Source organism: Oncorhynchus gorbuscha, linkage group LG06 (genome assembly GCF_021184085.1).
Source record: "Oncorhynchus gorbuscha isolate QuinsamMale2020 ecotype Even-year linkage group LG06, OgorEven_v1.0, whole genome shotgun sequence".
In the NCBI taxonomy this organism is placed as follows: domain Eukaryota; kingdom Metazoa; phylum Chordata; class Actinopteri; order Salmoniformes; family Salmonidae; genus Oncorhynchus; species Oncorhynchus gorbuscha.
This window is the reverse complement of record NC_060178.1, coordinates 86,667,513-86,811,691: the sequence shown is the minus strand read 5'-3', so window position 1 is coordinate 86,811,691 and position 144,179 is coordinate 86,667,513. Positions and strand designations below refer to the sequence as shown.

Here is a 144,179-nt window from a genome sequence, read left to right as displayed (position 1 = left end):
CTGCCTGTCTGCACGGAGCCGCCAGAGCTTCTAGTCTGTAAGAAGCCGCCAGAGCTATCAGCCTACATGGAGCCGCCAGTCAGCGTGGAGCAGTCAGAGCCGCCAGTCAGCATGGAGCAGCCAGATCTTTCAGTCTGCCAGGATCTGCCAGTCAGCCAGACTCTTCCAGATCTGCCAGTCAGCCAGACTCTTCCAGATCTGCCAGTCAGCCAGACTCTTCCAGATCTGCCAGTCAACCAGACTCTTCCAGATCTGCCAGTCAACCAGACTCTTCCAGATCTGCCAGTCAACCAGACTCTTCCGGATCTGCCAGGATCCGCCAGTCAGCCAGGATCTGCTAAGACCACCAGCCAGCCAGGATCTGGTAGATCTATCTACCTGCCTGAGCTTCCTCTCACTCCTGAGCTTCCTCTCACTCCTGAGCTTCCTCTCACTCCTGAGCTTCCTCTCACTCCTGAGCTTTCTCTCACTCCCGAGCTTCCCCTCAGTCCCGAGCTTCCCCTCAGTCCCGAGCTTCCCCTCAGTCCCGAGCTTCCCCTCAGTCCCGAGCTTCCCCTCAGTCCCGAGCTTCCCCTCAGTCCCGAGCTGTCCTTCAGTCCCGATCTGCTCCTCAGTCCAGTGGGGTTCTGGGTGAGGACTACTAGGCCATGGTCGGCGGCGAGGGTGGACTATCCAGGGACGCGAGGAGGGGACTAAGACATTGACTGAGTGGGTTCCACGTCCCTCGCCAGAGCCGCCACCATGGACAGACGCCCACCCGGACCCTCCCTATTGTTTTGAGGTGCGTTCGGGAGTCCGCACCTTAGGGGGGAGGGTTCTGTCACGCCCTGGTCGATGTATTTTGTGTTTATCTTCATGTATTGGGTCAGGCCAGGGTGTGGCATGGGGTTTTTGTATTGTGGTGTGTTTTGTCTTGGGGTTTTGGTGTTGGTATTGGGATTGTAGCTTAGTGGGGTATCTAGCAAAGTCTATGGCTGTCTGGAGTGGTTCTCAATCAGAGGCAGGTGTTTATCGTTGTCTCTGATTGGGAACCATATTTAGGCAGCCATATTCTTTGAGTTTGTTGTGGGTGATTGTCCTTAGTGTCTTTGTTCCTGTCGCTGTGTTAGTTGACAAGTATAGGCTGTTTCGGTTTTCGTTACGTTTATTGTTTTGTAGTGTTTGTGTTTATTCGTGTTTACGTTGTTTATTTGTTTATTAAACATGGATCGCAATCTACACGCTGCGTTTTGGTCCGACTCTCCTTCACCACACCTAGAAAACCGTTACAGAACTCCAGACCAAATGACAAATTTCGGTTTTCTTGGTCCAAGCAAATCTCTTCAAATCTCTGTCCTTTAGTAGTGGTTTCTTTGCAGCATTTTGACCCTGAAGGCCTGATTCACACAGTCTCCTCTGAACAGTTGATGTTGAGATGTTTTTGTTACTTGAACTCTGTGAATCGTTTATTTAGGCTGCAATTTCTGACACTGGTAACTCTTATGAACTTATCCTATGCAGCAGAGGTAACTCTGGGCTTTCTATTCCTGTGGCGGTCCTCCTGAGAGCCAGTTTCATCATAGCGCTTGGTTTTTGCGACTGAACTTGAAAAAACATTTAAAGTTCTTGAAATGTTCCGGATTAACTGACCTTCATGTCTTAAAGTAATGGACTGTTTCAGTTTGCTTATTTGAGCTGTTCTTGCCATGTATACCACCATACCTTGTCACAACACAAATGATTTGCAAGAAAATTCCATAAATTAACTTTTAAAAAGGCACACCTGTTAATTGAAATGCATTCCAGGTGACTACCTCATGAAGCTGGTTGGGAGAATGCCAAAAGTGTGCAAAGCTGTCATTAAGGCAAAGGGTGGCTATTTGAAGAATCTCAAATATAAAACATATTTACTACATGAATCCATGTGTTATGTCATAGTTTTTATGTCTTCACATTCTACAATGTAGAAAATAGTAAAAAAATAAAGAATAACCCTTCAATGAGTAGGTGTTCTAAAACTTTTGACCGGTAGAGTATATTAGTGATTTTTCCCCAGTCTGATAATTCTGTGCAGGCGATCTATGCTACAGCAGTCATCTTGGTGCATGTCACACATCTTGTGCTCATTCTATGACAGAGCAACTGGGACCAATACATGACCTTTTACGTATTACACAATGCAAAAGAAAATACAATCACATCTGTTACACAAGAGTTTAGTTAATAAAGTATAACTACGTTTTATAAAGATCCTGTCGTCCTGCATTTTATTATTTTGTACAAAGTGTGCAAAACAAGACATTCATATTATCATGTATCATAAAAAATAGGGGAACACATTATACTAATATATTAAGTTGCTCTTGTACCTTTGTACTCAAGTAACATTGTAATTACACTAGTAATGACATGGTAATACAATTTTGGTACTATTAGGCTACTTTAGTAACCACATTTTAATTGCATAGAGTTTTTTGTAATTACACAAGGGGAATAACAGTGTTGGAATACACAAAGAGTTGTCATAAAGCAGATAAAGACTGAAAGCCTTACGCGGCAGCAGCAGGAGGCTGCTCAAACACGTCCTTGGAGAGCGAGAGCACCGGCTTCCTCTTACCTGGGAGACAGAAAGGACAGCAATAAACAACTTGTAGAACAATACAATTATACACACCTGAAGACAGCAAATCACATTCAACAAAGTTAGAACAGCAGTTTGGATGACCACAATCAATTGTAAACTGGAGTTTCTAAAAATGTTCCTTTTAGTCATCTCAGATGTACCATCTTTGTGTATTTTCCCTTCCAGAGCCCAAGCCCAACACCCGACAGCCAGTCAGACACTTACGGTTGGATGCAGTGAGTGACTCCAGATCCTAATTGAACGCAACAAGCCCTGTGACAGCGAGAGGAGATATGTCTGCAGTGGTGGAGCCAGGTGGGTTAGACTGCGAGCAGTGAGAGGAGATATGTCTGCAGTGGTGGAGCCAGGTGGGTTAGACTGCGAGCAGCGAGAGGAGAGGAGATATGTCTGCAGTGGTGGAGCCAGGTGGGTTAGACTGCGAGCAGCGAGAGAAGATATGTCTGCAGTGGTGGAGCCAGGTGGGTTAGACTGCGAGCAGCGAGAGGAGATATGTCTGCAGTGGTGGAGCCATGTGGGTTAGACTGCGAGCAGCGAGAGGAGAGGAGATATGTCTGCAGTGGTGGAGCCAGGTGGGTTAGACTGCGAGCAGCGAGAGAAGATATGTCTGCAGTGGTGGAGCCAGGTGGGTTAGACTGCGAGCAGCGAGAGGAGATATGTCTGCAGTGGTGGAGCCAGGTGGGTTAGACTACGAGCAACGAGAGGAGATATGTCTGCAGTGGTGGAGCCAGGTGGGTTAGACTGCGAGCAACGAGAGGAGAGGAGAATATGTCTGCAGTGGTGGAGCCAGGTGGGTTAGACTGCGAGCAGCGAGAGGAGATATGTCTGCAGTGGTGGAGCCAGGTGGGTTAGACTGCAAGCATTCGAGAGGAGATATGTCTGCAGTGGTGGAGCCAGGTGGGTTAGACTGCGAGCAGCGAGAGGAGAGGAGATATGTCTGCAGTGGTGGAGCCAGGTGGGTTAGACTGTGAGCAGCGAGAGGAGAGGAGATATGTCTGCAGTGGTGGAGCCAGGTGGGTTAGACTGCGAGCAGCGAGAGGAGAGGAGATATGTCTGCAGTGGTGGAGCCAGGTGGGTTAGACTGCGAGCAGCGAGAGGAGAGGAGATATGTCTGCAGTGGTGGAGCCAGGTGGGTTAGACTGCGAGCAGCGAGAGGAGAGGAGATATGTCTGCAGTGGTGGAGCCAGGTGGGTTAGACTGCGAGCAGCGAGAGGAGAGGAGATATGTCTGCAGTGGTGGAGCCAGGTGGGTTAGACTGCGAGCAGCGAGAGGAGAGGAGATATGTCTGCAGTGGTGGAGCCAGGTGGGTTAGACTGCGAGCAGCGAGAGAAGAGGAGATATGTCTGCAGTGGTGGAGCCAGGTGGGTTAGACTGCGAGCAGCGAGAGGAGAGGAGATATGTCTGCAGTGGTGGAGCCAGGTGGGTTAGACTACAAGCAACGAGAGGAGATATGTCTGCAGTGGTGGAGCCAGGTGGGTTAGACTGCGAGCAACGAGAGGAGAGGAGAATATGTCTGCAGTGGTGGAGCCAGGTGGGTTAGACTGCGAGCAGCGAGAGGATATATGTCTGCAGTGGTGGAGCCAGGTGGGTTAGACTGCGAGCAGCGAGAGGAGAGGAGATATGTCTGCAGTGGTGGAGCCATCTGGAGGTACTGCACTGAGCGGGCAGAGGGTTTAAATGGCACAACGCCACAGTAACAGGGCATTACTGACACTCCTGATGGCGTGACTGGGGCATGAGTTACAGGTTGCCATCGCCGACAAAGTGTGTGTATGTGTGAGCGTGCACACGAGCATCTGGTTCACACCTCCCCTGACTGGATGAGGAAGCTAGTGCTTCCACACACAGACCTGGGTTTAACTACCATTTTAAATAATTGCATGTCATTTAGCTTGCCTGTTGCAACAGAACCAATATTAAAAGTCCCAAAATTGGAAACCCCGCCCACCTGGCAGTCCAGGCAGACTAAAGCAAACGCTGAAAATATTTGAACGATTTCAAATCATATTTACATCCAGGTCTGCTCACACAGTAGGGCTGGGCCACACATCCATGTCACACACTGTAAACAGGTGATGCCACCACCTGGCTTTGAGCACAGTGATTTGACTTGCACCAGGAGGCATAGTTTTCGAACGTGAGAACATCTAAAAGTAACTGAAGACAAGTACTTGGGAGAATCCCACAGCGGTATTTTGCATTGTCATGTAAACCCACCTGACAATGCAAAGTATGTGCTATGATGTTACAGGCTAATGCTCACTGTTAACAGTGCCTACTCAGTCAATGACTAGCATTTTTTTGGTTGAAAAAGTTTCACTCAAGTATTGTGAGGAAAACGATCATAAAATCCACGATACATCCATACTAACTGAAACCTCACAAATATAAATAAAACACCCACACACAGGGTGTCCTGGTTTGTTGAAACCACAGCCCAGGGTGTGCCACTATTATCATTGCGTTTTACTTGATAGCTACCTACACAAATAGCTAGCTAGAACAAAGTGTTAATAAGATAAATTCATTTAAAAAGATTAAAAGCAATACCAATACTCTGTGCTGTCTCTCACTGCATACCTCATGGCTTCCATTTTCCAAAGCAGCTTTGTTGCACCAAAATGTCACTTTGGATCCCTCCCACACGCATTTACACAGACAACAATAGTAGCCTAAATGAAAACCGACACTATAGTCTTCTAATAAGTCTACATTTGGACCAACAGTTTTTGTTCTATCTGCAGGTTTCAGACTGTCAAAATATTCTCTGCTCTATTCAACACCTGGCATGTGTGTTCAGTGAAACTTGGGTGGCTGAGGTCCGAACAGAGAGCCTTCCTATAACATACCCTGCCAGCCTGAAATGTTCTGAACATTGCAGACAGAAATAGAATGAATCTGACAATCATATCTGTTCTACACGATACATTTCTAACAGTATGTTATGCAACGTTACACATCCTTTGGACAAGCTGCTGGCAACTCTCACTGCTCTCTGTGCCAAAACAATGAATTTGTGAGTGGTTATTATGTACCAGGCACCAGCTTCCCCAAGCCTTCTCAACGACTATGCATGCCAGGCTGGGAAAGTATACTTCTGGCATTCTCTCTTTGGTCCTCTGCCTCCTCACTACCTCAAGAAAAGCATTTTCATAACCCAAACTTCGGCCAAAAATAATATCTGGTTAGTGGTTTTGGTTGAGCACCGGCACCAACTTTACCAGGCTTTCACAATGATTGTGCATGGCATGCCATGCTGCTAGGCGATTCAGCAAAACTCCACAGAAATAAGCCTCAGCCTCACAGTCTCAGGCTCAATGGGATAGGACAAGACGCGGCACGCTCTGCTCCATCAAGAAGAGCTTTCAAAGCTTTCATTTCAAGTCCAGAGGCCAAACATGCAAATCATCACAACGTAGCCAGACACCGCTCCCTGCTGAATGCACGCTGATTTAATATGTAGCATATAGGCTTGCTTTACATTCATTCACAGATTTGCATGCATGGGAGATACATACATGTGCGCAAACGGAAGTAACTCGTAACGATACAAAAAGACAGTGCACGCACTGACATACATGCCAAAGAATTACATGAGTAGAGAAACATTTGAATATAGCTCAATCAGGCACGCATAGTCAAGATGTCACTAAGTGATTGGAGCAGACCTAGTGTACTTCCCAAATGGCACCCTATTCCCTATATAGTGCACTATGGACCCTGGTCAAAAGTAGTCCACTACAGGTGCCATTTAGGACGCAGTCCTATGGCAGGCCTGTTTAAACATTAGGATTCTATCAGATCTCTCCAGAGTGGAAAATCACAACAAATGGAACATGCAGTTGAGCTAGAACAAATGTCCAGTGATTGTTACTCAGAACAAAAGAGAGAAAGGTATAGGATCAATAGATTATATAATTTACAGTGTACAGGGAAAGAATAAGCTAATATGCTGCATTGTCTGTCCTGAGCTAATAAAATATGGTTAGTTTCAAAAACAGGCCTTCAAAAAAAGCTCTTCCTAAGACTACAATTCTGCTCATATATTTTCACATCTGTGAGAATTTTGGCATAATAACCACTCGCCTGCTAAATAAGACATGATTCAAACAGTTTTAGAAACTTCAGAGTGTTTTCTATCCAAATCTACTAATAATATCACATCATATCTTAGCATATGTGGGAACTCTTTCAAGACTGTTGGAAAAGCATTCCAGGTGACAACCTCATGAAGCTGGTTGACAGAATGCCAAGAGTGTTCAAAGCTGTCAAGGCAAAGAAAGGGTGGCTACTTTGAATAATCTATAATATATTTTTGTTTAACACTTTGACTACATGATTCCATTTGTGTTATTTCATAGTTTTGATATCTTCACTATTATCCTACAATGTAGAACATAGTACGAATAAAGAAAAACCCTTGAATAAGTAGGTGTCCGAACTTTTGACTGGTACTCTGTTAATGAATTATTTCATCCAAACTGCTTGCATGTATCTGAGTAACCAGTTCTATTTTAGACGCTTGAGTTACTGCAACTCCAGCCTCTCCCATATCCTCATTGGTTTTAGGAGAATGTACCCACTCGGGTGACAGACGAATGAGGACCACACACCACTCCAGTTGGTTGCAGTAATGCACCTTAGTTGATTGCCAACGCCATATAAAAACCACAGAAGACAACTAGGAGAGATTACTGGAAACTAACAAGGTTTCCCCTTTTATCTGTGGATACATTCTGAGTAGAGAACACACGATTGTGTGACTCAAAATGGGTCGATATACTACAAAGATACAGCAAAAAGAAAAAAAAAGACATTGTACATTTCAGGTAAAACAACAACCTAATGTTTATATTCAATGACAAATTAGCTAGTAACAGCAAGCTAGCTAAATGTCCATGAATGTTTCATGTGTTTCAACCTGTCTCCAAATGAATATAGTTGGTTCAGAGTTATTTTTTTATTTAAACTTGCATGTTCTGATCGCATCTGGTGTGGATCAGCATGCACACAATAGCGCACACACGTGCATGCCCGGTGTAGTCAGCATGTAATTAAAAGCAGTAGTACTGAAGCCAAAGAAATGGCGAAGAAAACAGCCAGTGACCTCTGCCAGAGCGATCTTTGCTGAAACCAAGTCTGCCAGAGACAGTGCTTCAAGCACTGTGAATTTAGAGAAAAATCTTTGTGCAGCTAGACAGGCCCATGCCTCACACTGCAGATAATAAACCCAGAGTGGCATTCATAGCAGGCAGAACCAATCAGCCCGCTTATTCTTCCTCTTCCAAACCCACACGGCCCGGAATCCCAACAATCTCAAGAGGTCCTCAATTAAATTCCAGAGACCCAGAGGAAGATATGAATAAGACATCGGCATGAGGGATGGACAGAGGGAAATAGAAATGGGAGGGGGGGCAGGCCAGAGCAGAGACCGACAGAGAGAGCGGGATGAAAATAACATATCTTGAGCCTGCGGCTGTTACGCCCCTACTTGCCACCCAGGCAGTCTGAGAGATACCCTACACTTCCAAAATGTTGGTTCCATGTTTCATGAGCTGAAATAAAAGATCCCAGAAATGTTCCATACGCACAAAAAGCTAATTTCTCAAAAATGTTTTGTTTAGAACCCCTGTTAGTGAGCATTTCTCCTTTGCCAAGATAATACATCCATCTGACAGGTGTGGTATATCAAGAAGCTGATTAAACAGCTTGGCCCCTAAAATGTAGGGTTTTGTAACACAATGCCACAGATGTCTCAAGTTCAGGGATAACTGTTCCTGCATACTGCTGTGTAAACTCACCTCGGTCTCTCGAGCAAATACAAGTCATGTCTACTTATTTTCTATATTGACAGACTAATCTACCGTTTAATTAAAACATGTTTACTTGGCAACAAATTAAAGTTAAACTACCTGCATCATTTGTTTTAGCAGTAAGACTGAAGCTAGTTTATTGAAATACATTTCATGAATATCACAATGAATTGATAAACCAGTTGAAGTCAACATTTTAATGGTTTGATGCAGCTGAAATAATTTAGTCATTTGTCAGTACAATCGTAAAAAAAAAAATACAATTACATATATACACACACAACAGCTAGCAATATCTATACCGCAACGCAGTTGTGAGCATACTAGGCATTCTACACTGAACAAAAATATAAGACGCAACATGTTAAGCGTTGGTCCCATGTTTTTTGTGCAGAAGGAAATGAGCCCAGAAATGTGCCATACGCACAAAAAGTATATTTCTCTAAAATGTTGTGCACAAATTTGTTTACATCCCTGTTAGTAAGCATTTCTCATTTGCCAAGTTTTATAGAATTTGGCAGTGCGTCCAACTGGCAGGGCCCAATTTATTTATTTCAATTTCCAGATACGAATTGTAACTAAGTCATTTTTGAATTTATATTTTTGTTCAGTATATATCCTTTGGGTTTACAGCGGTCATGTTGTGAAGCTCCACTGGGAACCATTTCGTCACCACAAGGCTTCTTAGATGGTTGAGGTTTACCTAACGATACTCTCGGCGGTGTTGTCTGTGCATAAGTGTATCAGCTTCAGGTCACTGCAATGCACAGTAGTGGTTAACTTCACCACGATGACTACAACATAAGATCATTGTTCAACTATGGGGGTACCGACCAATACATGTGATCTTCATGTCGTATTTAGTGCACCTGTTTTTAGCCCTTATCACGTTTAAACCAAGATGGCATGGCAGTCAGACGTCCTTTGTCCTCGTCTTGTCGTGTCCCGGTGATATATATTTACATCTTTTCATATATTTTATCACCTCAAATCTGAAATCCACAATAGAAGCTAGCCAGTTTACTGGCTAACGTTAGTATTCAGCTAACCACAGTTGGTGGTCATCAGCTATCCTTTAGCTCGAAAAACTATCGCCAGTTTTGTACAACGCGACTCAGACCAGAGCATACCGGACCTATTTTCTCTCCATATCCCCAGATTTCTACCACAAGCTCTGGACATTTGCACCTGGATCTTGCAGCTAGCTAGCTGCTATCCGAGTGACTATTGGCTTACGCCGGTCCCGGAGCAAACATAATTTATTCCGGAGCTAGCCACCTGAAGAGTTCCATCAGCCACTCCTGGGCTACAATCACCTATCCGGACCCGTTTTACTGCCGATGCGGAGCCCCACCGGGGCTTGTCCATTGCGGTTCTGGTTAGTGTTTATTGGCTTATTTCACTGTAGAGCCTCTAGCCATGCTCATTATACCTTATCTCCAACCTTTCAGTTCCACCACCCACACCTGTGATGACATCACCTGGTTTCAATTATGTTTCTAGAGACAATATCTCTCTCATCACTCAATGCCTAGGTTTACCTCCACATCCTACCACACCCTTGTCTGTACATTATGCTTTGAAGCTATTTTATCACCCCAATAAACCTTTCTCTCTGTTCCGGATGTCCTAGACGACCAATTCTCATAGCTTTTAGCCGTACCCTTATCCTACTCCTCTGGTGATGTAGAGATGAATCCAGGCCCTACAGCGACTAGCTCCACTGCTATTCCCCAGGTGCTCTCTTTTGATGACTTCTGTAACCGTAATAGCCTTGGTTTCATGCATGTTAACATTAGAAGCCTCCCCCCTAAGTTTGTTTTATTCACTGCTTTAGCACACTAACCCGGATGTCCTAGCCATATCTGAATCTTGGCTTATTGAGAACTTGTTCTCAACTTGCCTACCTGGTTAAATAAAGGAGTGCAACAATGGCCCAAGGCATAGTAAGATTAAGTCGATAACTTAGAAATTAAGGGAAGCACTTGTCTTGAGCAGCGTTACGAATCCCTTTGGCCCAGCAATCTAGGGGGGGATGGTAACGAGACCCGTAACATAACTCATGCCAAGTATAATAGCGAAAAACTGTGAGAACGAAAAACCACAGACAACTAAATTACCGTCAAACACTCATGGTTTATTTCTAAACACACGGTAAAGGGGGCGGGAAAAGGGGCTGAGCTGGACCCAAGGAAATAAACAAATATCCAAAAACACCCCATAAACTAGACAAGCTTACTTCAATACAGCGAACTAACTAATCAAAAATACAGTGGGTGGTCCACCCAGTTCTAACTATGGTATTTAGACAAAGTTTACCTACGGGTAGTGTATGCCCATGGGCGACTTGTCTTGATACCCCCTTTCCCCACCAACAAACAAATAGCCATGAAGCACAACAATACATATTCACATAATTCCGGGCAAATGTGACATGTAGGAACAAAAAACAAAAAACAACGAGTGAGAGCAATATTGCAAGAGATTGAGACACAGAGAGATTAAAACACAAAGAGATCAATCTCCAGAGAATACAACTGACTGGGTTTTTAAACCAAGGGAAAGGGAATGTGATAGGGTAAGAGAAAAGGAGCAGGTGTCTTCTGATTAGCGACTGATTGGGGAATGATGATTGTCACCTGTGAGGGGAGAAGGATAGAAAAGAATACACACTCAGGATACTTGTATTCGTAACAAGCAGCCATAACAGTTGCTGGTCTGGTAGCAGCCTAACATGAGCTAGCATTATTTACGAGTCCAAGCGTGGCAGCCTGCTAACTCTCTCATAGCAGATTTTCACAGGATGTAGGCCTACCGGGCTGTTTAATTTGGCCAGGCTTCAGCCTGGAGATTTGGCTGGAGGTGAGAGGCTGTTACAGAACAGAAAGAAGGAAAAAAGAAAATTGGCCCCAGAGATTAGATTAAATATTATTGACTGCTGGGACCAGGTGACCTGCTACGTTTTATTCCACACACACACACACACACACACACACACACACACACACACACACACACACACACACACACACACACACACACACACACACACACACACACACACACACACACACACACACACACACACACACACACACACACACACACACTCCTCTTAGCTGGGGTTCACATAATTCAAGCACTTTTCACTCGAAATTTAGGAAAAATATTTGCAAGAGTAGCTAAACTAACTTTCCTAATAATCAGTACTTAAATATGGAACAAAATGTCTATCTGGAATTAATTCAAGTGTATTTACCTCCAGACAGTCTGTCTGTCGCACATCCAGAGGACTGTCACTGTGTGTCCCAAATGGCACCATATTCCCTATATAGTGCACTACTTTTGAAAAGGGCCTATAGGATTCTAATCAAAAGTAATGCACTATGTAGGAAATAGCGTGTAACCACGGTCGAATAGCATGCCATGCAATGCGATGCACTCTCTCGGTGGGAACCAGAGTGCAGTAATTTGCAAGAGGAGCGGCATGACATGTTTTCCTTTCCCCCGTGTGCTAGCTGGAGGTTTTATGTAACTGGTAATCAGACAGGGGACAGCTAAGTGCACATTTAATCCAGCCATGATGACAAGTGCTGTTTTGCCTCCAGCTGAGCCGGGCAGCCAAAGTTCACCCTCTATCCTGACAGGCTGCGTTTACACAGGCAGGCCAATCTTTTTCCACTAAATGTTATTTTGTTCGATCAGATCTTTTTCCAATAATTGGGCAAAAGACTAGAATTGGTCAGCCTGTAATTTCATTAGATACATGACATGGATTTACTAAAAACGGTCCTCCTGTCAAATAAACACTGAATAAAAAATAATAAAAAATAATATACAAAAATAGTATGGTTGCAGGGAGGGAGTTTATACAAAGAGAAAATCATTGCAAAAGGCGTCAGCCCCGCCAATGATGTGTATTGAAAACATTGATTGCTTACTCAGGAAACTTCAAGATCATCGTAAAGAGTCAGCTGTGATCCATTGATTTTATTATTTTGGCGTGCTTTACATGCACTAGGAGGACTGAGCTACTGAGCAGAGGCCCGTTGCATCCCAAATGGCAGCCCATTCTCTATGGGCCCTGGTCAAAAGTTGTGCACTATTATAGGGAATAGGTTGGCATTTAAGATGCCCTCCTTCCCTTGCCCTTTGAGAGCAGGGAAGGAGAAAACGGTGTTTGAGACCTGCTGTGATGGCATGCATCGCGGGGCGGTTACTCCTCGGAGGGTGAAAGAAGACAAGCCTGGATTTATGCTCCTCTCATTTTCAGCTGCACGGCACACAATCCACTTCACACAGAGCTCCAGCACACAGAGACCTTAAAGCTTGTCCGGATGAATGTGTCATGTTAGGCCTAACTGTCGTGACGCTTACTGTCCTGATGTATCAAGCTCAATGCACAGAAAGGTTACTAATGATGGGTGGGAATCAATAGTTACTAATCACAATATTATTTTGGCCAATATCATATCGATACTTTGACTCCAAGTATCGATTTTTAGATTTAAAAATAACTCATGTATTATTCATCCTATAGCTTGTTCCCCGTCTTCTTTTTAATTAGTGAGCCAACGTGTTTTCAGAACTTTTATTTCCATGTCTGATCTAAATTCATGCTCCCTTGCACTCTCTCATCTCTCTACAGACGACATAGTGAGCAATATGTTTTGAACATCAAATAGCAATAAAATCAGTTTCGAATTGCAATACATATTGTATCTGCACCTAAGTATCGTGATAATATTGTATCGTGAGGTCCCTGGCAATTCCCAGCCCTACTGTGGTGGTCTGTTTTCTAACCTGATTATGTTGTACTTTGTGACTGTGTTCATTTATCTGATGACTACTGTCCTCATAATACATCAAACTATTGTAATGATGCATCAAACCCAATGCACACCCAACTATTGTCCTGATGCATCAAGCTCAATACACAGATGGCTTGGGTGGTGGTCTTATTATGTTGTAATGTATGGATATTAATCTGAACTATTCCTGCAAACATGCACTGTAGAGCAGTGTTTCCCAACTCCGGTGCTCGGGGACCCCCAACTAGGGCTGGCACCAGGGTCGTCCTTTAGCCGCTAATAGCCGGCTTTTGGCCATTTTCTTTTGTTGAAAAGCCCAAAAATTCAATTGGCACCGGCCAATTGTCCAGGAGAATAAATAAAATCACATAGCAAAATAATGCTTTTTAGCCTATTCATTGATAGAAATACCAGTTGATGGAAATATATTTGACCAGTCATGCTTATCGGACTATGGGTTAATTTGCATAGTTTCATGGAATTTCATACAGATACAGAGCCTTTGAGCGCAAAATCTGTCAGACAGCGCTTTTATAAACCAAATCATTGTTCAATTATTTTAAATGCTATTGTGTGTAAAACAAAAATGTTTTAGGGCCACGTTTAAAAAGAGCTTTTTATTTATTTATTTTTATTTCTCAACTGGTAATTGAAGCACGCTTCCCATTCGCCCTTCAAATGCATAGGTAATGAAAGGACGGCTACATCAGCATGTCACACAACACTTTGCAATGAGCTGGAGGCCGTATGCATTTTGAAAACATTTAGCTACTTAATTGTTTGAAACTTTAACATTTTACTACATATTATGAGGCATGTTTTACATTGCTTCAAAGCAGCCTAGGCAAAATCCGACCATATCCCTGGAGGCAATTATTTTATAAAGACAACCATATGCCATTGAAACCAGTAGCCTATTTCTATCGTTTGATTGGTTTTCAACTTTCTTCCATTGTCCAGTAGCCAAATGAACATTCGTGGGTAGCCTACTGCCTTGTGCGCTGATAATGTTAAGAAATAATAGTTTATCAACATTTTAAGCAAAACGTTCTGATCTGTTGCATCAGATTAATACTTTAAAAAATATATTTTATTTAGCCTAGGTCTACTGGTTGTATGAATTTGGGATCTATCATCCCACAACTGTCCCTGAGTCTGTTTGGGCTATTTCTTTCTCGACAAGCTGACCAATAGAAATAGTTAACTTTTCTACCATGGGGGGTAGTAGATTGACTTGGGTGCATAGGGGGTGTGTTCATTAGGCTAGGGGATGCTTTCCCTAAGTAAATTGAATGATATAGCCTAATTAGCCTACTCCGGTCTTTACAGAAATAAATAAAATGATTCAAAATAGGCTACTAAAGCATTTGATCACAGAGGATCATTAGTTTCCTCTAGTCTTCAAAAAAAACATTGTTGATTGTTTTAAATTGCATTGCCTACCGTCGGAAGGAAAGGCAAATGTGCCATTTGGGCAGCGCACGCTGCAAATACTAAATACATGATTGTTGAGTTGTGACTGTCAGTGAAAAGTAGAGGCCCAGCCAGGAATATCGCAAAATGTCTAAATATAATCACAGGAAAACCTACTTTGGAAAGCAAATGGCTTTTGCTGTAAAGAGAAGACACTGAAAATACTCTTAATCTGTCATTTAGTTATAAAAATTCTCAACTTAATTTATACAACAACAGTAGGCATGTAGACAATCTTATTGGTACCAGTGGAGAGCATAGGCCATATCCACAGTGAGGGCGCACTGCGCATATTCACTCTTTTATCATTGTTGGGTCAGTGCCACAAGTTTGTTTTTGGATAATAATTTCCTTCTCCAGTTTAGATGGACGTGACATTCAATGTGTGTTTCTGTAACGACTTTCATCTGTTGTAAGAAGAGAGTCAGACCGAAATGCAGCGTGTAGGTTACTCATGACTTTAATGAAGGAATTGCGGTACATGAAATAACTCATAAATACAAAAAACAACAAACGGAACGTGAAACCCATTACAGCCTATCTGGTGAACACTACACAGAGACAGGAACAAACACCCACCAAATACAACTCGAACTCAGGCTACCTAAATACGGTTCCTAATCCGAGACAACGAGAATCACCTGACTCCAATTGAGAATCGCTTCAGGCAGCCAAGACTAACTAGACACACCCCTAATCAGCCGCGATCCCACAATTAATACAAACCCCAATACGAAACACAACATATAAACCCATGTCACACCCTGGCCTACCCAAACATATACCAAAAGCACAAAATACAATGACCAAGGCGTGACAGTTTCCCCTTCTCAGAGGCTTATTATAAACGTCATTTTTACTGATCTGTTTGTCAGTGTCAGCAGAGTAGGCTACCCTGTCATTTGTCTTATTAAAAAAGATTGTGCTAATGTCACCAGTCATGTCAAGTTTAGAAAAACTGCATGAAATGTCTTTTTCCCGTGAAAGAAGAAACGTATGTGATATAGCCTGTAGCCCAGGTCTCTACACTATAGGCGTTCAGTTATGCATTGAACAGTTTTTGCGAACAGTGATTGAGTTATATTGCTAGCCTAAATTATGACTATTCAATCTACTCATCACATTATGAATAGCAGGCTATCTTACATAAGTCTGCAAATGATGATGCATGGAATGCTTTATTATATAGGTGAATTTCTATGCTGAAAATGTTCTTCCCCAAACTTGAAACTCGTCTTGTCGTCTGAGGAAAGGTAAATATTATGCTAACATCTACAAAGTGTGCGGTAAGGACACAGGTCATTGCATCCTCGACTTGTTAGGTTAGGATTAATTACACTAATCGAAAAGTGAGTTCTGTCATTCTGAGCACCGTCTGTGGATGCCCTAATCAGTTTGCACACCCAATGGACATGGGTCCAGTAAATTCAAATGCTGCCGGTCAAATGTTCGGCGCCACATTTTCCTAAATGAAACCCTGGCTGGCACAATTACCATATAAATTACAGTTATGGATGTAGTCATAACCGTTTATTTAACTTGGGGAGGGGCGAACAGCTGACTGAAGACGGGATGGCCGGGCATTCATGCGCTTGAGTACGTTTCTGTGGCAATATTGACTCTTAACAATGTGATGAAACTTTGTTGATCCTTGCTGAAACAAGCAAGGTGCTGTAGCAAACAAGTCTTAAGTTGCCTGAGCAACGCCACCCGGAATGCAGTAGCAGCAAACAACACTCGTGGCAAACTGTTTGTTTTAAACAGTTTGTTGAACGTTTGTAACAAACATGTTCCATTTGTTAGTTTTTGGCAAAACAAAAAAATGGATGCAACAAGAACAGTTGATATGCTTGCTGCAGCTGAAGCAATTGTGGATGATTATTTTTATTTTGGTCACAATTTTTTTGAAGCACTGCTTCCCCTACTCACAGTCGCTATTGATGGGATTGAAGGTGAGGTGATCCCGACATACAGTGACCTCTCCTTTCGGGCTCACTTTCAGAATGGGTTGGGAGACCTTCCAGGTAATTTGAATAATGTATCGGATGTATTACGTATGATATGTGCCCCTCTTCAATAACGTCTGAACGCTGTCCAATTTCCTTAATAAAATCAGTAATAATAAAATAAGCCCAGTCTCAATTATCTAGTTACCTAGAATTTCATCTCATGCAACAGAATTAAAAGCAGAAAAATGTATAATTCTGCAGTGCATTCGGAAAGTATTCAGACCTTCACTTTGTCCACATTTTGTGACATTACAGCCTTATTGTAAAATGGATTAAATAAAAAACAATTGCTCATCAATCTACACATAACACCCCATAACGACACAGCAAAAAAATGGTTTAGAAATGTTTGCAAATGTAAAAAAAAAAAAAAAAACGTATAAGTATTCAGACACTTTGCTATGTGACTCAAAATTGAGCTCAGGTGCATCCTGTTTCCATTGATCATCCTTGATTGGAGTCCACCTGTGGTAAATTAGTTTGGACATGATTTGGAAAGGCACGCGCCTGTCTATATAACATCCCACAGTTGCCAGTACATGTCAGAGCAAAAACCAAGTTATTATGTCGAAAGGAATTGCCCGTAAAGCTCCGAAACAGGATTGTGTTGAGGCACAGACCGGGAAAAGGGAACAAAAAAAATGTCTTCAGCATCGAAGGTCCCCAAGAACACAGCGGCCTCCATCATTCTTAAATGGAAGAAGTTAGGAACCACCAAGAATCTTCCAAACTGAGCAAAAGGAGGAGAAGGTCCTAGGTCAGGGAGGTGGCCAAGAACCCGATGATCACTCTGACAGAAATCCAGAGGTACTCTGTGGAGATGGGAAAACCTTCCAGAAGGACACCCATCTCTCCAACACTCCAACAATCAGGCCTTTATATGGTAGAGTGGCCAGACGGAAGCCACTCCTCAGTAAAATGTATGACAGCCCACTTGGAGTTTGCAAAAGGCACCTAAAGGAATCTCAGACCATGAGAAACAAGATTGGTCTGTCTGGTCTGATAAAACCAATATTGAACCCTTTGGCCTGAAGGCCAAGCATAACGTTGAGGAAACCTGGACCATCCAGGGTGTTTTTCAGCAGCAGGGACTGCGAGACTAGTCAGGATCGAAGGAAATATGAACGAAGCAAAGTCCAGAGAGATCCCTGGAGTGGCCTAGAAGTGGCCTAGAAGTCTCCAGATCTCAACCCCATAGAAAATCTTTGGAGGGAGTTGAATGTCCCTGTTTTTCCCTAGCAACAGTCCCAAAACGTCAGTGCTCTAGAGGAGATCTGCATGGAGGAATGGGCCAAAATACCAGCAACAGTGTGTGAAAACCTTGTGAAGACTTACAGAAAACGTTTGTCCTCTGTCATTGCAACAAAGGGTATATAACAAAGTATTGAGAAACTTTTGTTATTGACCAAATACTTGTTTTCCACCATAATATGCAAATAAATTCATAAAAAATCCTACAATGTGATTTTCTGGATTTTTTTTTCTCATTTTGTCTGTCATAGTTGAAGTGTACCTATGATGAAAATGACAGGCCTCTCATCTTTTGAAGTGGGAGAACTTGCACAATTGGTGGCTGACTAAATACTTTTTTGCCCCACTGTATAAAAACTATACACTACCGTTCAAAAGTTTGGGGTCACTTAGAAATGTCCTTGTTTTTCAAAGAAAAGCACTTTTAAGTCCATTAAAATAACATCAAATTGATCAGAAATACAGTGTAGACATTGTTATAAATGACTATTGTAGCTGGAAACTGCAGATTTTTTTATGGAATATACACATAGGGGTAGCGAGGCCCATTATCAGCAACCATCACTCGTGTTCCAATGGCACGTTGTGTTAGCTAATCCAAGTTTATCATTTTAATTTTAATCATTTCAAGGCTAATTGATTATTAGAAAGCCCTTTTGCAATTATGTTAGCAAAACACCAGTCTCAATGTCAACAGTGAAGAGGCGACTCCGGGATGCTGGCCTTCTAGGCAGAGTTCCTCTGGCCAGTGTCTTTGCTCCTTTGCCCATCTTAATCTTGTATTTTTATTGACCAGTCTGAGATATGGCTTTCTCTTTGCAACTCGGCCTAGAAGGCCAGCATCCCGGAGTCACCTCTTCACTGTTGATGTTGAGACTGGTGTTTTGCAGGTACTATTTAATGAAGCTGCCAGTTGAGGACTTGTGAGGCGTCTGTTTCTCAAACTAGACACTCTGATGTACTTGTCCTCTTGCTCAGTTTTGCACTGGGGCCTCCCACTCCTCTTTCTATTCTGGTTAGGGCCAGTTTGCACTTTTCTGTGAAGGGAGAAGTACACAGCATTGTATGAGATCTTCAGTTTCTTGGCAATTTCTCGCATGGAATAGCCTTCATTTCTCAAAACAAGAATAGACTGACAAGTTTCCTTAGTTGCCCTGGCTGTGTTTCGGGTCGTTGTCATGCTGGAAGACCCAGCCACGACCCAATGCTCTTACTGAGGGAAGGAGGTTGTTGGCCAAGATCTCGCAATACATGGGCCCATCCATCCTCCCCTCAATACGGTGCAGTCGTCCTCTCCCCTTTGCAGAAAAGCATCCCCAAAGAATGATGTTTCCACCTCCATGCTTCACGGTTGGGATGGTGTTCTTGGGGTTGTATCCTTCTTCCAAACAAACACAGCAAGTGGAGTTTAGACCAAAAAGCTCTATTTTTGTCTCATCAGACCACATGACCTTCACCAATTCCTCCTCTGGATCATCCAGATGGTCATTGGCAAACTTCATACGGGCCTGGACATGCGCTGGCATGAGCAGGGGGACCTTGCGTGCGCTGCAGGTTTTTAATCCATGATGTTGTAGTGTGTTACTAATGGTTTTCTTTGAGACTGTGGTCCCAGCTCTCTTCAGGTCATTGTCCAGGTCCTGCATTGTAGTTCTGGGCTGATCCCTCACCTTCCTCATGATCATTGATGCCCCACAAGGTAAGATCTTGCATGGAGCCCCAGACTGAGGGTGATTGACCGTCATGTTGAACTTCTTCCATTTTCTAATAATTGCTCCAACAGTTGTTGCCTTCTCACCAAGCTGCTTGTCTATTGTCCTGTAGCCCATCCCAGCCTTGTGCAGGTCTACAATTTTAGCCCTGATGTCCTTACACAGCTCTCTGGTCTTGGCCATTGTGGAGAGGTTGGAGTCTGTTTGATTGAGTGTGTGGACAGGTGTCTTTTATACAGGTAACAAGTTCAAACAGGTGCAGTTAATACAGGTAATGAGTAGAGAACAGGAGGGCTTCTTAAAGAAAAAGTAACAGGTCTGTGAGAGACGGAATTCTTACTGGTTGGTAGGTGATCAAATACTTATGTCATGCAATAAAATGCAAATGAATTACTTAAAAATCATACAATGTGATTTTCTGGATTTTTGTTTTAGACTCCGTCTCTCACAGTTGAAGTGTACTTATGATTTTTTTAAATGAAGACCTCTACATGCTTTGTAAGTAGGAAAACCTGCAAAATCGGCAGTGTATCAAGTACCTGTTCTCCCCCCACTGTATGTAAAAAGTAGGCTAATGATTTACCACTAATTTAATAGGCCTAATTAATTAATTTAGTAACACCATCCTCATAGGTTATACTATTAAAGTACTCTGCACTGTAAACCTATGTAAGCTGCCTATCAATAGGCTACTGGCAGACTTTGCAGTAATGCAACCAATGAGTAACAGATTACTCAACATTGAGTGTTTTTAGCTCAGACAGAGCTAACAGATTGTTATTTTGTTTTGTTGCAGATACTGTGCGAGGACCTGGCTCCTATGGTGCCTCACAGAGGTAGACTCATTAAAAATAGGGTGTTGGCCTCCCTGTGGCTGATGGCCAACCAGGAAAGTTTCAGGGGAGTGGCAGACCAGTTCAATCTCAACAAAGGAACATTGCATCACCACCTCGTTCAAGTGGTCACAGGCCTCACACAGCTGGTGCTTGACTGTGAAGTGGTCTTCTGTAGAGCAACTATCAGCAGTGCAGACCGCGTTCGAGAAAAAGACAAGGTTCCCTGGGGTGATTGGTTGTATAGATGCCACCCATATTACCATTAGGGGACCTTTCAACAATAGAGATGACTACATAAACAGAAATTGCCATTCCACCTTTCAACTCCAGGAAGTATGCGACAGCCAGCTCATGTTAACAAACATCTACACAGCGAATTCTGGTTCTGTGCACGATGCCAGAATGTACATGACCTGCGAACTCAAGACCCACCTGGAGACCAACCCACTACCCGAGCAATATCATCTGCTCATGGAATTTGCATACCCTGAGTGTGGACTTAATTGTCCCATTCAGAAAGAGCTGCCACCTTCAAGATGAACAAAAGCGTTTCAAAATCAGGTCCACATTTTGACACATTGAGAGTGCGTTTGGGCTACTCAAGTGGCGGAGACTGCTGCACTTGGAAATGTTCCTTCTCAACAAAGTACTCCATGTGATTGCCAGTGCATGTGTTCTCCACATCTTGGTCCTGATCAATGAAGGATTCACCAAGGAAATACCAGGAGGCCACCATTGACCCCGTCCCTGACCCCATCCCTGACAGGCAGGAATGCTGAAGAGGGAGATCCCGAACTAGCCTAGCTGAAGAGAGATCCCGAACTAGCCTAGCTGAAGAGAGAGATCCCGAACTAGCCTAGCTGAAGAGAGAGATCCCGAACTAGCCTAGCTGAAGAGAGAGATCCTGAACTAGCCTAGCTGAAGGGAGATCCCGAACTAGCCTAGCTGAAGAGAGAGATCCCGAACTAGCCTAGCTGAAGAGAGAGATCCCGAACTAGCCTAGCTGAAGAGAGAGATCCCGAACTAGCCTAGCTGAAGAAAGAGATCCCGAACTAGCCTAGCTGAAGAGAGAGATCCCGTTCTAGCCTAGCTGAAGAGGGAGAACCTGAACTGGCCTAGCTGAAGAGGGAGAACCCGAACTAGCCTAGCTGAAGAGGGAGATCCCGAACTAGTCTAGCTGAAGAGGGAGAACCTGAACTGGCCTAGCTGAAGAGGGAGAACCTGAACTAGCCTAGCTGAAGAAGGAGAACTTAGCTCCAAAACACATTTACACTCACACCAGTTTATTTTGATACTATATTCCTCTTATTTTATTTGATTGAATGACAGGTTGTTGTAGTCCCAGCAGCAATTTTCCAACATCTAGTGGAAAGCCTTCCCAGAAGAGTGGAGGCTGTTATAGCAGCCAAAGGTGGACTAACTCCATATTAATGCCCATGATTTTGGAATTAAATGTTCGACAAGCAGGTGTCCACATACACTACATGACCAAATGTGTCTTGCCATTACGTATGTGAATACTTTGGAACAGATTTCCAAAATGTTAATTACTTGGAGCTGATTTGTTGGTGTTGTAACAGTATTTTGGTCCACGGACCGCCAGTTGGGAACCCCAGGTATAGTACATAACCATATTTGATCAATAAATTATTATTGGATTTCATGATAATTTTTTGTGTGTGTTTGTGTGCAAGCACAAGTTAATTAACAAAGCCAGTTATTTATATTTCCATTTTAATAAAACATGTTCCAAAACAATTAGTTATTAACAATTTCAGTTAAACATACAATAAAGGAAAATCTCAGGAGAATGTTATTAGTTTACAAATAAACAATAAATAAATACATTTAGGCTCCAGTTCTTTGAAATTCTGGAGAGCAGCGGTAAATTGTTTAAGAAAATAGTTTCTCTCACTCTGTGCTTGAAGTGTTTGTTTTGTTTCTTGAAGTGCAATGATACTGTCCAGTTTTGCCCTCGAGCATCTCTTCTGGTATTATTTTTGGGTTGTTTGTAGGGAGTGGTGTTGGTATGAGGATTATAAGGTGTTGTATTAGAGAGAGAGGGTGACATGGTGTCAGTGCTACTGTAGGTGTGGGTGACCGTAGGTGTGCTACTGTGGGTGACCGTGTGGGAAAAGATGATATAATGACTGCAGGGGATCACAGCATCCTCCATGAACTAGAACTCCCACTTTCGTCTCCCCTGACCAGTCTTCTGATATCCATCAATGATGGCCTTGTACCTGTGTGACACAATATTTTGGCATCATGAGTGAACGTTAACAACATTTCCATTTCAGTCAAAAGGGAGCATACATTTTTATACTGGTCCCCCGTGGGAATGTGTTGCAACGCTACCAACTGAGCCACACTAAGGCAGTCTCTCTCTCTCTCTCTCTCTGAAAGTGAGAGAACAAGCTAGCAAAAGGAAAGAAAGAGAAAGACAAAGAGGAGGTAGCTACATAACAACACACACACTTCGCATCGCACGTCTCCCATGTCACTCACAGTATAACTTTTTCTCTTGAAGCATTAGAGCTACAATTTTCCCAGGCCTCACTCTTCTTGGTAACGGGGCTCTCATGTATTGATCAGAAGCATTACAGATGAGTAGGTCTAGTTAAATCCTGAAATAGAACAAAACAAACTTCAACAGTTTGCCAAGCTAAAGGTTAGTGAGTAAGCTAGCTAATGTTAGCCAGCTAAGCTTGCTAAGACGAGGCTGCTTGAGTTTCTAGTTAGCTAAGTAACCAAGCTAGTTACACTGCTAAAAACAAAAAAAGTAAATGAACAAAGTTCAACATTTGTTCAATTGCAAGTTAATTGACAAATAGTGCCTTTACTCACCCATATTGCTTCCGCTGTTCTTCATCTTCTACATTTTAATTCGCCACACACTACCTTTTCAAATGTTTTTATATGTTAGCTAGGGTTCGCAAACGTTTTTATATGTTAGCTAGGGTTCGCAAACTTTTTTATATGTTAGCTAGGGTTCGCAAACGTTTTTATACGTTAGCTTGGGTTCGCAAACGTTTTTATGTTAGCTAGGGTTCGCAAACTTTTTCCCTTGTTGAACGCATCTCAGATGTGGCTCATGCAGTGGAATGTTTTTGTTGTTATTGATCAGTTGAATCAACAAATCACAGTACATGTTGATGGGTACACTTCCTGCTTTTACTACCTGGTTTTATTTCATGCTTTGCACCTATAGGTACACTTGCAATGGCTGAAAGTCCACCCATGGCTGTACATTCACAGGAGAGGAGAAAATGACACCGCGATCATTTAGCTGGCCAATTACATCATCCGAAATACCATTATGTCACAGCCCTACCCCCAACAGCACACATTTTTGTTGGACCCCAGGGCAAAAACACCCAATTCAACTTGTCAAGGGCTTGATGGTTAGTTGACAAGTAGAATCAGGTGTGCTTGTCCGGGTCCACAAAAAGAAAATGATGTTGGGGTTAGGGTTGCAAAGGGTCTGAAACTTTCCAGTAAATTTCCAGCTTTTTCCAGAAATTTTCCACGGGAAGTTAAGCCCGGGAATTTTGCTTAAATTCATCAAAAAAGTTAAGCTAACTGAACCTTTTTTGTGGGATACACATAAGGCAATTCTAGGTCTTGTGGCATATTTTGGTTAAACAATTCCAAATTCAATGGAATTGCAACCCTCTGCATGCACAGTGCATTCTTCCATCACATGTGCAGTACACTCTTCCATCACATGTACAGCTGATTCTGAAGATCTTGCACACTAATGAGATGCTATTGAGCCCACACTACCTCACTGTCTGAGCCAAGGACTTCATGCTTTCTGGTAAATTTTGATTGCAATACTGGGTGGGGTGAATATATTTTATATGACATACATTATTTTTTGTTAACTAGTAAATAGTAGCCTACAGCAAAGTGTGTTTAAATAATTTCAAAAATTTCTGCTAGTTAGTTTTAGCTTGCTTGAGCCTGCTAGCTGAGTGTTAATTCACTTGTTTCCATACACGTTTCATTTTAAAACATTTATCTTACAAAGGAGTTGTATAATCTAACTACTTAACTATTTATCTGTACATGGAATTGGATGTTTTTTTAAACTCTTTTTTTTCTCATCTTTACAGGAAAATGCCACAGGCACTATCTGATGTGTGGAGACATTTTACTGCAGCTAATGTAGAAGGAAAAGTGGTGTACATTTGCAAATACTGTGCCAAATGTGAAGAATGCAACAAAGATGCAGAATCATCTGGCCAAAGTGCATAAAATTCCCTCAGCTCTCACAACAAGCAACCTCTGACAAAAGTCCCTGTACTTCTATTCGAGGTGAAAATTATGAATCAGACACCTTATCAATAGCAACAGCTTATGGTCCTCCTGGAATCAGAAGTTTTTTTTCTCAATGGAGGAACGCTGTCAGAGAAATGCTGATGAATGTCTTGCTCGAGCTGTGTATGCAACTGGTTCACCTCTGATGCTCACAGGCAATGTGTATTGGAAGAGATTTCTGAATGTTCTTCGCCCAGCATACACCCCTCCAACCAGACATGCGTCACCTATTTTTTTTGCTGGATGCAGAGTTTAACAGCTTTCAAGTGAACGTCAAGCATATCATAGAGAATGCAGACTGTATTGCAATCATCTCGTGGGCAAGGAATAATTAACTACATCATATCCACCCCTCAACCAGTACTCTACAAGAGCACAGACACAAGGGACAAAAGACACACCGGTCTCCACATTGCAGATGAGCTGAGTCAATGACCTTGGACCACAGAAGGTATTTGCACTTATGACAGACAATGCTGCGAACATGAAGGCTGCTTGGTCTAAAGTGGAGGAGTCCGACCCTCACATCACACTCATTGACTGTGCTGCTCATGCATTGAATCTGCTCCTCACGGACATCATGCACTGAAAACAATGGATACACTCTACAAGAGAGCCAAGGAAATGGTTAGGTAAGTGAAGGGTCATCAAGTTCTCACCAATTAAAGTGAGAAGAATAAGAGCACCACATTGAAGCTGCCCAGCAACACGTTGGGGTGGTGTTGTCATCATGTTTGACAGTCTCCTGGAGGGGAAGGAGTCTCTCCAAGAAATGGCCATATCACAGTCTGCCGATATGGACAGCCGCATCAAGAGGATCCTCCTGAATTATGTATTTTGGGAGAGTGGTAAGCAGCCTGAAACTCCTGAAACCTATAGCAGTAGCCATTGCATGCACGGATTTAGGGAGACAATGTCATCCTGTCTGATTTTCAGACTCTGCTTGCAGATGTAAGAGAAGAAATCCGTACTGCCCTGCCCAATTCACTGTTTCTCCAAGCAGAGGAAACTGCAGTTCTGAAATACATCAAAAAACGTGAAGACTTCTGCCTGAAGCCCATACACACCGCAGCATGCATGTTGGACCCCAAGTATGCAGGCAAGAGCATCCTGTCTGGTGCAGAGATCAACAAGGCCTATGGTGTCATCACTACTGCGTCTTGCTACCTTCGCCTGGATGAGGGCAAGGTTCTTGGCGATGTACACTTCCAAGCAAGGGCTTTGGGATGGAGATGAGATTTTTTGGCATGATTGCCATATTGCCAAAAAATCTCATCAGCCACCTGGTGGAAGGGACTTGGGATCTGAGGCTCTTTCCCCTGTTGCATCCATCATCCTCCAAATCCCACCAACATCAGCCGCCTCAGAGCCAACTGGTTCCTGTTTGGGAAAACACACACACCAAAGCACAAAACAGGCTGACCAATACAAGGGTTGAAATATTGGTGGCCATCTGGGCAAATCTGAGGCTTTTTGAGCCTGACAACAAGCCATCCTCAACAAGGTTGGAAAGTGACAGTGAAGATGAGGCCTCAGTCTGATGTTCAAGACGTGGATATTGAGGAGGTCCAGGGAGAAGACATGGAAGCCAACCAAAGCTTTAGTTTCTAGACTATACTTTTACAGATGTATGTTGAAAACCTTTTTGGGAGATGCAATGAATCATTGGGGATCATATTCCCTTTTGTTGTTCAGTGAAATAATCCCATGTGAAGGATCAACTCATTTAATTCAAGTTAAATTCAGAACTAAATTGTTTTGTTTTTTTTCTATTGGAAGGATTGAATCATTTGCAGCTATTTACATTACATTTAAGTCATTTAGCAGACGCTCTTATCCAGAGCGACTTACAAATTGGTGCGTTCACCTTATGACATCTAGTGGAGCAGCCACTTTACAATAGTGCATCTAAATCTTTTAAGGGGGGGGGTGAGAAGGATTACTTTATCCTATCCTAGGTATTCCTTAAAGAGGTGGGGTTTCAGGTGTCTCCGGAAGCTATGTCTATTTATGATAAGGTAAAATGTTTCTGTCTCCATATGGTAAATGTATCCAATTAAAAAACATCTACATTTAAACGCTATCAATATTAATTTGCATATATTCCTGATAATTCCCACAGAAAGTTTCCACTTCTGAATTTTCCCCAAAATGTGCAACCCTAGCTCTGATATAGGAACAATACCTTTAAGTTTGAAATGATTCCGTTTGATTAGAGAATGATTCTGTTCAATGCGATATGATACACTAACATTCGATGCATAAACACATGAATTTTCCATTCTAAATTAAAATCAAATCTGCTGCCGATGAAGTTCATGAGTTGGGCCTCTGAACTGGATCTGTCTGAGCTGACTTCTGTACATGTGAGTGTAAATTATGCATGTCTATGGTGTAACTACTATGTGTTTGTGTGAATAAGGTAGGCGGTGGGTGCAATGTAGCCTGTTTTTTTTTGTTGCAATGAATATATAGCACAATTTTGGATTCCACCCCCATCGCAGGAGATGAAGGCTGACGTTTTACGTGTCCCCAACCGGTTGTGTTTTTTTGTTCGTTAATTTGCGTTGTTTGTAACTTATTTTGTACATAATGTTGCGGGTACTGTCTTTTATGACCGAAAAATAACTTCTAGACATCAGGACTGTGATTACTCACTACGGACTAGCCGAATCCTCTTTTTCCTTTCATGACTTTGACGAGCCCGACATGAAGGATACACTGCTTCCTCGGGAACAGGCCCCCGATCCCTATGATCTGCCTTCTGAGAATTCATAGGCGATCGAATAAACCCCCACTTCCCTCCATTCTGCTGGCAAACCTGCAATCTTTGGACAATAAAATCAACAAGTTACGCGGAAGATTAAACTACCAACAGGACATTAAAAACTGTAACATCTTATGCTTCACGGAGTCATGATGGACGACGACAACATCAACATACAGTTGGCTGGTTATACGATGTACCAGCAGGATAGAACAGCGACATCTGTTAAGACAAGGGGTGGCGGTCTATGTATTTTTGTAAACAACAGCTGGTGCACAATATCTAAGGAAGTCTCGAGCTATTGCTCACCAGAGGTAGAGTATCTCATGATAAGCTGTAGACCACACTATCTACCTAGAGAGTTATCATCTGTGTTCTTCGTAGCTGTTTACATACCACCATAGTCAGAGGCTGGCACTAAGACAGCATTGAATGAGCTGTATTCTGCCATAAGCAAGCAAGAAAACACTCACCCAGAGGCGGCGATCCTAGTAGCAGGGAACGTTAAATGTAGGGAAACTTTTCTATCAGCGTGTTAAATCTGTAATCAGAGGGTGAAAAAAACTCCACCTTTACTGCACACACACAGAGACGCAAACATACCTCTCCCTCGCCCTCCATTTGCTAAATCTGACCATAATTCTATCCTCCTGATTCCTGCTTACAAGCAAAAACTAAAGCAGGAAGCATCAGTGACTAGATCAATAAAAAAGTGGTCAAATGAAGCAGATGCTAAGCTACAGGACTGTTTCACTATCACAGACTCCAATATGTTCCAGGTTTCCTCCGATGGCATTGAGGAGTACACCACATCAGCTATTGGCTTCCTCAACAACTGTATCGTTGATGTCATCCCCACAGTGACCGTACGTACATAACCCAACCAGAAGTCATGGATTACAGGCAACATTCGCACTGAGCTAAAGGCTAGAGCTGCTGCTTTCAAGGAGCGGAAAGCTTATAAGAAAACCAGCTATGCCCTCCGATGAACCATCAAACAGGCAAAGCGTTAATACAGGACTATGATTGAACCGTACTACACCGGCTCTGGCGCTTGTCGGATGTGGCAGGGCTTGCAAACCATTACAGACTACAACTGGCAAGTGTCTTCACTGGCATTTTCAACCTCTCCCTGTCCGAGTCTGTAATACCAACATGTTTCAAGCAGACCACCTTAGTGCCTATGCCTAAGAACACTAAGGTAACCTGCCTAAATGACTACCGACCTGTAACACTCACATCTGTAGCAATGAAGTGATTTGAAAGGCTGGTTATGGCTCACATCAACACCATTATCCCAGAAACCCTAGACCCAGGCCAATTTGCAACCCGCCCCAGCAGACCCACAGATGATGCAACCTCCATTGCACTCCACACTGCCCTTTCCACCTGGACAAAAGTAACACCTATTTGAGAATGCTATTCATTGACTACAGCTCACTGTTCAACACCATAGTGACCTCAAAGCTCATCAATAAGCTAAGGACCCTAGTACTAAACACCTCCCTCTGCAACTGGATCCTGGACTTCCTGACGGTTCGCCCCCAGGTGGTAAGGTTAGGTAACAACACATCCGCCATGCTGATCCTCAACACAGGGGCCCCTCAGGGGTGCGTGCTCAGTCCGCTCCTGTACTCCCTGTTCACTCAGGCCTGCATGGCCAGGCACAATTCCAACACCATCATTAAGATTGCCGATGACAACAGTGGTAGGCCTGATTACCGACAAAGACGAGACAGCCTATAGGGAGGAGGTCAGAGACCTGGCCATGTGGTGCCAGGACAACAACCTCTCCCTCAACATGATCAAGACAAAGGAGATGATTGTGGACTACAGGAAAAATTATACAGAACATGCCCCATTCTCATCGAAGGGGCTGCAGTGGAGCAAGTTGAGATCTTTAAGTTTCTTGGTGTCCACATCACCAACAAACTAAGAGGGTCTTAGCACACTGAGACAATTGTGGGCACTACAAAACCTATTCCCCTCAGGAGACTGAAAAGATTTTGCATAGGTCCTCAGATCCTCAAAAGCTTCTACAGCTGCACCATCGAGAGCATCCTGAACTAGAGGTTGACCGATTAATCGGCACGCCCGATTAGTTAGGGCCGAGTTCAAGTCTTCATAACAATCGGTAATCTGCATTTTTGGACACAGATATTGCATTCCACGAGGAAACTGTGCGGCAGGCTGACAACCTGTTACGCGAGGGGAGCAAGGAGCCAATGTAAGTTGCTAGCTAGCATTAAACTTATCTTACAAAAAACAATCAATCTTCTCATAATCCCTAGTTAACTACACATGGTTGATGATATTACTAGGTTTTTATTTATTTCACCTTTATTTAACCAGGTAGGCAAGTTGAGAACAAGTTTGCATTTACAACTGCGACCTGGCCAAGATAAAGCAAATCAATTCAACATATATAACAACACAGTTACACATGGAGTAAAACAAACATACAGTCAATTATACAGTAGAAAAATAAGTCTATATACAATGTGAGCAAATGAGGTGAGATATGGGAGGTAAACCCAATAAATAGGCCATGGTGGCGAAGTAAATACAATATAGCAATTAAAACACTGGAATGGTAGATTTGACAGTAGATGAGTGTGCAAAGTAGAAATAATGGGGTGCAAAGGAGCAAAATAAAAAAAATAACAAAATACAGTAGGGGAAGAGGTAGTTGTTTGGGCTATTTATAGATGGGTTATGTACAGGTGTGAGCTGCTCTGACAGCTGGTGCTTAAAGCTAGTGACGGAGATAAGCGTTTCTACTTTCAGAGATTTTTGTAATTCTTTCCAGTCATTGGCAGCAGAGAACTGGAAGGAGAGGCGGTCAAAGGAGGAATTGGCTTTGGGGGTGACAAGTGAGATATACCTGCTGGAACGCGTTCTACGGGTGGGTACTGCTATGGTGACCAGCGAGCAGAGATAAGGCGGGACTTTACCTACCAGGGTCTTGTAGATGACCTGGAGCCAGTGGGTTTGTCGACGAGTATGAAGCGAGAGCGTACAGGTCGCAGTGGTGGAAAGTATATGGTGTTTTGGTGACAAAACGGATGGCACTGTGATAGACTGCATCCAATTTGTTGAGTAGGGTGTTGGAGGCTATTTTGTAAATGACATTGCCGAAGTCAAGGATCGGTAAGATGGTCAGTTTTACGAGGGTATGTTTGGCAGCATGGGTGAAGGATGCTTTGTTGCAAAATAGGAAGCCAATTCTAGATTTAACTTTGGATTGGAGATGTTTTATGCGAGTCTGCAAGGAGAGTTTACAGTCTAACCAGACACCTAGGTAATTGTAGTTATGTTAACTAGCTTGCCCTGCGTTGCATATAATCAATGCGGTGCCTGTTAATTTGTCATCGAATCACAGACTATAAACGGGGATGATTTAAACGAATGTACCTAACCATAAACATTAATGCTTTTCTTTAAAATCAATACACAGAAGTATATTCTTTTAAACCTGCATATTTAGTTAAAAGTAATTAATGTTAGCAGGCAATAATAACTTGGGAAATTGTGTCACTTCTCTTGCATTCATTGCATGCAGAGTCAGGTTATATGCAACAGTTTGGGCCCATAACAGCAATATTTAGACTTTGGGTTGCCACCCGTTCGATAAAATACGGAACGGTTCTGTATTTCACTGAAATAAACATTTTGTTTTCAGAATTATAGTTTCCTGATTTGACCATATTAATGACCAATGGCTCGTATTTCTGTGTTTGTTATATTATAATTAAGTCTATGATTTGATAGAGAAGTCTGACTGAGCGGTGGTAAGCGGCAGTAGGCTCATAAGCATTCGTTCAAACTTTACTGAGTTTGCCAGCAGCTCTTAGCAATGCTTGCATCAAAGCGCTGTTTATGACTTCAAGCCTATCAACTCCTGAGATTAGGCTGGGATTAGGCTGGGATTAGGCTGGCAATACTAGTGTGCCTATTAGAACATCTAATAGTCAAAGGTATATGAAATCCAAATGGTATAGAGAGAATAGTCGACACGTCATAATTCCTATAATAACTACAACCTAAAACGTCTTAACTGGGAATATTGAAGAACTGGGAATATTGAACCACCAGCTTTCATATGTTCTCATGTTCTGAGCAAGGAACTTAAACATTAGCTTTTTTACATGGCACATATTGCACTTTTACTTTCTTCTCCAACACTGTGGTTTTGCATTATTTAAACCAAATTGAGCATGTTTCATTATTTATTTGAGACTAAATAGATTGTATGTAGTCTCAAATAAATATACATACATACATACATACATACATACATACATACATACATACATACATACATACATACATACATACATACATACATACATACATACATACATACATACATACATACATACATACATACATACATACATACATACATACATACATACATACATACATACATACATACATACATACATACATACATACATACATACATACATACATACATACATACACATATATTACACACACATGTAAAAAACATGATAATAACAATAATTGTCCGATTAATTGGTATCTGCCTTTTTTGGTCCTCCAATAATCAGTATCTGCGTTGAAAAATCATAATTGGTCGACCTCTAATCCTGACTGGTTGCATCACTGCCTGGTATGGCAATTGCTCGGCCTCCGACCGCAAGGCACTACAGAGTGTGAACGGCCCAGTACATTACTAGGGCGAAGCGTCCTGCCATCCAGGACCTCTATACCAGGCGGTGTTAGAGGAAGGCCCTAAAAATTGTCAGACTCTAGTCACCCTAGTCATAGACTTTTCTCTCTGCTACCGCACGGCAAGCAGTACCGGAGCTCCAAGTCTAGGTCCGAGAGGCTTCAGCTTCTATCCTCTCCGAGAGGCTTCAGCTTCTATCCTCAAGCCATAGGACTCCTGAACATTGCAGCGCCCCCCTCTTTTACATCGCTGCTACTACTACTGTTATCATCTATGCATAGTCCCTTTAATATGTGCATGTAGGTTGGCAAATTAGTTCGCAATGAGCCAGGCTGTCCAAACTGTTGCATATATCCTGACTCTGCGTGCAATGAATGCAAGAGAAGTGACACAATTACACCTGGTTAATATTGCCTACTAACCTGGATTTATTTTAGCTAAATATGCAGGTTTAAAAATATATACTTTGTGTATTGATTTTAAGAAAGGCATTGGTGTTGATGGTTAGGTACAGTCATCCAACGATTGTGCTTTTTTCGCAAATGCGCTTTTGTTAAATCATTCCACAGCGTTGCATCGATTATATGCAAAGCAGGACACACTAGATAAACTAGTAATATCATCAACCATGTGCAGCTATAACTAATGATTATGATTGATTGTTTTTTATAAGATAAGTTTAATGCTAGCTAGCAACTTACCTTGGCTTCTACTGCATTCGCGTAACAGGCAGGCTCCTTGTGGAGTGCAATGAGAGGCAGGTGGTTAGAGCGTTGGACTAGTTAACTGTAAGGTTGCAAGATTGAATCCCCCGAACTGACAAGGTGAAAATCTGTCATTCTGCCCCTGAACGAGGCAGTTAACCCACCGTTCCTAGGCCATCATTGAAAATAAGAATGTGTTCTTAACTGACTTGCCTAGTTAAATAAAGGTGTAAAACAAAAATATATGTAAACAGCAAAATCGGCGCCTAAAAACACAGATTTCCGATTGTTATGAAAACTTGAAATCGGCCCTAATTAATCGGCCATTCCGATTAATCGGTCGACCTCTAATATATATATATATATTAGGAACGATGCATATCGAAGAATCATTACATCACTAGTCAACAGTACTACTCCTAGTAGGAGTGGGAACTCTGGACGGGATTATTCAATTAAGTGTTTGTTGTCATTCAATGAGAGATGTCCAATTTAAATGCAAATGTTGAGAAATACTGCATCAACCATTCTTGTTAGATGTAAAATTGCACAACCATGTCCTCCTCTGCAACTTTTTGAAATAAATTAATAACAGATCTTGATTTATCTTAAATGAATTCAAAATATTTGGAGGAAGTGTTTTCTGGCCATGTTGCTACGGCATCTCAACAGTAATACTGCCGCATTTTTCTATTTTCCAGCGAAGGTCTTTTAAAGGGAGTATGCGAAGCACAGACGTTCACTTCACCTGGCGGAGTTCTGCTAGTAGCAAACCAAACCTATTACACGGTCGCTTTTAGGCAATCCCCCAACCAAACGCTCACGCACAACCAGATATTGATTGTAGACAGCTTATGTCAATTAACCTCTCTGGGATATGTGGGACAGTAGCAACCCACCTGGCCAACATCCAGTGAAAATGCAGAGCGCCAAATTCAAATAAACTATAAAAATCCAACTTTGATGAAATTACACATTCAATATACCAAATTAAAGCTACACTTGAGATTCCAGCCAAAGTGTCAGATTTCAAAAATGCTTTACAGCGAAAGCAAACAATGCTATTATCTGAGGATAGCACCCCAGTAAACAAAGAGAGAAAAGCATATTTCAACCCTGCAGGCGCGACACAAAACAAAGAAATAAAAATATAATTAATGCCTTACCTTTGACAAGCTTCTTCTGTTGGCACTCCAATATGTCCCATAAACATCACAAATGGTCCTTTTGTTCAATTAATTCTGTCAATATATATCCAAAATGTACATTTATTTGGCGCATTTGATCCAACTTGCGCAACGTGACTACAAAATATCTCAAAAGTTACCTGTAAGCATTGTCCAAACATTTCAAACTACTTTTGTAATACAACTTTAGGTATTTTTTAATGTAAATCATTGATCAAATTGAAGACTGTCACTCCTTGGTCTTAGTATTTTATGTTTTCTTTATTTATTTGGTCAGGCCAGGGTGTGACATGGGTTATTGTGGTGTGTTTTTGTCTTAGGGGTTTTGTGGGGTGTCTACGTAGTCTATGGCTGCCTGAGGCGGTTCTCAATCAGAGTCAGGTGATTATCGTTGTCTCTGATTGGGAACCATATTTAGGCAGCCATATTCTGTGAGTGTTTTGTGGGTGATTGTTCCTGTCTTTATGTTTGCACCAGATAGGGCTGTTTCGGTTTTTCACTTTTCATTTATTTTGTAGTTTCCGCTTGTATTGTTTTTCCTTCATTAAAATATATATCATGAATCATCATCACGCTGCATTTTGGTCCGATCCTTGTTCTACCTCTTCGTTAGAGGAGGAGATAGAAGAGAGCCGTTACAGAATCACCCACCACACATGGACCAAGCAACGTGGTAACAGGCAACAGCAGCAGCGGGAGCAGCGCGACAAGAATTTTTGGACTTGGGAGGAAATCCTCGACGGGAGAGGACCCTGGGCTAAACCTGGGGAGTGTAGCCGCACTAAGGTGCAGCGGGAGAAGGACTGGACATGGGAGGACGAACTGGACGGTGAAGGACCTTGGGCTCAGCCTGGAGAATATCGCCGCCCCAAGGAAGAACTGGAGAGGCGCTGGTATGAGGAGGCAGCACGGCGACGCGGATGGAAGCCCCAAAAATTTCTTGGGGGGTGGCTAACAGGGAGTATGGCTATGCCAGGTAGGAGACCTGCGCAAACTCCCTGTGCTTACCGGGGGGCTAGAGAGACCGGGCAGGCACCGTGTTATGCTATGGAGCGCACAGTGTTTCCAGTGCGGGTGCATAGCCCGGTGCGGTTCATACCAGCTCTTCGTATTGGCCGGGCTAGAGTGGCATCGAGCCAGGTAAGGTTGGGCAGGCTTGGTGCTCAAGAGCTCCAGTGCGCCTGCACGGTCCGGTCTATCCAGAGCCACCTCCACACACCAGTCCTCCGGTGGCAGCTCCCCGCACCAGGCTTCCTGTGCGTGTTCTCTATCCAGTTCCACCAGTGCCAGCACCACGCATCAGGCCTACAGTGCGCCTCGCCTCTCCAGCGCTGTCGGAGTCTCCCGCCTGTTCAGCGCTGTCGGAGCCTTTCTCCTCTCCTGCGCTGCCGGAGTCTCCCGCCTGTTTAGCGCAGCCAGAGCCTTCCTTCTCTCCAGCGCTGCCGGAGTCTCCTGCCTGTTCAGCGCAGCCTGAGCTGCCAGTCTGCATGGAGCAGCCAGAGCTGCCAGTCTGCATGGAGCAGCCAAAGCTGTCAGTCTGCATGGAGCAGCCAGAGCTGTCAGGTTGCATAGAGCAGCCAGAGCTGTCAGTCTGCATGGAGCAGCCAGAGCTGCCAGGTTGCATGGAGCAGCAAGAGCTGCCTGTCTGCATAGAGCAGCCAGAGCTGCCAGTCTGCATGGAGCTGCCAGTCTGCATAGAGCAGCCAGAGCTGTCAGTCTGCATAGAGCAGCCAGAGCTGCCAGTCTGCATGGAGCAGCCAGAGCTGCCAGTCTGCATGGTGCACCCAGAGCTTCCAGTCTGCATGGAGCAGCCAGAGCAGCTAGATCCGCCAGTCAGCCAGACTCTTCCAGATCTGCCAGTCAGCCAGACTATTCCAGATCTGCCGGTCAGCCAGAATCTTCCAGATCTGCCAGTCAGCCAGACACTTCCAGATCTGCCAGTCAGCCAGACTCTTCCAGATCTGCCAGTCAACCAGACTCTTCCAGATCTGCCAGTCAACCAGACACTTCCAGATCTGCCAGTCAACCAGACTCTTCCAGATCTGCCAGTCAACCAGACTCTTCCAGATCTGCCAGTCAACCAGACTTCCAGATCTGCCAGTCAACCAGACTCTTCCAGTCAACCAGACTCTTCCAGATCTGCCAGTCAACCAGACTCTTCCAGATCCGCCAGCCAGCCAGGATCTGCCCAGAGCCAACTACCTGCCTGAGCTTCCTCTCAGTGCTGAGCTTCCTCTCAGTGCTGAGCTTCCTCTCAGTGTTGAGCTTCCCCTCAGTGCTGGGCTTTCCCTCAGTGCTGGGCTTTCCCTCAGTGCAGGGCTTCCCCTCAGTGCTGGGCTTCCCCTCAGTGCTGGGCTTCCCCTCAGTGCTGAGCTGCCCCTCAGTCCCGAGCTTCCCCATAGTCCCGAGCTAACCCTCAGTCCCGAGCAACCCCTCAGTCCCGAGCTGCCTCAGTCACGAGCTGCCCCTCAGTCCCGAGCTGCCCCTCAGTCCCGAGCTGCCCCTCAGTCACGAGCTGCCCCTCAGTCCAGTGGGGTTCTGGGTGAGGACTATTAGGCCATGGTCGGCGGCGAGGGTGGATTATCCCAGGACGTGAGGGGGAGGAACTATGACATTAATGGAGTGGGGTCCGCGTCCCGAGCCGGAGCCGCCGCCATGGACAGACGCCCACCCGGACCCTCCCTATGGTTTTGAGGTGCGTCCGGGAGTCCGCACCTTAGGGGGGGATTCTGTCACGCCTTATTCTTAGTATTTTATGTTTTCTTTATTTATTTGGTCAGGCCAGTGTGTGACATGGGTTATTGTGGTGTGTTTTTGTCTTAGGGGTTTTGTGGGGTGTCTACGTAGTCTATGGCTGCCTGAGGCGGTTCTCAATCAGAGTCAGGTGATTATCGTTGTCTCTGATTGGGAACCATATTTAGGCAGCCATATTCTGTGAGTGTTTTATGGGTGATTGTTCCTGTCTTTATGTTTGCACCAGATAGGGCTGTTTCAGTTTTTCACTTTTCATTTATTTTGTAGTTTCCGCTTGTATTGTTTTTCCTTCATTACAATATATATCATGAATCATCATCACGCTGCATTTTGGTCCGATCCTTGTTCTACCTCTTCGTCAGAGGAGGAGATAGAAGAGAGCCGTTACAAAGACAGGATAAACAGCGTTCAATACAGGATGATAACAAAGTGTAGCGAGCATTTCTGGTCACGCGCCTCTATCTAACAGTACACTTCAAGTTACCCTCGTTCTGGATGGCCGTACTTCGTCATTACACTAAGGAAAAACCTCAACCAATTTCTAAAGACTGTTGAAATCCAGTGGCAGCGATGGGAACTGCAAGCCCCTGCCTTAGAATTCTAGATTCCCAATAAAACCCCATTGAAAAGAGAGTGCCAAATAAGTTTTGTTATACTCACAGACATAATTCAAACAGTTTTAGATCCAAATCTACTTATACGATCCAAATCTACTTATAATATGCATATCCTGGCTTCTGAGCCAGAGTAGCAGGCCGTTTACTTTGGACACGCTTTTCATCCGGAAGTGAAAATACTAACCCCTGTCCCAAAGAAGTTAAATAACATCTCCCAGGATTTTCTACCTGCAGCAAACCTAGTGAATAATGCTGGAATTACTGGTCCCCCCAGAAAAATGTAATGGCCCTAACTAGAAGGAATATGGTGCCCTTTGTGACACATCCGATAATTGTACTCCTGGCTATGCTAATCTTATTTGAATCATATACTGTACATTTTTTCTCCTTGATGATCTGTCAAAATTCACGTTCACCCCAGCAGTGGAGGCTAATGAGGGAAGGCCGACTCATAAAAACTTCTGGATTTATAGAAGTAATAAAACAATTAGGCATGTGGTGTGAAAACACTCCAAGACTTTCAAAGATGCAAATTCTGTCTGAAAAGATTGGATCAGGGGTGTACAACTAATTCCATGGAGTGCCCAGAGTGCTGGTTTCTCTTTTAATGTGTGTCCAATGGAGACCAAGACAACCAGGTGAGGGGAACTAATCATTCATTAACCAAGTACAAGGGAGCAGCGCACACCTGCAGACACTCATCCCTCCATAGAATACATTTGACACCTGTAAATTCATTAGGTTAGTAGAAATGCATTACAGAGGATTATAGAAGTTGGTTCTGATTATTGTCTCTAGACATACTCTTGTGCAGTGGTCTTGAGAGAATTCCCTTACAAAAAAAAGATAGCTGTTTTGAAACTTTAGTAAAAGTGCAGTAACTGCAAGTCACTGATATTTTGGACACAGTAATTGTGGCTATGGCGTAACACTGTAAAATTACTGCAATAACAAAAAACGTATTTTGGAAGCAGTATTTGCAGCATTCTGCAATCTGTTTTCGTACGGGAAAGCTGTTAGAGCTGACATAACATATTCTACTACCTACTTACTGACTGTGGCAAGGACATTTTTGCTTGGAGACTCGTATTTTAATAGCATATTGCCCTGTTCCTTTGGCTGTTTGCATCAGTAGACGTTCACACAGCATATCTAAATTTAGCTTTTTATTTGTTGAAATGTCTACATTATTTATTACTGCAGGAACAAAGCTCAGTCACTAGGACGAGGCGTCCCAATAATTTTCCATTGCGCACAACTGACAGTGAAAACAAAACCGCAACAAGAAGAAAATGGTCAGAGTAACTTGTGTGATTTTCAAAAATCCGTTTGAACTGAACTTAACCTGGCTACAACGCATGCACAATACTTATACGCACAGTTCGCAGTTAATGGATGCACCTTTTGTGAAAGTGCAAATGCAGTGCAATACATGTATTTGATGCATTACCTTGCACATGCAACATCTCGTCGAAATGTGTATGGATAGTGCATGCTTTAAAGGCGTTGCAATGTTATGTATGCAGTGTGTTCCCGACTATGACATGTTGCTGGCTGTATGACAGTTATATCTACGCTATAACATCTCTGGTACAAGAGGACTGCAAATACCGTAAAAATGAGCAATGATTGTTAGACAGCATCGTCTTACCAGGAACTCTGCAAAAGAAAAGATCTAAACAGGAAATGCTGACCTTTTTAACGTATCAAACTTTAAAATGCATTGACTATATCCAACCTGCAGACAATGCAGAGCTGATTGCATATCAGTATTTTTGCACAGATCGCATGTAATATTCTTACCTCCCTTTGGCTGAGACATTTCCCCTTTACTTTGATCGGGGGGAGGGGAAGCACAAAAGACTGTGCCTTGTTTCTCACTCCCTCCCTCCATCGCCCTCGCACGGGAGCTTGCTTCAGCGGCTTGCTTTGCAATAAAGATGCAAAATACAAGCAGCGATCTTTATGCACTTGGAGCCTTTTTGCATTTGAACCGTGTGTGTCCGTGCAAAGAGCAATATTACAATTGCACACCTTGCAAAACGGTCTGGAACCTTGCAAAACGGTCTGGAAATTGGTAATTTTGCAATTGTATTACAAAGAATTCTCAGCGGCACTTAAATAATGGGCTACGGCTGGCAGCTGAAAGCTACTAATTTCGATCAGACAGTGCGAGCCAGCGACGGAAGAGGAAGCGAGACATACCACTCGCTGTTTTTTTGTTGTTTTTTTTTGTTCACTGACAGTCGATGAACTAAGTAGACCAGGCCCAGCTGAGACGCACCATGTTATGTAGACCGGCACTGACAGTTTTTCAATGGTAAAATGCCTGAGTGAACTATCTTCATTTATCCACCATCTTTGGTGTGAGCCATTGGCCTATGGTTTGTGCTATGGGGGATCATTGGGACGTCCCTACCCTAACCATTGCTTAACCTTAATCCTTACCTTAACCATTTAAATGTCAACTTCAATGAGGGGTAGGGACGTCCCAAGGATTCCAGATATCAAGAACCATTGGCCTGTTTTACAAATGTTCTAACTGTTTTGGGCGAAAGGATTGTGGGAACTGTAGTCAATTATGTAGTTATGCATACTGTATTACATCATTGTATTACTTTACTGGCTATGTGTGATAAATGATCAGCATGTTTTCTCTGGCTGCTATATTAAACTTTATATAGCTATAGTGCTGTGAAAAAGTATTTTCCCCCTTTCTAATTTTCTCTACTTTAGCATATTTTGTTATACTGAATTTGATCCGATTCTCAACCAAAACCTAATATTAGATAACGGGAACCTGAGTGAAAAAAATAATACAACAGTTACGTACTTATTTCATTTATTTCCTAAACAAAGTTATGCAATACCTAATGCCCCTATGTGTAACAGTAATTGCTCCCTTACACTCAACTGGTTGTGCCACCTTTAGCAACAATGACTCCAACCAAACGCTTCCTATAGTTGTTGATCAGTCTCTAACGTCACTCACGTCGCTGTGGAAGAACTGCTTCATGTTTGAAGGCTATATAGCATATTCTCTTATTTCCGGTATTTTATTATATATATATAATGAACAAAAATATAAACGCAACATGCAAAAATTTCAAAGATATTACTGAGTTACAGTTCACATGAGGAAATTGAAATGAATTAAATTGGCCTTAATCTATGGATTTCACATGACTGGAATACAGATATGCATATGTTGGTCACAGATACCGTAGAATAAAAATGTATTTTTGTGCATTCAAATTGCCATCGATAAAATACATGCCCGCCCATACCATAACCCTACCGCCACCATGGGGCACTCTGTTCACAATGTTGACATCAGCAAGTCGCTCGACCACACGACATGATACACATGGTTTGTGGTTGTGAGGACAATTGGATGTACTGCCAAACTTTCTAAAAATGATGTTGGAGGGGGCTTATGGTAGAGAAATGAACATTAAATTATCTAGTAACAGCTCAGGTGGACATTCCTGCAGTCAGCATGCCAATTTCACGCTCCCTCAAAACTTGAGACATCCGTGGCATTGTGTTGTGTGACAGAACTGCACATTTTAGAGGGGCCTCTTATTGTCCCCAGCACAAGGTGCTCTTGTATAATGTTCATGCTGTTTAATCAGCTTCTTGATATGGCACACCTGTCAGGTGGATGGATTATCTTGGCAAATAAGAAATGCTCACTAACAGGGATGTAAACAAACCCAGACGATGGCAATTTGAATACACAAAAATACAACAGCAACATGTGTGATAGGTGGGTGTGTGCGTGCGTGGTGATGAGTGTGTTTATCTATTAAGGATGTAACGATTCACCAATATGCATCTGTCACCGATTCAAATTTTTAAGATATGAGTGGATTGGTCCAACAACCCCAAACCAATCCAAATATAGCATAAAAAATGTAAGTATTTTTTCAAACGTTAAGAATCGCCGGTTCACAAAATGATTTTGCTCATAGGACATTCAGTAAATAAAGGATAATAGTTTTCACCTGGATTCACCTGGTCAGTCTGTCATGGAAAGAACAGGTGTTTCTAATGTTCTGTACACTCGGTGTATACTGTATGGTCATCTTTATGTATACAGGGTAAAGTTGATAATTTCATAACGAGGACAGTAATCACTTTTGCAAGGCACACGTGATTTAACAAGTGTAATCAATAAGGGATCATAGCTTTTACCTGGATTCACCTGGTCAGTCTATGTCATGGAAAAACCGGAAATATATAAATACTTATGGTAATACACTAGTGTTAATGTCATGTACTTCTAGAAGTAGTGAGTGGAGGAGTCAGGCGCAGAGAGCAGGGTAGTTGATATGTGGAATGTTTATTCCCAAAACAACAGTGTCGGTCAACGCCACACACACGGGCGCAATAAGACCCAGTCCAAAACAACAGGACGAAACGGTTCGAGAACAAAATACTTCCACAGAAATCACACATAATCAAATAACAGAAAACAAGCCCGAACAAAAGCCGGCGGGCCTACCGGGATTAAATAGCCCAAAACCTAAACAAGAAACAGTTGCAACTAATCAGAAAAAAACTAAATGAAACAGGAAAGGGAATTGGTGGCAGCTAGTAGGCCGGCGACGACGACCGCCGAGCGCCGCCTGAACAGGAAGAGGCACCATCTTCGGCGGGATTCGTGACAGGTAATATATACATGTTGTTACGGTTTTCTTCTGGTGAAAGAGAGGAGGACCAAAATGCAGCGTGGTTATCTTTATACATCTTTAAATAAAGATGAAAAATGAACAATATACAAAAACAAGAACCGTGAAAAACCGAAACAGCCCTATCTGGTGCAACAAACACAGAGACAGGAACAATCACCCACGAAATACTCAAAGAATATGGCTGCCTAAATATGGTTCCCAATCAGAGACAACGATAAACACCTGCCTCTGATTGAGAACCACTCTAGGCAACCATAGACTTACCTAGACTACTCTACTAAACACAACCCCATTAATCTACAAAACCCCTAGACAAGACAAACACATAATCACCCATGTCACACCCTGGCCTGACCAAAATAATAAAGAAAACACAAAAATACTAAGGCCAGGGCGTGACGCATGTGACCAGTAGAAGGATAAAATAGATAGATACAAATGGTAATGGCAAACAATAATTTAACAGTGGCCAGGGGATAGAAGCTGTTTAGGAATCTGCTGGTCTGATCCTTGATGTACCGGTACCGTCTGCCAGACAGGAGCATGGAGAATAGTCTTGCTGGATGGTCTCGATGGAGCAGTTGTAGATGTTACTGAGGGCATCTGAGAGGCCATGACAACCCTTTTCAGCCTCCTGAGGGAGAAGATGCACTACCGTGCATTCTTCACAACTGTGCTGGTGTGAGAGGACCATGATAAGTCCTCAGCGATGTGGACACAGAGGAACTTGAAGATCTTTACTGCGGCCTCGTGGATGTAGGGTGTGCACCCACCCGTTTCCTGAAGTCCACGATCAGCTCCTTGATCTTGCTGATGTTGTGAGAGAGGTTGTTGTCCTGGCACCACACTGCCAGGTCTCTGACTTCCTCCCTGTATGCTGTCTCATCGGCATTGGTGATCAGGTTGACCACAGTTGTGTCGTCAGCAAACTTGATGATGGAGTTGGTGTTGTGGGTGAAAATATAATACAATTGTATTTGTCATGTGCTTCGTGAACAACAATTAAAACACGTAATAATAAAAATATACTAGATACACAATGAGCAATAATAACCTGGCTATAGACAAGTGATACCAGTACTGAGCCGTGTTATTTCTTACATTAGTACCCCAGGTCATCTTAGGTTTCATTACATACAGTCGAGAAGAACTACTGAATATAAGATCAGCGTCAACTCACCATCAGTACGACCAAGAATATGTTTTTCGCGATGCAGATCCTGTGTTCTGCCTTTCAAACAGGACAACGGAATGGATCCCATGCAGCGACCCAAAAAAAACGACTCCGAAAAAGAGGGAAACGAGGCGTTCTTCTGGTGAGACTCCGGAGACGGGCACATCGTGCACCACTCCCGAGCATTCTTCTCGCCAATGTCCAGTCTCTTGACAACAAGGTTGATGAAATCCGAGCAAGGGTAGCATTCCAGAGGGACATCAGAGACGGTAACGTTCTTTGCTTTACGGAAACATGGCTCACTGGAGAGACGCTATCCGAGGCGGTGCAGCCAGCGGGTTTCTCCACGCATCGCGCCGACAGAGACAAACATGTTTCTGGTAAGAAGAGGGGCGGGGGCGTATGCCTTATGGCTAACGAGACATGGTGTGATGAAAGAAACATACAGGAACTCAAATCCTTCTGTTCACCTGATTTAGAATTTCTCACAATCAAATGTAGACCGCATTATCTACCAAGAGAATTCTCTTCGATTATAATCACAGCCGTATATATCCCCCCCCAAGCAGACACATCGATGGCTCTGAACGAACATTATTTGACTCTTTGCAAACTGGAATCCATTTATCCGGAGGCTGCATTCATTGTAGCTGGGGATTTTAACAAGGCTAATCTGAAAACAAGACTCCCTAAATTTTATCAGCATATCGATTGCGCAACCAGGGGTGGAAAAACCTTGGATCATTGTTGCTCTAACTTCCGCGACGCATATAAGGCCCTGCTCCGCCCCCCTTTCGGAAAAGCTCACCACGACTCCATTTTGTTGATCCCTGCCTACAGACAGAAACTAAAACAAGAGGCTCCCACGCGGAGGTCTGTCCAACGCTGGTCCGACCATGCTGACTCCACACTCCAAGACTGCTTCCATCACGTGGACTGGGATATGTTTCGTATTGCGTCAGATAACAATATTGACGAATACGCTGATTCGGTGTGCGAGTTCATTAGAACGTGCGTTGAAGATGTCGTTCCCATAGCAACTATTAAAACATTCCCTAACCAGAAACTGTGGATTGATGGCAGCATTCGCGTGAAACTGAAAGCGTGAACCACTGCTTTTAATCAGGGCAAGGTGACTGGTAACATGACCGAATACAAACAGTGCAGCTATTCCCTCCGCAAGGCTATCAAACAAGCTAAGCGTCAGTACATAGACAAAGTAGAATCTCAATTCAACAGCTCAGACACAAGAGGCATGTGGCAGGGTCTACAGTCAATCACGGACTACAAGAAGAAATCCAGCCCAGTCACGGACCAGGATGTCTTGCTCCCAGGCAGACTAAATAACTTTTTTGCCCGCTTTGAGGACAATACAGTGCCACTGACACTGCCTGCAACGAAAACATGCAGACTCTCCTTCACTGCAGCCGAGGTGAGTAAGACATTTAAACGTGTTAACCCTCGCAAGGCTGCAGGCCCAGACGGCATCCCCAGCCGCGCCCTCAGAGCATGCGCAGACCAGCTGGCCGGTGTGTTCACGGACATATTCAATCAATCCCTATACCAGTCTTCTGTTCCCACATGCTTCAAGAGGGCCACCATTGTTCCTGTTCCAAAGAAAGTCAAGGTAACTGAGCTAAATGACTACCGCTCCGTAGCACTCACTTCCGTCATCATGAAGTGCTTTGAGAGACTAGTCAAGGACCATATCACCTCCACCCTACCTGATACCCTAGACCCACTCCAATTTGCTTACCGCCCAAATAGGTCCACAGACTATGCAATCTCAACCACACTGCACACTGCCCTAACCCATCTGGACAAGAGGAATACCTATGTCAGAATGCTGTTCATCGACTACAGCTCGGCATTCAACACCATAGTACCCTCCAAGCTCGTCATCAAGCTCCATACCCTGGGTCTCGACCCCGCCCTGTGCAACTGGGTACTGGACTTCATGACGGGCCGCCCCCAGGTGGTGAGGGTAGGCAACAACATCTCCTCCCCGCTGATCCTCAACACTGGGGCCCCACAAGGGTGCGTTCTGAGCCCTCTCCTGTACTCCCTGTTCACCCACGACTGCGTGGCCACGCACACCTCCAACTCAATCATCAAGTTTGCGGACGACACAACAGTGGTAGGCTTGATTACCAACAACGACGAGACGGCCTACAGGGAGGAGGTGAGGGCCCTCGGAGTGTGGTGTCAGGAAAATAACCTCACACTCAACGTCAACAAAACTAAGGAGATGATTGTGGACTTCAGGAAACAGCAGAGGGAACACCCCCCCTATCCACATCAATGGAACAGTAGTGGAGAGGATAGCAAGTTTTAAGTTCCTCGGCATACACATCACAGACAAACTGAATTGGTCCACTCACACAGACAGCATCGTGAAGAAGGCGCAGCAGCGCCTCTTCAACCTCAGGAGGCTGAAGAAATTCGGCTTGTCACCAAAAGCACTCACTCACTTCTACAGGTGCACAATCGAGAGCATCCTGGCGGGCTGTATCACCGCCTGGTACGGCAACTGCTCCGCCCTCAACCGTAAGGCTCTCCAGAGGGTAGTGAAGTCTGCACAACGCATCACCGGGGGCAAACTACCTGCCCTCCAGGACACCTACACCACCCAATGTTACAGGAAGGCCATAAAGATCATCAAGGACATCAACCACCCGAGCCACTGCCTGTTCACCCCGCTATCATCCAGAAGGCGAGGTCAGTACAGGTGCATCAAAGCTGGGACCGAGAGACTGAAAAACAGCTTCTATCTCAAGGCCATCAGACTGTTAAACAGCCACCACTAACATTGAGTGGCTGCTGCCAACACACTGACACTGACTCAACTCCAGCCACTTTAAAATGGGAATTGATGGGAAATGATGTAAATATATCACTAGCCACTTTAAACAATGCTACCTCATATAATGTTACTTACCCTACATTATTCATCTCATATGCATACGTATATACTGTACTCTATATCATCGACTGCATCCTTATGTAATACATGTATCACTAGCCACTTTAACTATGCCACTTTGTTTACATACTCATCTTCTGTATCTTACCTATACTCATCTACTGTATCTTGCCTATGCTGCTCCGTACCATCACTCATTCATATATCCTTATGTACATATTCTTTATCCCCTTACACTGTGTATAAGACAGTAGTTTTGGAATTGTTAGTTAGATTACTTGTTGGTTATTACTGCTTTGTCGGAACTAGAAGCACAAGCATTTCGCTACACTCGCATTAACATCTGCTAACCATATGTATGTGACAAATAAAATAGGATTTGATTTGATTTGATTTGATGTGCAGTGGTATGAGGTAATTGAGGTAGATATAACTAGAAATAAAGTGACAGATAGTAAACAGTAGCAGCAGCATGTTATGAGTAAAAAATGTTAGTGCAAAAAGGGGTGTTGTGGAAATTCAATAATGAGGAGAGACAAGGTCAATCACCAATCAGAATATTACTTTATTCAAAACATACAGTGCCTTGCGGAAGTATTCTCCCCCTTGGATGTTTTTCCTATTTTGTTGCATTACAACCTGTAATTTAAATGGATTTTTATTTGCATTTCATGTAAAGGACATATACAAAATAGTCCAAATTGGTGAAGTGAAATGAAAAAATGTTATTGTTTCAAAAATGTAGAAAAAAATTTAAACGGAACAGTGGTGCTTGCTATGAAGCCCCTAAATAAGATCTGGTGCAGCCAATTACCTTCAGAAGTCTCATAATTAGTTAAATAAAGTCCACCTGTATGCAATCTAAGTGTCACATGATCTGTCACATGATCTCAGTATCTGTTCTGAAAAGCCCCAGAGTCTGCAACGCCACTAAGCAAGGAGCACCACCAAGCAAGCGGCACTATGAAGACCAAGGATCTCTCCAAACAGGTCAGGGACAAAGTTATGGAGAAGTACAGATCAGGGTTGAGTTATAAAAATATCCGAAACTTTGAACATCTCACGGAGCACCATTAAATCCATTATTAAAAAATTGAAAGAATATGGCACCACAACAAACCTGCCAAGAGAGGGCCGCCCACCAAAACTCATGGACCTGGCAAGGAGGGCAGTAATCAGAGAGGCAACAAAGAGACCAAATATAACCCTGAAGGAAATGCAAAGATCCACAGTGGGGATTGGAGTATCTGTCCATAGGACCACTTTAAGTCATACACTCCACAGAGCCGGGCTTTACGGAAGAGTGGCCAGAAAAAAAGCTATTTCTTAAAGACAAAAATAAGCAAACATGTTTGGTGTTCGCCAAAAGGCATGTGGGAGTCTCACCAAAAATATGGAAGAAGGTACTCTGGTCAGATGAGACTAAAATTGAGCTTTTTGGCCATCAAAGAAAACACCATGTCTGGCGCAAACCCAACACCTCTCATCACCCTGAGAACACCATCCCCACAGTGAAGCATGGTGGTGGCAGCATCATGCTGTGGGGATGTTCTTCATCGGCAGGGACTGAGAAACTGGTCAGAATTAAGGGAATGATGGATGGTGCTAAATACAGGAAAATTCTTGAGGGAAACCTGTTTCAGTCTTCCAGAGATTTGAGACTGGGATGGAGGTACACCTTTCAGCAGGTCAATGACCCTAAGCATACTGCTAAAGCAACACTCGAGTGGTTTAAGGGGAAATATGTACATTTCTTGGAATGGCCTAGCCAAAGCCCAGGCCTATATCTAATTGACAATCTGTGGTATGACTTAAAGATTGTTGTACACCAGCAGAACCCATCCAACTGGAAGGAGCTGGAGCGGTTTTGCCTTGAAGAATGGGCAAATATCCCAATGGCCAGATGTGCCAAGCTTACAGAGACATACCCCAAGAGACTTGCAGCTGTAATGGCTGCATAAGGTGGCTCTACAAAGTATTGCATTTGGGGGGTGTGAATAGTTATGTACACTCAAGTCTTCTGTTTTTTTGTCTTATTTCTTGTTTGTTTCACAATAAAATATATTTTGCATCTTCAAAGTGGTAGGTATGTTGTGTAAATCAAATGATACAAACCCCCCAAATATCCATTTTAATTCCAGGTTGTAAGGCAAGAAAATAGGAAAAATGCCAAGGGGGTGAATACTTTCGCAAGCCACTGTATTAATAACATTGATTAATTATTGCAATAATGAAGCTGGTAGATGAATCACCCCTAGATGATTTGTTGATAGCCCAAGGAGCGGATTTGAGACACAGCAAATTATAGCAAAGTACATCCTCCTGAATGTTCATGACAAACAACATATACCTGTATTTGGAATGGGTCACAAGGTTAGGATTTGTATGAAATATGACAATAATTCACATTAGACAGTATCTGCTGTAAAGACTGTTCTCATTGTGTAGAAACCAGGGTCTGGCCCCCAAAACAAAGTTCCTCTCATCATTATCCATACCCGAGCCATCTTCACCTTGGTACCTCCTGGCACACAAACACCAACTCCTTCTATGGAATGCGGGCTCTGAGAGAGGACAAGACCATCTTAAATCAGTTGCTAGAGTTAAATCTCAGAAGCTCCTCTCAGTTCACACAGACACAATAGAGGTCTAAGAACCCTAACAGTATAATTAATATAATATTTTAATTTCTCCACTATATGGGTCAATGCATATAGTCCGGATAGCTATTTGGATAAACTATTTAACAAACAATTTAAGAAATCGTATGGCGTATTGAAACAGGGAAAAGGGAGTACAGAATGTGGCTAAGCACACACCCCTGGTGCCACCGTGTTGAGGTTTAGTGTGGCGGAGGTGTTGTTGCCAACTCTTACCACCACACACATGAAAACACACGCACTCTACACACACGTACACATGGGTTTTGTGTTGTAGATATGTGGTAGTAGAGTAGTGGCCTGAGGGCACACGTTTAATGTGTTGTGAAATCTGTTGTGAAATGTATTTATGTGTTTTCATGTGTTTTAATGTTTTTATGTGTTGTATTGCTCTTATCCAGAGCGACTTACAGTAGTCAGTGCATACATTTTCATACTTTTTTCTTCTTGATACTGATTCCCGGTGGGACAATATACAATTTAAAATTGTATATAATAACTACCTTAATTTTGCTGGACCCCAAGAAGAGTAGCTACTGCTTTGGCAGCAGATAATGGGGATTCATAATAAATACAAATACCTGGTGTCAACCTGTCAGGAAGTCCAGGATCAAGTTGCAGAGGTGGGTGTTCAGTCCCAGCCTGGTGATGACTTTAGAGCGCACTATGGTGTTGAACGCTGAGCAGTAGTCAATGAACAGCATCCTCACATAGGCACTGCTCTTTTCAAGGTGGGAGAGGGCAGAGTGGAGTGCAATTGAGATTGTGGCATCTATGGATCTGTTGGGGTAGTATGCAAGTTGGAGTGGGGCCAGGGTGTCTGGCATGATAGACTTGATTTGTGCAATGACCAGCCTTTCAATGCCCTTCATTATTACAGATGTGAGTGCTTGAGGTTGGTAGTTATTGTGACAGGATGGCTTGGAGTTTTTTGGGGGATAGGAATGATGGTAGTTAGATTGAAATGTGGCGATTACAGACTGGGACATTGAGAGGTTGAACATATCTGAATACGCCTACCAGCTGGTCTGCACATGCCCTGAGGACACGCCCTGGAATATCGTCTTGCCCTGTGGCCTTACAAGCGTTGACCTGTTTAAAAACCTTACTCATGTTAGCCTCGGAGAGAGAGATCACCGAGTCCTACGGATTAGCGGGGAGCCTTACGCAGGGCTCCTCGTTGTTCTTTGTCGAAGTGTGCATAAAAGGCATTGAGTTTGTCTGGTAGAGCGGTATCATTGGGCAAGTCACGGCTAGGGCTTAATTTGTAGTCCGTAATGCACTGTAGCCCCTGCCACGTGTGTCGAGCGTTGGAGCAGGTATAATAGGATTCCGATATTGTCCTTTTGCCTGTTCGATGGCTAGGCGGAGGTCGTAGCGATACGTCACAATATTAATTTAAAGTGTATTATGATTTACATTAAATGAAACTTGGAAGTTCCCCATTTGAATGCACTCATATGCAGGCATTTTCAATAAACAAAGACATAAGCTATATTTGTAATACATCACTCTAAAATATTGGAAACACAGAAAATGCCCTGGAAGAACTTCGCTTTATTGGATGGTACCACAAGCAACATGAGAATAATAAAAGCTCCTCAAACTTTGTATGATTTTTTAAATTTTCTAAGATAACTAATATTTACTATTATTAATAAAAATAAGTGACAATCTAATCTAAAAATGTTTTTGATAAATGTAGTGTTATTTATTATACAAACTGGCTATATGGATTCAATCCATTTCACTATCAATTTCTACTACTTTGGTTTGTAGGCCTTGGTATGCTACATGAGAAACAGAATGGCTATAAGCACCTGGACAGGGTGACCATGTCAGATGTGATGAATGGCAAAGACCCCTTTGAGGTAAATGCCTGGCATATAATATCACCAAGAGAAATAGTATTTAAAACATAGCTAAGTTTGAAAGACATATTGATCTTGAATAAATACTGTTCAAAATGTTTCTAAAAGCTATCAAACAGATATCGTCTACTATCCATGTATCCCATACACTGCAGACATGATGGGGTGGGTTGGTTCTCCCTTGACATTGCATATTATGCGATATGAGTGTGATGCTTTAAGAGGGCAGTGCTTGGCTTACATGGTGTCCACCATACCACTGCATGTACGGAGAGGGATTTCTCCCAAAGTGTGCACTCATGCACTCCTCCACGTGCATGAAGGGAAGTGAACAAGTGACCTGAAGGGAAGTGAACAAGTGCACACTCAGAGCAGAAGGATAGAGAATTGGGACACATAGAAAGAGTGGAGGTGGTCATTTCTTTGTAGCTATGAGGGTCTGGTAGAGCGGCTTCACCACGATGTGTAGATGGAGGGAACCATCGACCAGGTACTCAGATGTCTTACGGTGCAGATCGGCTTCCACCAGGAAATCACCAGTCTCCTCGGTGCTCTGGTGGAAATTATAAACATGTCTCACCACCATCTTTCCCTGCTTCCTCGTCATCACCACCACCGTCTTCTGGAAGCTCACCCCGGCAAACTCTGCACTCGACGTAGCGGGAGTAATAATGATGCGCAGGCGGCCTCCGTCAACACGTGTCGGCTGTGTGGAACCCTGTTCGGAGTACATTGGCCTCATGCTGAGGGGCAACCAACGGGGCGAGAACAGGGAGTTCCAGGTCACCCTCTTGTTGGCATCATGGCCGCTGGGGCCCAGCTGCGTCTGGAAGCTGGTGCTGCGGTCGTCCCTCATGGGGTTGTTAATGACCCAAGGACTCCCCCAGGCAGGGGAGAGGTAGTTCCTGGGCATGAAGAGACTGCAGTTCACGTCAAAGTACTTGGCCATGTGGAGGGGGGAGGAGGAGTGGAACTGGTAGGACTGGTAGAGGAGGTCCCGGACCGATTCCTGGTAGCGGGCCAGAACAGGAGACTGGGTCTGCAAGCGAAAGAGCTCCAGAGGGGGCATCATGGCATAACGGACGGCTCTCAGAGCGTTCTCGGCCGTTAGAGCATCCGGTTTGTTCTGGTTGATCCAGGCCTCTAGTGCCGCGAAGAGCTCCATTTCACTCTGCAATTCAAAGTCACATTTTTTAAACATTATTGTTCCCACAGGCCGGGGAAATACATTTTGCAGACAGTATTACATTAGACACAAATATAATCGGAAAGTATTCAGACCCTTTGCTATGAGACTCAAAATTGAGCTCAGGTGCATCCTGTTTCCATTGATCATCCTTGATATGTTTCTAAAACTAGATTGGAGTCCACCTGTGGTAAATTCAATTGATTGGACACGATTTGGAAAGGCACACACCTCTCTATATAAGGTCACACAGTTGACAGTGCATGTTAGAGCAAAAATCAAGCCATAAGGTCGAAGGAATTGTCCGTAGAACTCCGAGACAGGATTGTCTCGAGGAACAGATCTGAGGAAGAGTACCAAAAAATGTCTGCGGCATTGAAGGTCCCCAAGAACACAGTGGCCTCCATCATTCTTAAATGGAAGAAGTTTGGAACCACCAAGACTCCTCCTAGAGCTGGCCACCCGGCCAAACTGAGTAATCAGAGGAGAAGGGCCTTGGTCAGGGAGGTGACCAAGAACCTGATTGTCACTCTGACAGAGCTCCTCTGTGGAGATGGGAGAATCTTCCAGAAGGACAACCATCTCTGCAGCACTCCACCAATCAGGCCTTTATGGTAGAGTGGCCAGACGGAAACCACTCCTCAGTAAAAGGCACATGACAGCCCACTTGGACCTGAAGACTTTCAGACCATGAGAAACAAGATGAATCAAAGATTGACCTATTTGGCCTGAATGCCAAGCGTCACATCTGGAGGAAACCTTCCACCATCCCTACGGTGAAGCATGGTGGGGGCAGCATCATGCTGTGGGGATGTTTTTCAGCAGCAGGGACTAGGAGTCTAGTCAGGATTAAGAGAAAGTTGAACGGAGTAAAGAACAGAGAGATCATTGGTGAAAACCTGCTCCAACAGGACAAGAACCCTAAGCACATAGCCAAGACAACGCAGGAGTTTCTTTGGGACAAGTCTCTGAATGTCCTTGAGTGTCCCAGCCAGAGCCCAGACTTGAACCCAATTGAACATCTCTGGAGAGACTTGAAAATAGCTGCACTCCCCATCCAACCTGACAGTGCTTCAGAGGATCTGCAGAGAAGAATGGGAGAAACTGCCCAAATACAGGTGTGCCAAGCTTGTAGCATCATACTCAAGAAGACTTGAGCCTGTAATCACTGCCAAAGGTGCTTCAACAAAGTACTGAATACTTATTTATCTCAGATTTTTTAAATATAAATTTGCTTAAATGTAATAATTTCTAAAAACGTATTTTTCTTGTAATTATTGGGTAGATTAATGAGGAAAACAACAATTTAATACATTTTAAAATAAGGCTGTAACGTAACAAAATGCGGAAAAAGTCAAGGGGTCTGAATACATTCTGAATGTAATGTAGACCATTCTCAAGACCAATTCTTGTTAGTCTACATCAACTCATTGCCTAAAGCTTGCAGATATATTTTCATTATTTTTATGGAGTCAGATATACATTTTAATAGGTTAATTGCTTATTCTTATTACGAGTCGTGTGATGTGAGATATTTATAATATAATATAAACTTTATATGCACATGTAAAAAATGACTGCCCACTACTTAAGCTAATTTAGCTTTGCACTTATGTTGTCATCTGATGAAAATGAAGCTATTTTCTGCCGAATGTGTTGCACTAATGTATTTTGTGTGAAGGGAAACTATAGTTGCACTTTCAATGGTTAAAACGCAGATTTTTTTCTTGGCCTGCATTTTGAAAATGCGACCCCGTTTTGCTATTACGGCCCCTGCTCATAACAGAGCAAGCAGTAAAGATTCATATGACAGTCATTTTTGCTTTGTATCATCTACAGATGAAAGGCCGAAATGTCATAAATATGCAGACTTTCATTAATTATTTCTCAAGTATGTGTTAAGAAAGGACTATTCAATGGATTACATTTCCTGAAAATTGCCCAAATGATGGTATTTGTTCTTGTCTGAGTTTTGTGAGGAATGACTCTCAAACAGATCTGAGATCAGGCGTACCTGCAGGATGAGGTCTGAGCGCTGCAGCAGGGTCATGAGCAGGTCGTTGCTGACATGTGTCCACTCCCCACTCTGCAGCACAGAGGACAGGTTCCAGGACAGGTACTGCAGACAGCTGTCCCGCAGGGCCACGTCTCCAGTCTGCAGGGCGTACTGGTACCTGCAATGTTGTCAGCAAAAAGTCCAGAGCATGTTTCCATGATATCAACCGATGCACTTAGGTAATAGTACCTGCAATGGTGTCAACAAATAGTCCAGTCCACGCTTTCATGTTAGCAACTGATGCATTTACGTACTTGTACCTGGAATAGTGATAACAATTATTTAAGTTAAGTATATGTATTACAAGTTGAACTAGTTGTTAATAAATGCAATCTTTATTGTAAAGACTAATGTATGGATGTCATAATGAAAATACAGGTCTCCCTTGTGAAAGACGTCTTCTGACCCCAATGGGACTTTGTTAAATAATGGGACCTGGTTAAGTAAACATTAAATAAATAAATGGTACAGTACCATTCCACCACGTGTCCAGAAGGGGAGTTGCTGGCCAGGTTCTGGGTCATGTACTGGGTGACCCCCTGCTGAAGGCCCTGGACGCGGTACTTAGTGGCCAGCTTGTGTAGAGAGGTGGCCTGCTCCAGACACAGGGAGATCTCTCCACAATACAGGTACCTGGATAGAGAGAATGAGAAGGGGGAGATTAATAGATGTTCAACAACTCTTAGTTGGACAATGGAACAACAAATATACTGTATACTGAACAAAAATGTAAACACAACATGTAAAGTGTTGGTCTCATGTTTCATGAGTTGAAATAAAAGATCCCAGAAATGTTCCATACGCACAAAAAGCTTATTTCTCTCAAATGCTCTGCACCCATTTGTTTAGATCCCTATTAGTGAGCATTTCTCCTTTGCCAAGATAACCCATCCACCTGACAGGTGTGGCATATCAAGAAGCTGATTAAACAGCATTATCATTACACAGCTGCACTTTAATCTGGGGACAATAAAAGGCTACTCTAAAATGTGCCGTTTTGTCACACTATACAATGTCACAGATGTCTCAAGTTTTTAGGGAGCGTGCATTTGGCATGTTGATTGTAGCAATGTCCACCAGCGCTGTTGCCAAAGAATGCAATGTTAATTTCTCTACCATAAGCCGTCTGCAACGTCGTTGTAGAGAATTTCGCAGTAGGTCCAACTGGCCTCAGAACAGCAGATCACGTTTAACCACGCGAGCCCAGGACCTCCACATCGGGAGACCAGCCACCCGGACAGCTGATGAAACTGATGAGTATTTCTGTCTCTAATAAAGCCCTTTTTGAAGAAAAACAAATATGGATGGGCCTATACCCTCCCAGGCCTATACCCTCCAAATCAGTCTCAAAATCATTCATCAATGATTTAAAAATACCAATCGAGACAAGTTCTTCCAGTTGAAATTTTTGTTCAGTATATTATGTTAAAACCAAGGAGAGGAAAACAACGATAGGGGATACACAGGAAAATCCTTCCATAATACTAGGAGAGAAGGATAGAGAGAAAGAAGAGGCAGGGGGTCAGAGGTCAGTCTCTCAGAAGAAACTTGGTTAGGGATAAATACTGTTTACTTTTGCACTTGATGCAGTCTATATCATAACTGAACTGAACTGACAACTGAAACAGTACCTGTAACACACACACAGGTAACATACACAGTCTTTGATCATCTAACATTCATGTAAAGTTTTAGTTGTGGTTAAAAGCCAGAACATTCAGCCAGAGGAGTTTGAAAAGGAACAGAAGTCTCAAATCATAATCACGTCATAGCTAGCGAACTACATTTGTTTATTTATCTAAACTAAAATCTGTCTAGCTAGCTTTCATAATACGCTGGCTAGACATTCTGAAGCATATCAATGTAATTAGCAAGCTGCTATCTGGCGATGTGATTTGTAACTTTGCAAGCTAACATTAGCTTCGTTAGGTTACGTTAACTAAGCGCTAGCTTGTTAAATAACTACTGTAGAGGCTAATGTGAGTATATGTGTTATATTTAGAGTTTGATCCCATCAATATCTGCAGCGGCCTCAACATCAAGCTCAGCACCAGGAAATAGTGTGTCACCTTATAAAATCTTACTCAAATCTACTAAATCGTTCAATGACTCCATGATGAGCAAATAAATATACTGGAGCTAGACGTAAACATGGTCCGTGTCTTGTTGTCATAGTTGCTATGTTTACAAGTAGGCTACAACTTCTACTGTAGTTTTCTCTGTATTATGGAGGCTTAGTTGATTGTTCAGGCGAAGTCTACATTTGAGAAAATTAGGTATTAGTAAGGAGGGGATGGTGTGGGCGACTGAATGGTGTCTGTTGGGTGGTGGGTATTGTGTGTGAAGTTTAATATGCATGATCTATTGACACAAATAAGAAAAAAATCACCAATACACAAAACTGTCTACCAGACAAGTATTTCTCAACCTTTTCACACCTTTGCAGTCAGTTCGTTGGCATGGGGGAGAGGGGTTGTTAGTATACTCTTCTAGCCTTTTCACTATATTGTTGGCAGTGCTTGTCTACTCAACAGCACAACTGTAGGTGCTCATATACAATAATACACAACTAGACTCTACAAGTCAAGCCCCCCTCAAGTCAAGCCCCCCTTGAAATAAATTCATAATCTATGGATTTCACATGACTGGGAATACAGATATGCATTTGTTGGTCACAGATACTGTAAAAAGAGGTAGGGGTATGGATCAGAAAACCAGTCAGTATCTGGTGTGATCACCATTTGCCTCATGCAGCGCAAACATCTCCTTTGCATAGAGTTGATCAGGCTGTTGATTGTGGCCTGTGGCATGTTGTCCCAGTCCTCTTCAATGTCGGTGCGAAGTTGTTGGATATTGGCAGAACCTGGAACACGCTGTTGATCCACAGCATCATAAACATGCTCAATGAGTGACATGTCTGTTGAGTATGCAGGCATGGAAGAACTGGGGAATTTTCAGCTTCAGGGAATTGTGTACAGATCCTTGAGACATGGGGCTGTGCATTATCATGCTGAAACATGAGGTGATGGCGGTGGATGAATGGCATGACAATGGGCCTCAGGTTCTCTTCACGGTATCTCTGTGCATTGAAATTGCAATCGATAAAAAGCATTTGTGTTAATTGTCCGTAGCTTATGCCTACCAATACCATAACCCCTCTGCCTCCATTGGGCACTGTTTACAATGTTGACATCAGCAAACCTCTTGCCCCCATGATTCTATACATGCTGTCAGTCATCTACCTGGTACAGATGAGCACGTTTCTCCAACGTGCCAGTGGCAATCGAAGGTGAGCATTTGCCACTGAAGTCGGTTATGACACCGAACTGCAGTCAGGTCAAGACCCTGTTGAGGACGACGAGCACACAGATGAGCTTCCCTGAGACGGTTTCTGACCGTTTGTGCAGAAATTCTTTGTTGTGCAAACCCACAGTTTCATCAGCTGTCTGGGTGGCTGTTCTCAGATGATCCATTAGGTGAAGAAGTTGGATGTGGAGGTACTGGGCTGGCGTGGTTGGAGGCAGGTTATGGTAGAGAAATGAACGTTAAATTCTCTAGCAACAGCTCTGCTGGAGAATGCCTAGTATGCTCACAACTGTGTTGTGGTATAGATATTGCTAGCTGTTGTACATATGTACAGTGCATTTGGAAAGTATTAAAATCCTGTGACTTTTATCCACATTTTGTTAGGTTACAGTCTTATAAATGTATTAAATCGCCCCCCCCCCTCTCATCAATCTACACACAATACCCATTATGACAAAGCAAAAACAGTTTTTTAGAAATTTGGGAAAACGTTTTTTTATTTATACAGAAATATTACATTTACATAAGTATTCAGACCATTTATTCAGTACTTTGTTGAAGCACCTTTGGCAGCGATTATAGCCTCAAGTCTTCTTCGTTATGATGCTACAAGCTTGGCATACCTGTATTTGGGGAGTTTCTCCATTCTTCTTTGCAGATCCCCTCAAGCTCTGTCAGGATGGATGGGGAGCGTTGCTGCACAGATATTTTCAGGTCTCTCCAGAGATGTTCGATCGGGTTCACTCAAAGACATTCAGAGACTTGTTCCAAAGCCACTCCTGCATTGTCTTAGCTGTGTGTTTAGGGTCATTGTCCTGTTGGAAGATGAACCCCCCCCCCTTCTAAGGTCCTGTGCACTCTGGAGTAGGTTTTCACCAGTTATCTTTCTGTACTCTGCTTCGTTCATCTTTCCCTCGATCCTGACTAGTCTCGCAATCCCTGCCTCTGAAAAACATCCCCACAGCATGATGCTGCCACCACCATGCTTCACCGTAGGGATGGTGCCAGGTTTCCTCCAGACGTGACGCTTGGCATTCAGGCCAAAGGGTTCAACTTTAGTTTAATCAGACCAGTGACCAGTGACTTTTTGGAAATCTCCAAGTGGGGTGTCATGTGCCTTTTACTAAAGAGTGGCTTCCGTCTGGCCACTCCACCATAAAGGCCTGATTGATTGAGTGCTGCAGAGAAGGTTGTCCTTCTGGAAGGTTCTTCCATCCCCCCATTTTCCACCTAAGTTTGTGGGATCTTGTTTTTGCACAGTAGCTGTATAGCCCTGCAGAACTTTACGTTTGTTTATCTTTTGTTGTTTTTTAGTGTTTATTTTAAATAAAGGAGATGTACACTTTCCACACTGCGCTTTGGTCTCATTCCGACGATGGACGTAACAGCCACTATGTTCTTGGGGACCTTCAATGCTGCAGAAATGTTTTAAGGTGGACTCCAATCAAGTTGTCGAACCTTTTCAAGGATGATCAATGGGAACAGGAGGCACCTGAGCTCAATTTCGAGTCTCATAGCAAAGGGTCTGAATACTTATGTAAACAAGGTATTTTAGTTTTTATTACTTAGAAATTTGCAAACATTTCTAGAAACCTGTTTTCGATTTGTCATTATGGCATAGAGTGTGTAGATTGATGAGTAAAATGTTTTAATTTTAACGTAATAAAATGTGGGAAAAGTATACTTTTCGAATGCACTGTATATAATGGTGTTTTCTATTAATTTTTTTTTAACAAGTGTACTGACAAGTGGCTAAATATAGTCAACATGTTTTAATAAAACAGTCCATTTGTGTGTCACTATAGGAAATAAGTAAACATTGCTTGTATTCAAGACAGTTAATTTGCTCTGACCTGGTAATCAAATGGATATCCGGACTATTTGCACTGAGCCTGAGTAACCGGTTCCCCAGCACATTGACTCTGTACCAGTACCACCTGTATATAGCCTCGCTACTGTTACTTTCACTGTAATTTTACAGTTTTTTAAAATTTCTTTACTTATCTATTGTTGACCTAATACCTATTTTCTCTTAAAAATTGCACAGTTGGTTAGGGCTTGTAAGTAAGCATTTCACTGTAACATCTACACTTGTTGTATTCGGCACACGTGACAAATAAACTTTGATTTGATTACAAATAAATAGGGCTGTATCTTCCTATTTAAAAAGAACATTTAACTGTCACGTTCTGACCTTAGTTCCTTTGTTTTGTCTTTATTTAGTATGGTCAGGGCGTGAGTTGGGGTGGGCAGTCTATGTTTGTTTTTCTAGGTTGGTTTTTGAGTTTGGCCTGGTATGGTTCTCAATCAGAGGTAGGTGTTGTTAGTTGTCTCTGATTGAGAATCATACTTAGGTAGCCTTTTTCCACCTGTGTTTCGCGGGTGTTTATTTTCTGTTTTTTATGTGTCATCACTAGACAGGACTGTTTCGTTTGTTCGTTCTTCCTAGTTGTTGTTTTGTTTAGTGTTCAGTTTTGATTATATTAAAAATCATGAACACTTACCACGCCGCACCTTGGTCCTCACCTTCTTCCACCGATGACGGCCATTACAGAAACACCCACCAACCAAGGACCAAGCGGCGTGGTATCAGGCAGCAGCGAGATCTGGACTATATCACAACTTGGGACGAGATAGACAGGTGGTCGGTCGATCCAGGGAGAGTGCCGGAGCCCACCTGGGATTCTCTGGAACAGTGTGAGGAGGGATACCGGCGAATGGAGTTAGCACGGCAGCGCGTCTGGAAGCCCGAGAGGCTGCCCCAAAAATGTATTGGGGGGTGGCACACGGGTAGTGTGGCGAAGTCAGGTAAGGAGACCTGCGCCAACTCACCGTGAGAGAGGGAGCTGGCAGGCACCGTGTTATGCCGTGAGGCGCACGGTGTCCCCGGTACGCAGGCATAGCCTGGTGCGTTATCACCGCAGCACCTCATATCGGACGGGCTAGGTTGGGCATCGAGCCAGGTGCCATGAAGCCGGCTCAGCGCATCTGGTCACCAGATACATATAGCTGGTACACGGCACCAGCTTTATGCATGGTGTCCCCGGTTCACCAGCACAGCCCAGTGTGGGCTATTCCACCTTGTCGCATTGGCCTGGCTTCGGGGAGCATTCAACCAGGTAAGGTTGGGCAGGCTCGGTGCGAGACCTCCAGTGTGCCTTCACGGTCCGGTCTATCCGGTGCCACCTCCACGCACCAGCCCTCCGGTGGCAGCCCCAGCTCCAGGCTGTCTCTCCGTCTCCTCCCTACAGGTGCTCCCGCCTGTACAGCACTGCCAGAGCCTTCCTCCTGCCCAGCGCTGCCAGAGCCTCCAGTCTGTCCCGAGCTGCCAGAGTCTGTTATTTTGTTTAGTGTTCAGTTTTGATTATATTAAAAATCATGAACACTTACCACGCTGCACCTTGGTCCTCACCTTCTTCCACCGACGATGGCCATTACATTAACATTTCGACGTCCAGCTCTTCTTGGTAGGAGGAATCATCAGATTCATAAAAATTCTTTAGCAATCTTTGAGGATAGTCAGTGACATCGCGACATTGCAGTAATATCGCACCTGTAAACTAGTTCCATCCCAATTTTCAAAAGACTGCCTTCGAGGGTGGGAACAAGGAAGTTTGGCTCCTGTCAGGTTGTAGTCTTTACAAAGCCGGGGAAAATGAGTCAACCAAGATATCCTGCAATGGCCTGGCAGCAGTGGCAACCGGTCATTCAAGGAAGGTTTTGAGCCTAAACTGTTTAGCTAAAAACCTATCAAAATATTGGACACACCTACTAATTAATGGGTTTTTCTTTCTTTTTTAAAATGTTCTACATTGTTGAATAATAACGTGAACATCACAACTATGAAATAACACATGGAATCATGTAGTAACCAGAAAAGTGTAAAACAAATCAAAATATATTTTATACAGTTGAAGTTTGCATACACTTAGGTTGGAGTCATTAAAACTTGTTTTTCAACCACTCCACAAATTTCTTGTTAGCAAACTATAGTTTTGGAAAGTTGGTTAGAACATCTACTTTATGCATGACACAAGTCACTTGTTTACAGACAGATTATTTCACTGTATCTCAATTCCACTGGGTCAGAAGTTTACATACACTAAGTTGACTGTGCCTTTAAACAGCTTGCAGAAAATGATGTCATGGCTTTAGAAGCTTCTGGCTAATTGACATCATTTGAGTTCATTGGAGGTGTACCTGTGGATGTACTTCAAGGCCTGCCTTAAAACTCAGTGCCTCTTCGCTTGACAAAAATGGGAAAATCAAAAGAAATCAGCCAAGACCTCAGAAAAGAATTGTAGATCTCCACAAGTCTGGTTCATCCTTGGGAGCAATTTCCAAATGCCTGAAGGTACCACGTTCATCTGTACAAACAATAGTAGCAAGTATAAACACCATGCGACCACACAGCCATCATACCGCTCAGGAAGGAGATGCGTTCTGTCTCCTAGAGATTAACGTACTTTTGTGTGAAAAGTGCAAATCAATCCCAGAACAACAGCAAAGGACCTTGTGAAGATGCTGGAGGAAACAGGTACAAAAGTATCTATATACACAGTAAAACGAGTCCTATATCAACTTAACTTCAAAGGCCGCTCAGTAAGGAAGAAGCCACTGCTCCAAAACCACCATAAAAAAGCCAGACTACAGTTTGCAACTGCACATGGGGACAAAGATCATACTTTTTGGAGAAATGTCCTCTGGTCTGATGAAATAAAAATAGAATATTCAAGCCGAGAACACCATCCCAACCATCCCAACGGGCAGGCAGCATCATGTTGTGGGGGTGCTTTGCTGCAGGAGGGACTGGTGCACTTCACAAAATAGATGGCTTCATGAGGAAGGAAAATTATGTGGATATATTGAAACAACATCTCAGGAAGTTAAATATTGGTCGCAAATGGCTCTTCCAAATGGACAATGACCCCAAGCATACTTCTGAAGTCTGGAATCGAACCAGGGTCTGTAGAGACACCTCTAGCACTGATATGCAGTGCCTTAGACCGCCGTGCCACTCAGTTGCCACTTCATGAAGTTGTCACATGGAAAGAATTTCAATTAACAGGCGTGCTTTTTAAAAGTTAATTTGTGGAATTTCTTTCCTCTTAATGCGTTTGAGCCAATCAGTTGTGTTGTGACATGGTATGGGTGGTATACCGAAGATTGCCCTATTTTCTAAAACGACCAAGTCCATATTATGGCAAGAACAGCTCAAATAATCAAAGAAACACGACAGTCCATCATTACTTTATCCAAATGATTTGAAGAACTTTGAAAGTTTCTTCAAGTGCAGTCGCAAAACCCACCAAGCGCTATGATGAAACTGGCTCTCATGAGGACTGCCACAGGAAAGGAAGACCCAATATAACCTCTGCTGCAGAGGATATGTTCATTAGTTACCAGCCTCAGAAATGGCAGCCTAAATAAATGCTTCACATTGTTCAAGTAACAAACATATCTCAACATCAACTGTTCAGAGGAGATTGTGTGAATCAGGCCTTCAAGGTCTAATTGCTGCAAAGAAATCCCTACTAAAGGACACCAATAATAAGAATAGACTTGCTTGAGCCAAGTAACACGAGCAATGGACATTGGACCAGTGGAAATCTGTCCTTTGGTCTGATGAGTCCAAATTTGAGATGTTTGGTTTCAAACGCTGTGTCTTTGTGAAACGCAGAGTAGGTGAACGGATTATCTCCGTATTATTTAGAATTCAAGGTACACTTAACCAGAATGGCAACCACAGCATTCTGCAGCGATACGCCATCAAATCTGGTTTGCACTTAGTCCCACTATCATTTGTTTTTCAACAAGACAATGACGCAACACATCTCCAGGCTGTGTAAGGGATATTTGACCAAGAAGGAGAGTGATGGAAAGCTGCATCAGATAACCTGGCCTTCACAATCACCCGACCTCAACCCAATTGAGATGGTTTGGGATGAGTTGGACCGCAGAGTGAAGTAAAAGTATCCAACAAGCACTCAGCATATGTGGGAACTCCTTCAAGACTGTTGGAAAAGCATTCCAGGTGAAGCTGGTTGAGAGAATGCCAAGTGTGTGCAAAGCTGTCATCAAGGCAAAGGGTGTTTACTTTGAAGAATCCCAAATATAAAATGTATTTTGATTCATTTAACACTTTTTTTGCTTGCTACATGATTCCATATGTGTTATTTCATAGTTGTGATGTCTTCCCTATTATTCTACAATGTAGAAAATAGTAAAAATAGACAAAAACCCTTGAACGACTATGTGTGCCCAAACTTTTGACTTGTACTGTTTATTATTTAAATATATAATTTTTCCTTGTTTTGCATGTTATTTTGGTATTATTAATACGTGTCACATATCAGTTTGAAAATGTAAAAATATAAATAATCATTGAGTTAATAATGACATGTAAAAATTTGATCTCTTTTTTGCATTCTTGAGTATGGCAGCTCCAAAATGCAGGTGTGATTTATGTGCTGACTCCTCCATAGACCATTAGGTTTTACTACTCATTGAAAAACTGTATTCTCACACCAACCAACCATGCTGAATTAGTCAAGAGGCTGCAGTTACTTGGTACACCCACAAGATGTCACACAAGCTATATGAAAATACAGAACTGTTGTACACTTTCATAAATACTGTATATAAAGCATTTGTGACATATACAGTAAAACAACCTCTCCTACATTTTTTTTTCAAATGAACCCTAAACCTTGGTGTGTAATGCTTGTCAGGAGGGGAATTCCTCATTATATAATTCCCTCTGACTTATTACCTACTTCCTCTAGTGGGGAGGGCAGCGGTCCACATGGTTAACCAGGCTTCTTCCTCTAGTCTCCCTCCTCAACTGAAGAACCTGATATGGCAACACACACTGTGTGTGTGTATATATATATATATATATATATATGTGTGTGTGTGTGTGTGTGTGTGTGTGTGTGTGTGTGTGTGTGTGTGTGTGTGTGTGTGTGTGTGTGTGTGTGTGTGTGTGTGTGTGTGTGCGCACATGCGAGTGTCTCCCTTTTCACCCAAACTTAGAAGGCAGCACACTCAATGCTCTCCCTCATTTTAGCACCTTTGATGTGAGAAATGTGCTTTATAAATCAAATTAATCATTGTGGGGCTTGCAAAGCAAATCCCCAGCTTCAATCGCACTTGAGTTGCTTCTTTACAACTTTTGATCACTTTTATGCTTTTTTAAAATATTACACTTTTTGTCCTCCATTTCCTTGTTTGGGATTTCCTCAAGATTCTAAAAAGCCCCATCGTGACATCATCACTTCCATCTTCCACTCACTGTAAATGCAATAATGCAACTTTTGACACAAATCAGCTACTTTGACCATGTTGCAACAACTTAGGGAAGAAGTTAAAGCGTTTACATCTTGGTCTACTTCTCTGTTACTCAAATATGGGTTTTGAACCCCAAAAATGATTATACACGTACGTTACGGTCACAAGACGCAGGCCTCCTAATTGTCCCTAGAATTTCTAAGCAAACAGCTGGAGGCATGGCTTTCTCCTATAGAGCTCCATTTTATGGAATGGTCTGCCTACCCATGTAAGAGACGCAAACTCGGTCTCAACCTTTAGGTCTTTACTGAAGACTCATCTCTTCAGTGGGTCATATGATTGAGTGTAGTCTGGCCCAGGAGTGTGAAGGTGTACGGAAAGGCTCTGGAGCAACGAACCGCCCTTGCTGTCTGCCTGGCCGGTTCCCCTCTTTCCACTGGGATTCTCTGCCTCTAACCCTATTCCAGGGGCTGAGTCACTGGCTTACTAGGGCTCTTTCATACCGTCCCTAGGAGGGTGGTGTGGGGGCTGTGCTTTGGCAAAGTGGGTGGGGTTATATCCTTCCTGTTTGGCCCTGTCCGGGGGTGTCCTCGGATGGAGCCAGTGTCTCCTGACCCCTCTTGTCTCAGCCTCCAGTATTTATGCTGCAGTAGTTTATGTGTCGGGGGGCTAGGGTCAGTTTGTTATATCTGGAGTACTTCTCCTGTCCTATCTGGTGTCCTGTGTGAATGTAAGTATGCTCTCTCTAATTCTCTCTTTCTTTCTCTCTCTCGGAGGACCTGAGCCCTAGGACCATGCCTCAGGACTACCTGACATGATCCTGGGGACTCCTTGCTGTCCCCAGTCCACCTGGCCGTGCTGCTGCTCCAGTTTCAACTGTTCTGCCTGTGATTATTATTATTTGACCATGCTGGTCATTTATGAACATTTGAACATCTTGGCCATGTTCTGTTACAATCTCCACCAGGCACAGCCAGAAGAGGACTGGCCACCCCAATTAGCCTGGTTCCTCTCTAGGTTTCTTCCTAGGTTTTGGCCTTTCTAGGGAGTTTTCCCTAGCCACCGTGCTTCTACACCTGCATTGCTTGCTGTTTGGGGTTTTTAGGCTGGGTTTCTGTACAGCACTTTGAGATATCAGCTGATGTACGAAGGGCTATATAAATGAATTTGATTTGATAAAAAATTACAGCTGATTTAGTAACCACATCAACATTTTCTGATTTTTTTTTCAGATAGCTGCCACTTTGACCACTGCCCCAACAAGTTAGACAAAAAGTTAGAGGGTAGGACATATTCGTCTACTTCTCTGCTATTCATATCTGTTTAAGGAACAAAAATATTCACTACGGAACTAACGGTACAGCTGTTTTAGTAACTGCATTTACCACTCTTTTTCCAAACAACTGCCGCTATGACCACTCCCCCAGCAAGTCAGACAAAACATATAAAATATAAAATGTTCATCTACTTATCCGATTATCAAAACAGAATAAATATTAGGAATAGCTTGTATCAATCTGTAGATATAGCTTTTTTTTAGTTACCCATCAACTGCTCTCTTTCTAGATGCAGCAAGTCATGTCAGAAGCTAACAGATTAATTATTTACCAATAACATCTCCTAATTCCAATAAACTACATCGCGTTGAAGTTCACTTTTCTTGCTTTGTCTATAAACACTGTCACGAATCTAGCAAATAAGTTGTGTGGGTCTATGTGCAGTATTTATTTAGTTTTAACACAAACAAACTGCATTTTAGCATGGGGCGGCAGGGTAGCCTAGTGGTTAGAGCGTTGGACTAGTAACCGGAAGGTACAAATCTGTCGTTCTGCCCCTGACCAGGCAGCTAACCAGTGGTTCCTAGGCCGTCATTGAAAGTAAGAATTTGTTATTAACTGACTTACCTAGTTAAATAAAGGTAAAATAAAAATTAATTAGCTACAGTATAAGGGAGAAGTGTTGACAAGGCTACTGTTGCCTAGCAACTGAACCATACAGATACTGATCGCAACTACTAACCATAACCACACAACTTCTGACTAGTCTACTGACCATTACTACATAACTTCTGACCACAACAAATATACTGACTACAATCTTGCCCTTGTGACGAACAACTGTATATGTATTGTAATGACTTGACTAGATCATAAATGAACAATTGTCCAGACAGAGGCTGGAGTTTGCGAATTGATGGTTTATTAAACCAACTTTACACAGGCTACTGTTTGGGCCGTAGCACACGCCAAATAGATGACAGATAACCCACAAGCCAATCGTGACCTTCTCTTGTGAAGCCCAGACGTAAGAGAGAGAGAACAAAGGCTGAACCTGGTCTTAACTTCCAATGCTCCACCCCCCTGCCCAACCCCCCTCCACGCCACTCCGCCAACCACCAGGATGCCCGGCATCAGAACATTCCAGGCATTCCCGTGATTGGCAGATAGCAGGTTGATTGGCATGTCGGACCCCGCGAACACCGGGTACTGGTCAGTACAACACAACCACCTCCTAGCCTAACACATAACACACAGCTGTCTGTGCGGGTCGCTACAGTATGTTTTTTTTAAATGACGGTTCAAACATTATTATTTGTTTCAGCTCTATTAAATTAAGTGGTTTCCCAAGAGTTCCATGCGCTAATGACTGTATTGTATGTATCAAAATAGGCTCAAGCGAAAATAAACTTTTATGTCCACAACTAAGAATGGACGGACAAGCACTTTCATTTTCTGCTGCTGATGAAAATAGCCAAAATGTCGGAAAGAAAAACCAAACTAAAGGAACGAAAGGACAGGCAATGAAAGACATTGAGGCCTTCGGGGAAACCCTATATTAATCATAAGGGGCAAAAAAACTGGGAAAACTTGTCCAAAAGAGGTATGTGGAATAACCATAGATCAACCAAGCTAGCTTGCTAGCTGGCTAACGTAGGTAGCTGGCTAACGACGTTATTTAGTTATGTTTAACTAGCTGCAGCGAAACATATCAGTTAATAGGCAATACATTAAGAAAGTGGTTGCTAGATTAGTCCGGAGAACGTATCATTTACATCTATCTATCCACCTGATGATTCATGGCTATCGGTAGGTAACATTACACTGATTCCTGCATAAGGGCGAGTGTGTGGCTATAATCTTACGTGCAGAATGTATTGTGTAAAGTTGACGGAGGAGCGCAGGTTGCAGCTTTGCAGCGGATTCTACACAGTCCCATACGAGAAGCAGCAAGCTTGGATTCTCTCAGGCTTGGAGTGACTGAATAGGTATATTATTGTACACTCAATGAACGTGAAGCAGATGATACACCAACAGAAGTTGCAATCCTGCAGCTGCTGGTCTAAAGAGAGAGTGTATGACCATTACTCAAGTAGTGTAAGCTAGACAAGGATATTCAAGCAGATTGTCTATCATCATTGTTACTGTTCGTTTTGGGTTAATGGACCTGTATAGACGCTACTTTATTTTAGCTTATTTTTCGTTCATATTATTATAATATTATTTATGCTAGGCTTGTTAGGGACATGTAGAATTATACAGGCATCAGTTTATTTTTGTACCTTAATGAGATATTAGTGCCTGACATGAACGCAGGTCTTTGTGACTGTCAAGAGTGGGATGGCGGCCTAATGAGACCATCATCAAAACTGTCAAGGCTCTTGGTGTAATGTGTTGATTGACAGACACAGGGACTGAGGTCCAGGTCAGTCAGTAATGATACAATGTTGCAAACCTGGAGAATGTGTGTGTTGTGTAACTAAAAAATACCAATACCAGTAGGAATAGTTAAGTGTGCTTCATATACATTTTAGCTGCAAAACTCCAGATGTGGTTGACAAACAAAAACAATTAGAAACGATTGATTATCTGAAAATGGGGAATGATGCACATATTTGGTTCTTTGTCTGCAGGGTTAGATTAAGCTATAAAATCAACTTTAAAACATTCGGGCTATCCTAACTTCAAGTGTTTGAAAGACATTTATCAACTATAACTATATACAGTTGCATAAATAACCCACCAAGAGTAAACTCGAGACACTAAAACAACTTTTACATGTTCAGGCTATCCTAACTTCAAATTCTTTAATTGTTTATTGTCTAAAACGATAGAAATTAGCATAAATTATCACAATATAACTCACCAACAGTAACTCTTAAACCTTTCAAGCTATTGTAACTTATCATCTACTTACCTTTTCAACTATAACCAGTCACTACATTTACTACTGCAGACACTATCACTACTATAACGTTTTTCAAAACCATACATACTTTAGAACTGCTTTGCTTTAAATAGTAAAGTATAACTTTTTAAACTTTGACCACTACTACAAAAATATGTTTAAAGCGTTAAAGCAAGTTCCATCAATTGTACTTCATGTACAATTACTATCTAGTTGTTATTATTATTATTATTATTATTACCTGATGAACTTGTCGAAGACGGCAGCACACTCAGCGGTCTCCAGGAGGACCAGGGTGGTGCCGTTACGGCTGAGCAGCAGTTCCTCGAACACAGGGCTCTGCAGGGACAGCATCAGGGAGTGGGCCTGGATCACCTTTACCTGCTCTGCTCCCACTGTCTGGAAGAAGAGGAGGAGGAGGAAGTGAAGAAGATTACTTTTTTTAAAGTCACAAACACTGTGATTTGTCTCTTTCCTTTATCCTCCCAAGAAACATACATAAATACACAGAGAGGTTCAAGGACAGTGTCAGCCACCAGATTTGACCCAGTAAGACCTAGGATTTAAACCGGTAACCCTCCGGCCTACCTCTTTAACTCTCTAGGCTAGTTTCCTACCTGCACCCTGAGGGCCACATCACTGCCATTCCCCTGAGCCAGCAGGGCCTCCAGATGCTGCACCAGGGCCAGGGAGTGGCTGATGGTGTCCCCGCCACCATGCTGGGTCTCATCAGCCTTCATTATGCCTAGAATAGGAAGTTTTAGGTTTTAAAGGGCAATGACATTCTATGGTTTAACTTTTTGTTTCCACAAAACCAAAACATTTGCCGTATTCACATGCAGACACTGATATGATGCTGGAGATAATTAATATGAGGTTGAAAAGTGGTGTATTTGCCCTTTAGCAAGGGCATAGACGCAGGAGATGGCCTGGGCACCCTCACCATGGATAGAGAAGGAGGGGGAAAGGATGGTCGTTAAATAAAGAAACAGGACAAAGCCCAATCTATGCCCCCTCAACCTTCACCATGACTATTGGGAGTAGGGGGTAGAGTCCCAATCCATGGGATCAATCATCACAGCTGTGCACACTGGGTGATCGTAGGTCAGTTTTAATTCAACTTTGATTAATGTGCTGCTAATGTAGGCTGTGATACATGCCCTGACCAGATTCAAATGGGACTCAGAGACTGTATATTATTTGAATTGAAGATCTATTTTAGCTTTTATTAATTTGTCAGAGGCAGTTCCTCTTTTTCTGTTGGTCAAACTTCCTTTTCCGGAAGAAAGGGGAACAAGAAACATCAGTTACCTTTGTGTAAAATTTACACAATCTCAACCAGTACTGATTCACACAGGCATGAGGATGACAGTGTAAATTACTATAAGACTGCACTAATTGTTGAAAATTAGTAGGCCTGCGGATCAATTTCCCAAAACTCAGTCGGGGTTTCAAATCATTGTTGATAGTTAGAATGGTACAATCCACAAGGTGCAATTTTGAAATTTGGTTGTGCATCAGCAGTTTTTCTCTTGTTATGTCAGTCACTGACATTCAAGTTTTATTACTCGTATGCACAGGATACACATGGTATACACCGCCCACCGAAATGCTTACTTGCAGGTTCCTTCTGGACAATGCAACAACAATAAGAAATAAGAAAAAAGATAAGAATACGAACATAAAGTAAATGGCTCAGTAGAATAGATTAAACATTTTATAGTACAATATTTACACTTGTTTCGGGGAAGGGGGAATTGGAAAATTGGGGGCAAGTGTTGAAATTGTGCATTATTTAGCAATCGTAAGAGCCTGGTAGCAGCAGTTGTGATGTGTGTGTAGCATGAATGTATGTGTGTGTGTGTGTGGATGAGTGTATATCTGTGTGTGCTTGAGTTAGTTCATGTGTGCTAAGGTGCAGAGAGTCAGTGTAGGTGGTCAGTCCAATTCAAGTATTAAGCACGCTGATGGCTTGTAGATACCAACTGTTGGAGCGGTAGGATAACTGGAGTAGGTCAAGTGTGCATAGCATAGCATATGTTTCTTAGAACTTGGTGAGTGGTGGTCCTATGGCTATTTTGCATACAACTTTCCCATAACTTTCTGGGAATTGTGCAGGATACCCAGCTAGCGCCTAAGAAACAACGTTCTTCCGTGGGTATTTCAGTACTTCGGCCTAACGTTTTCTGCAGATTTCCTCATGGTTCTATTTAAAGTCATGTACTCAGAACTTCAAGAAGACGTTACATAAAAACCACAAGAAAACATTAGTAACGTTCAAAGAACGTTTTAAGAATATTATTCTGGTGGCACAGTGGACTAAATCCATGGATAGGGAACAGAAGATTATTGGTCTTCATCAATAAAACGTCACAATACGGTACGGAGTGTTTGATTTGGCTGCTGGGGGGCAGCTTCGCTAAAACATTGACAAATAGCTACATGCAGTTTTCAAGGGATTGTTAAATAAATGTTAGCTATACCTATTTGGTTTTAATATCATCACCTCATGAAGAGCATAGTCTACACATTTCCAATTATTCCACATTTAGCTCTCATCAGAGTTATACAGCAAGTAACTGTTTATCTCTATCAGTTTATCTCTGTCATCAGAGTTATACAGCAAATAACTGTTTATCTCTATCATCAGAGTTATACAGCAAGTAACTGTTTATCTCTATCATCAGAGTTATACAGAAAGTAACTGTTTATCTCTATCATCAGAGTTATACAGAAAGTAACTGTTTATCTCTATCATCAGAGTTATACAGCAAGTACCTGTTTATCTCTATCATCAGAGTTACACAGCAAGTAACTGTTTATCTCTATCATCAGAGTTATACAGAAAGTAACTGTTTATCTCTATCATCAGAGTTATACAGAAAGTAACTGTTTATCTCTATCATCAGAGTTATACAGAAAGTAACTGTTTATCTCAATCATCAGACTTATACAGAAAGTAACTGCATGCTTTTATTGACCAGTAAACATCAGTTGATCATGTAATTTCATATACGTGAGGGTAGCCTATTCATTTGGCATGTTATTTAACTTGCTTCATCAGAAATTAGGCTTTTGGAAAGAGCTTGACATTGGCAAGTCCTGGTAAAGTTGTCTGTCGGACTACTGTCATCATCACTATGGACGGCAAGCAAATCAAACAATATTTGTTAGCTAGCCAGTTTGACGTGGTCAATCAATCAATGTAGCCAATCATGTCTGTCAGCAGCAATCTTGAAAAACTCTTAAAAACAATGTTGAAAAAGGGATGTTAGCTAATTCCGCTAGGTAGGCCTAAATTGGTCAGTGAAAAAAAAGTACATTAGGTGTACTTAATATATGTTTAGCCAACTGTACAACGTTTCTACTGGTAGCTTGCAAAGTAAACATTATTGGCAAATGTGCCCTTCTGATGCTTGACAGGCAGAGCCCACAAAGGATGGAAAATGACCTAAACCACTCATTCTTGTCAGGTATAGTTAAACTTTATTTTATATCACTCAAATATTCAATTAATGGTGGCCAATATTGAGAGATATTGTGTGGCTATCCTCACGTATCTGAAATTACATGATCAATTGATGTTTACTGATCATTTAACACATGGAGTTACTTTCTGTATAACTCGGACGATGGAGCTACAATTGTTTTACATGGAATAGTCAGACGTTTGTAGTTCTGACTACGCTCTTTAAGATGTGACGATACTAAAGTAAATAGTTAACATGTATTTAACAATCCCTTGAAAACGGCACCATCAATGGTTTTAGCGGAGCTTAGGATTTCCCTGCCCCCCCAGCAGGCAAATCGAACGCTCTGCACCTTATAGTGACATTTTATTGATAACAACCTATAGGTTTGCATCTCACTGATGCTGTGTCACAATAAAAAAATACATCTGTTTTTTGATGAGTAATGCCCAGGGAAATTAATTTCCATGTGTCCTGTCTGTACTTGGAGTTCAAAACAATTAACCCAAAATAAGCCAGCAGTGGTATTAAAAGTCTTATTGAAACATTCAGTGAAAGTTTTAAGAAAGTAATAGCGCACTGGAAAACGTTCTCAAAATCAGAGTAAAACTTTCTCTGAACCGGCAACCTAAACATACGTTCCCAAAAACCTTCAAGGAACCAAATGTGCTAGCTTGGCACGGATCAAACACTCCCACTGTTACATTTACTATGCCCCCGAGGTTTATATGCACCTATAATGACCATCTACAATACATTGCTCTGAAATGTTTTGTTATCTCAATACAACCCTGTGTTGCTGTCATCCTACCCAGCAAGGTGAGTTGTCACTGGGGTCAGACGGACAGTGGTGGTGTTGGGTGGCCTTACCTCCAGTGACGGAGCCGGTGTGGAGCCAGAGAGACAACAGCAGCGTGCTGATCAGGTTGGTCTGGGCCAGGGCCACTCTGGGTCTGAGAAGGGCAGCAGGCATCTCTCCTTCTTTTCCTCTACTCTTACAGAAAGTACTTTTCTTCTGTCTCACTCGTCTCCCTTTCTCCTCTCTATCTTTCTCTACCTCCCTCTCTGTCTATTCTCCTCTATATCCCCTTCTCTGTCTCTCTCTTCTCCCCTTCTTAGCTGGGCATGTGGTATCCTATGGCTGTCCTGCTCCGTTGGTCGGTCTGGCCTGATGCTGAAAGTGGAAAGAGCGGTTTGTATGTGGGACACTGGCTCTTCTAGGTCTATAGACATTGGCACACATCCGCTAGTTCCAGACCGCAGGATTCTGCACATGCACAGATACAATAGAACCATCCATCGATTGGTGGAATGAATCTGTCTCCAGCCCGCCCGGGTAGGCCATTGTCATGACAACCGCTTTGATTTTTGTAGTACTTTCTCTTAGTTGGGTGTATTGCTGCTCAGTGCATGTCATTGATCTGGATCTGTATAGCAGGCCTTGGGCGGACATAGCTGCGATGTGAAGGATATAGAGTATTAGGAAGGTGCTAGGATAGAGCTTCTTCGCTGGCAAAGGAACTACTACATCAATTGATGGTAAAATGTCATGCTGTGGTGTACAAAACAAATCTATGTGCCTGAGTGTGTTAGTGCGTGTTTGTTCGTGTGTGTGTGTTAGTACATGTGTGTGTGCATGTGACCTGCTCTGAGCCAACCAAAATATCAACATTTTCTAAATAATATACAGTATATCTCATTCAATTATTTAATCATAGCTAGTATGCTGGCATCATCAGGTTACTATACAAATGGGACAATTGAGGCCATTGAACGTATTGACTAGGTTTGGTAGTGTTAGTCTGCACATTACATTGTATATGTGTTTGTGTGTCAGTGTTACCAGCGAGCTCAGTCCCTATGCGTGACACAGTGACCCAAGCCAATAATGTATCTAAGGCTTCAGGCGAGATCACGTTTAATTAATTAGAGAGACAATAAATGAGGCAATCAATGGTCAATCGTTCCATCTGTTTGTGTAGAGCAAACATCTTTTGGAATGTGACCTATACACAGACAAAACACAGATCTTATGACCCCACTAAAGAATGATAATTTAAGTTTAGGCATAGGGGAGAGTGGGGTACATTAAGCCAAATGGGTAAGTTTGTTTCTAGAAATATATACACCAAATTAATAATTTGACAAAATATTTAAGAAGATGTTATCATTTCATGGAGTTTGTGAAGGAACCAACCAAATGGAAAAAGTGTTAAGTTAGGTATAAAAAAACAGATTTTTATGGAGACCCCCCTTATTGGGGTCTCCATAAGCTTCAATATGAGGTCCTAAACATAGTATGAAAGTGCATCCTGAGATATATAGTTAAAATGTTGGCCATGAGGTAAGTTGAGCAATTAGATGTTTTTTGTTCCAAGGCACTATCACTGGAATATATATATATATATATATGTTTACCTTTATTTAACTATGCAGGTCAGTTAAGAACAAATTCTTATTTTCAACGATGGCCTCGGAACAGTGGGTTAACTGCCTTGTTCAGGGAAAGAAAAACAGATTTTTACCTTGTCAGCTCAGGGATTCAATCTTGCAACCTTTTGGTTACAAATCCAATGCTCTAACCACTAAGCTACCTGCCACCCCAATATGAGGTAACAACAGGGCCTGGCTTAAAAGTGTTTGTTAGGTGTTAAGCCTGTGTTAAAAGATGCTGAACATGATTACAAGACAAAATTATATTGTGAATGTGTTGAATTAAGTGTTTGGGAAGTAAAGATAGACATTGTAGTGGTAATATTTAATTCTGTACAGAAATTTGTAGGCAGGCATGTTAACTTAGCTTGTCTCGCGGCTCAACTTACCGCATACAACTTAAGTTGTGCCACGAGACCACTTTTTATGGACAAGCTATGTTTTCAAAATGGTTATGTTTACATGAATGCTGATTATTTCCAGGGATACACAACATGCTGAATGTAGATATCTTTGTTAGAAAGAATACTATATTCTTTACTGAATGTAAAAAATGTCTCAACTTACCCCATTCTCCCCTAAGAAATAAAATGGATTAATTTTAGGTTTAGGAAAGAGTAAGGTTAAGGTAAGGGTTAGATAAGATAATGACTTTATTTTCCCTATTAACATTTTGGTTGTGGCTCTGTGCATAGATAACACATAATCGAAGATAGACAAAGGAAATATACAGACAATATATAGGGTTAGGGAAAGGCATAAAAATGTACATTGCCCCCATTCATTTTCTGCCGGTTAAACATGCACTGGCTTTAATTTATCCCAAGATCCCACAAAGACCCAAACTTTAACATGATAGTCCAGGCAGAATATAATCAATGGCTGGCTGCAGAAGCAGCAGCAGTAGCAGTCAGTGGTCCAGTATCATATCAATGTTGACCTTAGTCTATTCTGGCTGTCCTGGGGTGATTATTGATTACGTATGATGAACCTGTCAAGGTCAATAACCATCCAAGCAGGAAGTCACATTGTCTTTTGGGTTTTTAATTAGGCTTTTAGGAGACCAGAGAGGAGAGGGGGCAACATTGTCTGGCTGGGATCCCAAAGAACAAATTCCTGGTCAGCAGAGAGTGCATGGACTTTAACCATGTGGGCAAGAAGTACTCTGGGATGGGTCTCAGAGAAAGCTCTCCTCTTTTTTCCCTCTCTTTCCTAATGTGTGTTCAGATATACATTGTTGTGCCAGAACTCAGACAATACACAATAAACCCATTGGTTTCGATTATACATTTTGCACAATCATCAATACTAGCCAATCATCAATACTAGCATCCTATTGCCACAAGAGGGTAGGCTCACTTCACGTCAAACACAAACCGTCTGCTTGTCTGTATGATCGAAAGGAGTCACAGCCTCATAGCCTCTGTGCTATCTAACTCTTGGCATCAACATTAGTCCTTGCATTCGTCATGGAAACAGTCTGAAGATAATGATGTCCATCTGTGACTCCTCACCAGATAAAGAGATCTCTTCCCTTCGCCCTGATGATAAAGTAATTCTCTGTATCTTGTTTTGACTGTTTGAGTTTGTGGGTGTGTGTGTGTGTCTGATTGCTTGTTTTGTCATTTTTAAACCCCTGCTAACTAAATCTGTGTTAATGAAATAACTACTAAATTAATTCTGTTTACTGTAAAATGTTGTTATGTAACCAATCACATTAGTGTATGTACACATTGTAGGTTAACAGATGAATTCGTTCGCATAGCAAATCAGCTCATTCCACCTAATGGCTCCCTATCAGCCAGAGAAAGCACTTCTGTGACAATTAATTATTTACACAAAACACACCGAAGACAAGAAATCCCTCCCAAAAGTAGGGTTTTGATAATACCAGTATCGCGATATTTGATTTTCCATGTAAAATGTTATGTGATATAAGTAGAAAAAAATAATAAAAGCCAACAAAAAATTATAATGATGTTTGTTTCCAACATTAGGGCAGTTTTCCTAAATAATTTAAAACTACTTCATGTTTTGTTTCCTTGCCATTATACCACTGTGTATTGTGATACTGATGTTGTCACAACCCTGCCCAAAAGGAAACACATTTTAGAGGACATTCTTACCAGTGCAATTAGATTTAAGTGCCTTGCTCAAGGGAACATAGAAAGATTTTCCATCTAGTTGGCTCTGGGAATCAAACCAGTGATGTTTCAGTTACTGGCCCAAATCTCTTAACTACTAGGCTACCTTATCCCTATATAGAGCCCTGGTCAAAGGAGTGCACTTTATAGGTAAGGCATTTGGGACACCATCAAGGTATCTGTGAGTGCATTTTTATGGGACGTGTCAGCCAAGAGGAGTGTCATTGCAGTGGTATGAGTCTGATAACATGCAGGAACCAGCACTGTAAGCTCTAAGGCTGCATCTCAATTGGCCCCTATTCCTTGGACAAGGTATGACAGCAGGCTTCTGGTCAAAAGTAGTGCACTATATATGGGATCGGGTGCCATTTGGGATGTCGCCTTACTGCATTATCACTCAGATAGGCCTTAACTAGGAACAAACAAAATAACTCAGGTATTTGGAGATCAAGCTCGTCTTAAAGGGATAGTTCCCACAAAAAAAAAAAAAATGCACATTAGTTTACTTACCCTGTAAGCAGTCTATGGATAAGATATGACAGCAATCCATACTTTGGTTAAGTTTCCCTGGCAGTGGTTGGCACTGTTCCCAAACACGTAAGCATTTGTAAATAGTGCCAGGGGAACTAAACCAAAGCATGTATTGCTGGCATACCTTGTCCATAGACTGCTTACAGGGTAAGGAAACAAATATGTAATTTTGTAATTTGGGTGAACTATCCATTTAACCTTTTCCAGGACATTTTCCAGCAGGACATCAAGTTTACATATTCATGTCCTCCCATACTGTCACAACTCCCGCCGATGTCGGCTCCTCTCCTTGTTCGGGTGGGGCTCGGCGGTCGACGTCAACGGTCTTCTATCCATCGCCGCTCCTTCTCATTGTAGCAAACAATCTCCACTTATTTAGTTTGGCCTAAACTATAACACAAGAGCTGTAATGTTTTGTACATTTTGACATTGGAGGACCAAAACATCTTACCCTCAGAAGAGTATATGTACATAAATATATATATATATGATATATATATATATAATATATATATAAATATATATATATACATATATATATATATATATAAATCCAGACCATAGACCGCTGGGAGAGACAGAGAGTCCCTCCAGCGCTTCCACCAGCACAACAGGGGTTACCACTACTCGTCCCTCCTGTACCCGGTCCCAGTGGGATGCGTCTCGCCCTTCCCAGGGAATAGGATGGGATGGCAGCACGCTGCCAAGGTTTCCTACTACAGCTGGACCTATATCTGACCACTGTTTACCCGGCTTCCTCGGGAAGGGAGAGGGTGTCAGCCCTCGTCTTGTGTCTCTCGGGGAGAGCTCTGGAGTGGGCTAACGCTTTGTAGGGAGAAGGAGATGCGGCGTTGGACCACTTCAAGGAGTTCACCCTCAGGTGAACGCCTCTTCCACCTGAGGCAGGGGACAAGGAGCGCCCAGGAGTTCGCCCTGGAATTTCGGACCCTGGCCGCCGGAGAGGGATGGAACGACAGGGCCCTTATGGACCGCTGCAGCCTGCGCGAGGATGTCCGTCGGGAGTTGGCCTGCAGGGATACCACCTTCACTTTCGACCAGCTGGTGGACCTGTCCATTCGGTTGGACAACCTGCTGGTCACCTGCGGACATCCAGAAAGGGGTCTGTCGGTTCCCTCTCCCAACACCACCGCTCTGGTGCCTATGGAGCTGGGAGTTGCTGCGCTCAGGGAGGACGGAGGAGGGGCCTTCACGTGCACCATCTGTGGCCGCAGAGGTCACACTGCCGGTCGGTGCCAGGTTGGTTCATCTGGGGGTCGAGGCAGCAGGCTGGGCACTCTGGCCTGCACCACTCTCATCCAGAGCCCTCTGTTGTACACCTGTTTGTGCATGTAAAATTTTCAGACTTTTCCCTGCATTCCCAGCATAAGGCGCTTGTCAATTCAGGAGTGGCTGGGAATTTTATTGATAGAGCATTCGTCCATAGTTTAGGGATCCCATTGTTCCAGTGGTTAGGCTTTTCCCAGTTCACGCTTTGGACAGTCGACCATTACAGTCCGGGTTGATTAGGGAGGCCACCACTCCCCTGGGCATGGTGACGCAGGGGGGTCACGAGGAAAGAATCAGTCTCTTCCTCATTGACTCTCCTGCATTTCCCCTGGTTAGCTCGTCATGACCCCACCATTTCATGGCAACAGAGGGCTCTCACTGGGTGGTCCCGGGAGTGCTCGGGGAGGTGTTTGAGGGTTTCCGTCTCAATTACCACCCCATCGACAGGGGGATTGAGTGATATATCACCTGGTAGACGCCACACTTTCCAGGAGTCACGTGTATCCCCTGTCACAGGCTTTACCCGCCTCCTCGAGTTAATTTTTTGTGAAGAAGGAGGGAGGTCTGCGCCCGTGTATTGTCTTTTGAGGTCTAAACCAGATAACTGTGAGGTACAGTTACCCACTACCTATCATAGCCACAGCGATTGAGTCAATACATGGGGCGCTCTTCTTCACCAAGCTAGATCTCAAGAGCGCTTACAACCTGGTGCGTATCCGGGAGGGAGACGAGTGGAAGACTGCTTTCAGTACTACCCCAGGCCGTTATGAGTACCTCGTCATTCCATACAGGTTGATGAATGCTCCATCAGTCTTCCAAGCCTTTGTAGAAGATATTTTCAGGGACCTGCACGGGCAGGGTGTAGTGGTGTATATTGATGACATTCTGATATACTCCACTACACGCGCCGAGCATGTGTCCCTGGTGTGCTGTGTGCTTGGTCGTCTGTTGGAGCATGACCTGTACGTCAAGGCTAAGAAATGCCTGTTCTTCCAACAGTCCATCTCCTTCCTAGGGTATCACATTTCCACCTCAGGGGTGGAGATGGAGAGTGACTGCATTTCAGCTGTGCGTAATTGGCCGACTCCCACCATGGTAAAGGAGGTGCAGCGGTTTCTAGCTTTTGCCAATTACTACATCTCTGGGGTTTTAATCAGGTAGCGGCTCCCATTACCTCTCTGCTGAAGGGGGGACTGGTACATTTGCGGTGGTCGGGTGAGGCTGACAGGGCTATGGTCACCTAAGAGCTCTGTTTACCTCGGCTCCCGTGATGGCCCATCCGGATCCCTCTTTGGTGTTCATAGTGGAGGTGGACGCATCCGAGGCTGTGATAGGAGCCATGCTCTCGCAGGCTCGGGCACGCCACCCAAAACTATGATGTGGGGGACCGGGAGCTGTTGGCTGTGGTCAATGCTTTGAAGGCGTGGAGACATTGGCTTGAGGGGGCTAAACACCCTTTTCTCATCTGGACTGACCACCGCAACCTGGACTACATCCGGGCAACGAGGAGACTGAATCCACTGTTTTGTTTTCACCCTGTCCTACAGACCAGGTTCCCAAAATGTCATGTGACTTCAGTTTACCAGTTGCGCACACTGTTGACACATACTACTTATTCCCCTGTTTCTCTCGACAGATGTACACATCTCTACAACTAGCAGAGCTAAGTCTACTTATTCCCCAACTTCTATGATTATGTAATAACTTGTCACCAATCAACAAAGGCTCAACAAACAGGCCCTGATTTTTAAACATTTTTAACATTTATTTAACCTTTATTTATTTAGGCAAGTCAGTTAAGAACAAATTCGTATTCAATAATCTGATGATGAAGGCATCCTACACCGAAACCTATGCCTAGATGTATTGTGTCCGCTGTATTTGGCTTGGATTGACTAACCGAATACAGCAGACACAGAGATGCAGTTTCAGAGAAGATGTAATGTCACGTGTCAACCTCAAGGCCCGGCCCGCGAAACAATTTTTAATAGCCCCTATGTTGTCTACAGTTGGTAAAAAAATATATTTAAAAAACATTTTGGGGGGGTTGAAAAAAATACTCCTTGGGTTATTAAAACCAGATATGAACTACGTAGAAATGACAATGGTAACAGCATTCATTAGCTTGCTAACAATCACTTAAATGAATGCTAGACAATGAATGAACATACATCATTTAAGAAACAAAAACATTTGATGGCTTCAGTATTAGAAACCATCAGTCATTGCAAAAATAATGGATAAGTACCCCCCCCCCATGTTTCATATAATGTACTCATAGTTTTTACTTGCCATTTTCCTTAAAGCTACACTAAAGACACTTGTTTTGGTAAACATCTGATGGATGGGGCTGTAGAGACGTAACCATACACATTTATAGACAGAGCTATGGACTGACTATCCATGAGATTGAAATAATAGTTTTAACCAGAGCCATATACAGTGCCTAGTGAAAGTCTACACAACCATTACACACATTGTGTTCTCATTATGCTGCCTTAAATTATATCTAAAAAGGGATTAAATCTGATTTTTACCCCTGATCTACACAACCTACTCCACATTTCACAGTGAAAGAAAATTAAAACCAAGATGTCTATATATTGTATTTTCATGTATTATATCTTATTTTAAATGATTCACCGCTGTAATAGCTGCCAAAGATGCTTCCACCGAGTGTTAAGTCTGGGATGTGAAAATATACTAATACATTATTTTGTGTTAATTTGGAAAATGTCCTATAATTGTTTGTTCACTTTGAAAATGGGGAGCAGGTTGTGTAGATTTGTAGGGAGAAATTTCAAATGAATCCCTTTCTACATTTAATTTCAAGCAGCAAAATGTGAAGACTGAGCAAGGTATATGTAGACTATTTAGATGGCTCTGGTTTGAACCATGTTTTGAGTCTATTCATGGGTTGCACCTCCGTTACACGGTTGTGCCATTATTGTGAATGTTCTAAAAATGTCTCAACCATAGGGGTACGAGGTAGTTGAGCTAATATGTGCATGTTGGTAGAGGTAGACGTGACTAGGCAATCAGGATAGATAATTAACAGAGTAGCAGCAGCACACATGAAGAGTGTAAAAGTGTGTGTCTCTGTGTGTGTGTGTGTGTGTGTGTGTGTGTGTGTGTGTGTGTGTGTGTGTGTGTGTGTGTGTGTGTGTGTGTGTGTGTGTGTGTGTGTGTGTGTGTGTGTGTGTGTGTGTGTGTGTGTGTGTGTGTGTGTGTGTGTGTGTGTGTGTGGGAGTGTGAGTGTGTGGGTACAGTACAGAGAGTGTGCATATAGTCAGGGCAAGAGAGTAAGTGCAAATAAAGGGTCAATGCAAATAGTCCGGTTGGCGATTTGATGAACTGTTCAGCAGTCTTATGGCTTAGGGGGTAGAAACTGTTCAGCAGTCTTATGGCTTAGGGGTAGAAACTGTTCAGCAGTCTTATGGCTTAGGGGTAGAAACTGTTCAGCAGTCTTATGGCTTACCGCTTGCTGTGGTAGTGAAACTGTTGGCTGGGGTCTTTGATCAGTCTTGGCTGGTTAGAGGTCACCAGTTCTAGAAATAACTGTTCATGAATACACTGTTTCTTATGGCTTATATATATATATTTTTTTTAAGTAAGCCTATCATAACCCCTCAATTCAGGTAAAACTTTGCCCTTCACTGACAGCCCAGTGCATGGTTATTGGCAAATCTATGGAGATAGCAGCAATAGCCTCATTTCGTCTGTCAAACAGGTAGCTCTTATTTCTAAACTAGGAAGTCCCAAGACAGCCCTCTTGCTGTTAGTAAAGTCTAATTCCAGTACTTTCAGCACCATGAGTTGCGATTGATTGTGCAGTAACAGAGTGAAAGTTCTGAATCTGGCGTGAGGGTGGCATACATCATGGGTAAGAAACATGTTTTTATTAATAAATTAAATTATAGTAGAAGCATGATATCAAAGTTGACCTCTGTCTTCCTTCTCATCTTCGTGCTCTCCTTCTGAAACTGAACAGAACATAGGTTATAGGCTAGTCCACACGCAATAACGTTTTTTTGGACTAGGCCTAATCAACAACAAATAAATCAGAAGAAGCCTTTGATTCCGTAGGCCTGCCAATGTAGGCCTAAACAGCACAGCCATTGGTTAGACAGCACACAAAACGTTATTGATCAGCAAGGGCAGAACCTGCAGGGTTGGAAACCATTGCATGAATACACTGTTTTCTTTTACAATTAAAATAGCATGAACTTTATAGCCTATATATGGATTTTTTTGAAGCCACACAAAGTAACCTATCATAATGCGCCCTCAATTCAGTCTTTGTTAAAAGCCTAACAGCCCATTCTAAAACTGACAGGAATGTATCAACCAAATGAAGAGTGCTAGGTTTAAAAAATACTAAACCATGCCCTTGACTGAAATTGAAAAAGTGTGACCCTCCTCCAGGTACCCATTATGTACATTTTGATCCATCCCTACGTTCTTTTGCGATGATGTGCTATTTGGCCGTTTCACCTTCCTTGGTTGAATGCATAGCAAAGCCAGTCTACATACATACAGTATGTATGATTTAGTCTTGGTCTTCAAACAGCTCTTTTTTTACCCATTTCTTCTGGCTTGACTGGTCGCCATTGCGGAGGGTGGGAGAAAAGGGAAGTTATTTCTAAACTCATTGGTGGGAAGAATGGGGCATCCCAAGACAGACAAAGCCCTCTTGCTGTTAGTAAAGTCAAAATAATTAAAGACAAAGTCAAGGTATTTGCCTACTTTCAGCACCATGAGTTGTCCAGAACGATTGATTGTGAGCAAGGAGGCCTCCAATCTGACTCCGTTACACCAGCTCTGTCAGGAGGAATGGGTCAAAATTCACCCAACGTATTGTGGGAAGCTTGTGGAAGGCTACACGATTTGTTTGACTCAAGTGAAACAATTTAAAGGCAATGCTACCAAATACTAATTGAGGTTATGTAAACTTCTGACCCACTAGTAAGAATTCGCTGTCTTACGTCAGTTAGGATCACCATTTATTATAAAAATGTGAAATGTCAGAATAATAGTAGAGAGGATGATTAATTTCAGCTTTTATTTATTTCATCACATTCCAAGTGGGTCAGAAGTTTACATACACTCAATTAGTATTTGGTAGCATTGCCTTTAAATTGTTTAACTTGGGTCAAACGTTTCAGGTAGCCTTCCACAAGCTTCCCACAATAAGTTGGATGAATTTTGGCCCATTCTGCCTGAAAGAGCTGGTGTAACGGAGTCAGGTTTGTAGACCTCCTTGTTCACACACACTTTTTCAGTTCTGCCCTCAAATTTTCTATAGGATTGAGGTCAGGGCTTTGTGATTGCCACTCCAATACATTGACTTTGTTGTCCTTAAGCCATTTTGCCACATTTGGAAGTATGCTTGGGGTCATTGTCCATTTGGAAGACCTATTTGTGACCAAGCTTTCACTTCCTGACTATCTTGAGATGTATCATCAATATATCCACATAATTTTCCTGCCTGATGATGCCATTTGCTTTGTGAAGCGCGCTCCAGCAGGTATATTGCACTGGTCATCCCCAAAGCCAACACTTCCGTTGGCCGCCTTTCCTTCCAGTTCTCTGCTGCCAATGACTGGAACGAATTGCAAAACATCTCTGAAGCTGGAGTCGTATATCTCTTATACCTCTCTAATTTTAAGCATCAGCTCTCAGAGCAGCTTACCGATCGCTGTACCTGTACACAGCCAATCTGTAAATAGCACACCCAACTACCTCATCCCCATATTATTACTACTCTCTTGCTCTTTTGTACCCCAGTATTTCTACTTGCACATCATCATCTGCACATCTATCACTACAGTATTAATACTAAATTGTAATTATTTCGCCTCTATGGCCTGTTTATTTCCTTACCTCCCTACTCTTCTACATTTGCACACAATGTACATAGATTTGTATATTGTGTTATTGACTGTACGTTTGTTTATGTGTAACTCTGTGTTGTTGTTTTTGCTTTATCTTGGCCATGTCGCAGTTGTAAATGAGAACTTGTTCTCAACTGGCCAAACTGGTTATATAAAGGTGAAATAAAAAATATATATATATAAAAACAAAACTTATATGAAGTTGGAACCACATTTCAAAATGGCAAAACATTATATTTCATGCTGAGTCAATTCGATCACATGATGAAAGGGACAGGGTTCCGTGATAAAGGTAGACACTGTTCAGACGACTCTGCTGCTGCAGAAACAAGAAAACAAATGGGTGTTCTAAAGTATATAGGGACCGGTTAGATTATTTTATACGCTATATATTTGCCCTAGAGAAGGAAGGCATCTCATCCTGATTGTAGTATCTGGTGAACACTGGTAAAAGAAAGAACAGTAAAACATTCAAAGCGTACATTTCCTCACAGTGAATGTTGTAGAACAAAAATGGTTGTGGCCCACTCAAGTTTGACAAACTGTCTAATAATTACTGCGAGAAGCCTTACCACCACTGACCAGCAGCAGGTACAACTCAAATATGCAGATGGCTACCAGCCTTATCCAAAGACTGACATCTACTCTAAAGGAAAGTGAGGTCATTTGCCTGTGTGTCACACTGCACTCATTATTGGGGCAGGGATTATGGGATGCAAGTCTGAGGGGCGAGCAACAATCTGCACAGCATCCTGCTCAAATGGATGGATCGTTAAAGATGCCACGACCAGTGTGACTTTTAATTGCACAGAGCAGCCTTTTAAGTAATCTACTCTACCCAGCTGTAGTGACGGATGAACACACGTCACATTGTTTGCGGAGTGTGTAGCAAGGGTGAATGCAAGGATGGTTGCAGTTTTCTTTCCTGTGGAGGCAATGCCAAATGCACCACCACCAATCACGTCTGCTTGGATTGGGGACCGTGGAAATGGCTGGGGTTGCCAGGATAAGACTCTACGTTGAGAGAGCTCTTCAGGAGTACCATACCAATGTATGTGTGTAGGTGAGTACTTGCTCCCATCCTTTAATATAGTATACCATGTTACAGATCCATGTACAGTGCCTTCATTTTGTTGTGTTACAGTGTATTTAATATATATATATATATATATATATATATTCTCACCTATATACACACAATGCCCCATAATTGTGTGTATATGGGCAAGAACATATATTTTTTAATCCATTTTAAATTCAGGCTGTAACACAACATGCTGACCACACCAATCGCATCACGTGCACGAGCATTGCAAAATAAATGTACACATGCATTTTATTCAGGCATTGGACCCACATTGCTCGCACGCGCTGCAAGTCCTGCCTCTCCCATCTCAGCATTGGCTTTTAGAAGCATATACCCATGTGCCATCACCCACATGGGTGATTGAAATAACTTAAATGTAATGTAAATGTAATTGAAAGATGAACTGAGGTCGGTTATGGTAATACACCTTATTATGAAAGTTAGTTGCCAATCGCCATGAAATGTCCAAAGAAGAAAAAGTCTGTAAGGAGGAGAGATGACTAGAAATGATTCGGTTGACCGTTTTATGTGTGGATTAAATGTCGGAGAAGAGGACCTTGTGCATTTCAGGTAAAATAACAGCTCAATGTGTATATCCCTGTATCCCAGTACAAGTTAGCTAGTAACAGCAAGCTATCTATCTAAATAGGACAAATTAGCTAGCAACAGCAAGCTAGCTCAATTGCCATAAATGTTTAATGCTTTTCGACCTGTCCCCAAATTAATATAATTGATTCAGAGTTTGTTTAGATATTTCAACCTGCGTGTCGCTTTTGGTGTAGGAGAACAAAATCAATTTGCGCACGATGGCGCAAGCGGATGCACGCACGCATCCAGTTTGGGCATAGTGTAAGAGCTTTCTACACATGGTTTGTGCAATATTTGCACATTATTCTTTCCAAAAATGTTCAAGCTCTGTCAAATTGGTTATTGATCATTGCTATACAACCATTTTTAGGTCTTTCGATAGATTTAAAGTAGATTTAAGTCAAAACTGAGACTCGGCCAATGATTTTACCTGTGCTTAGCTCCATTCTGTTTCTTTTTTATCCTGAAAAACCTCTCAATCCTGAACAGTTACAAGTATTCCCGTAACATGATGCAGCCACAACTATGTATGAAAATATGTAGAGTTGTGCTCTGTAATGTGTTGGATTGGATTTGCCACAGACATAACACTTCAGGACAAAATGTTATTTGCTTTGCCACATTTTTTGCAGTATTGCTTTAGTGCTTTGTTGCAAACAGGACACATGTTTTGGAATAATTTTATTCTCTACAGGCTTCCTCCATTTCACTCTGTCAATTAGGTTAATATTGTGGAGTAACTACAGTGTTGTTGATCCATTCTCAGTTTTCTCCTATCACAGCTATTCAACTCTGTAACTGTTTTAAAGTCACCATTGGCCTCATGGTGAAATCTCTGAGTGGTTTCCTTTCTCTCCGGCAACTGAGTTAGGAAGGATGCCTGTTTCTTTGTAGTGACTGGGTGTATTGATACACCAAACAAAGTGTAATAAAAATGTCACCAGGCTCAAAGGGATATTCAATATCTGCTTTTTAAAATTTGTTTACCCATTTACCAATAGGGGCCCTTCTTTGCAAAGCATTGGAAAACCACCTCCCTGGTCCTTGTGGTTGAATCTGTGTTTGAAATTCACTGCTCGACTGCGGGACCTTACAGATATTTGTATGTGTGGGGTACAGAGATTAGATAGTCATAAAAAAACAATGTTAAACACTAATACTACACACAGAGTGAGTCCATGCAACATATTACGTGATTTGTTAAGCACATTTCTACTCCGGAACATATTTAGGCTTTCCATAACAAAGGGGTTGAATACTTATTGACTCAATGTCACGCCTTGGTCATTGTATCTTGTGTTTTTGTTTTATGTTTGGGTAGGCCAGGGTGTGACATGGGTTTATATGTTGTATTTCGTATTGGGGTTTGTATTAATTGGGAGTGTATTATTAGGGGTGTGTCTAGTTAGGCTTGGCTGCCTGAGGCGATTCCTAATTGGAGTCAGCTGATTTTAGTTGTCTCGGATTGGGAACCGTATTTAGGTAGCTTGAGTGCGCGTTGTATTTCGTGGGCGATTGTACCTGTCTCTGTGTTAGTCACCAGATAGGCTGTAATTAGTTTCACTCGTTTGTTGTTTTCGTATTTTCAGTTATTTCATGTACCGCTATTTTCTTCATTAAAAGTCATGAGTAACCTACACGCTGCATTTCGGTCTGACTCTCTTCAAACAGCAGACGAATATCATTACAGAATCACCCACCACTACAGAATCACCCACCACGATTCACAGACCGAGCAGCGTGTGAACTGGCAGGATCTGAAGGTGGACGTTATGGACAACAGAAGCAAGGATTATACGACGTGGGAAGAAATCGACAGGTGGGCGGCCGACCCAGAGCGAGTGCAGGAGCCCGCCTGGGATTCCCTACAGCAATGCGAAGAGGGCTATACACGTATGGAATCGAGAAGGAAAGCTTTGCTATACAGAGCGAAAACCGTAGGTAACGGGGGTAAGCGCAGAGAGAGAGTGGCAGAGTCAGGAGTCAGACCTGAGCCTACTCTCCCTGTTAATTGTGAGGAGCAGCAATATGAGGACTTCTGGTCTTGGGAGATGATATTAGACGGAAAAGGACCCTGGGCGCAGCCGGGACAATATCGCCGTCCCAAGGAGGAAATAGAAGTAGCTAAAGCGGAGAGGTGCGAGTATGAGGAGGCAGCACTGCGACCAGTTGGAAACCGGAAAGTCACCCCAAAAAATGTATTGGGGGGGGCTAAAAGGGAGAATAGTTATGCCAGGTAGGAAACCTGTGCATACTCCCTGTGCTCACCGTTGGGCTAGAGAGACCGGGCAGGCACCGTGTTATGCTATGGAGCGCATGGTGTTTCCAGTGCGGGTGCAGAGCCAGCTGCGACACATACCAGCCCTTCCTATTGGCCGGGCTAGAACGGGCATCGAGCCAGGTAAGATTGGGCAGGCTCGGTGCTCAAGAGCTCCAGTGCGCCTGCACGGTCCGGTCTATCCAGAGCCACCTCTACACACCAGTCCTCCGGTAGCAGCTCCCCGCACCAGGCTTCCTGTGCGTGTCCTCACGCCAGTTCCACCAGTTCCAGCACCACGCACCAGGCCTCCAGTGCGCCTCGCCTGTTCAGCTCAGCCAGAGCCTTTCTCCTCTCTTGCACTGCCGGAGTCTCCTGTCTGTCCAGCGCCACCAGTGCTCCCAGTCGGCCCAGCGCGTCCAGTGCGCATCGCCTGTTCAGCACAGCCAGTGCTTTTCTCCCCTCCTGTGCTATCGGAGTCTCCAGCCTGTTTAGCGCAGCCAGAGCCTTTCTCCTCTCCGGCGCTGCCGGAGTCTCCTGTCTGTCCAGCGCCACCAGTGCTACCAGTCGGCCCAGCGCGTCCAGTGCGCCTCGCCTGTTCAGCGCAGCCAGAGCTTTTCTCCTCTCCTGCACTGTTGGAGTCTCCAGCCTGTTCAGCTCAGCCAGAGCCTTTTTCCTCTCCTGCGCTGCCGGAGTCTCCTGTCTGCCCAGCGCCGCCAGTCGGCCCAGCGTCACCAGTCTGCCAGGATCCACCAGAAGTGCCAGTCTGCCAGGATCCACCAGAAGTGCCAGTCTGCCAAGATCTTCTAGATCGGCCAGACAACCTTAATCATCCAGGTCCACCAGCCAGCCAGGATTTACCGGAGCCTACTACCTGCCTGAGCTTCCTCTCAGTACTGAGCTTTCTCTCAGTACTAGGCTCCCTCTCTGTACTGGGCTCCCTCTCAGTACTGAGCTTCCTCTCAGTACTGGGCTCCCTCTCAGTACTGGGCTCCCTCTCAGTACTGGGCTCCCTCTCAGTACTGGGCTCCCTCTCAGTACCGGGCTTCCCCTCAGTACCGGGCTTCCCCTCAGTACCGGGCTGCTTCGGTCCCGGGCTGCCCCTCTATCCCGGGCTGCCCCTCTGTCCCGGGCTGCCCCTCTGTCCCGGGCTGCCCCTCTGTCCCGAGCTGCCCCTCTGTCCCGAGCTGCCCCTCTGTCCCGAGCTGCCCCTCTGTCCCGAGCTGCCCCTCTGTCCCGAGCTGCCCCTCGGTCCCGAGCTGCTCCTCGGTCCCGAGCTGCCCCTCAGTTATGTGGGGATCAGGGTGAGGACTATTAGGCCATGGTCGGCGGAGAAGGTGGATTATCTTAGGACGCGAAGGGGAGGAACTAGGACATTTATGGAGTGGGGTCCACGTCCCGAGCCAGAACCGCCACCATGGACAGACGCCCACCCGGACCCTCCCTATGCTCTTGAGGTGCGTCCCGGAGTCCGCACCTTAGGGGGGGGGGGGTTCTGTCACGCCTTGGTCATTGTATCTTGTGTTTTTGTTTTATGTTTGGGTAGGCCAGGGTGTGACATGGGTTTATATGTTGTATTTCGTATTGGGGTTTGTATTAATTGGGAGTGTATTATTAGGGGTGTGTCTAGTTAGGCTTGGCTGCCTGAGGCGATTCCTAATTGGAGTCAGCTGATTTTAGTTGTCTCGGATTCGGAACCGTATTTAGGTAGCTTGAGTGCTCGTTGTATTTCGTGGGCGATTGTACCTGTCTCTGTGTTAGTCACCAGATAGGCTGTAATTAGTTTCACTCGTTTGTTGTTTTCGTATTTTCAGTTATTTCATGTACCGCTATTTTCTTCATTAAAAGTCATGAGTAACCTACACGCTGCATTTCGGTCTGACTCTCTTCAAACAGCAGACAAATATCATTACACTCAAGACGTTTCAGCTTTTGATTTTTTATTAATCTGTAAACATTTCCACTCGGACATTATGGGGTGTTGTGTGTAGGCCAATGACAACAAAAAAATCTATCTAATCCATTTTAAATTCAGGCTAAAGCAAATGTGGAAAAAGTCATTGGGTGTGAATAACTTCTGAAGGCACTGTATATAATCAATCAATATCAATCAAGTAGTAAACCCACTAGGTTTTATGTAGATCTTGTGTAGTGGTGATGAGTAGTGGTTTAAGGAGTACTTTTTCATGCGGGAAGGAGGACATTCTAACATCATCCACTTGAGTGAGAAATAAAAAGCTGCTTGTCCCTCAGGGCAACATCAAATAAATCTAAAGATGACATTAATTGATAGAAAACCAATCTGACATTGGAAGTCAGAGATAACGCTGACCTCCATGTATATGGGAAACAACTTAAAAGAGATAGCCAAGTAGCAAAGTGTTATTTCTGGAAAATATCCTTCATAGCCTTACATATTAAATAAATTAAACTGAGCATTCTAAATTATTCAATCCATGACACAGTAAGTCCCTTTTTATACATGCCTTTTTTTAGTAGAGCATTCATCCAGAAAAAAAGAATATCCATGCTTATAGAGCCCCGTAATGGACTAAGGCTGTTATAATGTGGACACAAGGGATCATCAACAATTCAACCACATAATTTCTGTGTGCATACAGTTCAACTGAGCTCTCAATCTTGTCTTTACTTCATGCATGTTTGACATTTAGCCAGTTATATAATGGGTCAGAGACAGGAAAGGGGGCAATTGCAGTTTGACTGTTTGTCAGCAGCAGAACACCTGATTTATGCATTGGGATGATCAGCTGATAGCCCACCCCAGAAGTCATTGTAGCTTGCTTGGAATGTGTGATCATGGAGTGTGTTTTTGCAGAACATGTTGCCGATGCTAAAAAGGAATAATGGGGACTAAACTATTGCACTCTATTACTCTTAAAGGAGTGCTGACAAATGGCTGTATTGTTAGATATTTTTTGGGGGGTTCCGCCAAGATATCAAATGCGATAATTGCTTAACCATGGGAAAAAAACAAAAAAGTGGGGGTTAGAGCGTGTGTGTGTGTGTGTGTGTGTGTGTGTGTGTGTGTGTGTGTGTGTGTGTGTGTGTGTGTGTGTGTGTGTGTGTGTGTGTGTGTGTGTGTGTGTGTGTGTGTGCGTGTGCGTGTGCGTGTGCGTGTGAGAGAGAGAGAGTGTATGTGTGTGTGACCGACTGTGCAAGATATCAGCAGGGCTTCGGATCCAGGATAACCGAGAGATGGAAAAATACAGAGTACAGGCCAGGTTCCTCTCAGGTTTACATCTGACCATTAGAGGCAGAGAGAGAGAGAGAGAGACAGGTTGTGTCCCAAATAACACTCTATTACCTATAAAACCCACTACATTTGACTAGGGCCCATTGGGCTCTGGTCAATAGCAGTGCACTATGTAGGGAATAGGGTGCCATTCGGGACATAGACAGCTTGCTGTGAGTGTGAGGAGATGGTATCATAAAACAGCTTGTTAAATGTGACCTGGAAAAATATAAAATATTATGACTTTGAAAGGACAGAACTCTGATTCATTTCTGTCTGATTCATTCTTTCTTGAAAACACATACACACACACAAACCATTCCTTCTTAACGAATGACATCAACCCCTGAAGGGAGGTAGCAAGCAGTGACTGAGTAGATTGAAACTAGACTGTGATGGGGCAGAGAGATTAGTAGGTATCATAAAACTGTACGTTCAGAATAAGCAGATCTCGCATCCACTCTTCTTGTGTTTGTGTCAAGACCCCCATAACGCATATTCTTCCTCCCACGCACCACCCAGCCCCTGGCCATCGGCTCTGCCTGATTGAAAGCGACCTATGCCTGTGCACGATCAATGGCTCTGGGGTTCATTATCCACTTGACTGAGCATGTGGTGCAAGAAGCGGGGCGGTAGGATGGTAAACATATAGTACATACAGTGAGGAGACCCCCGCTCCGCTCTGACGATCCCCATCTATCTCCGACCCCCCACCTAGCCCTCCTTGCTGTGTTCTCTGATCTGCAGTCCTACCTGAAACCACAGGAGAGACATAATGGGACAAATTACCAGTAAAATACATTGGTCTGGTGATCCCCACATCTCTGACCCCCCCGATGTCCCTCTCACTCCCATCTCACCGCCACATCTCATATCTGCAATGTAACACCGCAGGACAGCCATAACGGAACAAATTGTAACGATTGTGCTCATCTTCTGACGAGGAGTAAGAGAGGTCGGACCAATGTGCAGCGTGGTAAGTGTCCATTTTAATATATAAAACTGAACACTACAAAAATACAAAATAACAACGTGAATGAACAAACGAAAATCAAAACAGTCCCGTATGGTACAAACACAGACACAGGAAACAATCACCCACCACTCAAAAGTGAAACCAGGCTACCTAAGTATGGTTCTCAATCAGGGACAACGATTGACAGCTGCCTCTGACTGAGAACCATACCAAGCCAAACACAGAAATCCCAAAACATAGAAAAAGCAACACTGACAACCCACCCAACTCACGCCCTGACCATACTAAAACAAAAACATAACAACAGAACTAAGGTCAGAACGTGACACAAATGTACAATTGAGCACATTGGTGACCTCTTCTGCAAAGAAAGTGTTGGTGACCTCTTCTGCAACCTCTAATGCTTGAAAACATAAACTATTTTCATAAATATTTGTAATATTCCATACTTGGCTCCAGCTAGAAGATCTAATTATTCAAACTGTTGCTTTATTGCTTACTCAAGCTCCCAATGCCAAAAGACTACAGAGCAATGAGGAACAGATAATTATTGTTATAATTGTTTTATTAAAATGTCTTGTATTAGTGCTAATGTAATGCAATGCAAATGTAATTCACGCGCACATTCACTTAGTTTGTCTATACGCCACTCACTATTATGATAATTACCTGATGCTAATTGTATTAGCAGGTAATTGCTAATTGCCTAATTTGCATATTGTATGTAAGATTATAATTGTAAGATGCTAATATATCTGGAGGCTTACAATGTATTATGTATGCTTAGCTACTGTAATTCTATATTTACAGTCCAGTACTGTAAAGAGAAATGCATTAAGAGGGCCCAATAGCATTCCGCTACACTGCTATAAAATTACAGCAATTGTAAAGGACTGTTACACCTGTATTACTGTATATTGACATCAGCTGACTGTGAATTATGGTGCATTGTGGGGAAATTCTTTGGGCGGCAAAAGAATCTCTGCCTCATTAACATATTTTGAGGCTTGCCTTGTAAAAGGCTATATTAGTGAAAATTCTGAAATCTAAAACCTTTTTCTGTAAATCTACAGTAATATACTGGCTAATGTCCTGCCAGTAATTTACTGTAATTTAGTACCAGAATACAGTAGCATAACATATTTTTGGTATGGTTGTTGATGGTTCATTAACATACACTACATGACCATAAGTATGTGGACACCTGCTTGTTGAACATCTCATTCCAAAATCATGGGCATTAATATGTAGTTGGTCCCCTCTTTGCTGCTATAACAGCCTCCACTCTAATGGGAAGGCTTTCCACTAGATGTTGGAACATTGTTGGAATGTTGGAACATTACTTCCACAAGCGCATTAGTGAGGTTGGACACTTACGTTGGGGTTATTAGGCCTGGTTCACAGTCAGCGTTCCAATTCATCCCAAAGGTGTTCGATTGGGTTTGAGGTCAGGGCTCTGTGCAGATCGGAATAATGGTCTAGAGCTCCTTTTCGTGGTTTGGGGTAGTTCATGGTTCGGGATTGATGAGGAATTAAAAAAGGTTATGGTTGAGAGAGATTAAGCAAAAGGTGTGGCTAATAAGTCTGGCTGCATAGCTAATTGGCAAATGTACTGTAAAATGAGAAATTATGTGAGTAGACTGAAGAAAAAAAAGAAGAAACTGTGTTAAGACACTACGATAAATTATATCAGGTATGATGTAAAAACACTTTGGAATACTTTAAATGCAATTATGGGCAGAAAGACTAATTCAACTCCATCTTTCATTGAATCAGAAGGCTCATTTATCAGAAAACCTTTTGATATTGCCAATTATGTTAATGACTCAGACATAAAATGCCAACATCAAACTGTGAGCCATCATATTCATGCATAGAAGTCCAAATATTTAAAGAAAACATTGACATTTTGAATTCTGTAAAGTTAGTGTGGGAGAGGTGAAAAAATGATTGTTTTCCATAATAATGAGAAAACACCTGCTATTGACAACTTAGATGGAAAGCTACTGAGGATGGTAGAGGACTACATTGTGACTCCTGTTTGTCATATCTTTAATCTGAGCCTTGAGAAAAAGTTTTGTCATCAGACCTGGAGGGAAGCTAAAGTATTTTGGCTACCCAAGAATGGCAAAGCATCCTTTACTGGTACTAACAGTCGGCCAATCAGCTTGCTTTAAGCTCTCAGCAAATGTTTTGAAAAGATTGTGTTTGACCAGATTCAATGCTATTTCTCTGTGAATAAATTAACAACGGACTTTCTGCATGTTTATGGAGAAGGGCACTCAACATGTACTGCACTGACACAAATAACTGATGATTGGCTTAAAGAAATTGATAATAAGATGGTGGGAGCTGTATCGTTAGACTTTAGTACAGCCTTTGATATTATTGACCCTAATCTGTTATTGGAAAAATATATGTGATACTGTATGGCTTTACATCCTCTACCATATAATCGGTTTAAGTTCTATCTATCCAATATAACACAGAGGGTCTTATTTAATAGAAGCTTGTGTGGTATCCTGCAAGGCAGCTGTCTTATTTCTTAACTGTTCTCTATTTTTACTAATTATCTACCACTAGCCTTAAACAAAGCCTGTGTGTCTATGTACGCTGATGATTCAACATTATAGAAGTCGGCAACCACAGCTAGTGAAATCACTGCAACCCTTAACAAAGAGTTGCAGTCAGTTTTGGAATGGGTGGCTAGTAGTAAATTAGTCCTGAACATATAACAAATGAAAGCATTGTATTTGGTACAAATCATTCCCTAAGTTTCAGACTTCAACTGAATCTGGTAATGAATGGTGTGGCGGTTAAGCAAGTTAAGGAAACAAAACTTCTTGGTGTTATATTAGATTGTAAATTGTCATGGTCAAGGCATATTGATTCAATTGTTGTAAAAATGTGGAGAAGTCTGTCTTTGATAAAGAGAAGCTCTGATTTTTAAACCCCACATTCGACCTAACAAGTCCTGCAGGCTCTGGTTCTGACACATCTTAACGATTACCTGGTTATATGGTCAAGTCCTGCAGGCTCTGGTTCTGACACATCTTAACGATTACCTGGTTATATGGTCAAGTCCTGCAGGCTCTGGTTCTGACACATCTTAACGATTACCTGGTTATATGGTCAAGTCCTGCAGGCTCTGGTTCTGACACATCTTAACGATTACCTGGTTATATGGTCAAGTCCTGCAGGCTCTGGTTCTGACACATCTTAACGATTACCTGGTTATATGGTCAAGTCCTGCAGGCTCTGGTTCTGACACATCACATCTTAAGTCCGATTACCTGGTTATATGGTCAAGTCCTGCAGGCTCTGGTTCTGACACATCTTAACGATTACCTGGTTATATGGTCAAGTCCTGCAGGCTCTGGTTCTGACACATCTTAACGATTACCTGGTTATATGGTCAAGTCCTGCAGGCTCTGGTTCTGACACATCTTAACGATTACCTGGTTATATGGTCAAGTGCTGTAAAAAAGGACCTGGGAAAGCTGCAGCTGGCCCAGAACAGAGCAGCACGTCTTCCCCTTCACTGTAGGAGGGCAAATATCAACCAGATGCATTTGTTTTTGTATTTGTATTTATTAAGGATCCCCATTAGCTGCTGCCAAGGCAACATTAAGGCAGTTATATACAATTTAAAATATTACATGACATTACATTTCGTAACACTTTACCCAATACATTTAGTGTGTTCCCTTGGGCTACGACTCCATTACCACACATTTACACACATTTACAAAATCCATGTGTACGTGTCTGTGCCTGTCTCTCATGCCAGTCTCACTTGGCTTAAAGTAGTAGAAGAAAAATTGACTCCATCACTTCTTGTTTTTATGAGAAATATCAATGATGAAAATTCCAAATCGTTTGTATAATCAAATAACATACTTCTGAGAGACATACATATGTACATACCCCACCAGACATCCCACCAGGTGTCTCTTCACAGTCCCCTGATGTCCAAAACAAATTAAGGCAATGCACAGTATTGTATACACTAGAGCCATTGTTACACGGAATGCCCTTCCATCTCAAATTAACAGACATAATCAGCTTTAAAAAAATAATTACAAAAATAATAATAATAATAAAAAAATAATAAAATAACACCTCACTTTTTTTTCATTTTTTTTTTCACCTTTATTTAACCAGGTAGGCAAGTTGAGAACAAGTTCTCATTTACAATTGCGACCTCGCCAAGATAAAGCAAAGCAGTTCGACAGATACAACGACACAGAGTTACACATGGAGTAAAACAAACATACAGTCAATAATACAGTATAAACAAGTCTATATACAATGTGAGCAAATGAGGTGAGAAGGGAGGTAAAGGCAAAAAAGGCCATGGTGGCAAAGTAAATACAATATAGCAAGTAAAACACTGGACTGGTAGTTTTGCAATGGAAGAATGTGCAAAGTAGAAATAAAAATAATGGGGTGCAAAGGAGCAAAATTAATTAATTAATTAAATACAGTTGGGAAAGAGGTAGTTGTTTGGGCTAAATTATAGGTGGGCTATGTACAGGTGCAGTAATCTGTGAGCTGCTCTGACAATTGGTGCTTAAAGCTAGTGAGGGAGATAAGTGTTTCCAGTTTCAGAGATTTTTGTAGTTCGTTCCAGTCGAGAAGAGAACAGAGAACAGCAGAGAACTGGAAGGAGAGGCGGCCAAAGAAATAATTGGTTTTGGGGGTGACTAGAGAGATATACCTGCTGGAGTGTGTGCTACAGGTGGGAGATGCTATGGTGACCAGCGAGCTGAGATAAGGGGGAACTTTACCTAGCAGGGTCTTGTAGATGACATGGAGCCAGTGAGTTTGGAGACGAGTATGAAGCGAGGGCCAGCCAACGAGAGCGTACAGGTCGCAATGGTGGGTAGTATATGGGGCTTTGGTGACAAAACGGATTGCACTGTGATAGACTGCATCCAATTTGTTGAGTAGGGTATTGGAGGCTATTTTGTAAATGACAACGCCTCCCCCCAACTGCCCTAAATAACTTGTATAAAGTCATATGTTTTTCCTAAATGTATTTGTATTTTGATCAAATTGAAGCTCATTAGTGTTCATTTTTACATGAACATTTTGGTTATTTAGAAGACACTCTTATTCAGAGGGACTTCCAGTCAGTGCATTGAACTAAGGTAGATAAACAAGAACATATCACATTCATGCAAGTAAAGATATTATGTTATAGTTACCGAGAATGTTGTTATAGTTAAGCGGGCTACTTGCATGTTCTTTTTTAATTAAAAAACAAAAACAAAATACATGTGTTCTAATTAAATTGTTACAAAATTAATGAATTGTAATTTAGGCCAGTGAAATATAAATGATTGAAAGTATTGTAATACACGACATAGACAAAAGTAGGTGGATACCCCTTCAAATGAGTGGATTTGGCTATTTCAGCCACACTTGTTGCTGACAGGTGTAAAAATCAAGAGCACAGCCATGCAATCTCCATAGCCCGTACTGAAGAGCTCAGTGACTTTCTACGTGACATACAATACACACACACAAACACACAGACACACACACAGACTGATTATATGCCTTCTGAGAACAAATATCTCCCTCCTCCATAGAATATCTACCGTAATGCTGCCATGAGCCAAGTACACTCTTTATGCAAAAGTTTGTGGACACCCCTTCAAACAGATGTATAAAGTTGAGCACACCGCCATGCAATCTCCATAGACAAAAATTGGCAGTAGAATGTCCTTACTGTAGAGCTCAGTGACTTTAAACGTGGCACCTTCATAGAATGCCACCTTTCCAACAACTGAGTTTGTCAAATGTCTGCCCTGCTAAAACAGGCCAGTCAAATGTAAGTGCTCCCAAGTGGCACAGCGGTCTAAGGCACTGCATCTCAGTGCTAGAGGCATCACTACAGACCCTGATTTGATTCCAGGCTGTATCACGTGATTGGGAGTCTCATAGGGCGGTGCACAATTTGCCCAGCATCGTTAGGGTTTTGCTGGGGGTATGCCGTCAATGTAAATAAGAATTTGTTCTTAACTGACTTGCCTAGTTAAATAAAGGTACAAAATATATATATACAAAATATATTGTGAAGTAGAAACGTCTTGGAGTAACAACCGCTCAACCGGGAAGTAGTAGGCCACACAAGCTCACAGAACAGGACTGCCAATTGTTAAAGTAGGTAGCACATAAAAATCATCTGTCCTTGGTTGTGACACTCACTACCGAGTTCCAAACTGCCTCTGGAAGCAACATCAGCACGAGAACTGTTCTTTGGGATTTTCACAAAATGGGTTTCCATGGCTAAACAACCATATAAGTTCACCATGCGCAATGCCAAGCGTTGGCTGGTGTGGTGTAAAGCTCGCCGCCATTGGGATCTGGAGCGGTGGAAAGGAATCACTCTTCACCGTCTGGCAGTCTGATGGATGAATCTGGTTTTGGGGGAATAACAGAAGAACTCTACCTGCTCGAATGCATACTGCCAACTGTAACGTTTGGTGGAGGAGGAATAATGGTCTGGTACTGTTTTACATGGTTCGGGCTAGGCCCCTTATTTCCAATGAAGGCAAATCCTAACACTACAGTATACATACCCTCGTAAAACTGACCATCCTACCGATCCTTGACTTTGGCGATGTCATTTACAAAATAGGCTGCATCCAATTTGCTGTGTAGTGTTGGAGACTATCACAGTGCCATCCATTTTGTCACCAAAGCCCCATATACTACCCACCACTGCGACCTGTACGCTCTCGTTGGCTGGCCCTTGCTTCATGCTCATCGCCAGACCCACTGTCTCCAGGTCACCTATAAGTCTATGCTAGGTTAAGCCCCACCTTATCTCAGCTCATTGGTCACCATAGCAGCACCCACCCGTAGCACTCGCTCCAGCAGGTAAATTTTACTGGTCACCCCCAAAGCCAATTCCTCTTTCGGCCGCCTTTCCTTCCAGTTCTCTGCTGCCAATGATTGGAACGAACTGCAAAAATCACTGAAGCTGGAGACTCATATCTCCCTCACTAGCTTTAAGCACCAGCTGTCAGAGCTGCTCACAGATCACTGCACCTGTACATAGCCCATCTGTAAATAGCCCATCCATCTACCTCATCCCCATACTGTTATTTTTATTTTTTATTTTGCTCCTTTGCACCCCAGTATCTCTACTTGCACACTCATCTTCTGCACATCTATCACTCCAGTGCTTAATTGCTATATTGTAATTATTTAGCCACCACGGCATATTCATTGCTATACCCCCATTATCCTACCTCATTTGCACACACTGTATATAGAAAAAGTCTATGGTATTATTGACTGTATGTTTGTTTATTCCATGGGTAACTCTGTGTTGTTGTTTGTGTCGCACTGCTTTGCTATATTTTGGCCAGGTCGCAGTGGCAAATGAGAACTTGTTCTCAACTAGCCTACCTGGTTAAATAAAGGTGAAATATATTTATCTTTTTAAAATCCCTGACGTCAACCCCATCGAACACCTTTGGGATGAATTGGAACGCTGACTGCAAACCAGACCTAATCACCCAACATCAGTGCCCGACCTCACTAATGCGGTTGCGGCTGAATGGAAGCAAGTCCTCGCAGAAATGTTCTGACATCTAGTGGAAAGCCTTGCCAGAAGAGTGAAGGCAGTTATAGCAGCAAAGGGGAGACCAAATCATTTTTATTGGCCATGATTTTGGAATGAGATGTACGACGAGCAGGTGTCCACATATTTCTGGTATTGTATTATACGGTACAGTGCATTCGGAAAGTATTCAGACCCCTTCCCCTTCCCATTTTCCACATTTTGTTTTACGTTACAGCCTTATTATAAAATGTATTTAAAAAATGGTTTCAGTACACACAATACCCCATAATTACAAAGTGAAAACAGTATTTTTGAAAGGTTTGTAAATTTATTACAAATAATAACAGAAATACCTTATTTACATAAGTGTTCAGGCCCTTGGCTATTGAGACTGTTTCCATTGATCATCCTTGAACTGTTTTTACAACTTGATGTGTTTGTTTTTCAAACTAGACACTAATGTAGTTGTCGTCTTGCTCAGCACTGGGGCCTCCCACTCCTCTTTTTATTCTGGTTAGAGCCAGTTTGCGCTGTTCTGTGAAGGGAGTAGTACACAGCATTGTACGAGATCTTCAGTTTCATGGCAATTTCTTAACCTGCTATTGGAACACCGGAGTGATGGTTGCTGATAATGGACCCCTGTACGCCTATGTAGATATTCCATTAAAAAATCTGCTGATTCCAGTTACAATAGTCATTTACAACATTAACAATGTCTACTCTGTATTTCTGATCAATTTTTGTTATTTTAATGGACACAAAATTAGCTTTTCTTTCAAAAAGAAGGACATTTCTATGTGTCCCCAAACTTTTGAACGGAAGTTTGCAAATAAATCCATTAAAAATCCTACAATGTGATTTTCTGGATTTTTTTTCATTTTGTCTGTCATAGTTGAAGTCTACCTATGATGAACATTACAGCCCTCTCTCATCTTTTTAAGTGGGAAAACTTGCACAATTGGTGGCTGACTAAATACTTTTTTGCCCCACTGTATATGTGAACTGTAGGGTTATTGAATAAAAGCTTTCCACAAACAGTTTCCCTCCTTTACCTGTTTCTATCCATCCTAAGATCAATATCCCTTTTCTTGATCCCCAACCCTCCCTCTCTCTCTTTCTCTCTCCCTCTCCTCGGTCTCACCTCTCCTCTCCTCCTCTCCTCATTCACTTACTCTTGCACTCACTGCAGTGATGAGCCTGCTGCAGGGAGCTCAGTTCTGTTCTTCTTCCTCTCCTCTTCCTCTTCTCCAGTGGCTGTGTGGGTCGTTAGTGTCACTGGCAGCTGCAGTGGTAGGGGATCGGCTACAGATGGAGGTCAACAGACACTGGGACCCATGAGACAGATAGGAAGATACTGTGAAGAACGGTTGTAAAGGTAAGAGTCTTACTTCTCATTTTACCTGATGGCACATGTTGACTAGTTTAGCCTGGCATCACAGGTACAACAGATGCTGAACGTATAAAGTACAAGGGAAAGGCTGCTATCTCTTCAAATGTTTATATACTGGATTCGTACTGTATGTTTTACTGTTCTTTGAGGTACACAGTTGTGTCAGTTCTATATTTTCTGACATTATATTTTACATTCGTTTTACTTTTATTGTTAATCCTTATAGTGTACAGGATTGTAAAAGTTTACACCATGGAGGAAAAACTCCCTAGTAGAAGGTAGAAGGGCGGCAGGTAGCCTAGCTTTGGGCCACTAACCGAAAGTTGCTCTTTTGAATCCCTGTGCTGTCTATGTGAAATGTCTGTCCATATGCCCTTGAGCAAGGCACTTAACCCTAATTGCTCATGTAAATCTCTCTGGATAAGAGTGTCTGCTAAATGACATCAATATAAAATGAACCAGAGAGAGAGTCTGACTAAAAAGTACTTTCTGGGAATCTGCACATCTAGGATATGTTATTTTCAACAACCTCAAGTTTAATATGGAAGAGCTACTCCAGAAGGATTTGTGGAGTAAAAATGGCAGCCAATTACTTCTGATGCCAAAGTGTATTTCTGGATTATGTCATGTTAATATCTGTGGCCGCCTGCCCTGGAAATACAGGTCAGTTTCAGAGTTGTAAAATGTGAACAGCAGTGCTCCGTCCAGTGTGTGCATGTGTGTGTGCATGTGTGTGTGCATGTGTGTGTGCATGTGTGTGTGCGTGTGTGTGAGTGAGTGAGTGAGTGAGTGAGTGAGTGAGTGAGTGAGTGAGTGAGTGAGTGAGTGAGTGAGTGAGTGAGTGAGTGAGTGAGTGAGTGAGTGAGTGAGTGACTGACTGACTGACTGACTGAGTGAGTGAGTGAGTGAGTGAGTGAGTGAGTGAGTGTCTAACTATGAACTGAAAGGAGTGAATTGAAGGCTTCTTTAACTGGCACATTATGGTGTCTAGTCAGCTTTTCCCTTTGTCCTCCTGTCACAACCAGCACTGTTCTGTACGCAGCAGCCTTAGCTGCCAAAATGAAACCTGAACTCTCACCCCACTTTCCTCTCAAAAGGTGAAATATATTCTTCTCCTCTCCTTTCTGTGATCTTCATCTGAAATGGTGAGATCACCTAAATGCACAATATCACTATGTTGACCGCACCAGCCGGCGTTCTGTCCTTGAGCCCTGCCCTAGCTATCTCTATCTCCCAGTCCCAGGCCGCGAGAAGAGCGCCCAGCCGGCGTTCTGTCCTTGAGCCCTGCCCTAGCTATCTCTATCTCCCAGTCCCAGGCCGCGAGAAGAGTGCCCAGCCGGCGTTCTGTCCTTGAGCCCTGCCCTAGCTATCTCTATCTCCCAGTCCCAGGCCGCGAGAAGAGCGCCCAGCCGGCGTTCTGTCCTTGAGCCCTGCCCTAGCTATCTCTATCTCCCAGTCCCAGGCCGCGAGAAGAGCGCCCAGCCGGCGTTCTGTCCTTGAGCCCTGCCCTAGCTATCTCTATCTCCCAGTCCCAGGCCGTGAGAAGAGCGCCCAGCCGGCGTTCTGTCCTTGAGCCCTGCCCTAGCTATCTCTATCTCCCAGTCCCAGGCCGCGAGAAGAGCGCCCAGCAGGTGAACTGAAACTGCCCCTTTGCATGAATAATTGAGAACACTGAGTGGAGCAGAGGGGCTAATCTAAAGATAGAGGTTATTTCAGCTCAAGGGTGGACACAAGATACCAAACCCCGCTCAGATCTAGCCTTGTCCCAGGACTGTTCATGCACAGCAAATCGGCCAGTGTTACCTAGTGTTGATTTTTCAGTGTAGCATTTCTATTGTTGATGCAGGAGTTAAATTAACTCTCTAAGCATGGAATTAGCACTCAATGGTGTAAAGGAACCACAGTGTTGGTGTTAATAACCAATGTTGAGCAGACCTGGGCCAAAATTGTTATATTTTGTAGTTTATTTGAAGATACCAACTTTTCAAATTCTCAAGGTAGTCGAATATAGTTTATAAAGAGTTTCAACTAAAAGGCAACTATTTTATTTGCTATTCAAATACAGGGTTCAGAAAAACAAATCATATTTGAAAGTATTTTGAATACCTCTCAGAAAACCAAATCATTTTTGAAGCTGTTTGAATATATACACATTATTTGACGCCACAAAAATATTTACTCGATGGCTGCCAAATATTAAATGAAGAACTAAAAACTACAACACTTAGTTTAATTAGTCTAAATCTATGATCAAAAGCACATGGTTTGGAGGGCACTTAGATATGAATCTTAAAGGTATAATTAAATGGCATCACCTCAACATGAGAGTAGACCAACTGCAGCTTCAAAATGATGTAACACATATTTTTTCTTAATAAGTGAGACATAAGGTAATACTACACATATAGAATAACTTGATGTCAAGTGTTACCGTAACTTTGTGATTATTACAATAGAAACATTGTTCCATAGGACTTTGGCAATTGCTTTATAATTGCAACATAATGGAGTTATTACATACGTTTTGTGGATTATACTTGGTTAGTTTAGAAAAATGTATGTTTATTTATGTTTGTGTAGCACAAGATTAATCAATGTACAGTACATGCACAAACAAATATATTGAAACAAACCAACATTGTGCTACTGCAGCCTGCAATTCATGTGGACATTCCTGCATTTGTGAAATGAATTATGCGAGAAATGGTGGTGGAATAGCCTACACGTGCCAAGACCAGAGTAGGAACATTTGCTATTTAAAGCCTTTAACAAAACTATCGGTAGAATTAAAAATGCAATGGAAACGCATTGAACTTTAGATTTTTATTCAGTGTATGAAAACTTAAGTGAAACATTTGTTTTTGTGTACTCTGTCATCACACACTGACTTTTATCCGCAACAACTCCGTCTGTTGGAAACACACAACTGGTGTGAAAATGCACATACTTTCTTCAGGCAGATTTTAGAATATTCGCATGAAAATCTGTCGCCAATTGGATGGAAACCTAGCCAATGTTACCATTCACAACCCTCCTTTTACTTGTATCTTTGCACATCCTGCAAATCACCAGCAGAGGGCGACCATTTTTAATGCATTTTCACATTCACTCTGTTGGTAATGCCTATAAATTGGATCACAACTCCGATATTGTAACAGCTGTTGGAAGGAGTGGAGGACCAAGGTGCAGCGTGGTACGTGTTCATCTTTATTATTGGAACTGAACACTGATTAACCAAAATAACAAAGAGAATGAACGAAAACCGAAACAGTCCTGTCAGGTGCAGGAAGACACAAAACAGAAAACAACTACCCACAAAACCCATGTGGGAAAAAGCTACCTAAGTATGGTTCTCAATCAGAGACAATGATCGACAGCTGCCTCTGATTGAGAACCACACGGCCAAACAACAAAGAAATACAAAACATAGAAACTGAACATAGAATTCCCGCCCTAGACACCCTGGCCTAACCAAAATAGAGAATAAAAGCCTCTCTATGGCCAGAGCGTGACAGATATGCCTGTAGAATATATTATGTTCAATATATTATATTTTAACATTTGCGAAATGAACATGTTTATTTTCAATGTTAATTTTAAATAAATGAATGCAAAAAAATAAGTAATTGAAATCCAAGTACTACTCATTCTGTATAATAGAGCAAGCTAGTTCTTCTGAATGCAGGTTGTGAGTGAATAAAAAGTCCACTGTTGGATCTACCTGGATTCAATAAAAATCTCTTTGAAAGACAGCATACTGTAACTTTCAGGCCTGATGTGGCCTGTAAACCAGAGGTTCCTAACACCCCTGTGTTAAGGTAAAAGTTGGCCATCAAAGTAAGGACTTATGATATATGTATTGTCATAACAATTAATTTTAATGATAACATTCACCTACAGTAGGATTTCTTTTGGTGAAGTCCACAGGACTGAACATGAACAAATTCAAAAACATATCTCTGTCACTAACAACTACAGTCATGGGTGGTCACTCGAAAAGGCATACTGGGAAATTATATTGGAACAGTGGCGATTTAACATTTAAATCTTGGTGGGGCATAAAAATGCATGCCAGCAAAGCCACAACACAACACTAAAGAATATATGAATTGTACTGTAACGGTGACAAACAGTGCCCAAACACAGCCTATATAATCCTGTCCCAACATCAGTCCCAACATCTTACAACTGCTAAACCTGTCTGTCAGCGGAGCCTTGTCTGGCAGCAAAACAGTTCATTCAACCTCATTTACTGCTGTAAACATAGCTGATATGGTTGACTTGCTTAAACAAATGTGGTTTCTACTGACAATTGAGATGTACAAACTATGGCATAAGGGGAAGCGGATAAGAGGCAATCTGTCATTTTGATTAAGACATTAATGAGCGAGCTAGGACGGACATAGTCAATATAACTATTTGTTTAGCACTTTTGAAATGTACAGCGACATAATTCTGAACATGGGCCATTCTTACAATATTCTCCCTGTGCACCAAGTCAGAACCGTAGGATAAATAAAGGGGGCGTATAAGCAGACAATGAAAGCTCTTACAATATTCGATGATTACATTTCTCTAAACAAGTTATAGGCTACATGTACACCCAGTCAGAACAGTAGGCGAAATTAAAATGGGTAAATAGACCAAATTATTAGGGTGAGGCACATGGGCTACGAAGATCTTACTACACAACATACACTAAGTATTGCTTTCTTAGCTACAGTATACATATCTCCCTGGCATATTACACCATTTATGCAGCAGCAAACAATACATTATTGAACAAGAAGGTGGCACGGCAGTCTTTCATGAGCAAATGTTGTCGTCAAAGTCTGGCATTCTCTGGATTTATGGTGCAAGTCGAATCATGATGACGTCATTGATATTCAAGTCGTCGCTCTAGAAAAAGGCCGGATTTACAATTCTGAGTTGGATGAACGTTCAAAATGTATTTTGCCAGTCAGAGCATGTTTATTCCCGACTTCACAGTTGCCTTGAACTCACCGAAGTCAAGTTTTCACAGTTCCGAGTTAAGTTGTTTTGAGCTTGGCACAAATCATGCTTCATTGACAGCATGGCAAATGTTGAATGTTTATAATTTTAGACCTGGAAAAGAGCCCCTTAATCCCAGATTTGGGACCACACAGCCACTCCACTGAATAGCATGCTAGTGATTGCTTCGCAATGCTTGCAGTTAGCCACTGTCAGTGATTGCTTCCAAACCACTCATTGTTGAAATTGCGATTTCCAACTTGTTGTGTAATGTTTAGGTCCAATGGCCAATGAGCACCAATATGTTTTATCTAGAATTTCGCTTCATTATTTCTCTTCATATGACAAGGATTAAAAAGTATCTGCCAGTAGATTGTCAACTTGATTCATGATGATGACTGCTAGCTACTGTACATATAACATGATTTGGCGTCATTTTATCTGTGCCCAATGACCTTGAGCTTTTTTGGATGGGCATTTCTTATGTAACGCTATGGCAGCACCCAAGGGGCTAGAATTTTCTAGCTCTACCCTTGGACTTGGCAATGACGTAATGTCCGCATGAGTGACAGATCATTGAGCCAATCACGGCACAATGCTCCATTTTTTTCTGCTGGCTTGCCCCACCACCACAGAAAGCACTGAGCTAGGCTGAAACACCTACATTTTGGAGCTGCCTTACTCAAGAAAACAAGAAAGAGACCATGTTTGTATGCAGCTTTATTAACACAATGATATATATATATATATATTACATTGTTTGTCAACTGATATGTGACACGTATTAATGCCAAAATAACATGCAAAACAGGCTCTGCCCCACCTGCCCTGAATGACGGGTTGTCACTGTATTGGAGGCATGGCTTGTTGGGGGTGTGGCTTTCAATATGTTAGTTTTGGCACCCTGTGAATGGAAGTGTTGTACCAGTTTAAGTGATATACTTACATACGGGCATATGGCAATAAAGACTTTTATTGTATTGTCCTTAACCCAACACTGAGTGAGTGACCTTGTCAAGAGATATGTATCTTTTGGTGTCATGGTTAAAAATACTGTATGAAGTGTTATTGCATAACACCATTGGTGTTAACTATATACCCTTTCTAGTGTTAAAAATACTATATGAGGTTGTTGTGTATTTACTATCATTAAATTGAAGACTTATAGTTTTATCAAAGATTCTCTGTAATTAGTATTATGCGATTAAACCGATTTAATCATGTAACTGTAATTAACTAGGAAGTTGGGGCACCAAGGAAAATATTCAGATTACAAAGTTATCATTTCCTAAAATAACTTTTCAGATATTTTCATATCTGATCAATAGTCTTCTGATTCATTTGTTATTTACTTTACCTCACGTTAGTCTCATTCCAAACGTCATAAATGGTTGGTTATCTGCATGAACCCAGTCTTCACTATAAGTCATCCATCAATTGTCTAAAAATAATTTATTTATTACTAACTAAGTAATTCACAGAAATGCATAAACAAACCAACAAGGTAAATATGGTTACAAGACATTATAGGAGAATGTGCCCTAGTGGGCTAAACCGGAATGGTGGCTTGTTAGACAAAAGGAGGAGTGAGGGTCCAGCTGAGAAGTCACTACAGAGTTGATAATTATAACAATTGAAATGCTAATCTTTTGCACATGAATGCTCACTCATTCGGGAACAATTGCAATCAATATATATATATTTACGCTCAGTGTGTCGTCTTGATCACTATTGAAAAGTTTGTTTCTTTTGTAGAATTGTCCGTCTCTCTCTCTCTGTTGTAGTGGATAGTTCAGAGTGACATTTATTCATGTTTTTGTAGAATGGATGTTTCAGCTGTTGTCGTTCTTCGCGTTCAATGATATCGAATTCCTAGCTGCAGACTAGTAATTAATATCAAAGACTTGTTCTTATTCTGTCTGTATCGATAGTCTAAGAGTTTAACCACGTGTTATGGTTAAAAGATTCATCAATGGTCTACAACCTTTGTACTCCAGTGATTGAGAGAAACATGTTCTAGTGATAATTTCTCAATGTTGGGTTTTATACGGAATTGCAGAAAAGGGCTGTCCCAGGATGCCTGACCCTAAGTGGGCTATGATTTAGTTAACTCCTAATCCCTTTTTAAGTTTTCCTTCATTAAACAGTCCAAACTCAAATTGTAAAAGTGTGTAAACAATATCATACTCACTCATTCATCTTATACAACAATTAGATATAAACCTCATATCTGAGGCTATTATATAAACAGCGTTATCGTAATGTGGCCACACTGTCTCCCATGAGCTTCTCCAAGTCGTAACAAACGGACCAGTTCGTAGCTGGACTCTACACCGATCTTTTATACTTTCTCCGGAACGTAACATTTGTTCGTACCTCAAGTTCTGTGAGGTGGAAATTCCTTTGTTCTCTAGGAAAATGTACTCTGCCTCTTATACTGTGTGACCATGTAGCAGGGTCTTCTCCTCAGGAATTGACGACCTCTCTCTGTCCACAGCAGCCTAGTTGAAGGAAGAGAGGGGGAGGCAGGGAGAGGGGGATGGGGCTTGTTATACCCAAAGCGGGCAACATCATGACAAGGTGTTATTCATAAAACTGAAAGTGTTAGTTCTGTAACTGACTAAGTGTAACAGCATCCGCACTAAGCACAGTGTTAATTTAACACTCAAAACTATGGACCCATATGGACACTGGAGAATTTACTCTGTGTTGTCTTGCCAACTCCTACAGTGATGCAAAGCGTTATTTAGTCAGCCACCAATTGTGCAAGTTCTCCCACTTAAAAAGATGAGAGAGGCCTGTCATTTTCATCATAGGTACACTTCAACTATGGCATACAAAATGAGAAACAAAATCCTGAATGTCACATTGTAGGATTTTTAATGAATTTATTTGCAAATTATGGTGGAAAATAAGTATTTGGTCACCTACAAACAAGCAAAGATTTCTGGCTCTCACAGACCTGTAACTTCTTCTTTAAGAGGCTCCTCTATCCTCCACTCATTACCTGTATTAATGGCACCTGTTTGAACTTCTTCTCAGTATAAAAGACACCTGTCCACAACCTCAAACAGTCACACTCCAAAGTCCACTATGGCCAAGACCAAAGAGCTGTCAAAGGACACCAGAAATACAATTGTAGACCTGCACCAGGCTGGGAAGATTGAATCTGCAATAGGTAAGCAGCTTGGTTTGAAGAAATCAACTGTGGGAGCAATTATTAGGAAATGGAAGACATACAAGACCACTGATAATCTCCCTCGATCTGGGGCTCCACGCAAGATCCCACCCCGTGGGGTCAAAATAATCACAAGAACGGTGAGCAAAAATCCCAGAACCACACAGGCGGGACCTAGTGAATGACCTGCAGAGAGCTGGGACCAAAGTAACAAAGCCTACCATCAGTAACACACTACGCCGCCAGGGACTCAAATCCTGCAGTGCCAGACTTGTCCCCCTGCTTAAATCAAATCAAATCAAATGTTATTTGTCACATACACATGGTTAGCAGATGTTAATGCGAGTGTAGCGAAATGCTTGTGCTTCTAGTTCCGACAATGCAGTGATAACCAACAAGTAATCTAACTAACAATTCCAAAACTACTGTCTTATACACAGTGTAAGGGGATAAAGAATATGTACATAAGGATATATGAATGAGTGATGGTACAGAGCAGCATACAGTAGATGGTATTGAGTACAGTATATACATATGAGATGAGTATGTAGACAAAGTAAACAAAGTGGCATAGTTAAAGTGGCTAGTGATACATGTATTACATAAGGATGCAGTCGATGATGTAGAGTACAGTATATACGTATGCATATGAAATTAATAATGTAGGGTAAGTAACATTATATAAGGTAGCATTGTTTAAAGTGGCTAGTGATATATTTACATAATTTCCCATCAATTCCCATTATTAAAGTGGCTGGAGTTGGGTCAGTGTCAATGACAGTGTTTTGGCAGCAGCCACTCAATGTTAGTGGTGGCTGTTTAACAGTCTGATGGCCTTGAGATAGAAGCTGTTTTTCAGTCTCTCGGTCCCAGCTTTGATGCACCTGTACTGACCTCGCCTTCTGGATGATAGCGGGGTGAACAGGCAGTGGCTCGGGTGGTTGATGTCCTTGATGATCTTTATGGCCTTCCTGTAACATCGGGTGGTGTAGGTGTCCTGGAGGGCAGGTAGTTTGCCCCCGGTGATGCGTTGTGCAGACCTTACTACCCTCTGGAGAGCCTTACGGTTGAGGGCGGAGCAGTTGCCGTACCAGGCGGTGATACAGCCCGCCAGGATGCTCTCGATTGTGCATCTGTAGAAGTTTGTGAGTGCTTTTGGTGACAAGCCAAATTTATTCAGCCTCCTGAGGTTGAAGAGGCGCTGCTGCGCCTTCTTCACGACGCTGTCAGTGTGAGTGGACCAATTCAGTTTGTCTGTGATGTGTATGCCGAGGAACTTAAAACTTGCTACCCTCTCCACTACTGTTCCATCGATGTGGATAGGGGGGTGTTCCCTCTGCTGTTTCCTGAAGTCCACAATCATCTCCTTAGTTTTGTTGACGTTGAGTGTGAGGTTATTTTCCTGACACCACACTCCGAGGGCCTTCACCTCCTCCCTGTAGGCCGTCTCGTCGTTGTTGGTAATCAAGCCTACCACCGTTGTGTCGTCCGCAAACCTGATGATTGAGTTGGAGGCGTGCGTGGCCACGCAGTCGTGGATGAACAGGGAGTACAGGAGAGGGCTCAGAACGCACCCTTGTGGGGCCCCCGTGTTGAGGATCAGCGGGGAGGAGATGTTGTTGCCTACCCTCACCACCTGGGGGCGGCCCGTCAGGAAGTCCAGTACCCAGTTGCACAGGGTGGGGTCGAGACCCAGGGTATGGAGCTTGATGACGAGCTTGGAGGGTACTATGGTGTTGAATGCCGAGCTGTAGTCGATGAACAGCATTCTGACATAGGTATTCCTCTTGTCCAGGTGGGTTAGGGCAGTGTGCAGTGTGGTTGAGATTGCATCGTCTGTGGACCTATTTGGGCGGTAAGCAAATTGGAGTGGGTCTAGGGTGTCAGGTAGGGTGGAGGTGATATGGTCCTTGACTAGTCTCTCAAAGCACTTCATGATGAAGGTAGTGAGTGCTACGGGGCGGTAGTCGTTTAGCTCAGTTACCTTAGCTTTCTTGGGAACAGGAACAATGGTGGCCCTCTTGAAGCATGTGGGAACAGCAGAATGGTATAGGGATTGATTGAATATGTCCGTAAACACACCGGCCAGCTGGTCTGCGCATGCTCTGAGGGCGCGGCTGGGGATGCCGTCTGGGCCTGCAGCCTTGCGAGGGTTAACACGTTTAAATGTCTTACTCACCTCAGCTGCAGTGAAGGAGAGACCGCATGTTTTCGTTGCAGGCCGTGTCAGTGGCACTGTATTGTCCTCAAAGCGGGCAAAAAAGTTATTTAGTCTGCCTGGGAGCAAGACATCCTGGTCCGTGACTGGGCTGGGTTTCTTCTTGTAGTCCGTGATTGACTGTAGACCCTGCAACATGCCTCTTGTGTCTGAGCCATTGAATTGAGATTCTACTTTGTCTCAGTACTGACGTTTAGCTTGTTTAATAGCCTTGCGGAGGGAATAGCTGCACTGTTTGTATTCGGTCATGTTGCCAGACACCTTGCCCTGATTAAAAGCAGTGGTTCGCGCTTTCAGTTTCACACGAATGCTGCCATCAATCCACGGTTTCTGGTTAGGGAATGTTTTTATCGTTGCTATGGGAACGACATCTTCAACGCACGTTCTAATGAACTCGCACACCGAATCAGCGTATTCGTCAATATTTTTATCGGACGCAATACGAAACATGTCCCAGTCCACGTGATGGAAGCAGTCTTGGAGTGTGGAATCTGCTTGGTCGGACCAGCGTTGGACAGACCTCAGCGTGGGAGCCTCTTGTTTAAGTTTCTGCCTGTAGGCAGGGATCAACAAAATGGAGTCGTGGTCAGCTTTTCCGAAAGGGGGGCGGGGCAGGGCCTTATATGCGTCGCGGAAGTTAGAGTAACAATGATCCAAGGTTTTACCACCCCTGGTTGCGCAATCGATATGCTGATAAAATTTAGGGGATCTTGTTTTCAGATTAGCCTTGTTAAAATCCCCAGCTACAATGAATGCAGCCTCCGGATAAATGGTTTCCAGTTTGCAAAGAGTTAAATAAAGTTCGTTCAGAGCCATCGATGTGTCTGCTTGGGGGGGATATATATGGCTGTGATTATAATCGAAGAGAATTCTCTTGGAAGATAATGCGGTCTACATTTGATTGTGAGGAATTCTAAATCAGGTGAACAGAAGGATTTGAGTTCCTGTATGTTTCTTTCATCACACCATGTCTCGTTAGTCATGAGGCATACGCCCCCGCCCCTCTTCTTACCAGCGAGATGTTTGTTTCTTTCGGCGGGATGCGTGGAGAAACCCGTTGGCTGCATAGCATCGGATAGCGTCATGTTTCCGTGAAGCAGAGAACGTTGCAGTCTCTGATGTCCCTCTGGAATGCTACCCTTGCTCGGATTTCATCAACCTTGTTGTCAAGAGACTGGACATTGGCAAGAAGAATGCCAGTACATAAGCCAGTACATGTCCAGGCAAGGTCTGGAGTTTGCTAGAGAGCATTTGGATGATCCAGAAGAAGATTGGGAGAATGTCATATGGTCAGATGAAACCAAAATATAACTTTTTGGTAAAAACTCAACTCGTCGTGTTTGGAGGACAAAGAATGCTGAGTTGCATCCAAAGAACACCATACCTACTGTGAAGCATGGGGGTGGAAAAATCATACTTTGGGGCTGTTTTTCTGCAAAGGGACCAGGACGACTGATCCGTGTAAAGGAAAGGGGCGGCAGCGTAGCCTAGTGGTTAGAGCGTTGGACTAGTAACCTGAAGGTTGCGAGTTCAAACCCCCGAGCTGACAAGGTACAAATCTGTTGTTCTGCCCCTGAACAGGCAGTTAACCCACTGTTCCCAGGCCGTCATTGAAAATAAGAATATGTTCTTAACTGACTTGCCTGCTTAAATAAAAATAAAATAAAAAAATAAAAAGAATGAATGGGGCGATGTATCGTGAGATTTTGAATGAAAACCTCCATCCATCAGCAAGGGCATTGAAGATGAAACGTGGCTGGTTCTTTCAGCATGACAATGATCCCAAACACACCGCCCGGGCAACAAAGGAGTGGCTTTGTAAGATGCATTCCAAGGTCCTGGAGTGGCCTAGCCAGTCTCCAGATCTCAACCCCATAGAAAATCTTTGGAGGGAGTGGAAAGTCCATGTTGCCCAGCAACAGCCCCAAAACATCACTGCTCTAGAGGAATGGGCCAAAATACCAGCAACAGTGTGTGAAGACTTACAGAAAACGTTTGACCTCTGTCATTGCCAACAAAGGGTATATAATAAAGTATTGAGATAAACTTTTGTTATTGACCAAATACTTATTTTCCACCATAATTTGCAAATTAAATTCATTAAAAATCCTACAATGTGATTTTCTGGATTTCTTTTCTAATTTTGTCTGTCATAGTTGAAGTGTACATATGATGTCAATTACAGGCCTCTCTCATCTTTTAAGTGGGAGAACTTGCACAATTGGTGGCTGACTAAATATTTTTTTGCCCCACTGTATATGGTCATCGATGGCATGGGTCGCTGGGACCAGGCTACCTCTGCTCCACTCACAGGCACTCCACTCCCCCACTGTTCATCTGGATGGAGCTGAACCCCAGGGCAGCCCTATCCTTTATTATAATAGTGCCTGAATATAGTCCCATACACTACAGGCATTTGCATATGAGACGCTGCATGGGTTGGGTAGTGGCTATTAATTTGGTTGTCTTGAATGAGGTATGGGGCCACAGTGTCTCCTGACCCCTCCTGTCTCAGCCTCCAGTATTTATGCTGCAGTAGTTTATGTGTCGGGGGGCTAGGGTCAGTTTGTTTATCTGGAGTACTTCTCCTGTCCTATTCGGTGTCCTGTGTAAATCTAAGTGTGCGTTCTCTAATTCTCTCCTTCTCTCCTTCTTTCTCTCTCTCGGAGGACCTGAGCCCTAGAACCATGCCCCAGGATTACCTGACATGATGACTCCTTGCTGTCCCCAGTCCACCTGGCCATGCTGCTGCTCCAGTTTCAACTGGCCTGGGCCCTAGGACCATGTCCCAGGACTACCTGACATGAGGACTCCTTGCTGTCCCCAGTCCACCTGGCCATGCTCCTGCTCCAGTTTCAACTGTTCTGCCTTACTATTATTCAACCATGCTGGTCATTTATGAACATTTGAACATCTTGGCCACGTTCTGTTATAATCTCCACCCGGCACAGCCAGAAGAGGACTGGCCACCCCACATATGCTCTCTCTAATTCTCTCTTTCTTTCTCTCTCTCGGAGGACCTGAGCCCTAGGACCGTGCCCCAGGACTACCTGACATGATGGCTCCTTGCTGTCCCCAGTCCACCTGACTGTGCTGCTGCTCCAGTTTCAACTGTTCTGCCTTATTATTATTTGACCATGCTGGTCATTTATGAACATTTGAACATCTTGGTCATTTTCTGTTATAATCTCTACCCGGCACAGCCAGAAGAGGACTGGCCACCCCACATAGCCCGGTTCCTCTCTAGGTTTCTTCCTAGGTTTTGGCCTTTCTAGGGAGTTTTTCCTAGCCACCGTGCTTTTACACCTGCATTGTTTGCTGTTTGGGGTTTTAGGCTGGGTTTCTGTACAGCACTTTGAGATATCAGCTGATGTACGAAGGGCTATATAAATAAATTTGATTTGATTTGATTTGATTTGATATTAATTTGGTTGTCTTGAATGAGGTGTTTTCCTCATTTGCACATAGATTTCCACAGAGACCTTTGTCTCGGCTCAGGCTGATACTTTGCTGGCAAACCAGGCTGGTGGGAACGGAGATTGTCTATGAGTATATCAGATCTATACAATAGGACTATATTTCCCCTGGGTAGCAAGAATTTAATGGTGATGTAGGCTTTACAGACTGCTGCTGAAGAGCAGTATGGTGGCGTTGCTCTAACACCAATTAAGGTGGGGACAGTCATTCTCAGTGGAGACAGAGCAGCAAGCCTGTAATCCACAGTCCAATCCCACCCTCAGCATGTGTAGCCTCTCTGGGACACATCATTTCTGCCAAGGATCCTGAATCCACTGGGGGAAACCTTACAGTTGGAGGACCATGACTTTGACCTAGCACAAGAAGGACTGTCCCAATGTTCAATGTCTCAGGCTGTACATTGACTACTAACCTTATAGTAAGTAGACAATAACTTGGTACAGAATGTCTCAGGCTTACAGTCTTATCATTGACTATATATGCTGACTACTGTAATAAAGAACATCTTGCTAAAAAAAATAATGTCCTTCCAGGAATCTCAACATTCACAGCTGCCTCTTGTAATAAGAGAGTAGTAGTCTGAAAAATACTGTGAATAATAAAAATCCATTCCACTTTTTGTGTCTGCACTTTCCATTGACATTGAGGATTTGAATTAAAACCAATATCAATGGCTGGACTTGGATATGTATATAGTGGAATACTTTTCTGTGGATAATTCTACCTCTTATAGACAATGTTGTATTACAGAGAGGATAGGAGGTTTGTTGACTCGCGACTGCCCAGCTGGTTTAGTCATTGTCACTCTATCATACTAGAGACGAAGTAGAGAAATGTGTTTCTCTCATCACTATAATTTTTCTCAGAGCTTGTCCTAAGATGAGCATCCCAAACAGCAACCTATGCTCTACTTTTGACCAGAGCCCATAGCATTGTAAACACACTAAGAAAAGAGGGTTCCTTTAAGGGTTGTTTTGGAAGGGTGATTTTTCTATGTGGAACCATAATAATTCAAACACTGAACACTTCAATGGTTTTTTGCAGTTCAAAAAAACTTTCTTTCCTCTATTATAATATTTAGGTTGTTTTTTTCGCACAGCTCATTTTGTGCAACCATCAGTGAGGGTTGTTCCAGTTTATCTAATCTGTTGTGTTATGCCATGACATGTTACACTGGGGCAAAAAAGTATTTAGTCAGCCACCAATTGTGCAAGTTTTCCCACTTAATAATATGAGAGAGGCCTGTAATTTTAATCATAGGTACACTTCAACTATGACAGACAAAATGAGAAAAAAAATCCAGAAAATCATATTGTAGCATTTTTTATGAATTTATTTGCAAATTATGGTGGAAAATAAGTATTTGGTCAATAACAAAAGTTTTTCTCAATACTTTGTTATATACCCTTTGTTTGCAATGACCGAGGTCAAACGTTTTCTGTAAGTCTTCACAAGGTTTTCACACACTGTTGCTGGTATTTTAGCCCATTCCTCCATACAGATCTCCTCTAGAGCAGTGATGTTTTGGGGCTGTTGCTGGGCAACACGGACTTTGAACTCCCTCCAAAGATTTTCCATGGGGTTGAGATCTGGAGACTGGCTAGGCCACTCCAGGACCTTGAAATGCTTCTTACGAAGCCACTCCTTCATTGCCCGGGCGGTGTGTTTGGGATCATTGTCATGCTGAAAGACCCAGCCACGTTTCATCTTCAATGCCCTTGCTGATGGAAGGAGGTTTTCACTCGAAAGCTCACGATACATGGCCCCATTCATTCTTTCTTTTACACGGATCAGTCGTTCTGGTCCCATTGCAGAAAAACAGCCCCAAAGCATGATGTTTCCACCCCCATGCTTCACAGTAGGTATGGTGTTCTTTGGATGCAACTCAGCATTCTTTGTCCTCCAAACACGACGAGTTAAGTTTTTACCAAAAAGTTATATTTTGGTTTCATCTGACCATATGACATTCTCCCAATCTTCTTCTGGATCATCCAAATGCTCTCTAGCAAACTTCAGACGGGCCTGGACATGTACTGGCTTAAGCAGGGGGACACGTCTGGCACTGCAGGATTTGAGTCCCTGGCGGCGTAGTGTTTCTGATGGTAGGCTTTGTTACTTTGGTCCCAGCTCTCTGCAGGTCATTCACTAGGTCCCCCCGTGTGGTTCTGGGATTTTTGCTCACCGTTCTTATGATCATTTTGACCACACGGGGTGAGATCTTGCGTGGAGCCCCAGATCGAGGGAGATTATCAGTGGTCTTGTATGTCTTCCATTTCCTAATAATTGCTCCCACAGTTGATTTCTTCAAACCAAGCTGCTTACCTATTGCAGATTCAGTCTTCCCAGCCTGGTGCAGGTCTACAATTTTGTTTCTGGTGTCCTTTGACAGCTCTTTGGTCTTGGCCATAGTGGACTTTGGAGTGTGACTGTTTGAGGTTGTGGACAGGTGTCTTTTATACTGATAACAAGTTCAAACAGGTGCCATTAATACAGGTACTGAGTGGAGGACAGAGGAGCCTCTTAAAGAAGAAGTTACAGGTCTGTGAGAGCCAGAAATCTTGCTTGTTTGTAGGTGACCAAATACTTATTTTCCACCATAATTTGCAAATAAATTCATTAAAAATCCTACAATGTGATTTTCTGGATTTCCTTTACCTCATTTTGTCTGTCATAGTTGAAGTGTACCTATGATGCGAATTACAGGCCTCTCTCATCTTTTTAAGTGGGAGAACTTGCACAATTGGTGGCTGACTAAATACTTTTTTGCCCCACTGTAAATTTGATGATGACCAGTGATGGTATGGCCTTGTGTCATTTGAGAACTTTTGTCTACATCAGTTTTACATTTCTCCTCAGGAACCCTCATCTGTTCCAGAGGTAGCTCACTTGATTCAACTTGTCAATAATAACACCTATAGAATTTTGACAATATAATATGTCTAACTGGGAAAAAATGACCCTACATGGTTCTTCATATGGTTCCTTGTAGAACCTTTGAGATTGATAAATGTTCTTTAAATAATCATTATCCATAAAGGTTCTATAAGGAACCATTAAAACTGGTTGTATACAGCACCAAAAAGGGTTGTAACTATAGCGGAACTCTTTTTGGTGTTATATACAGTAGAACCTTTTTTTAATAGTTATCTTTAGAAGCTTAGGAAAGGGTTACTAAATAAAGATAAAGATATTGACGGAGCGGAGCACAGCGGAGTAAGCGGACATTATAATAAAGGATTCATTACAACATATTTCACTGGTAGATTACAAGGGCTGGAAACGGATAAGAAGTGGAATACTGTTAAAACAGAAATATTTGTTCCAAAGACAGCACCATCCGGCTTACAGGCATACAGCTGGCTGGTTGTTTGCTGTACCGGCAGGACAGAACAGCGGTGTCTGGTAAGACAAGGGGCGGCAGACTGTTTTTTTTGTAAATAACAGCTGGTGCACGATATCTAAGGAAGTCTTGAGGTTTTGCTCGTCTTAGGAAGAGTATCTCATGATAAGCTGTAGACCCCTCGATCGACCTAGAGAGATTTCATCTGTATTTTTCGTAGCTGTCTACATACCACCACAGACTGATGCTGGCACTAAGACCACACTGAATGAGCTGTATTCTGCCATAAGCAAACAGGAAAACACTCACCCAGGGGCGGCGCTCCTAGTAGCCAGGGACTTTAATGCAGGGAAACTTAAATCCGTCTTAGCAAATTTCTATCAGCACATTAAATGTGCAACCCGGGGGGAAGAAACTCTGGACCACCTTTACTCCACACACAGAGACGCATACAAAGCTGTCCCTCGCCCTCCATTAGGCAAATCTGACCATAATTTTATCCTCCTGATTCCTTCTAGGCAGAGTTGCAAAGAAAAAGCCATATCTCAGACTGGCCAATAAAAATAAAAGATTAAGATGGGCAAAAAAACACAGACACTGGACCGAGGAACTCTGCCTAGAAGGCCAGCATCCCGGAGTCGCCTCTTCACTGATGACATTGAGACTGCTGTTTTGAGGGTACAATTTAATGAAGCTGCCAGTTGAAGACTTGTGAGATGTCTGTTTCTCAAACTAGACACTCTAATGTACTTGTCCTCTTGCTCAGTTATGCACCGGGGCCTCCCACTCTTTATATTCTGGTTAGAGCCACTTTGGGCTGTTCAGTGAAGGGGAGTAGTGCATAGCGTTGTACGAGATCTTCAGTTTCTTTCCAATTTCTCACATGGAATAGCCTTAATTTCTCAGAACAAGAATAGACTGACGAGATTCAGGAGAAAGGTCTTTGTTTCTGGAAATTTTGAGCCTGTAATCAAACACACAAATGCTGATGCTCCAGATACTCAACTAGTCTAAAGAAGGCCAATTTTCAGTTTTCAGTTTTCAGCTGTGCTAACATAATTGCAAAAGGGTTTTCTAATGATCATTTAGCCTTTTATAATTATAAACTTGGATTAGCTAACACAACATGCCATTGGAACACAAGAGTGATGGTTGCTGATAATGGGCCTCTGTACGCCTATGTAGACATTCCATACAAAATCAGCCGTTTCCAGCTACAATAGTCATGTACAACATTAACAACGTCTACGCTGTATTTCTGATACATTTTTTGTTATTTTAATGGACCAAAAATGGGCTTTTCTTTTATATATATATATATATATATATATATATATATACACACACACACACAGTGGGGCAAAAAAGTATTTAGTCAGCCACCAATTGTGCAAGTTCTCCCACTTAAAAAGATGAGAGAGGCCTATAATTTTCATCATAGGTACACTTCAACTATGACAGACAAAATGAGGAAAAGGAAATCCAGAAAATCACATTGTAGGATTTTTAATGAATTTATTTGCAAATTATGGTGGAAAATAAGTATTTGGTCACCTACAAACAAGCAATATTTCTGGCTCTCACAGACCTGTAATTTCTTCTTTAAGAGGCTCCTCTGTCCTCCACTCATTAACTGTATTAATGGCACCTGTTTGAACTTGTTATCAGTATAAAAGACACCTGTCCACAACCTCAAACAGCCACACTCCAATTGTACCTATGATGAAAATTACAGGCCTCTCTCATATTTTTAAGTGGGAGAACTTGCACAATTAGTGGGTGACTAAATACTTTTTTTGCCCCACTGTATGTCTTCCATTTCCTAATAATTGCTCCCACAGTTGATTGCTTCAAACCAAGCTGCTTACCTATTGCAGATTCAGTCTTCCCAGCCTGGTGCAGGTCTACAATTTTATTTCTGGTGTCCTTTGACAGCTCTTTGGTCTTGGCCATAGTGGACTTTGGACTGTGACTGTTTGAGGTTGTGGATAGTTGTCTTTTATACTGATAAGAAGTTCAAACAGGTGCCATTAATACAGGTAATGAGTGGATTTATTTTTCTAATTTTGTCTGTCATAGTTGAAGTGTACCTATGATGAAAATTACAGGCCTATCTCATTTTTTAAGTGGGAGAACTTGCACAATTGGTGGCTGACTAAATACTTTTTTGCCCCACTGTGTATATATACATATATATATATATATTTTTTTAACTGCATTGTTGGTTGGGAGCTCGTAAGTAAGCATTTCACAGTGCCGAATACCTGTTGTATTCGGCACATGCGACTCAAGCCCTCAAAGCCCTCAAATTCAGTGAGCACTTCTGATGACGTATTATGACGTCTGATGAGTTTATATATATGTATATGCAGTACATTGGAAACACCTACTCATTCAAGGGTTTTTCTTAATTTTTTACTATTTTCTACATTGGAGAATGATAGAGAAGACATCAACTCTATTATTCTACAATGAAGAAAAACCCTTGAATGAGTAGGTGTGTCCAAACCTTTGACTGGTACTGTATACTGAGTGTGATCTTCACGGATGAATCCCGTTTTCAACTGTACCGGGCAGATGGCAGGCAGTGTGTATAGTGTCATGTGGGCGAGCGGTTTACTGATGTCAACGTTGTGAACAGAGTGCCCCATGGTGGGATTATAGTATGTCAGTCATAAACTACAGACAACAACCACAAATCAATTGTATTGATGGCAATTGGAATGCATAGAGATACCATGACGAGATCCTGAGGCCTATTGTCTTGAGGCCATTCATCCGCTCCATCACCTCATATTTCAGCATTATAATGCACAGCCCCACGTCACTAGGATCTGTACACAATTCCTGGAAGCTGAAAATGTCCCAGTTCTTCCATGGCCTGCATACTCACCATACATGTCACCACCCATTGAGCATGTTTGGAATGCTCTAGATCAACGTGTACGACAGAGTTTTGCAGTTCCCGTCAATATCCAGCAACTTTGCAGATGCATATCTGTATTCCCAGTCATGTGAAATCCATGATTATGGCCTAATGAATTCATTTCAGTTGATTGATTTCCTTATATATAACTCAGTACAATTGTAGAAATTGTTGCATGTTGCATTTATATTTTTGTTCAGTGTCATTTTATAGTTATTTTATAGTTATAGTTTTATGGTTATTTTATAGTTATAGTTATATCTCCCTCCCTCCCTCCATCTCTTTGTCTCTCCATCTCCCTTCCTCCTTCTCTTCCCATTTCCCACCCTCCCTTCAAATCTTTCCCTCTCTCTTCCAGGAGAACGACCAAGGTCATGTTTGATTGGCCCAACATCACAGTGCCCAGCTCTTCAGAGCAGGGCCTGAAACCAGGAGATGGGGATCTGCAGAGGTCTACATGTGTCCTGGGCTTCTTCCCTGTCATCTATTATAGCTCCCTCCTCTGTGTGGGAGTACCAGGTACATGCACACATACAGTACACACACACATGCAGTCTCCAAAATGAACACTCCAACGTTCCTGAGCAACAAGACAAAACAACAGTCACATTAATGGATTGTGTTCAGTTCAAGTAAACTGTGTTGTCATTGTTAGTGTTGTTGTGGGGCTACAACATTGGCAGACGTGCCGATCACAGTGATGTGCTATTGATCCAACATAGGCAGGGATGGTTGTAGGGAGGGAGGGGAAGCAGGAGACTAGAGGGCTCATCTTAGATCAGCCGCCTGCATTCCCTCGCTCTGAATCCTCCAGCTGACCTTTTGGCACAGTGAACTAATTACTCCCAGTGGGGATTGAGAGGTCTGTGGGTTGGAGCGGAGGGCTGAAGACAGATGTGCACCAATTGTTTTTAGTGGGAACATTGTGCTATTGACAAGTCGGCGAAAAGAAACCCAGACAATGATAGCTGATTACATATAAATACAGCTGAAATCTATGCAGCTACTGTATGTCACACTACTGGAAAAACACACACATACACATACACAGTGTAACGGCGTTTGTCTGTCGAAAGAGAGTCGGACCAAAATGCGGCGTGGTAGTTACTCATGTTCTTTAATGAAAAAACAACGATACATGAAATAACTAAATATATACAAAACAACAAACGAAACGCGAAAACCCATACAGCCTATCTTGTGAGAACAAACACAGAGACAGGAACAATCACCCACGAAAAAACACTCACAGAATATGGCTGCCTAAATATGGTTCCCAATCAGAGACAACGATAAATCACCTGACTCTGATTGAGAACCGCCTCAGGCAGCCATAGACTAATTAGACACCCCACAAAACCCCAAGACAAAAAACACCACAATAACCCATGTCACACCCTGGCCTGACCAAATAAAGAAAGAAAACACAAAAAGAACAAATATCTCCCTCCTCCATAGAATATCTTCCGGTAATACCTCATGAGCCAAGTAGACTATATGTATAAATGTATGTGGACACCCCTTGAAATTAGTAGATTCTGCTATTTCAGCCACACCCATTGCTGACAGGTGTATAATATTGAGCACACAGCCATGCAATCTCCATAGACAAACATTTGCAGTAAAATGGCCTTACTGAAGAGCTCAGTGACTTTCAATGTGGCACCGTAATAGGATGCCACCTTTCCAACAAGTCTGTTTGTCAAATTTCTGACCTTCTAGAGCTGCCCCGGTCAACTGCAAATTCTGTTATTTTTAAGTGGAAATGTCTAGGAGCAGCACTGGCTCAGCCGCGAAGTGACAGACCACAGAACTGGACCGTTGAGTGTTGAAGCGCATTGTGCGTAAAAATAATTTGTCCTTGGTTGCAACACTCACTACCGAGTTCCAAACTGCCTCTGGAAGCAACGTCAGCACAATAACTGTTTGTAGGGAGCTCCATGAAATGGGTTTCCAGGGTCAAGCAGCCGCACACAACACTAAGATCACCATGTGCAATGCGAGTTGGCTGGAGTGGTGTAAAGCTTTCCGCCATTGGACAGGGGCTGTTTTTCATGTTTCGATGTAGGCCTCTTAGTTTCAGTCAAGGGAAATCTTAATTCTTCAGCATACAATAAGACGATTCTGTGCTTCCAACTTTGTGTCAACAGTTTGGAGGCCCTTTCCTGTTTCAGCATGACAATGTGGTCATGCACAAAGCGCCGTCCACACAGGAATGGTTTGTAGAAATCAGTGTGGAAGAACTTGTCTGGCCTGCACAGAGCCCTGACCTCAACCCCATCGAACACCTTCGGGATTAATTATATTAATGCCCATTATTTTGGAAGGAGATGTTTGATAAGCAGGTGTCCACATACTTTTGGCCATGTAGTGTATAATGGACTTCATACGGTGTTTAAATAAATGTTCTCTCTCTATCGCTCTCTATCGCTCACTCTTCCTCCCCTCTCTCCCTCTTCCCCCTCTCCTTCTCCACCCTGCCCTCACTCTAACCCCCACCCTCTCTCTGCCTCCCCTCTCTCCCTCCTCCCTCTCTTTGCCTCCCCACTCCCTCCCTGCCTCTCTCCACTTCCTCCCCCTTCAATCTATCAGTAAACATACTGACTGCAGTGGCTCTATCCCGGCTGGCAGCCCGTACTAAGAAGGCTATGCATGTGTACCTGCTGGCTCTGACAGGCTCTGACATCCTCTCCCAGCTCTTCATTATCTTCGTGGGCTTTCTGCTAGAAACAGCTGTGTTCCACCGTGAAGTAGGTACAGTAGTCCAGTGGTAAAGAAGGTGGACGTATAGCTAAAGGATTGCCAGCTCAAAACCCTGACAGTGCACTGAAAAAAGTGGGCACATTTAGCTTGAGAAATGAGCAAAGGACAACATTTTATTGTTTGTTGTAATGAATGGACGATAAAGGTGTAGTGATCTGTTTTGGGAGAAAGTTTGAATTCTAATCGACCTGCCTACATGTTGTTTAATGTACAGTAGATCAACTTTATCGTTTTGCTGTTAATGTGAATTTCCTTTCTCTTTGTCCTGACTTCTCACATAAAATGACATTTTTGTGTTTAATTGTATTCTAGGTCCCCACCCTCCTCCTGCGCTCGGTTAGCATGGCAGAGTTTGCTGCCAACCACGCCTCTATCTGGGCCACCGTACCCCTAACCGTGGACCGCTACGTGGCACTGTGCCATCCGCTCCTCCACCGTCAGATCAGCTACCCGGCACGAGCGTGGCGGATTATCACCATCGTCTTTTCCCTGGCGCTGTTGTCAGGCATACCATTCTTCTGGTGGTCTGACATGTGGCGCGTTGCCCACCCGCCCACCTCCCTGGACTCTGCCCTCATATGGACACACGTGATGATAATCTACTTCCTGCCGTGTAGCATCTTCCTGGTTCTGAACTTGCTGATCATTCACCGGCTGCAGGCGCGGCAGAGACAGGTCCCGTGCCAGGAGGAGCGTGGTGGTAGCGGGGCCCGGTTGGCTCCCCAGCGGCGCCTGGGTAAGAGCACTGCCATGCTGCTCGCCATTACCTCCGCGTTCGCCATCCTTTGGGCCCCCAGGACTATAGTGGTCATCTATCATCTATACGTGTCCTCGGTCCACAAGGACTGGCGGGTCCACCTTGCCTATGACCTGTCTAACATGCTGGCCATGCTCAACACTGCAGTTAACTTCTTCCTCTACTGTTTCGTCAGTAAGCCATTCAGAGCGTCCGTGAGGGATGTTCTGTTGCTCAGGGGGGGGTCCGTTGTACCACCGAAGGATAATCCACAACCAGCAGGCCCAAGACAAAGCCTCTACGTCCTTGCTGTCTAGCGGGACAAACGCTTACACCGAGACTACCAACCGCATCCCCCTAACACCCTGCAGGGCTAACGAGACCATGTGACCCTGACCTTGATCCTTAATCCTGAGATGAGACCCCTCTAATTGAGACCAGCCCCCTCGTCCACCCCATCTCTCCATCCCCTCTATTATGCCATTCCTCCAGCCCATGAACAATATGACTTCGACCTTAACTATGGGACCTCGCTAATTGAGACAAACCCTGTACTCTCTTCCCTCCATTTCCTATCCCCTCTATTATGCCATTCCTCCAGATCATGAATAATGTGACTTCGACCTTAACTATGGGACCTCCCTAATTGAGACAAACCCTGTACCCTCTTCCCTCCTTCTCCTATTCCATGCCTCTATCCGTCCCCTCCATCCCCCCATTCCACTGTCCCCCAACACCCCATCCCACAGACCAAGTGACCTTGAAGTTTAGACACCCCCTTAATTGAGACCAAACCCTCCACTCACCCCATCCCCTCATCCCACGAACCATGTGACCTTCACCCTGAGACCCCAGATCAACCCCCTTCACCCATCCTCTTATTGCCCCATCTCTCTATCCCTCCATCCCACCATCCATCCCCCTATCCCACGGTTGCCCTAAGCACTTATGACCTCTGAACCACAGAGAACCACAGAGTGCATTCCAGCCATGTTCAGTGGACAGCTGCCAATCACCCTTTGAGGTGAACATTCTCAAAGGGCCTTTTCCTGAACTGTTGTTGGACTCAAAACAAGCAGAATGTTTTCTGATTCAACATGTTATTTATTATGTCCAGCGGGAATCCGTTTAAAATGGCACAACATATTTATTTTCCGTTAGGGGGAAGATTTGGCTTGTGACATTACGAGTGCTTGGCTTGACTTTATGTTACTTTCCATATATGGAAGCTTGTTGTAACTATGTAACATGCTATTGTTTATATTGGTAAAAAAAGAATGCCATATGGACATTATTTGGTCTTGTTGGCTGCAGATGAACATGGTGCTTTAGTTAACACATAGAGAGAAGAGACGCTCTGAAAAGAGATGATGCTTTCATCATGTGCATGCTACTTAAAGTGAATGGCTCATCTATCTATTTACACATTGAGCATAGCCTCACCATTTCCTCTCAGTTGTCTACAGGGGGACAGTTTAGTTCTATGTGAATCACTTTACAATAGAAGGAAATGCAAAATGCTCTTCCTTTACAGAACATAAGTTAAGTAATAGTAAGAGTGTATTTTCATATAGTGCATTATTCCTTACTATGGAGAGAACACTCCACATGCCTATTTGCCCAAATGACAGTGTGACAGGCTTGCTGAGCAGCACAACTGAACCAATCAAGCAAACAAATAGCATTAAGTACTTCATTTCAACAGTGAGAGCGAGGAGCAAACCACAGCTGTGGTTATTTTTCATGAAAACGCAAGTGGGTGGAGGTTTAAATGAATTCTTGCTGTAAGTGCCTAAAAGCCGCAGCAGGGGAAGAAGACCCTGTTCTACAAACACACTCCCCCTGTGGGCTTCAGCTCAGCTAAACAAATCTCACATCAGACTGACGGACGGCACACAGAAAGTACATTTTCCATCTGCTCCTGTGCAAGCCCCTAGAAACAGCAATAAGGCGATAAGGACAAATTCAAATGACAATTTTTAATATGAGATATTTCATCAATAAGGGATGAGAACCTGTGTTTCACTGTAAATAGCACAGGGCTAAGGTGTCCTCTTGAAACATCCACACTTACTGACAAATTTGCATTATCATGTGTAAATGGGATCGACAAGCACTTTGTGACATCAGTATTTGTTTGGAGCTGAGTGTTCTCTTCTCTATACATGCATCTAATTAATGACTGATTCAACAGTTGGCAAGTGCAATCTGTTGGTGTATTACTTTTTCATGCAATTAATTCATTTAGCCCCAAGAGTTGATGAACAATGTTTAGACTTTGATCTTGAAATAACCATTTAATCACGCACCTCTGGCTCATCGATTAGTCCTCAGTGAAAGGCTTTTAAATAAGGACATACTTTTCTGTCCTCCTCATAGCCATTGTATAACTGGTTTGAGAAGACGTGTCAACTACATAAGATAGTTCATTTGTTTGCACTAATAGGAACAGGCTGTAAGAGAGAAGGACATATTTTTGTTGATTACATCTCCTGTGTTCCTCTGTAGCTCAGTTGGTAGTGCATAGTGCTTGTAATGTCAGAGTAGTGGGTTCAATTTCTGCAACCACCCATATGTGAAATGTATGGACTTGTAAGTTGTCTTGGATAAAACCGACTGCTAAATGGCATATATTTTGTCTCAGTGAAATTGAGAGTAAGCTAATTGCCTACTTTATACACTTTTTTGTGACATCCAATTGCGACCTTGTCTCATCGCTGCAACTCCCCAACGGGCTTGGGAGAGGTAAGGTCAAGTCAAGAAAAATATGACCCACCAAACCGCGCCCCTTAAACCTGCCCGCTTAATCCAAAAGCAAACTGCACCAATGTCAGAGGAAATGCCATTCAACTGACAAGTGAGGTCAGCCTGCAGTTGCCCAGCCCACCACAAGGAGTTGCTAGAGTGCAAAGAGCTAAGTAAAGCCCCCCAGATGACCCTGGGCCAATAGTGTGCCTACTCTCTGTCACAGCAGGTTATGACCCAGCCTGGGATTTAACCCAGGTCTATAGGGGCACTTCAAGCACTGTGATGCAGTGCCTTAGACAGCTGCGCCACTCAGGAGTGTATAAAATATATTTTAAACACAGGAGGTTGGTGGCACCTCAATTGGGGAAGACGGGCTTGTGGTAATGGCTGTGGCGGAATAGGTGAAATGGTATCAAATGCATCAAACAAATGGTTTCCATGTGTTTGATGCCATTCCATTCGCTCCGTTGCAGACATTATTATGAGCCCTCCTCCCCTCAGCAGCCTTCACTAATTTTAAATAATGAACATGCACACTAAAATGATGACCTGCCATGACGATTATTATAACCTTAAGTCTTTCAGATGGCAGCCTAAATGCTCATTGTTCCCACTACAACTGGATCATTCCTTGCGGTTTAGTGTTTGTAAATAGCTAATATGTGTTTTCTTTTATTTCACCTTTATTTAACCAGGTAAGCTAGTTGAGAACAAGTTCTCATTTGCAACTGCGACCTGGCCAAAACAAAGCAGTTCGACACATACAACAACACAGAGTTACACATGGAATAAGCAAACATACAATCAATAATACAGTAGAAAAATATATATACAGCATGTGCAAATGAGGTAGGATAAGAGAGGTAAGGCAATAAATAGGCCATGGTGGCAAAGTAATTACAATATAATTAATAATAATTAATACAATTAAACACTGGAATGGTAGAATATGCAGAAGATGTGCAAATAGAGATACTGGGGTGCAAAGGAGCAAGATTAATAAATAAATACAGTATGGGGATGAGGTAGATTGGATGGGCTAATTTACAGATGAGCTATGTACAGGTGGAGAGATCTGTGAGCTGCTCTGACAGCTGGTGCTTAAAGCTAGTGAGAGAGGTAAGAGTCTCCAGCTTTAGTGATTTTTTGCAGTTCGTTCCAGTCATTGGCAGCAGAGAACTGGAAGGAGAGGCGGCCAAAGGAAGAATTGGCTTTGGGAGTGACCAGTGAGATATACTTGCTGGAGCGCATGCTACCGGTGGGTGCTGCTATGGTGACCAGTGAGCTGAGATAAGGCAGGGCTTTACCTAGCAGAGACTTGTAGATGATCTGGAGCCAGTGAGTTTGGCGACGAGTATGAAGCGAGGGCCAGCCAACGAGAGTGTACAGGTCGCAGCGGTGGGTAGTATATGGGGCTTTGGTGACAAAACGGATGGCACTGTGATAGACTGCATCCAATTTGTTGAGTAGAGTGTTGGAGGCTGTTTTGTAAATGACATCGCCGAAGTCGAGGATCGGTAGGATGGTCAGTTTTACGAGGGTATGTTTGGCAGCATGAGTGAAGGATGCTTTGTTGTGAAATAGGAAGCCGATTCTAGATTTAATTTTGGATTGGAGATGTTTAATGTGAGTCTGGAAGGAGAGTTTACAGTCTAACCAGAAACTGGGTATTTGTAGTTGTCCACATATTCTAAGTGTGTGACCAGTTGGATGTGTAATCAACATACTATTATGTTTGATTTATTATCATACATGTTATAATCATCATATTACCATACCAGTGCTCATGTATTATCATACATGAGCACAAGACCAACCAAACAAATACCAATCTCTGTGAATCTCTTTGAGCAGCACAGTCATATAATGTGATTGTACAGTAGTTGTTTAATACAGTATAGTATAGGGTTAAGCAAGTCAGTCATATAATGTGGTTGTACAGTATTACTTTTTAAAAAGTCCCAAGGGGGTGTGTTATATGGCTAATATACCCTGGCTAAGGGCTGTTCTTATGCACGACACAACGCGGTGTGCCTGGATACAGCCCTTAGCCATATTCCTCAAACTACGAGGTACCTTATTGCTATTATAAACTGGTTAGAAATGTAATTACAACAGTAAAAATAAAAGTTGTCTCATACCCGTGGTTTACGGTCTCATATACCACGGCTTTCAGCCAAACAGCATTCAGGGCTCAAACCACCCAGTTTATAGTACGATATACTACAGGGCTAAGCACTGTCATATAATGTGATTGTACAGTAGTTGTTTAATACAGTATACTATAGGGTTAAGCAGTACAGTCATATAATGTGATTGTACAGTAGTTGTTTAATACAGTATACTATAGGGTTAAGCAGTACAGTCATATAATGTGATTGTACAGTAGTTGTTTAATACAGTATACTATAGGGTTAAGCAGTACAGTCATATAATGTGATTGTAGTTTTTTGATACGTACAGTATGAAGTTCAATACCAACATTAGAGAAGCATAGAAATGAAGTTATTCTGTTTCATGTCTCCAAGTGCCACCAGCTCATCATGTACCCCTCCACTGACAAGTCTCTCTCTAATAGTGGGGGTGTCAATTTGTCAATAATATTGCTCAAGCATTGCTCACCTGAAGTAGAATACCTCATGATAAGCTGTAGACCACACTATCTACCAAGAGAGTTGTCATCTATACTATTTGTAGTTGTCTATTTACCACCACAAACCAATGCTGGCACTAAGACTGCACTCAACGAGCTGTATAAGGCCATAAGCAAACAAGAAAATGCTCATCCAGAAGCGACGCTCCTAGTAGCCGGGGACTTTAATGCAGGCAAACTTAAATCTGCTTTAACTAATTTCTACCAGCATGTTAAATGTGCAACCAGAGGGAAAGAATCTATACCTCCTTTACTCCACACATAGAGATGCATACAAAGCTTTCCCTCACCCTCCAAATGAACATAATTCTATCCTCCTGATTCCTGCTTGCAAGCAAAAACTAAAGCAGAAAGTACCAGTGACTCGCTCAATAAGGAAGTGGTCAGATGATGCGGATGCTGTTTTGCTAACACAGATATGTTCCTGGATTCATCCAATGGCATTGAGGAGTATACCACCTTAGTCACCGGCTTCATCAATAAGTGCATCGACGATGTCATCCCCACAGTGACTGTACATACATATCCCAACCAGAAGCCATGGATAACAAGCAACATCTTCACTGACATTTTCAATCTCTCCCTGGCCGAGTCTGTAATACCTACATGTTTCAAACAGACCACCATAGTCACTGTGTCCAAGATAGCGAAGGTAACCTGCCTAAATGATTCCCGCCCCGTAGCACTCACGTCGGTAGCCATGAAGTGCTTTGAAAGGCTGGTCATGGCTCACATCAATCCCATCATTACGGGAACCCTAGAACCACTCCAATTTGCATATCACCCCTACAGATCCACAGATGATGCAATCTCAATCACACTCCACACTGCCCTTAACCACCTGGACAAAATGAACACCTATGTGAGAATGCTGTTCATTGTTCATTGTAGCCAAGCATGACTCCAACACCATCATTAAGTTTGCTGATGACACAACAGTGCCTGATCACCTACAACAATAAGACAGCCTATAGAGGGGAGGTCGGAGACTTGACAGTGTGGCGCCAGGACAACAACCTCTCCCTCAATGCGAGCAAGACAAAGGAGCTGTTCGTGGACTATAGGAAAAGGAGGGCCAAACATGCCCCAGGTAACATCGACGGGGTTGAAGTGGAGCGGGTCGAAAGATTCAAGTTCCTTGGTGTCCACATCACCAATGAACTATCATGGTCCATACACACCAAGACAGTTGTGAAGAGAGCACGACTAACTTTTCTGAAAGGATTTGGCATGGGTCCCAAAATCCTCAAAAAGTTAAACAGCTGCACCATCTAGAGCATCCTGACCTGTTGCATCACCGCCTGGTATGCGACTGCTTGGTATCTGACCGCAAGACGCTACATAGGATAGTGTGTACAGCCCAGTACATCAGTGGGGCCAAGCTTCCTGACATCCAGGACCTATATACTAAGTGGTATCAGAGGAAGCCCCTCCCCCCCTCTGTGTTTTTACAATGCTGCTACTCGCTGTTTATCATCTATGCATAGTCACTTTTCAAATTACCTCAACCTACCTGTACCCCTGCACATTGACTTGGTATCTGTACCCCTGTATATAGCCTCGTCATTGTTATGTAATTTTCTTGTTACTTTTTGATTTGATTAGATTTGTTTTTACCTTGTATGTTTTGTAAATATTTTTTAACTCTATTTCTTGAACTGCATTGTTGGTTAAGGGCTTGTAAGTAAGAAGTTCACGATAATGTCTAAACCTGTTGTAATCGGCGCATGTGTCAAATAAAATGTTATTTGATTTTGATTTGCTTAGAGCTGTCCCCTCTGTGTGCAGCTGTGTGTGTCCATCCATCCATACTGAGTTCTAAGAGTCTCTCTATGTATTCATCCTGTTAGCTCAGAGGGTGCCCGGCCTCAGGCACAGCCACAGATGTTACCTCATGCAGCTTTGTGTTCATGTCGTCCTGCTAGTGACCATAGCATACTGACTTCTGAGAGTCACTCTATGTGTCCATTCTTCACCCAGCTAAGAGAGGGAGAGTGTGACAGCACTCAGAGGTGTCCACTCTGCTCTGTGTACAGCTGTCCATCTAACAATGCCCCCCATGTCTCCAGTGACCATAGCCTAATAGGTTCTGTTGGTCACTCTATCCTATGACCAGTTAAGACAGGGGCTTGGCCTCGGGGTACAGACGCAGATTTTACCGAACGTTTCTTTGAAGACGTCCCTCTTCCGAGCGGGGACACACACAGTGGGGACGTCGGCGGTATCACGAGGGATCATGGGAGAAAACAGTTCAGAGTTTAAATGTTAACACGGTGGTGATATATCAGGGCAGGCTCTGATTAGTATCTTAATGGAGGCTCCGACACAGCTTTAGTGATGATTATTACGGCTGTGTCCCAAATGGAACGCACTAGGTAATAATAATAATAATAATATATGCCATTTAGCAGACGCTTTTATCCAAAGCGACTTACAGTCATGTGTGCATACATTCTGTAGTGCTCTTTATAGGGAGCAGGGTGCCATTTGGGATACAAGCAATGCTCCTTTATGGAGAGGAGGGAGGGGGAGAAGGGGAGGAGGGAGGGAGGGAGGGAGGGAGGGAGGGAGGGAGGGAGGGAGGGAGGGACATGGAAGAGGAAGGTTTTCCCCTATTGCCACACGTCCCCAACTCGTCTGTCTACCTGCTTATCATATGTTGTGTGCCTGCTCAGACACCTGTCTAGGCCAACTGCTATACACTCCACCCCCATCAGTGTGACCTGCTCTGCTCTCTACCAGCTGTTTATATCTCACAATGAGAACCCCGGCATAGAAAACATGTTGGTTGTTGATTACAACTCTATAGGAATGTTTCATCTCAACGTGCTCCCCATGCTCAGAAAGGGGGAATGTTAGGCTACTTTATTGTTCCCTGGGGTACAACAAGTTCAAACTACACATAAAGTACCTTTAGATGTACGCATATAATCTCATATGGTACAGTTCACTAACTTTTAGGGTACATGGGCGGATAATTTAGTATATGGTATATTTTCTGTACCCAATCATTTAGATATAAAGGTACAATCATCACACTATCACTTTTTTAAAAAGGGGTACGGGGAAGGTACATTTCTGTTTCCTCGGGGTACAAGCATATTCTGTGTACCTCAAGGGTGCACTAATGATTCTTGATGGTTCTGATCTGTACCTTTGCTTAGCAGAAAAGCTCCAAATTGAGAATGTATTGAAGAAAGGTACATACTGTATGTGCCCAACATAACATATAATTATGAACTTTTGCTACTTTAATGGAACTAACGGCTTTGTCACCGTGGTGCAACCCTAAAAAGGTCATTTGTACCATAAGGTTCAGAGCAAATTGGCCAGTGTTACCTAGTGTGGATTTTTCAGTGTAACATTTCTAGTGTTGTTTTAAATGATTACTCAGTGGTGTAAAATAATCCCAGTGCTGGTGTTAATAACTAGAGTTGAGTGTGAGTGTCATGTTTTGTCATTAATTATCATGTCTTGTCCCTGTGCTTCCCCTTCTATTCGTTTCCCTCTGCTGGTCTTATTAGGTTCTTTCCCTCTTTCTATCCCTCTCTCTCCCCCTCCCTCTCTCACTCTCTCGCTCTCTCTTCTCTCTATCGTTCCGTTCCTGCTCCCAGCTGTTCCTATTCCCCTAATCATCATTTAGTCTTCCCACACCTGTTCCCGATCCTTTTCCCTGATTAGAGTCCCTATTTCTCTCCTTGTTTTCCGTACCTGCCCTGTCGGATCCTCATCTATAATTCACCGTGCTGTGTCTATGTTTTGCCCTGTCGTGTCGTGTTTCCCTCAGATGCTGCGTGGTGAGCAGGTGTCTGAGTCTGCTAGGTTCAAGTGCCTTCCCGAGGCAACCTGCAGTTCTCGATCAAGTCTCCTGTCTGTTCTCGTCTTTACGAGTAGTATTATGCTTTTTGTTTTGTAAAGTTTCTTACTGGATTAAAGACTCTGTTTTCGCCAAGTCGCTTTTGGGTCCTCATTCACCTGCATAACAGAAGGATCCGACCAAGGAATGGACCCAGCGACTACAGAGGCTCGTAACACTGCCGTCGAGATCCAAGGAGCCATGCTCGGCAGACACGAGCAGGAATTGTCTGCTGCTCGCCATGCCGTGGAGAACCTGGCCGCTCAGGTTTCCGACCTCTCTGGACAGTTCCAGAGTCTTCGTCTCGTGCCACCTGTTACTTCCTGGCCTGCCGAGCCTCCAGAACCTAGGGTTAATAACCCACCTTGCTACTCCGGGCAGCCCACTGAGTGCCGCTCCTTTCTCACCCAGTGTGAGATTGTGTTCTCTCTCCAACCCAACACATACTCTAGAGAGAGAGCTCGGGTTGCTTACGTCATTTCACTCCTTACTGGCCGGGCCCGAGAGTGGGGCACAGCTATCTGGGAGGCAAGGGCTGATTGTTCTAACAATTACCAGAACTTTAAAGAGGAGATGATTCGGGTTTTTGACCGTTCAGTTTTTGGTGGGGAGGCTTCTAGGGCCCTGGCTTCCCTATGCCAAGGTGATCGATCCATAACGGATTACTCTATAGAGTTTCGTACTCTTGCTGCCTCTAGTGACTGGAACGAGCCGGCGCTGCTCGCTCGTTTTCTGGAGGGACTCCACACAGTGGTCAAAGATGAGATTCTCTCTCGGGAGGTTCCTTCCAGTGTGGACTCTTTGATTGCTCTCGCCATCCGCATAGAACGACGGGTAGATCTTCGTCACCAGGCTCGTGGAAGAGAGTTCGCATCAACGGTGTTTCCCTGCTCCGCATCGCAACCATCTCCCTCCTCTGGCTCTGAGACTGAGCCCATGCAGCTGGGAGGGATTCGCATCTCGACTAAGGAGAGGGAACGGAGGATCACCAACCGCCTGTGCCTCTATTGTGGATTTGATGGACATTTTGTTAATTCATGTCCAGTAAGAGGCCAGAGCCCATCAGTAAGCGGAGGGCTACTGGTGAGCGCTACTACTCAGGTCTCTTCATCTAGATCCTGTACTACTATGTCGGTCCATCTACGCTGGACCGGTTCGGGTGCTACATGCAGTGCCTTGATTGACTCTGGGGCTGAGGGTTGTTTCATGGACGAAGCATGGGTTCGGAAACATAACATTCCTTTCAGACAGTTAGACAAGCCTACGCCCATGTTTGCCTTAGATGGTAGTCATCTTCCCAGTATCAGATTTGAGACACTACCTTTAACTCTCACAGTATCTGGTAACCACAGTGAGACTATTTCTTTTTTGATTTTTCGTTCACCTTTCACACCTGTTGTTTTGGGTCATCCCTGGCTAGTATGTCATAATCCTTCTATTAATTGGTCTTGTAATTCTATCCTATCCTGGAACGTATCTTGTCATGTGAAGTGCTTAATGTCTGCCATCCCTCCCATTTCTTCTGTCCCCACTTCTCAGGAGGAACCTGGCGATTTGACAGGAGTGCCGGAGGAATATCATGATCTGCGCACGGTCTTCAGTCGGTCCCGAGCCAACTCCCTTCCTCCTCACCGGTCGTATGATTGTAGTATTGATCTCCTTCCGGGGACCACTCCTCCTCGGGGTAGACTATACTCTCTGTCGGCTCCCGAACGTAAGGCTCTCGAGGATTATTTATCTGTGTCTCTTGACGCCGGTACCATAGTGCCTTCTTCCTCTCCGGCCGGGGCGGGGTTCTTTTTGTTAAGAAGAAGGACGGTACTCTGCGCCCCTGCGTGGATTATCGAGGGCTGAATGACATAACGGTTAAGAATCGTTATCCGCTTCCCCTTATGTCATCAGCCTTCGAGATTCTGCAGGGAGCCAGGTGCTTTACTAAGTTGGACCTTCGTAACGCTTACCATCTCGTGCGCATCAGAGAGGGGGACGAGTGGAAAACGGCGTTTAACACTCCGTTAGGGCATTTTGAGTACCGGGTTCTGCCGTTTGGTCTCGCCAATGCGCCAGCTGTTTTTCAGGCATTAGTTAATGATGTTCTGAGAGACATGCTGAACATCTTTGTTTTTGTCTATCTTGACGATATCCTGATTTTTTCACCGTCACTCGAGATTCATGTTCAGCACGTTCGACGTGTTCTACAGCGCCTTTTAGAGAATTGTCTCTACGTAAAGGCTGAGAAGTGCTCTTTTCATGTCTCCTCCGTTACTTTTCTCGGTTCCGTTATTTCCGCTGAAGGCATTCAGATGGATTCCGCTAAGGTCCAAGCTGTCAGTGATTGGCCCGTTCCAAGGTCACGTGTCGAGTTGCAGCGCTTTTAGGTTTCGCTAATTTCTATCGGCGTTTCATTCGTAATTTCGGTCAAGTTGCTGCCCCTCTCACAGCTCTTACTTCTGTCAAGACGTGTTTTAAGTGGTCCGGTTCCGCCCAGGGAGCTTTTGATCTTCTAAAAGAACGTTTTACGTCCGCTCCTATCCTCGTTACTCCTGACGTCACTAGACAATTCATTGTCGAGGTTGACGCTTCAGAGGTAGGCGTGGGAGCCATTCTATCCCAGCGCTTCCAGTCTGACGATAAGGTTCATCCTTGCGCTTATTTTTCTCATCGCCTGTCACCATCTGAGCGCAACTATGATGTGGGTAACCGTGAACTGCTCGCCATCCGCTTAGCCCTAGGCGAATGGCGACAGTGGTTGGAGGGGGCGACCGTTCCTTTTGTCGTTTGGACAGACCATAAGAACCTTGAGTACATCCGTTCTGCCAAACGACTTAATGCCCGTCAAGCTCGTTGGGCGTTGTTTTTCGCTCGTTTCGAGTTTGTGATTTCTTACCGTCCGGGTAGAAAGAACACCAAGCCTGATGCCTTATCCCGTCTGTTTAGTTCTTCTGTGGCTTCTACTGATCCCGAGGGGATTCTTCCTTATGGGCGTGTTGTCGGGTTGACAGTCTGGGGAATTGAAAGACAGGTTAAGCAAGCACTCACGCACACTGCGTCGCCGCGCGCTTGTCCTAGTAACCTCCTTTTCGTTCCTGTTTCCACTCGTCTGGCTGTTCTTCAGTGGGCTCACTCTGCCAAGTTAGCTGGTCATCCCGGTGTTCGAGGCACTCTTGCGTCTATTCGCCAGCGCTTTTGGTGGCCGACTCAGGAGCGTGACACGCGCCGTTTCGTGGCTGCTTGTTCGGACTGCGCGCAGACTAAGTCGGGTAACTCTCCTCCTGCCGGTCGTCTCAGACCGCTCCCCATTCCTTCTCGACCATGGTCTCACATCGCCCTAGACTTTGTCAAGCCCTTTCTTCGCACCCCCGTTCGTCTTCCCTCCCCCCCCCTCCCGTCCTTGTCGAGAGCGCACCTATTTACAAGGTACATAAGATCATGGACATGCGTTCTCGGGGACGGGGTCACCAATACTTAGTGGATTGGGAGGGTTACGGTCCTGAGGAGAGGAGTTGGGTTCCGTCTCGGGACGTGCTGGACCGTTCACTCATTGATGATTTCCTCCGTTGCCGCCAGGATTCCTCCTCGAGTGCGCCAGGAGGCGCTCGGTGAGTGGGGGGGGGTACTGTCATGTTTTGTCATTAATTATCATGTCTTGTCCCTGTGCTTCCCCTTCTATTCGTTTCCCTCTGCTGGTCTTATTAGGTTCTTTCCCTCTTTCTATCCCTCTCTCTCCCCCTCCCTCTCTCACTCTCTCGCTCTCTCTTCTCTCTATCGTTCCGTTCCTGCTCCCAGCTGTTCCTATTCCCCTAATCATCATTTAGTCTTCCCACACCTGTTCCCGATCCTTTTCCCTGATTAGAGTCCCTATTTCTCTCCTTGTTTTCCGTACCTGCCCTGTCGGATCCTCATCTATAATTCACCGTGCTGTGTCTATGTTTTGCCCTGTCGTGTCGTGTTTCCCTCAGATGCTGCGTGGTGAGCAGGTGTCTGAGTCTGCTAGGTTCAAGTGCCTTCCCGAGGCAACCTGCAGTTCTCGATCAAGTCTCCTGTCTGTTCTCGTCTTTACGAGTAGTATTATGCTTTTTGTTTTGTAAAGTTTCTTACTGGATTAAAGACTCTGTTTTCGCCAAGTCGCTTTTGGGTCCTCATTCACCTGCATAACAGTGAGAGTGTGAGGAAGTACGTTTTACTCTGTGGAGGGTAAACAGTCCCATCAGTATCATATTTCCCAGCATGATCTACTGCAGTTAGATTTTTTTTTAAGGATTGTTTTTCATATCTGTGTTTTTACATGTTTCTTTTTTATTTAACCTTTATTTAACCAGGTAGACAAGTTGAGAACACCTTTATTTAACCAGGTAGGCAAGTTGAGAACAAGTTCTTATTTACAATTGCGACCTGGCAATGTGCTTTAATTGATTGACTAATCTTATGCTACACAAAGATAAATACCATATATTTTTTTCATAACTAATCCAATCAGTTAGTTAGATTTATTGTACCTGACACTGAAATGGTTGTTCCAGTTTAAATGGTTTAGGTGGTCTCCTTTTTCAATGTTTCTAACCCTGACAGTCTTTCTGAATGTAGTATGTGGGTGAATAAAACAATTCCATATTTTGGATGTTCTAACTCTGACTGGAATCCAATGGGAATTAAACATCACTTTGCAAACCAGCATAATGTGATTTGCAGGTCTGATGAGGCCACTAAACCATGACCATGTAAACCTGACCTCTTGGTGTAATGGGTGTTTGTTTGGAATTCATTCACTGGTCCCAGATTCGAGTCCTAGTCAGGGCTACCCCCTGAATTTGCTGCATTGGTGTCAGGGATGTAGTGATGGGAAGTTCAGCTCTTTTTACTGACTCTGATCTTTTCAAACTCATTCAGTCAAAGAACAAGTCTTTGAACTTGTTTCAGTAATGCCCAGAGCATGCAAGACCCCCTACCAGCGAGAAAACTCGAAAGAGTCATGATTCTACAAGCCTCTCGTTCACATGTCATTCACCATAAGGGGCTAATTGGAGCTGTCATTTGTTATGGGACTTATGAAAGTGTGCTTCAAACAATGTACATTTGTGATTGCTACGCATACAAAAATATATTGTTTATTGATATCTTTGTAACAAGGTCTAGTTGTGGCAGCAACCGGATTAGAAAAACTCTTGGAGGAATGACACTGCTTGACTGCAGCAAGGGAGATTAGCACTAAATCTTTTGCGTACTGACGCAGACCCCCAAATGATTCGTTCTCGAGTTTGAGCGTTGAGCAGAGGCAGCCTGTGTATGTTTTGGTTCTATAAAACTGTGTCCATCGAGGACACTGAATAATCAATTAATAGCATTCATTCTTTCACCATGTGGTCAATCTTCAGTTCAAAACAATTACTTTCTTCTCTAGGTCGGCCTGCAGCCTGATCTATTTTCCCTTGCACACATGATAAACAATTTCTGGTTGGAGCACGTGTCCAGAGCAGTTGAGCCGGAGGAGTGCATATTAACCTTGCTGTAGAATTCCTTGAAACGACACACTCTGAAAAACAATTCATCACTCTCAAGTCAGTAAAAAAAGTATTTCAAAAATAACAAATAATTTGTGAACTGCACATCACTAGAGCTGTGTGTACATGTGAGGAACTTGGTATAGAGAAGCGGATCATTATTGCCACTTAAAAGGAGCAAACGGCTTTGTCACTGTGGTGGTACCCTGTGCACTTATCTGTCAACCAACATTGCTCTTACTATAAAACTGTAATTTTCCCCTTTTACAATGCAGTGTGTCCAACACACTAACCTGATGGTGCACTCAGATGATCCCTTTGATATTTACTTAAATGCTATGAAAGTGAAGCTAAGAATGATGTTTTCATGCTGCCTGCCCAACGTGTTTCTTTAAATGAATGTTATAGAGAATTGAATACCTTTCTATCGGCATATTGCTCTTGTCTTGCATGTTGCCTCACTGTCTCACTGTTGTCAAGTGGCTTCATGATCAATGTTTACTTTGTGGCTTTAGGTTATGAACGCTTTCCTTCACCTGTTCCCAGATCTCTTTGTGCTGTTTTTGCCAAGTGATATGGTCAGTTGGAATTGATAAGACAGCACAAACAGATCTGGGACCAGGCTACCTGTTCCCCACCACAGCACAATAATGTAATGCACAGAATTATCTTGTCCTGTCATCAAGCACTGATACTAGAGTTGTACTTTGTATGTAAAGAAAATAAATGTTTAATGGTATTCATTATTTTGTTTACTACTTCTACTGGTGTTGAAGATAACTAAAGGCATCCGTATGCTTGCCATCTGAAACAATCTGGGGAATGGGGGGCTCAGGGAGAGAATGAGGGTGAAGCTCTAGAAATAACCAAAGCTGAGCTGAGCAGACAGGGCTGAGAGACATGGTGGTGGAGCAGAGAGTGGAGCTGAGGAACATAGAGAACAGACTGAGGAACAGCGAGGACATGGTGTACAAAATAGAAATCAATATGGTCCTCAATACAAGAACTGTAGAAGAATTAGAGACCGAGCTGACAACCCCGCAGGCCAAAGTGACAGCCAGTGAGGCAGAGCTGAAGAGAAAGAATGCTGCCATTGAGTCCAGACTGACAGCTAGTGAGGGAGAGTTGGTAGAGCTGAAGAAAGATATATATATATATATCTACATTTTATGTAACTAGGCAAGTCAGTTAAGATCAAATTCTTATTTACAATGACAGCCAACACCAGGAAATCACAACGGTGGGCCAATTGTGCACTGCCCTATGAGACACCCAATCACGGCCGGATGTGATTTAGCCTGGAATCAAACCAGAGTTTCTGTAGTGACGCCTCAAGCACTGAGATGCAGTGACTTAGACCGCAGCGCCACTCAGGAGCCCCAATGCCACCCAAGCAGCACAACTATCAGCCTTGGAGGCCAGAGTGGCAGCCAGTGAAAGGAAGGTGGGGGAAGTGAAGACAGAGAATGCTGCCCTTTAGTCCAGCCTGAGTGCCAGTGAAAGGAAGGAAGAGGAAGTGAAGACAGAGAATGCTGCCCTTTAGTCCAGCCTGAGTGCCAGTGAAAGGAAGGAAGAGGAAGTGAAGACAGAGAATGCTGCCCTTTAGTCCAGCCTGAGTGCCAGTGAAAGGAAGGTGGGGGAAGTGAAGACAGAGAATGCTGCCCTTTAGTCCAGCCTGAGTGCCAGTGAAAGGAAGGAAGAGGAAGTGAAGACAGAGAATGCTGCCCTTTAGTCCAGCCTGAGTGCCAGTGAAAGGAAGGTGGGGAAGTGAAGACAGAGAATGCCGCCCTTTAGTCCAGCCTGAGTGCCAGTGAAAGGAAGAATGCTGTTCATCGACTACAGCTCGGCATTCAACACCATAGTACCCTCCAAGCTCGTCATCAAGCTCGAGACCCTGGGTCTCGACCCCGCCCTGTGCAACTGGGTACTGGACTTCCTGTTGGGCCGCCCCCAGGTGGTGAGGGTAGGCAACAACATCTCCTCCCCGCTGATGTTGTGTTGTCAGTGATGATGTGGTGATGCAGTTGTCGTAAACATATGCTGTTGTTTGAAATTCACTATGTGTTGTTCCTGCTCTGCTGTGAACAGTCGGTTTCTTCCTCCATCGAAGGGTCGTCGAGCAATTCTGCAAAAACATGATGTGAATGGTTAGGGTGCAAGATTTCTTTCATTATGAAATTAAATGTTACTGGAGTCAACACCTATGTGGGACGCTGGGCTGAAGAGAGTTGTAGTTGTCATCAAGCACATATTCAATCTAGTTTCAATCAGCACAGAAACTTAGAAATTAACTACAATAATCCGTGGCGCCTGTTCTTTCTAGCTTGGACACATTTTACTCCTGCTACAGACCGCATAGACCACATGAGAGAGGAATGTACACAACACAATGACCAGAGGGATAAAGACAGCTTGTGAAAGTCTGCCTTATCTACTCTGAAGAACGAGCACAATTATTTTGTCAGAAATCTCTACAGCATACTTAAACAGGCTAGCCTAGCTTAATAGGATGACTAAAGACAGTACAGTATGGCGAGCACAGAGACAGCATCAGATGATCTGGCTGTCTGGCTGTGACTGCCTGAGCAGAGATGAGATGATGACTTCAAGGAATGAAAAATAATTAAATCATCAAATAGTAATATACACAACTGAAATATGTTATTATTTCATAGTCATTGTCTGTTACTCTATTGATGTCTAACCAGTGTAGACCTGACAGAGACAATTAAATATTTTCAATGTTTTGGTAATTTAATGTTCATTATTTTGGGCTTGAAATTTTCATTAAAAAGCTGTCAAAGAATTTAAATTTAATTATTTCATAATGCATTTAATGTTTCACAAATGTTTTTCGAAACCCGAAATTGAAAATCGTGATAATTTCTTCAATAATCGAACTGAAACCGAACTGACCTCAAAAAGCACTAATCACAGGGCCTCCCGGGTAGCGCAGGGGTCTAGGGCACTCTGTCACAGTCGGCCGCGACCGGGAGGTCCGTGGGGCGACGCACAATTGGCCTAGCATTGTCCGGGTTAGGGAGGGTTTGGCCGGTAGGGATGTCCTTGTCTCATCACGCACCAGCGACTCCTGTGGCGGGCCGGGCGCAGTGCACGCTAACCAAGGTCGCCAGGTGCACGGTGTTTCATCTGACACATTGGTGCGGCTGGCATCTGGGTTGGATCCGCGCTGGGTTGGGTTGTGTTTCGGAGAACGCATGACATTCAACCTTCGTCTCTCCCGAGCCCGTACAGGAGTTTTAGCGATGAGACAAGATAGTAATTACTAACAATTGGATACCACAAAAAGGGGGTAAAATTACATTTTAAAAAGCACTAATCGCAGAGGACTATTCACTCAATACAAAACCATGAATCCTTCAGATAACCATGGGCTTCCTCATTTGAAATATCTTTGCGTGTTACTTTGTGCATTTATTGCGGTAAGGCCAAATTCAACATTTGCATCAAGTCATTTATATACCTTTGTTTCTGATCCCCCCCATGTGTCTTAAAATAGAGAATTAAATAGCTTGATTATGCATGTTATTACCATTTAAAGGTCAAAGTTGATGTATAAGTATTACATTTCTGGCTAACAATTAAATAACTTACTTAACAAAGAAACAAAAATAGATTCTTAGCAGAGGGCAATTTCTCAAGCAACAATTTAGCTAGGACTGTGGGAGTGAGGAAGGAAAAATCAACATTTCTTGTTTTTGGCAGATGGGTTTGGAACTGTCTTTCTTATTGGTCTATTAACTAATTAATCGCATGAGGACATCACCATGGAAGGCCAAAAACTCCATCCCACCTAAACAAGCAGACATTTCAGGTGTTTTTTTTCAAACAGCCCTTACACTTAAAGGGGGTTATCATAACTTTAACAATTGCACAGTATTTTGGAAATGTATATAATACACTGGAAAATCATGTTTGTGATTGCACTGGCTCTTTAAAATAGTTATGTGTTTGTGC

The 144,179-nt window shown here is 43.0% G+C and overlaps 3 protein-coding genes and 2 long non-coding RNA genes across 6 annotated transcripts in view; 2 read left to right on the top strand and 3 right to left on the bottom strand.

Annotated features, from left to right (window-relative positions):
• LOC124038478 (dual specificity mitogen-activated protein kinase kinase 6-like) overlaps positions 1-39,846 on the bottom strand; it is a 56,684-nt gene extending 16,838 nt beyond the window's left edge. Inside the window, exons 1-2 of one of the 2 annotated variants that reach the window (XM_046354408.1) lie at positions 39,380-39,846; positions 2,533-2,596 (exon numbers count right to left, since the gene is read on the bottom strand). In XM_046354408.1, coding sequence (XP_046210364.1) covers positions 2,533-2,596; positions 39,380-39,470 — 155 coding nt within the window. In that variant the 5' untranslated portion in view covers positions 39,471-39,846. Of the gene's footprint in view, positions 1-2,532; positions 2,597-39,026; positions 39,058-39,379 lie in introns of those variants that run through there. The other variant, XM_046354409.1, reaches the window with a different exon arrangement.
• Positions 10,432-13,680, bottom strand: LOC124038479. The gene is made up of 3 exons (XR_006839361.1): positions 11,693-13,680; positions 11,249-11,303; positions 10,432-11,072 (listed from the first exon to the last, which is right to left on the bottom strand). It is a non-coding gene; the product is annotated as an uncharacterized LOC124038479 (long non-coding RNA).
• Positions 39,847-49,395: 9,549 nt separating the features above from the next.
• LOC124037283 (BTB/POZ domain-containing protein 17-like) lies at positions 49,396-73,628 on the bottom strand. Its single transcript, XM_046351983.1, has 6 exons — positions 73,265-73,628; positions 69,542-69,669; positions 69,166-69,323; positions 54,618-54,776; positions 54,102-54,261; positions 49,396-52,072 (listed from the first exon to the last, which is right to left on the bottom strand). Exons 1-6 carry the CDS (start codon positions 73,365-73,367, stop codon positions 51,317-51,319), a joined length of 1,464 nt encoding a protein of 487 aa, XP_046207939.1. The 5' UTR covers positions 73,368-73,628; the 3' UTR covers positions 49,396-51,316.
• On the top strand, positions 67,305-74,882 carry LOC124037284. Its single transcript, XR_006839154.1, has 3 exons — positions 67,305-67,619; positions 73,210-73,319; positions 73,514-74,882. It is a non-coding gene; the product is annotated as an uncharacterized LOC124037284 (long non-coding RNA).
• Positions 74,883-78,345: 3,463 nt separating this feature from the next.
• LOC124038753 (probable G-protein coupled receptor 142) lies at positions 78,346-126,431 on the top strand. Its single transcript, XM_046354824.1, is given in 5 exon segments — positions 78,346-78,833; positions 122,306-122,466; positions 124,540-124,697; positions 125,023-125,685; positions 125,687-126,431. Coding segments are annotated over 5 exon segments (1,620 nt in total). The 3' UTR covers positions 125,837-126,431.
• Positions 126,432-144,179: the final 17,748 nt, after the last annotated feature.

Coding starts and splice junctions, on each gene's coding strand:
- LOC124037283 (XM_046351983.1), bottom strand. CDS start 73,367: ATGCCTGCTGCCCTTCTCAGACCCAGAGTGGCCCTGGCCCAGACCAAC. Junction 69,670..73,264: donor CACCGGCTCCGTCACTGGAG/GTAAGGCCACCC, acceptor TTCCTATTCTAG/GCATAATGAAGGCTGATGAG. Junction 52,073..54,101: donor GCTCAGACCTCATCCTGCAG/GTACGCCTGATC, acceptor TTTGAATTGCAG/AGTGAAATGGAGCTCTTCGC.